Here is a 144,179-nt window from a genome sequence, read left to right as displayed (position 1 = left end):
AGAATGATCCCGGGAACGATTGGGTTAACATATGATAAGCCTTTGACAGCACTGGGCCTGTACTCGCTGGAATTTAGATGGATGAGGGGGACCTCATTGAAACTTACCGAATAGTGATAAGCCTGGACAGATTGGATGTGGAGAGGATGTTTCCACCAGTGGGAGAGTCTTGGACCAGAGGGCACAGCCTCAGAATAAAAGGACGTACGTTTAGAAAGGAGATGAGGAGGAATTTATTTGGTTAGAGGGTGGTGAATCTGTGGAATCCATTGCCACAGACGCTGTGGAGGCCAAGCCAATGGACTGACTGAATCCGAGGTGTCCTCTCCTCTCCTCTCCTCTCCTCTCCTCTCCTCTCCTCTCCTCTCCTCTCCTCTCCTCTCCTCTCCTCTCCTCTCCTCTCCTCTCCTCTCCTCTCCTCTCCTCTCCTCTCCTCTCCTCTCCTCTCCTCTCCTCTCCTCTCCTCTCCTCTCCTCTCCTCTCCTCTCCTCTCCTCTCCTCTCCTCTCCTCTCCTCTCCTCTCCTCTCCTCTCCTCTCCTCTCCTCTCCTCTCCTCTCCTCTCCTCTCCTCTCCTCTCCTCTCCTCTCCCCTCCTCTCCCCTCCCCTCCCCTCCCCTCCCCTCCCCTCCCCTCCCCTCCCCTCCCCTCCCCTCTCCCCTCTCCTCTCCCCTCTCCTCTCCTCTCCTCCTCCCCTCTCCTCCTGGCCTCACTTCCAGCACTGCCAATGGCACTTGGAATTGAAGTTATGATTGAGGCAGGTAGCGTTCTTAAGGGTCATTGAAACTAATCTCCTCTGCTTCCACTCACCCTCATTCCCTTGCATAGGAAGGAACTGCAGATGCTGGTTTAGACAGAAGATAGACACAAAATGCTGGAGTACCTCAGATGGTCAGGCAGCATCTCTGGAGAAATTGAATCGGTGGCAATATGGGTTGAGACCCTTCTTGAGACTTGGAGTGCACTCTCAGTCTGAAGAAGGATCTCAATCCATAATGAAGGTTACTCCTTTTCTCCAGAGATGCTGCCTGACCCGCTGAGTTACTCCAGCATTTTGTGTCTCTCTCCTTTCCTTGCATGTCCATCTGCCCACCTAAAAGCCTCTTAAATGCCACCATTGTGGCATTTAAAATGCATTCAAGAGAGAGCTAGATATAGCTCTTAAGGTTAGCGGAGTCAGGGGGTATGGGGAGAAGGCAGGAACGGGGTACTGATTGAGAATGATCAGCCATGATCAAATTGAATGGCGGTGCTGGCTCGAAGGGCCGAATGGCCTCCTCCAGCACCTATTGTCTATTGTGTTTTACTCCATCGCCACCCCTGGAAGCATGCTCCAGGTACCCACTGCCTTCTGCACATCTTCTTTAATCTTTTGTTACTCTCACCTTAAAGTTATGCCTTCTAGAAAATGACATTTCCACACTGGGAAGAGGCTATCTATGCTTCTCATCATTTTATATGCATCTATCAAATCTCCCCTCAGCCTCAGATGCTCCAGAGAAAGTCTAAAGTCCTGCCTCAACTGCCTCCGCTGGCAGCTCGATCCATACGCCCACCACCCTTTGTGTAAAAAAGTTGCCCCCTCGAGTTTACTTTCATTTAGTTTAGTTTAGAGATACAGCGCGGAAACAGGCCCTTCAGCCCACCGGGTCCGCGCCGACCAGCGATCCCCGCACATTAACACTGTCCTACACACACCAGGGACAATTTTTACATTTATTACATTCACCAAGCCAATTAACCTGCAAACCTGTACGTCTTTGGAATGTGGGAGGAAACCGAAGATCTCGGAGAAAACCCACGCAGGTCACGGGGAGAACGTGCAAACTCCGTACAGACAGCACCAGTAGTCAGGATCGAACCCGGGTCTCCGGCGCTGCATTCACTGTCCGGCAGCAACTCTACCGCTGCGCCACCGTGGCCGCCCAAAAGTCCCTATTAAATATTTTCATGCCTCACCTTAAAATCCCTGAGGTTTTTTTTGTCGATTTGGCTGATTCATTTTATTTTTGAAAGAGAAAGGCTACAATATTGGGTGTGGAGGAACATCGAATCATCGTGAACTAATTTAGGATTATCCCTTTCAACCGCAATTCTACGGTAATCCAGACAACAATAGGTTTTGTGGTGTAATGGCGACAAATGATGATAGATTTCCATCATCACAGCCACAAAGTCAGAGGCATCTGTCAGCAATCCCAGAATAGTCTCTCAATAAAACAATATTCAGTCATCAATCATCACCAAACATGAGGAGCGTTTCCAAACAAGATAAAATATTCATATTTATAGAATTAAATTTAGTTTGGTTTAGTTCAGTTTAGAGATACAACGCGGAAAAAGGTCCTTCGGCCCACCCAGTCCACACCGACCAGTGATCCCCGCACATTAACAATATCCTACACACACTAGGGATAATTTACAATTATACTATGCCAATTAACCTACAACCCTGCACGTCTTTGGAGTGTGGGAGGAAACTGGACATCCCAGAAAAAACCCGTGCAGGTTTAGTGGAGGACGTGCACACCCCACACAGACAGCACCCGTAGTCAGGATCGAACCGGGTTTCTGGCGTTGTAGGGCAGCAACTCTACTGCTGCGCCACCGCGTAGTCCCAATTTTGCTCATACTTCACACTTCTTATTTCTCTCTCTAATTATCTAAACCCATTCTATATCCCTTACATGAAAAGGACACGAAGTACTGGAGTAATTCAGTGGGTCAGGCAGCATCTCTGGAGAACATGGACAGGTGAAGTTTCAGGTCGGGACTCTTTCTTGACTCTGATTGTATTGTGTGTTGGGGGGTAAAGAGGTTGTACAGACTCTGTACAGACAGCACCCGTAGTCAGGATCGAACCCGGGCGTGGCTGTGTTCTGCAGCTGCAGCTCACCGGCAGTCTCTCCGGTTTTTTTTGTGTTTTTTTTGTCATTGTCGTTGTTAAATGTACGTTTTGTTTTATTTTTAATTCTGTGTATGTAGGGGGGTGGTGGGGGGGTTGGGGGAAACCTTTTTTTCAATCTCCTCCTCAACGGAGATGCGACCTTTACCGTGTCGTATCTCCGTTCGCGCTACGGCCTAACATCGTGGAGTCGGCGGCCTCCAGCTGGGATCGACCTCGAAGACTCCGGTCACAGGGCCTGGACTTACCATCTCGGAGGCTTCGGCCGTGGGCCCTGCAGACCGCAACATCGGGAGTTCGCAGGTCCCTGGCTGGCGACCGGCTTTTGGGAGCTCCAGCCGTAGCAGCTTCAACCGCCCCGAAGCGCGAGGTTTGATCAACCCGCCCGCAGGCCCTTCATCGCCCTGCGTGACTCGGCCGCAGCACTTTACATCGCCCGGAGGGGGCCCAGGACTTTCATCGGCCTGCTTGGCTCGACCCTGGGACTTTCCATCGCCCGGTGGGGGCTTCAAGGGGTTGGGAGCCTCGACTGCCTCGTGGCGCCACGGGAGAAGAATGAGGAGGAGATAAGACTTTGCCTTCCATCACAGTGAGGGTATGCCTAGAGCAATCACTGTGATGGCTGTTTTGTGTAAAAAATTGTATCTGTGTGTCTTGTGCTTTTTGATGTCTGCTGCCGGACCCTGACGTGAGAGGACGCTGGCGTTGAGTATTCGCCGCTTTTCCGTCAGGATAGTTTGTCTGTTTGTCTCTATGTTAATTGTATTTGTAAAGCGCTTTGAGCATGTGATAAGGCGCTATATAAAATAAATATATTATTATTATTATTATCATTCACTGTCAGGCAGACAAAGAGTTTGGCGCAGCAGCGGCTTGTCGGCGCCGTCAACCTGCCCCCGCCGCGGCCGCCGCCAGAGAGAGAGTTAGATAGAGCTCTTAACGATAGCAGAGTCAGAGGGTTTGGGGAGAGGGCAGGAACGGGGTACTGATTGTGGATGATCAGCCATGATGCCTAAATGAAGCCGAATGGCCTACTCCTGCACCTATTGTCTATTGCCTATTGTTCCTGGTCCAAAATGTTGCCTTTCCAATCCCTCCACAACCTGACCCGCTGAGTTCCTCCAGCAATCTGCATTTTGCTTGAGATTCTGGCATCTGCAGATCCTCGAGGCCTACGTATTTTTTCAAAGCAGTGAGCTGCGATCTGTGAGGAAGAGGTGGTGGAAGCGATTTAAACGGTAACCTTCAAAAGGGAAGTTGATAATTACTGAAAAGGTAGAAGAAAAAAGAACGCATGACTAAAGGAATAGAGAGAGGGAGTGGAAGGAGGAGCCAACGCTGCCATCGCAGCTGCGACTTATCATATCATATCATATCATATCATATCATATCATATCATATATATACAGACGGAAACAGGCCTTTTTCAGCCCACCAAGTCCGTGCCACCCAGCGATCCCCGTACATTAACACTATCCTACACCCACTAGGGACAATTTTTACATTTACCCGGCCAATTAACCTACATACCTGTACGTCTTTGGAGTGTGGGAGGAAACCGAAGATCTCGGAGAAAACCCACGCAGGTCACGGGGAGAACGTACAAACTCCTTACAGTGCAGCACCCGTAGTCAGGATCTTGCCTGCAGTCCGTCTGTCTTTTGTGTTTTTTGTTGTTTTTGTATGAATTGTAGTTTTAATATGGTGTAGTGTTTGTATGTTATGTGGGGGGGTGGGAGGGAACGGAGACGCGACCTTTGTTTCTGTGTCGTGTCCCCGTTCCCGTTGCGGCCTACCAGCGGCCATGCACCTGGGACCACCTGGGGCTCTGGTTCGCAGAGCCCGCGGCCTGGACTCACCACCTGCAGCGCTGGCCGCCTTCGGATGCTGCGGGAGCGGCTGCGACTCGTCTCCGGAGGCTCCGGCGCGGGCCGCGTGGACGTCGGAAGCCCCAAGGCCCCTGGATGGGGGCCGACATCGGGAGCTCCGGCAGCGGCAGAGGCAGCGTGTTCGCCCACCCCGAATCGCGGGGCTTGGGTCGGCCCGCCGCAGACCTTTCACTGTCCGGCGCGGCCTGGAATAGGCCGTGGACCTTTCACCGCCCGGCGGGGGCTTCAATGTCGGGAGCCCCGACCGCCCCGACGTGGCAACTCCAACAGCCTGACCGCGGGAGAAGACGGCAGGGAAGAGAAAATACATTCTGGCCTTCCATCACAGTGAGGAGGGACTGGAGGAGACTCACTGTGATGGATGTTTCTTTTGTTTGGTGTTAGTGTATGATTGTATGCGTTATTGCATTTTTATTGATTATTCTTATTGGTCTTATTGTTTCAACTGCGGGTAATGTTTCATTTCACTACACATTTATGTGTATGTGACAAATAAACGACTATTGACTATTGACTATTGATTAATTGGTTTCGAACACTCACAAAGCACCGAAAGATTCTGTGCGGGAAACTTTAGCTGGATTTTATTCCTTCAAGCTTGCTTGCGCTGGGTCTAATTACGGCATCTCTCCCTTTGGCCCCAGCTAAGATCAGTTGTTCGTCAGTGTGGCTCAGTTTCACTAATGACTGAACTAGAGGGAGCTAACGTTCTCAGGGTATTTGATGGTTTTCGTCGACTTATGTCTCTGTGCTAAGTTTCACATTCGGATGAAGAGAAGATCTTTTGTTGTGCCCAGAAACAGAGCGTACGGTTTGAGCAAGGGGCGGCACAGCGGTAGAGTTGCTGCCCTACAGTGAATGCAGTGCCGGAGACCCGGGTTCGATCCCGACCACGGGTGCTGTCTGTACGTTCTCCCCGTGAGCTGCGTGGGTTTTCTCCGAGATCTTCGGTTTCCTCCCACACTCCAAAGACGTGCCGGAATGTAGGTTAATTGGCTTGGTAAATGTAAAAATTGTCCCTAGTGGGTGCAGGATGGTGTTAATGTGCAGGGATCGCTGGTCGGCACGGGCCCGGTGGGCCGAAGGGCCTGTTTCTGCGCTGTATCTCTAAACTAAACTAAACTAAACTAAAGAAGTTGAGCTTCAGCCTAGAGCCTTCATGGATAATGAAAATGTCGGACACTTTTATGTTTCCTGTTTGTTTTTGCAGGCTGTGGGGGGGGGGGTCACTGGAAAGGCGAAAGAGCTTCAATGGCATAAAAGTTGGCAATGATATTGCCTCAGCAACTTGCTAATGAGACACAAAATGTATTTCACAGCCAGCGACAGTACAAAGGAGAACTTTGAAGCTGATCCCAGGTTTGGAGATCTGAGCGAAGCTGACAGATCGAGGAAGCTGGAAACATTTTTTTTTTCCAAATGATTTGAAGGGAGACGCATCGGCCCTGAAGTGCCCTCAAAGATGGTTGACATGAACATTGGGAGGGAACGGACTGCAGATGCTGGTTTACACTGAAGGTAGACACAAAACGCTGGAGTAACTCAGCGGGACGGGCAGCATCACTGGAGAGAAGGAGTGGGTGGCGTTTCAAGCCGAGACCCTTCTTCAGTTTAGAAGATTGAGGGGGAGGACCTCAATGAAACGTACCGAATAGTGAAAGGCTTGTGTAGAGTGGATGTGGAGAGGATGTTTCCACTAGTGGGAGAGTCCAGGACTAGATGTCAAAGCCTCAGAATTATAGGACGTTCCTTTGGGAAGGAGATGAGGTGGAATTTCTTTAGTCAGAGGGTGGTGGATCTGTGGAATTCTTTGCCGCTGAAGACTGCGGAGGCCAAGTCAGTGGATATTTTTAAAGCAGAGATAGATAAATTCTCGATTAGTGCGGGTGTCAGGAGTTATGGGGAGAAGGCAGGAGAATGGGGTTAGGGGGGAGAGATAGATCAGCCATGATTGAATGGTGGAGTAGACTTGATGGGCCAAATGGCCTAATTCTTCTCCTATCACTCATGTACATATGGCGGCACGGTAGCGCAACGGTAGAGTTGCTGCTTTACAGCGAATGCAGCGCCGGAAACTCAGGTTCGATCCTGACTACGGGTGCTGCACTGTAAGGAGTTTGTACGTTCTCCCCGTGACCTGCGTTGGTTTTCTCCGAGATCTTCGGTTTCCTCCCACACTCCAAAGACGTACAGGTATGTAGGTTAATTGGCTGGGTAAAATGTAAAAATTGTCCCTAGTGGGTGTAGGATAGTGTTAGTGTGCGGGGATCACTGGGCGGCACGGACTTGGTGGGCCGAAAAGGCCTGTTTCCGGCTGTATATATATGATATGATGATATGACCTTCAGACTGAACATTCATGTGCAGGAAGGAACTGCAGATGCTGGTTTACACCGAAGATAGATAACAAACTGCTGGTGTAACGCAGTAGGCAACAATGATTAAAAGTACATAGTCCATTGATGGACACAAAGTGCTGGAGTAACTCAGGCAGCATCTCTGGAGAAAAAGGATGGGTGACGTTTTGGGTCTTGACACCTCTTCCGGCAGACTATGAACATTCACGTATTGCATTGGCATCAGTGGCCCCATAGCAGAAGCGTCCACGTCTTGGGGCTGGAAACTGGAAGTGTCCTGAGCCAATTCTGCTACCACCATCCTCTACCGTACAAGTGACGGCTCCCACTGATTGTCGCCAGAAGCTTGCGCCTTTTTCAGGACGGACGATGACAGCGATGTAACATTTGACCGATGGACACGAAAGATGAAGATTGGCATCAATCCTGAATGGATTCATGCAGTCTCTTGCAGGTGCACTAAATAACGTAGAACTAATTGAATACTTTGAGGAATAGTCCCTGTTGTAAAGTCTGAAATGCAATGATTTTCAGGCAGTGAGATTGTACAAACTGTAATGGACAATTGAGGCAGTGGCCCTCTCTATCTTTCAGTCTGAAGAAGGGTTCCGACTCGAAACGTCACCCATTCCTTTTCTCCAGAGATGCTGCCTGACCCGCTGGAGACGACGGACATGAGGGGTGGGCCGGTAGGAGAGGGGGACTGGGGTATTGCCTCCAGCGCCAGCAAGGTCGGGCGGGCGAGGAGAGGAGAGGAGAGGGACGTGGGTCGGCGGGCCGAGGAGTTCGAGGGCGATGGAGGAGGCCCTGCAGCAGCCTGGGGCTCGCCTAGGTCGGGAGCCGCTCCAGTACATCCAGCACACGGACCATACTGTGGACAATAGACAATAGACAATAGACAATAGGTGCAGGAGTAGGCCATTCAGCCCTTCGAGCCAGCACCACCATTCAATGCGATCATGGCTGATCACTCTCAATCAGTACCCCGTTCCTGCCTTCTCCCCATACCCCCTCACTCCGCTATCCTTAAGAGCTCTATCCAGCTCTCTCTTGAAAGCATCCAACGAACTGGCCTCCACTGCCTTCTGAGGCAGAGAATTCCACACCTTCACCACTCTCTGACTGAAAAAGTTCTTCCTCATCTCCGTTGTAAATGGCCTACCTTTTGTAAACGGCGCCAAAATATGTTGACTCGTGCGTGAGTGATCGTGTAAAAAGAATTTCACTGTGCAGTACACAGGTGATGATAAAGCACCATTGAACCACTGAACAAATGGAAACGTGATAAGCACCAGATCATTTGGTTTTGATAACGTGAATCCTTAACTGAACCGGTCACTGTTCAGTTGGGATAGATGGCTGAAGCCGGATATAAAAAAGGCTGGAGTTACGCAGCGGGACAAGCAGCATCTCCGGAGAGAAGGAAAGGGTCGAGACCCTTCTTCAGTCCGAAGAAGGTTTTGAGGGTCCCGTCTGAAGGACAGTCCGAAGAAGGGTCTCGACCCGAAATGTCACCCATTCCTTCACTCCAGAGATGCTGCCTGAGTCACTCCAGCTTTTTGTATCTATCTTCGGTTTAAGCCAGCACCTGCAGCTCCTGCCTGCACACAGGTGACTGAAGCCTTGAGTTTACTGAGAGGCCATTAGTCAGGCACACCATCATTAGTAGCAGTTGTGCAAAGTAAACCAGAATTTAATGTGTTGACTTCAACAGAGAGAAGTGTGCCTTTCACAGGGAGTTGCGTGGAGGGGGAGGAATGTATGGACACATCATTAAACCCTGATCAATAAAAGGTTACACGCAGTCAGCGATACATTCAAAGTGGGTTACAATGTGATCTTTACAAAGATACAGAAGGGAAAAAAAATCCGGGCGCAAAAATGATTAGTTGAAAATAATTCTTAAACAAATAAGCATCTGAAATGAGTCAAAACCAACTACAGCTTGGAACAAGAGTGTGGGCGAGCTATTTGTATCTTTGTTTAAGAGGTTGGTTTATGAGAAAAGGCCGGTGAAATCAGAGCAGGCGGTGTGCTCTTGAAGCTGTGTGCTCTTAAAGGGCACAGGGGTAGAGTTGCTGCCTTACAGCGCCAGAGACCCGGGGTTCCATCCTGACTACGGTTGGAGTCTGTATGTTCTCTCCATGACCTGAGTGGGTTTTCTCCGGGTGCTCCGGTTTCCTCGCACACTCCAAAAGACCTACAGGTTTGTAGGTTAATTGGCTTGGTATCATTGTAAATTGTCCCTAGTGTGTGTAGGGTAGTGTTAGTGTGCAGGGATCGCTGGCCGAGGCAGACTTGGTGGGCCGAAGGGCGGTTTCCGTGCTGTATCTGTAAACGAATCTAAATAAACTGAACTAGGTTTAATACAGAGGCTCAAACTAAAGGTTACTGACCGAGTTTATTGGGAGAAATGACTTCCATCAGGAAGGTGGGTCCCGAAACGTCACCTACACTTTTTCTCCAGAGAACTGGAGGGGCGGCACGGTGGCGCAGCGGTAGAGTTGCTGCCTTACTGCGCCAAAGATCCCGGTTCGATCCTGACTACGGGTGCTGTCGGCATGGAGTTTGTACGTTCTCCCTGTGACCTGCGTGGGTTTTCTCCGAGAACTTTGGTTTCCTCCCACACTCCAAAGACGTGCTGTCGTGCAGGTTAATTGACTTGGTATAAATGTAAAATTGTCCTAGTGTGTGTAGGGTAGTGTTAGTGTGTAGGGATCGCTGGCCGGCGTGGACTAGGTGGGCCGATGGGGTCTTTTTCCTCATTGCATCTCTAAAAACAATTGCCAGACCCACTGATTTACTCCTGCCTTTTGTGCCTATCTTTGGTATAAACCAGCATCTGCAGTGCTTTGTATCTGCACCATCCCAATAGCATAGGGTTTCAGGTATTTGGAAAAAGAAATAGATGGGCGATGAAAAGAATATTTCTTATACATTGTCGATGTGACCTAGAATGTACAGCTTGGAAAAATGGTAGAGCAGAATCAATAGTAACTTTCAAAAAGGAATTGGATAAAATCTTATCCAATAAGGTTCATCAGTTCATAGGTTCTAGGAGCAGAATTAGGCCATTCGGCCCATCAAGTCTGCACCGCCATTCAATCATGGCTGGTCTCTCTTTCCCTCTCAACCCCATTCTCCTGCCTTCTATATCAATCTCTAAAATCTAACCAAGAATCTACCAATCTTCACCTTAAAAATATCCATTGACTTGGCCTCCACAGTCTTTTATGGCAATGAATTCCACAGATTCACCACCCTCTGACTAAAGAAATTCTTCCCCTTCTCCTTTCTAGAGGTGCGTCCTTTTATTGTGAGGCTATGGCCTCGCTGACTATCGATCACCCATTCCCACAAGTTCTATGTTATCCCTCTTCCACTCTCTGCACATTAAGTACAATTTTTACCAAGGACAATTTAACCTGTAAACCCACGTGTTCTCGGGATGTAGGAGGGAACCGGAGCACTCTGCAGTCACAGGGAGAACGTGCAAACTCCCACTGACAGTGGCACAGCGGTAGAATGGCTGCCTTACAGTCCCGGGTTCCATCCAGTCTGTGGCTGTATGGAGTTTGTACGCTCTTTCTAAGAATGGGAGGGAAGGTTCTCTCCGGGTGCTCCAGTTTCCTCCTACACTTGCAAAACATACATGGTAATTGACTTCGGTAAGAATTGTAATTTGTCCCCAGTGTGCGTAGGATAGTTCTGGTGTACGGGGTGATCGCTGGTCGGCGCGGACTCGGTGGGCCGAAGGGCCTGTTCCGGCGCTGTTAAATCTATGAAGTCTAAAGTTAAGGACTGTACCCGAAGCCAAGATGGAACCCGAGTCTCCGGCGCTGAGATGCAGCAACTCTACCAGCCGTGCCGCCGAGCTGCCCGAGAATCTTTAAAGAAAAAATCCAAGACACGTGGACATTCCCCTCACGTTCTGAGACCGTAGAAACAGAAACATAGAAAATAGGTGCAGGAGTAGGCCATTCGGCTCTTCGAGCCATTCAATGTGATCATGGCTGATCATCCAAAATCAGTACCCCGTTCCTGCTTTCTGCCCATACCCCCTGACTCCGTTAGCCCTGAGGGCTAAATCTAACTCTCTCTTGAAAACACCCAGTGGATTGACCTCCACTGCCTTCTGTGGCAGAGGATTCCACAGATTCACAATTCTCTGGGTGAAAAAGTTTTGCCTCATCACAATCCTAAATGGCCTAACCCTTATTCTTAAACTGTGACCTCTGGTTCTGGACTTCCCCCAACATGGGGAACATTTTCTCCCACAATCCCTTCAGAATTTTATGTGTTTCTCTAAGATCCCCTCTCATCCATCTAAATTCCAGTGAATACATTGAAGCTAAAATGAGTGCGCTGCAGAAACTGACCCGAAATCCACTTAAAAGTTGTTGCCAGAAACCCTTTCCATTTCCATCTCCCATTTGTGTTACACATTACACACTGCTAGTTAGCTGGTGGCGTCTAACATTTCCCTCATCACCCTGCAAAAGCCTGGGATTTGCACCCAGTCTCCTGGGTGATTTACCTTAAAGAAATGGAACTTCAATTTCCTTTCAAATAAGGAGCGGCGGCAAGCCTTCCGTGATTTATTCCGGGGAACGAGCAGACATTTGAATTGAAGGAACTGACATGATTAGACAAGCAATCAATTTCACTCAGACCATTGTAATTGCTGGTGAAGAATGAATGCCAGACTTGATTAAACTAGTCCTACGCCAGAGGTGAAGCAATCCTGAGGAAATGTGTTGTGTGTAATTGGATTCTGAATTATCAATGCACTGCAAAGTTGTCTGGCGAGCTGACTGAAATATTAAGTCCATGGAAGTGAGGGGGAAAGGCTGTCGTGGTGTATCTTCATCACCTGCTGAAGCCGTCCGCGGTTAACTTTAAATAGTACACTCGAATTCACCCATGATGAAATGCCTCGCGTGTTTAGAAGAATTAATGTGATTCTCGGTGGTCTGCAGGGGCCAAAAAACCTGGCGCTTTGGTTTAGTTTCATAGAAACATAGAAACATAGAAAATAGGTGCAGGAGTAGGCCATTCGGCCCTTCGAGCCTGCACCGCCATTCAATATGATCATGGCTGATCATCCAGCTCAGTAACCTGTACCTGCCTTCTCCCCATAACCCCCTGATCCCTTTAGCAAAAAGGGCCACATCTAACTCCCTCTTAAATATAGCCAATGAACTGGCCTCAACTACCTTCTGTGGCAGAGAATTCCACAGACTCACCACTCTCTGTGTGAAGAAATATTTTCTCATCTCGGTCCTAAAAGACTTCCCCCTTATCCTTAAGCTGTGACCCCTGGTTCTGGACTCCCCCAACATCGGGAACAATCTTCCCGCATCTAGCCTCTCCAACCCCTTAAGAATTTTATATTTCCTTTCCTCTTGCACTTGACCTTTCAAAAGCAACACACCTTACACCTATCCAGACTAAACTCCACCCACCTTATAGTTTACAGTAGTTTAGAGATACGGCGCGGAAACAGGCCCTTCAGTCCACCTCACGGAGGCTTGCCGCCGCTCCTTATTTGAAAGGAAATTGAAGTTCCATTTCTTTAAGGTAAATCACCCAGGAGACTAGGTGCAAATCCACGGCTTTTGCAGGTGATGAGGGAAATGTTAGACGCCACCAGTTAACTAGCAGTGTGTAATGTGTAACACAAATGGGAGATGGAAATGGAAAGGGTTTCTGGCAACAACGTTTAAGTGGATTTCGGTCAGTTTCTGCAGCGCACTCATTTTAGCTTCAATGTATTCACTGGAATTTAGATGGATGAGAGGGGATCTTAGAGAAACACATAAAATTCTGAAGGGATTGTGGGAGAAAATGTTCCCCATGTTGGGGGAAGTCCAGAACCAGAGGTCACAGTTTAAGAATAAGAGGTCGGCCATTTAGGATTGTGATGAGGCGAAACTTTTTCACCCAGAGAATTGTGAATCTGTGGAATCCTCTGCCACAGAAGGCAGTGGAGGTCAATCCACTGGGTGTTTTCAAGAGAGAGTCCGCACCGTGTCTACACACACACACACACACTGGGGACATTTAACATTTTTTTCCGAAGCCATTGAACCTACAAACCTGCGCTTCTTTGGAGCGTGCGAGGAAACCGGAGATCCTGGAGAAAACGCGTGCAGGTCACAGGGAGAACGTACGAACTCCGTACAGACAGACAGCCGTAGTCAGGATCGAACTCTGGTCTCTGGCGCTGTAAGGCAGCAACACTACCGCTGCGCCATGGTGCCGCCCATATAGCGCAAATGCAGTTCCCCACTACCACAAAATTTGCAGTCGAGTATCCCGCATTTGGGACATTGCAGGCGAAGGCACACCTGAAGTGCAAGGAGAGAGCTTCGTCCGGGGAGAGCGGCCATTTTGATTACGGTCTCTCCCCTGTCAGGCATCTACAAAGGCTACCTCTCCAAGATCACCCCTGATTGCAGCTGAGATATAGTTTAGTTTAGTTTATCGTCACATGTACTGAGGTACAGTGAAAAACTTTTGTTGCCTGCTAACCAGTCAGCGGAAAGACCATACATGATTACAATCGAGCCATTTACAGCGTACAGATGCATGATAAGGGAATAACGTTTAGTGCAAGGTAAAGCAAGCAAAGTCCGATCAAGGATAGTCCGGGGGTCACCAATGAGGTAGATCGTAGTTCAGGACGGCTCTCTGGTTGTGGTAGGATGGTTCAGTTGCCTGATAACAACTGGGAAGAAACTGTCCCTGAATCTGGAGGTGTGCGTTTTCACACTTCTGTACCTTTTGCCCGATGGGAGAGGGGAGAAGAGGGAGTGGCCAGGGTGCGACTCGTCCTTGATGATGCTGCTGGCTTTGCCGAGGCAGCGTGAGGTGTAAATGGAGTCAATGGAAGGGAGGTTGTTTTCGATGTATGAGATTGTGAAAGGCATTACATAAGAGCATATTTTCTTTTTCCACAATGTGTAGGAAGGAACTATAGATGCTGTTTTAAACCGAAGATGGACACAAAATGTTGGAGTAACTCAGCAGGTGCAGGCAGCATCTCTGGAGAGAAGGAATGGGTTATGTTTCGGGTCGAGATCCTTCTTCAGACTGATGAAGAAGGGTCTCGACCCGAAACGTCACCCATTCCTTCTCTCCCGAGATGCTGCCTGTCCCGCTGAGTTACTCCAACATTTTGTGTCTCTTTTCTTGTACTCACTGGTGCTCATTGCAAGCTGGGAGACCCTCCTACACGGTTTTTATTCACAAAATGCTGGAGTAACTCAGCAGGTCAGGCAGCATCTCGGGAGAGAAGGAATGGGCGACGTTTCGGGTCGAGACCCTTCTTAAGAGAAATAATGTAAGAAAATAACTGCAGATGCTGGTACAAATCGAAGGTATTTATTCACAAAATGCTGGAGTAACTCAGCAGGTCAGGCAGCATCATTAAGAAGAAGGGTCTCGACCCGAAACGTCGCCCATTCCTTCTCTCCCGAGATGCTGCCTGACCTGCTGAGTTACTCCAGCATTTTGTGAATAAGTACCTTCGATTTGTACCAGCATCTGCAGTTATTTTTTTAATATTATTTCTCCTACACGGTTTGCTCACTGAACAAGTCCTCTTCAAGGAACAAGTCTTCAATTCACTAAAACACCGAACACCACTGCCCCCAGCCGGCTCGGACATGCCCCCGCAAAGAGTGGGTCGCCCTGAACCGGCTCCACACGGGGGGTCCGGCCGGTTCAATGCCAACATGCATCGTTGGGGGCTGCGTCCATCAGCAACCTGCGTGTGTGGAGCAGACCAGCAAACAGCGCAGCACGTCATTTTCCACAGCACTGTCCTCCTTCCCCCTGGCAAAGGGGTAGACCTCACGGCCCTCGACAACAGCACGTTGCTCTGGCTACAGCGCCTGGAGGGCGTTACATAACTTCAGTTCTACATAAATTCACTGGAATTTAGAAGGATGAGAGGAGATCTTATCGAAACGTATAAGATTATCAAGGGGTTGGACACGTTAGAGGCAGGAAACATGTTCCCAATGTTGGGGGAGTCCAGAACAAGCGGCCACAGTTTAAGAATAAGGGGTAGGCCATTTAGAACTGAGATGAGGAAAAACTTTTTCAGTCAGAGAGTTGTGAATCTGTGGAATTCTCTGCCCTCAGAAGGCAGTGGAGGCCAATTCTCTGAATGCATTCAAGAGAGAGCTGGATAGAGCTCTTAAGGATAGCGGAGTCAGGGGGTATGGGGAGAAGGCAGGAACGGGGTACTGATTGAGAATGATCAGCCATGATCACATTGAATGGCGTGTGCTGGCTCGAAGGGCCGAATGGCCTCCCTCCTGCACCTATTGTCTATTGTCTATTGTCTATTCAGCTGTCTCAAACGCAAGAAGAAGAAGGAACAAGCCATTTTGTCCTGTCCACTCCACCCCCCCCCCCCTTTCCCCGCTCCCCCAATAAAACAAGGTTCAAATGAGCTCAGCTGCAGTTCGAGATATTTTTATTGACCTACGCTGTTTCGAGAGTGCAGTATCTGGCCCGGGGTATTGGATTCTTGTTCAAAATTCACTCAGGCAGCCGCAATTAGCAGAGTCGCCATGACAACTCGGAATTAGCTCGGCCTGTTCCATACCTGCAAAGTTGTTGGCATTCGGAATGGACCCCAGCTCCACGGGGGAAAAAAAAAAACCCCCGTAAAGGTGAGAGCAGCAACCGTTGCCAAGGTAACCACTCATTGCTTAAAGGCCACTGATACCGAGGACGAGGGCGAAAAAATGAGAGAGAGAAAAGGAACGTGAGAGAGAGAGAGAGAGAGAGAGAGAGAGAGAGAGAGAGAGAGAGAGAGAGAGAGAGAGAGAGAGAGAGAGAGAGAGAGAGAGAGAGAGAGAGAGAGAGAGAGAGAGAGAGAGAGAGAGAGAGAGAGAGAGAGAGAGAGAGAGAGAGAGAGAGAGAGAGAGAGAGAGAGAGAGGAGAGAGAGAGAGAGAGAGAGAGAGAGAGAGAGAGAGAGAGAGAGAGAGAGAGAGAGAGAGAGAGAGAGAGAGAGAGAGGAGAGAGAGAGAGAGAGAGAGAGAGAGAGAGAGAGAGCGTGGCTCTGTTCTGGAACATTCATCAAGTGGTCTGATTTTTAATCACTCCACGCAGGCGGTAAATTTAGTCCCTTATCGACGGATAGAAATACTTTGACCAATTAACCTGCGATTTCAAAGAAAAATAAGAGAAGACTTAATGGAGAAATGCTAATAATCCCCGGTCACAGTTGACTTTTGTTGCTTTTTTTTTTCTCACGGGGATAAAGGTCAACATTCCTGCATTTGCAGATTAGATTCATGACTCAGTCAAGGTACGAATGAGATCTTGCCGAGTTTTTTATACAGTTTATGGGATCCTCATAATAAGAGGCAATTAAATTATTTTTTTCCCCTGGTTGCACTCGGCCAGCCTCCTGAGCAGCACTCTGTCTTCTGCAGTCTGTCAGGCTAATGTTCGCAAGTGGAGAACTGGATCAAAGAACATGGCGCAACACAAAGAACAAGGAACAAAGGACCATCCATCCCTCTCTCTCTCCCTGCCACTGTCGGCTGATTAATTGAAGGATTAAAGATTGCAAGGGGTGCGGTAGTCTTAGAGTCGTAGAGCAAAGAAACAGGTCCTTCGGCCCTGAGAGTCTGAAGAAGGGTCCCGACCGAAACGTCGCCCATTCCTTCTCCCCGGAGATGTTGCCTGTCCCGCTGAGTTACTCCAGCATTTTGTGCCTATCCTAGGTCCTTCAACCCAACTTGTCCATGCCAACCAAGATGTGTAGGCAGGAACTGCAGACGCTGGTTTACACCGAAGATAGATGCAAAATGCTGGAGTAACCCAGCGGGTCAGGTAGCATCTGTGCAGAAAAGGAATAGGTGATGTTTTGGGTCGAGACCCTTCTTCACGCCGGTCTGAAGAAGAGTTTCAACCTGAAACTTCACTTATTGCTTCTCTCCAGAGATGCTGCCTGACCCATTGACTCACTGCAGCATTTTGTTTCTATAATGCCAACCAAAATGCCCCCTCTAAGCTCGTCCCATTTGCCTGTGTTCGGCACATGTCCCTCCAAACATTCATGCTCATATGTGAAAGGAGCAGAATTAGGTTGGTCGGCCCACTCCGCCGTTCAATCACGGCTGATCTATCTTTCCCTCTCAACCCCATTCTCCTGCCTTTTCACCCCGCCACCTGAAGAATCTATCTATCTCTGCCTTGTAAATAGGCATTGATTTAGACAATAGACAATAGGTGCAGGAGTAGGCCATTCGGCCCTTCGAGCCAGCACCACCATTCAATGTGATTATGGCTGATCATTCTCAATCAGTACCCCGTTCCTGCCTTCTCCCCATACCCAGCTGACTCCGCTATCTTTAAGAGCTCTATCTAGCTCTCTCTTGAATGCATTCAGAGAATTGGCCTCCACTGCCTTCTGAGACAGAGGATCCCACAGATTTACAACTCTCTGACTGAAAACGTTTTTCCTCATCTTCGTTCTAAATGGCCTACCCCTTATTCTTAAACTGTGGCCCCTGGTTCTGGACTCCCCCAACATTGGGAACATGTTTCCTGCCTCTAAACGTGTCCAACCCCTTAATAATCTTATATGTTTCGATAAGATTCCCTCTCATCCTTCTAAATTCCAGTGTATACAAGCCTAGTCGCTCCAGTCTTTCAACATATGACAGTCCCGCCATTCCAGGAATTAACCTAGTAAACCTACGCTGCACGCCTTCAGTAGCAAGAATATCCTTCCTCAAACTTGGAGACCAAATTTGTCCTGCACAGCCTTCTGTGGCAATGAATTCCACAGATTCACCACCCTCTGACTAAAGAAATTCCTCCTCATCTCCTTTCTAAAGGAACGTCCTTTAATTCTGAGGCTATGACCTCTGGACATAGACGCTCCCACTAGTAGAAACATCCTCTCCACATCCACTCTATCCGGACCTTTCACTTTTCGTTAAGTATCAATGAGGTCCCCCCCTGTCAACCTTCGAAAGTCCTATGAGTATAGTTCCAGATACGTCAAATGCTCATCGCGTCGTAACCCAATCATTCCTGGGATCATTCTCGTAAACCTGAGGAGATACAAGGAACTTGTATGTAGATGTTGGTTTTCAAAAAAAAGACACTGAGTCTTGGACATAAGTCCTTCAAGTGGGTGGTTGGGGGGGAGAGGGTTCAGGCAGCATCTCTAGAGGACAAGGATGGGTGAGGTTTTGGGTCAAAACCAACCTGCAGATGCTGGAATCTTGAACAAAACAGGTTCTTTGGCAGAACCTATCCCTAACCAAGATATGCAGGAGAGAACAGCAGATGCTGGTTTAAAGATAGGCACAAAATGCCGGAGTAACTCAGTGGGCCAGGCAGCATCTACAGAGGGAATAGTTGGGCAATGTTTTGGGTTAGGATGCTTAGAGAGTATTTCCGCATGTCTTCATTGGCCTGAATATCAACGACTTTAGACTTCAGACTTTAGACTTTATATTATGCAGAATAAAGTCATTCCAATTAAGATGTTTGATTTGTAAGGGCGTCAAAGGTTATGGGGAAAAGGCAGGAGAATGGGGTTGAGAAGGAAAAATAGATCAGCCATGTTCGAATGGCCGAGTAGACTCAATGGGGCAAATGGCCTAATTTTGCTCCTACATCTTGTCGTCTTATGTTGGACTGGATTGAGCTAACTGACTTTAGATGTAGATATGGACACTTGAGATAGACACAAAGTGCTGGAGTAACTCAACAACTCAACAGGTCAGGCAGCATCTCTGGAGAAAAGGAATCAGGTGACGTTTCGGGCCGGAACCCTTCTTCAGACGGAGAGAACTTCAAAGTTCTCCGGAGATGCTGCCTGAGTTACTCCAGCATATTGTGTCAATCTTCGGTGTAAACCAGCATCTGCAGTTCCTTCCTGCAGGACTATGGACACTGTCGGCTTTGGACAAGTGAAGAGACCAACATTATCCTACTCCTTTATATCATCTGGTGTTCAAAGTTCAAAAGTATGGAATTGCGAAGATTATTTGCTTGGCATGGAGGTCTTGACCGAGGCTCTTTAGTTTCCTTTAGTTTCATTTATGGATACAGTGCGAAAACAGGCCCTTTGGCCCACTGGGTCCGCACTGACCAGCGATCCCCGCACATTAACACCATCCTACACACTGTACCTCGGTACAATGATAATAAACAACCATTGAACCATTGGTGCGGCACATTGGCGCAGTGGTAGAGCTGCTGCCTTACAGCGCATGCAGTGCCAGAGACCAGGGTTCGATCCTGACTACAGGTGCTGTCTGTACAGAGTTTGTACGTTCTCCCTGTGTGCATGGGTTTTCTCCAGTTTCCTCGCACATTCCAAAAACGTGCAGGTTTGGCGACTAATTGGCTTTTAATTGGCTTCTGTACATAATAAATTGTAACTCGTCAGTAAGACAGTGATAGTATACAGGATGATCGCTAGTCGGCAGGGACTCGATGGGACAAATAGTCTGTTTCCACTGAATCCACAATAGACAATAGACAATAGGTGCAAGAGGAGGCCATTCGGCCCTTCGAGCCAGCACTGCCATTCAATGTGATCATGGCTGATCATTCTCAATCAGTATCCCGTTCCTGCCTTCTCCCCATACACAAATAGTCTGTTTCCTCTCTGAAGTCTAAAGTCATTGAAACATTCAATCTTTCTGCTCCTCCTTTGTGAAAGAACTATAAAAATATCCATTAGTTGCATCTTGAAACCCTGATCTCCAATCCAGATACAGCACCAAAAGGAAATTGGAGCTACAGTGCTCTCTGTTGGTCACAGAAGGTACTGACATATACACCGATCAGCCAAAACATTATGACCACTGACAGGTGAAGTGAATAACATTGGTTATCTTATTACAATGGCACCTGTCAAGGGGTGGGATATATTAGGCAGCAAGTGAACAGCCAGTTCTTGAAGCTGATGTGTTGGATGTAGGAGAAATGGGCAGGAGTAAAGACCTGAGTGACTTTGACAAGGGCCAAATTGTTATGGCCAGACGACTGGGTCAGAGCATCTCTGAAACGGCAAGGCTTGTGGGGTGCTCCCGGTCAGCAGTGGTGAGTACCTACCGACAGTGGTCCGAGGAGGGACAAACCACAAACCGGCGACAGACAGGGTGTTAGGCGCCCAAGGCTCATTGATGCGCGAGGGCAACGCAGGCTATCCCGTCTGGTCCGAACCGACAGAAGGTCAACTGTGGCACAAGTCACAGAAAATTTTAATGGTGGTCATGGGAGGACTGTGTCACAATACACAGTGCATCGCACCCTGCTGCATATGGGGCTGCACACGGAGGACCAACAGCATATTAGGCAGGTGGGCATACTGTTTTGGCTCATCAGATCATAATGTTTGGTTGATCGATGTATGGCTTTAGTTTAGTACTATATCTTTATCCTTATCCTTAACTAGTCTTGACATGAAACGACACCCATTACTTCTCTCCAGAGATGCTGCCTGTCCCGCTGAGTTACTCCAGCTTTTTGTGTCTATCTTTGGCTTTAGTTTAGTTTAGTTTAGAGATAGAGCATGGAAACGGGCCCTTCAGCCCACTGAGTCCATGCCAACCAACAATCACCCGTGCACTAGTTCGATCCTACAGTAAATATGCTGATTGATTTCCCAATTTGTCATCATTCAGTTCTCTGTCTATCTTTAATGTGACTCTTCCTGATCCTTATTTTCAACCCTTCTGACTCCTCTTGCAAGCCTTTCATTATTGCAGACCAGCCTGAAGAAGGGTCTCAACCTGAAACGACACCCATCCTTTTCCTCCAGAGAAGCTGCCTGAAACGCTGAGTTACTCCAGCACTTTGTGTCTTTCTTTGGTATAAATCAGCATCTGCAGTTCTTTTCAACATTGTTGCAGCCCTCCTCTCCTCCTCTCCCTTCATCTCTCTCCCCTCTCTCTCACACTCACTCCCTCCCTCTTTCTTTCTTTCTTTCCCTGACCTTCTCTATCTTTGCCTCTCTCTCCCTCTCTCTTTCCACCCTCTTCTCTGCCTGTTTATTTCTCTTTCTCTCTCATCCCTGCTCCCCCACCTCCACCCGCCCGGCCTCACTCGTTATTCTGCTCCTTTAGCAGAGTGCTATTGAAACAGCAAAGAGAAAGTTCGACAGGATGTGGGAGGAAGATTGCGAAGAAAAATAACATCTTCACAGTCCTCAATTATGCGTTTTTCTGTCCACATTTGTTTAGTTTAGAGATGCTGCACGGCAACAGGCCCTTTCAGTCCGCGCCGACCAGCGATCCCCGCACGCTAACACTATCCTACACCCACTGGGGACAAGAGTTTACATTTACCAAGCCAATTCACCTACAAACCTGTACGTCTTTGGAGTATGGGAGGAAACCGAAGATTTCGGAGAAAACCCACCTGGCTCACGGGGAGAACGTACAAGCAGTGCCCGTGGTCGGGATTGTGCTCGTGACCCTCGGACTATCTTTGATCGGACATTTCCGCCTTTTCCTTACACTAACCATTATTCCCCTATCGCCTCTGGCTCGATTGTAATCACGTAGGGCGGCACGGTAGCGCAGCGGTAGAGTTGCTGCTTTACAGCGAATGCAGCGCCGGAGACTCAGGTTCGATCCTGACTATGGGCGCTGCACTGTAAGGAGTTTGTACGTTCTCCCCGTGACCTGCGTGGGTTTTCTCCGAGATCTTCGGTTTCCTCCCACACTCCAAAGACGTACAGGTATGTAGATTAATTGGCTGGGTAAATGTAAAAATTGTCCCTAGTGGGTGTAGGATAGTGTTAATGTACGGGGATCGCTGGGCGGCACGGACTTGGAGGGCCGAAAAGGCCTGTTTCCGGCTGTATATATATATATATGATATGATATGATGATATTGTCTTTCCGTTGACCGGTTAGCACGCAACAAAAGCTTTTCACTGTACTTCGGTACAAGGATCTAAAGTTCCAGCATCTGCAGTGTGTCTAGAATTGAACCCAAACCTGCCGCGACCAAGTGCCCAATACAGCAAATGTTTTGTGCAGGAAGGAACTGCAGGTGCTGGTTTAAACCAGCTGGTTCACAAAAAGCTGGAGTAACCCAGCGGGGCAGGCAGTATCTCTGGTGAGAAGGAATGGGTGACGTTTTGGGTCGAGACCCTTCTTCAGACAGGAAATGTTTTTCTCCCACAATCCAAACTCCTGTGGGTAGATGGGTTAATTGGCGACTGTAAATTGCCCCTGATGTAGTGTGGGCAGTATAATTGATTGCAAAGTAGGTAGAATAGGTGAGAGGGAGATGCTGCCAGTCCCGCTGAGTTACTCCACCATTTTGTGTTTATCTTAAGTGATAGGTGGATACAGGTGAAGGGTGGCGCGGGGGTGATTGACAGTGGGATGTGACAAAGACCAGAGATGAAAAGGAGACAAAAGGCTCTGAGATGAATGATGACAAATTGGGAAATAAATCAACGAATATACTGAACCATCACTGAGTTATGGTGTAGGAAGGAACTGCACACGCTGGTTAAATGGGTGATAGACATAAAAAGCTGGAGTAACTCAGCGGGACAGGCAGCATCTCTGGAGAGAAGGAATGGGTGATGTTTTGGGTCAAGACCCTTCTTCAACTAGCATTGTGGGTCTATTTTCGTTGTAAACCAGCACCCGCAGTTAATTCCTCAACATTTCGTCCACCTATCACTCGCGTGTTTTTTTTCCTAACCCCTCCTCTCTTCCAGCTTTCTCACTCCACCCCCCCACCCCCCACCTGCCCCGCCCCGGCTCCTCTACAATCTATGAAGAAAGGTCCCGATACCAAACCCCACAGTTCATGTTCTCCAGAGATGCTGCCTGACCCGCTGAATTCCTCCAGTAACTTTGCGGTTTTTCGCAAGATTCCAGCATCTGCAGTTCCTCCTTTCCACTTCCAGTCATCTTGTTGTCAGCAGCAATAGCACCACCTGCTGTCTCGGTGAGAATATGACCGGGGACCTCTGTGCTCTTGTGCTCCGACTGTTTGACACATGACCTACACCCTGACTTTTTCTTCAATCTTTAATAATCATTATCATAATAGTAATTTATTAGCCAAGTATATTTTGCAACATACAAGGAATTTGATTTGCTATAACAGTCATACCAATAAAGGGCAACAAGACACCAAAATACATTTTTAACATGAACATCCATCACATTGACTCCTCCACATTTCTCACTGTGATGGAAGGCAAAAAAAGTTCAATCTTCTTCCCTTCTTTGTTCTCCCGCGGTCGGGGGCCTCGAATCTTCCGTTGTCGGGGCGATCTTGACACCCACAGCCGGTGGTCGAGCCCTCTGCGTTGGAGCGATCAAGCTCTTGCGGCTTGGAGCTTCCCGACATCAGTCTCTACCCGAGACTGCGAGCTCATCAGTGTTGAAATCCACAGGAGCGTCGATCGCAGGCAAGGGATCGCAGGCTCCGATGGCAAGTCCAGGGTCCCGCGGCGGGGCTCAAAGTCAGACTCTAGCAAGGCTGCCAGCTCCACGATGTTAGGCCGCAGAGCGACCGGAGGTATGATCCGGAAAACAATCACATCTCCGGCAAGGTAAGATATTGAAAAAAAGTTTCCCCCTACACCCCCCACCCATCCCCCACATAAAACAAACCAGAGAACATTAACACATACTTTTTAAAACACACTAAAAATAACAAAAAAGACAAAAATACAGACAGACTGTTGGCGAGGCTGCCATCGCTGACGGCGCCACCCGGTGGAAGAACACTTGTTTCCATCGTGGGTCCAATTATCCTTTACCTGCCGTCTGTGGTTGATGCATCCCAGTAATCTCTTCCCTGTTGTCACTTAAGGTAGCTTATATCAAAAGGTTAATTTGCAAGTTGAATCGGTAGTAGGAAGGCAAATGCAAACTTAGCGTTCATTTTTGAGAGGACTAGAGTATAAAAACAGGGATATAATGCCGAGGCTTTGTAAGGCACTGGTTAGACCACATTTGTCTTAGAGTCACACAGTGTGGAAACAGGTCCTTTGGCCCAACTTGCCCACACTGACCAACATGTCCCATCTACACTGGTCCCACCTGCCTGCGTTTGGCCCATATCCCTCTAAACCTGTCCTATCCATGTACCTGTCTAAATGTTTCTTAAATGTTGCAACCTGCCCCGACTACCTCCTCCGGCAGCACGTTCCATACTCCCACCTCCTCTGTGTGAAAAAGTTACCTATTATATATTTTCCTCTCTCACGTCTCTGGTTCTCGATTCCCAGCAGTTAAAGAAGGAAGTGCACCATCATTCAATGAATAACAAAAAAGGCACGGTGGCGCAGCGGTAGAGTTGCCTTCTGACAGCGCCGGAGGCCCGGGATCGATCCTGACCACGGGTGCCCTCTGTATGGAGTTTGTACGCTCTCCCCGTGACCTGTGTGGGTTTTCTCTGGGAAGCTCCGGTTTCCTCTCACACTTCAAAGACGTACAGGTTTGTAGGCGAATTGGTTTGGTGTAAATGTAAATTATCCCTCGTGTGTGAAAATTAGTGTTAATGTGTGGGTTTCGCCGGTCAGTGGAGATTCGGCCCGTTTCCACACTGCATCTCTAAACTAAACTAAACATCATATTTTCTTCCTTTTCCTTGTTTCAGGGCTCCAGGATGAGATTGTCCATTGAACAGAGTGTCCACAGAATGGATATGGGCCAAAATTCATGGGCCAAGATGGGACTCTAAGAGGTTATGCTGCACATGGCTTCTATAATTTGAAGATAGACGCAGAATGCTGGTGTAACTCAGTGGATCAGGCAGCTTCTCTGGAGAAAATGAACAGGTGCTGTATTGGGTCGGAACCGTTCTTCATACCCGACCCAATGATTCAATGGTTTCTTGTTAAATTTAGCTCTTCGGGCTAAAGGAATCTAGGGATATGGGGGGAAAAAAGCAGGAACGGGGTACTGATTTTAGATGATCAGCCGTGATCATATTGAATGGCGGTGCTGGCTCGAAGGGCTGAATGGCCTACTCCTGCACCTATTTTTCTATGTTTCTTTATTGTCAGGTGTACCAGGAGCAGTGAAACACATTTTTTGCGAACAGCTCAGCAAGACTAGCCCCTTACATAAGGTCAGTCAGTATATACAGAGCAGTCCACTGAGTCTACATGCAAGAATACCACAAAACATCGCATATTCCTTTTCTCCAGAGATGCTACCTGACCCATTGAGTTACTCCAGCAGTTTTGTGTCCATCTTTGGTGCAATCCTGCATCTGCATTTCCCTCCAACACTGCTGTAATTTAAGATATATAAGAAAATAACTGCAGATGCTGGTACAAATCGAAGGTATTTATTCACAAAATGCTGGAGTAACTCAGCAGGTCAGGCAGCATCTCAGGAGAGAAGGAATGGGTGACGTTTCGGGTCGAAACCCTTCTTAGGGTCTCGACCCGAAACGTCACCCATTCCTTCTCTCCTGAGATGCTGCCTGACCTGCTGAGTTACTCCAGCATTTTTTGAATAAATACCTGCTGTAATTTAATTGCAGGGAGACTACTTTTGCTACCGAAGATGCAAAGTGCTGGAGTAACTCAGCCGGTCAGGCAGCGGGTCTCAGGAGAACATGGGTTGCTGACTCAGAGTGCCTGGGGTAGCTCAGTGGGTCAGGCAGCATCTTTGGTTCCTTCTTCTCCTTAGATGCTGCCTGACCCAATGAGCTTCTCCAGCACTCTGTGCCGTCTTTTGTAAACCAGCATCGACAGTTCCTTGTTCATATTGTTTTCTACTGCCTTGCCTAATACCATCCTTGATGATGATGCTGGTGGCCTAGCCGTGGCAGCGTGAAGTGTAGAAGGAATCGATGGCAGGGGTGTTGGTTTGTGTGGTGGTCTGGGCTGCCACTTTGCAACCTCTTGCGGTCTTGGATGGAGCTGTTCCCAAACCATGCCGCGATGCTTTCTACGGCGCATCTGTAGAAGTTGGTGAGAGTTGTTCGGGGACATGCCAGAACTTCCTAAGCCTTCTAAGGAAGTAGAGGCGTTGGAGCGATTTCTTGGCCTTTGCTTCGATGTGGCTGGTCCAGAACATGTTGCTGATGATATTCCCTCCCAGAAACTAGAAGGGCGGTCACGGTGGCGCAGCGGTAGAGTTGCTGCCTTACAGCGCCTGCAACGCCAGAGACCCTGGTTCGATACCAAATACGGGTCCATGCCTGCACGGAGTCTGTACGTTTTCCCCGTGGATTTTCTCCGAGATCTTCGGTTTCTCCCACGCTCCAAAGACGTCCAGGTTTGTAGGTTAATTGACAGTAGAAGTGCAAATTGTCGCTGGTGTGTGCAGGATATGTGCGGGGATCGCTAGGCGGTGTGGACTCGGTGGGCAAAAAGGGCCTGTTTCCGCGCTGTATCTCTAAACCAACTTAAACTAAACTCTAGGAACTCCTAGAAATGCGAGGGGAAAGAGTCCTGAAGTTGACATTTGTAAAGACATTAAACTGTCCATGTACAGGGCAAGGTGTATTATACTCGGGCGACATACATGCAATGTTCCCCCTTCTCTAAATGTGAGCAGGTTTATCAAGTTGTGAAGAAATATGCAGTTAGGTTACTGTCTAGATATGTGACACGCCCCTCACTGATAAAATCGCCATGTCGGATGCCTATGATGCCACATTTCTTTGACTGCCTCCGTGGAGTCAAAGTGTGGATATTATTGCTGAAGGACGGTTCTAGACACATCTGATGCCTTACTTAGATTTACACTTGGATAAACACAGCAGAGGAACAGGCCCTTCGGCCCACAATGACTCTGCTGAAACACGATACCAAGATAAACTAATTTACGATACGCTAAGATGAACTAACGGGCGTCACGGTGGCGCAGAGGTAGAGTTGCTGCCTTTCAGCGCCAGAGACCCGGGTTTGATCCTGACTATTGTTGTACTTTGTGGTCCGGTATCTGTTGTACCTTTGTTGAGACTCTGGACGGACCACAAGTACACGTGTTTAAAAGGTTATAATGCTGGAGCTTAAATCCAGGCTGTTTATTCCGTGGCCACCTGGAACCAGAGTGACCACCTAATCACCTAATTCTCTTATATAGACATTACTACACAGGCACACAAGTTAGTCCTTGTGATACAACAAAGTAGTCCCTGCAATATCACAACAACTATGGGTGCTGTCTGTACGGAGTTTGCACGTTCCCCCCGTGACCTGTGTGGGTTATCTCCGGGAGCTTCGGTTTCCTTCCACACTTGAATGAAGGTGTACAGGTCGGTAGGTTAATTGGCTTGGTTAAAATTGGATATTGTCCCTAGTGTGTGTGTGTGTGTGTAGTATAGTGTTAGTGTGCGGGGATCGCTGGTCGGCGCGGACTCGGTGGGTCAAAGGGCCTGTTTCCACGCTGTATCTCTAAACTAAACTAAACTAATCTCAACTGCCTGTACGTGACCCATATCTCTCTATACATGTACCTATACAGGGCATCTTAAATGCCACTATCGTATCTGCCTCCACCAATGCCACACCTGGCTACACGTTCCAGGCACCCACCACCCTCTGTGCAATAAAACTTGCCCTGCACAACTCCTTTAAGCTTAGTATGTGTAGGAAAGAACTGCAGATGCTGGTTTAAATCGAGGGTAGACACGTAATGCTGGAGTAACTCAGCGGGTCAGGCAGCATCTCTGGAGAGAAGGAATGGGTGACGTTTCGGGTCGAGACCCTTCTTCAAGCTGATGTCTGAACTATGATGTCCTGACTATGGTTGCTGTCTGTACGGAGTGTGCACATTCTCCCCGTGACCACAGGGGTTTTCTTGCTCCCGTCCCCTCCCATGTTCCAAAGTCATGCAGGTTCGTGGGTTAATTGGCTTCTGTAAAGTGTAAATTCTAATTCTGTCATTCCGAGCATGTAGGATAGAACTACTGTACTGGTGATTGTTGGCCGGCGTAGACTCGGTGGGCTTAAAGGGGCTGCTTCCACACTGTATCTCTGTTATTTGAAAATAACGAGTCGTCCTTAAATGCAGGAGAGGTGCCGGAAGACTGGTGGGTGGCAAATGTTGCACCTCTTTTCAAGAAGGGCTGCAGGGAAAATGCTGGAAACTGTAGTCAAAATCATTCCCCCCTGCCCAGCAACCACTGTTGTCAGTGGGGAGAGAACTAGATTTCCTGTTATCATTTGAGCAGGGACAGTATTTCCTGGTTTCTCATCTGATTTAAGATCAAGAGATAAAAGCGGGCAGCACACTGGCTCAGGGCAGGCAGCACATTGGCTCAGCGGTAGAGTTGCTGCCTTACATAGAAACATAGAAACATAGAAAATAGGTGCAGGTGGAGGCCATTCGGCCCTTCGAGCCTGCACCGCCATTCAATATGATCATGGCTGATCATCCAACTCAGTATCCTGTACATGCCTTCTCTCCATACCCCCTGATCCGTTTAGCCACAAGGGCCACATCTAACTCCCTCTTAAATATAGCCAATGAACTGGACTCAACTACCTTCTGTGGCAGAGAATTCCACAGATTCACCACTCTCTGTGTGGAAAAAGAACTTTCTCATCTCAGTCCGAAAAGACTTCCCCCTTATCCTTAAACTGTGACCCCTTGTTCTGGACTTCCCCAACATCGGGAACAATCTTCCTGCATCTAGCCTGTCTAACCCCCTAAGAATTTTGTAAGTTTCTATAAGATCCCCCCTCGATCTTCTAAATTCCAGCGAGTACAAGCCGGGTCTATCCAGTCTTTCTTCATATGAAAGTCTTGCCATCCCAGGAATCAATCTGGTGAACCTTCTCTGTACTCCCTCTATGGCAAGAATGTCTTTCCTCAGATTAGGAGACCAAAACTGCACGCAATACTCCAGGTGTGATCTCACCAATGCCCTGTACAACTGCAGCAGATCCTCCCTGCTCCTATACTCAAATCCCCTCGCTATGAATGCCAACATACCATTCGCTTTCTTCACCGCCTGCTGCACCTGCATGCCTACTTTCAATGACTTACAGCGCCAGAGACCCCCTGGTTCCATCTTGACTACGGGTGCTTGTCTGTATGGAGTGTTACGTTCTCCCCGCGACCACGTGGGTTTTCTCCGGGTGCCCCGGTTTCCTCCCGCACTCCAGAGACATACAGGCTTGTAGGTTAATTGGCTTCGGTAAAATCGTAAATAGTCCCTAGTGTGTAGGATAGTGTTAGTGGTGAACCAGGGGTGATCGCTGGTTGTTACGGACTCGGTGGGCCGAAGGGCCTACTTCCACGCCCTACCTCTCCAGTCTAAAAGTCCAAATACCTCTAGTTTCCCCCTCTCTGACGCTCAGTCTGATGAAGGGTCTCGACCCGAAACGTCACCTATTCCTTTTCTCCAAAGATGCTGCCTGACCCGCTGAGGTGCTCCAGCATATGTTTGTGCCAGCTGAATTATTCAAGTATTTTACGTAGAAAATGGTGGAGGGTCATCAATTCACAATTTATAGTAGAATTAGGCCACTCGGCCCATCAAGTCTACTCCGCCATTCAATCATGGCTGACCTATCTTTCCCTCTCAACTCCATTCTCCTGCCTTCTCCCCATAACCTCTGAACACCCTGTACTGATCAACAATCTGTGGTGGAGGTGGCTGTGGAGAGATCATCGGATGGATAGTTTTGTTTAGTTTAGACGTACAGCATGGAAAAACGCCCCTCGGCTCACCGAAACCACACCGACCAGCGATCCCCCCCCCGCGCACACTCTCTGTCCTTCCACTAAGGACAACTTTTACAGCAGCTAATTAACTTACAAACCTGCACGTCTTCCAAATGTGGGAGAAAGCCAGAGCACGCGTGGAAAACCCACGCTGGCCCCAAGGAGAACGTACGAACCGCGTACGGACAGCTGGATCGAACCCGGGTCTCTGGTGCCGTGAGGCGGCAACTCTATCGCTGCACCACCGTGCACAGGATAGCCACGTGGATATGCAGGGAACGGAGGGATATGGATCACGTGCAGGCAGAGGAGATTAGTTTAACGTGGCATCGTGTTTGGAACGGACATTGTGGGCCGAAGGGCCAGTTCCTGTGCTGTACTGTTCTGTGGGAGACAGTGCCAGTCGGCAATGGTGTTATTTGTGTTGAGTTGCCTATGGGAAGTTAGCACGAGTCTGTTATTGATACAGACATATACTTGAGGTATGGCCACGGTAAAAGATGAAAGACCTAGAACTGTGGCTCGTCTATGCTGTCAAGTAGGCTGTCTACATTTTTCCCAGATAAGACCCAAAAAGCTGGAGCAACTCAGCGGGTCGGGCAGCATCTCTGGAGAAAAGGGTCGTGACTCTCGGTCTGAAGAAGGGTCTCGACCCGAAACATTACTTATTCCTTCTCTCCAGAGATGCTGCCTGACCCGCTGAGTTTCTCCAGCATTTTTTTTCGTGTCTATCTTGGCTTTGAACCAGCATCTGCAGCCAGTTTCCGACACATTCATTATTCCCAGAACATTTCAGGAAAGCCGGGCACATCATTCCTTTCTGTGTTATTCGTTTTCCAGGCTCTTTCTTTTTTTTTTTAACAGCAATTTTTAATCAGTAAACAAGTTCCCTGTGTGTACATGATAGGGAGGGAGCAGCAGGCTGCTGCAAAGACTGAAGACATTTTGTAGGAGATTTGGCGGTGGAGATGGGAAGGAGGTGGGGTTGGAGTGGGGGGGTGTGGGGGGGGGGTGGAGGAGGTGGGGGGGGGGGTGGAAGAGGTGGGGGGAGGGGTGGAGGAGGTGGGAGGGGGGGGTGGAGGGGAGTGGGAGGGGAGGGTGGAGGAGGTGGGAAGGGAGGGTGGAGGAGGTGGGGGGGAGGGGTGGAGGAGGTGGGAGGAGAGGGGTGGAGGAGGTGGGAGGGGTGGAGGAGAGGGGTGGAGGAGGTGGGAGGGGGGGAGAGGGGTGGAGGAAGTGGGGGAGAGAGAGAGAGTGGGATAAAACAACCCCCAGAGAGAACAGCACGCATGATTTGAGAGGGGACATCATGGAATAGAGTGGCAGGAGGCTGGATTAAAGAGCTTGGGGAATGTGTGGACAGAGAGAGAGAGAGAGGCGGAGCAGGGCTGATATCAGTGCCGATGTTGATGTGATCCACACTCTCATCAGACCATGAAGTATGTGTGTGCGTATGATGCTCGTTGAACGGTGCTAACCAGGCAGCTTTAATCCAGTATCACTGAAACCAAAACTCGCTGAGATCCAGTCTCTTCTTGTTACAGTCTTGTGAGTGGCAACCTTGTTTTTTGTTTTTTTTTAAATAAAAAAATTCTTGGGGGGGGGGGGGGGGGGGGGAGAAAAAGAAAACCCTGCTTGGAATAATCCAGAAGTAAATTTGCAACTCTTGTTTTGAACCTGTGGGACTGATGTGAGTATGTGCTGATTTATAGCATCCGCTGTAATTAACAAAACCGATGCAATGTCAGTTTTTTTTAATTTAACAGACAACTGCTGCAGATGTTGTAAAGCTGTTGCATTTCCTATTATTGCGGTGCAGAGGGGGGTGGGGGGGGGACATTAGGTTTATTTTAATTAAAAATACTGCGTCTTTGCACAAGCTGGGGCAAGTCAGTGGGATTTATGTGCGTCGATACACTTCTAAACGCTGCTTCTGCGTTTCATAGAGACGGGGGAGAAGCAGAGAGAGGCTGTTTGTGTGCTTTCACTACCAGATCAGGGAGCTGGCTGGCTGTAAACGATGCGACCAAACCCCCAGCGGCTGTGGGATCTGCTCTATGGTCTTCACGCTGCAAGTTCTCGCCTGGGAAAGAAAGCACTGTATGTGTGTGTGTGTGTGTGAAGTTCACAAGCCTTAAAGGGCTGACAAGGATTGGGTGTTGGTTGGTTGATGGTCGCCTCATTGGGGGTTGCCTGGTGGAGTGGTGAATCTGTGGAATTCTCTGCCACAGAAGGTAGTTGAGGCCAGTTCATTGGCTATATTTAAGAGGGAGTTAGATGTGGCCCTTGTGGCTAAAGGGATCAGGGGGGTATGGAGAGAAGGCAGGTACGGGATACTGAGTTGGATGATCAGCCATGATCATATTGATCAGGCTCGAAGGGCCGAATGGCCTACTCCTGCACATATTTTCTATGTTTCTATGTTTCTATGTGAGTTGCTGTCTCTCACAGCGCCAGAGACCCTGGGGGTTGGACCCTGACCTCAGGTGCTGTCTGTGTGGAGTTAACATAGAAACATAGAAAATAGGTGCAGGAGTAGGCCATTCAGCCCTTCGAGCCTGCATCGCCATTCAATATGATCATGGCTGATCATCCAACTCAGTATCCCGTACCTGCCTTCTCTCCATACCCCCTGATCCCTTTAGCCACAAGGGCCACATCTAACTCCCTCTTCAATATAGCCAATGAACTGGCCTCAACTACCTTCTGTGGCAGAGAATTCCACAGATTCACCACTCTCTGTGTGTAAAAAAACTTTCTCATCTCGGTCCTAAAAGACTTCCCCCTTATCCTTAAACTGTGACCCCTTGTTCTGGACTTCCCTAATCCCCAGATCCCCCACCTTCTCCCCGTGACCGCGTGGGCTTCCTCCAGGTGCTCTGGTTTCCTCACACATCCCCATTGTAGGTTAATTGGCCTCTGTATTAGTTTCCCCACACACCCAGTGTGTGTGTGTGTGTGGGTTTTTAGAGAGTTTAGAGAGAGACGGCATGGAAGCAGGCCCTTCAGCCCACAAAGTCCACGCTGCATACTAGTTCTATCCGAAGCACTAGGGAGAATTTGCAGGAGCCATTTCCCCCAGCAGCAACCTGTACGTCTTTGGAGCGTGGGAGGAAACCGCAGCACCCGGAGAAAACCCACGCGGTCACAGAGAGAACGTCCAAACTCCGTACAGACAGCACCTGTAGTCAGGATTGAACCCAGGTCTCTGGTGCTGTAAGGCAGCAACTCTACCACTGTGCCATGTGCCACCCAGGGCATGAATAACAAAGAGTGGTAGATCAGGACCTCTCTCAGGATGGATGGATGGTCAGGATCTCTCTCTAATTGGTGATACGATGGTCCAGTTGCCCAATAACAGCAGGGTAGAAACTGTCCCTGAATCTGGAGGTGTGTGTTTTCACAATTCTGTACTTCTTGCCGGAGGGGAGAAGAGGGAGTGACCGGGGTGAGACCGGAGTGAGACTGATCTTTATAGACAACAGACAATAGGTGCAGGAGGAGGCCATTCGGCCCTTCGAGCCAGCACCACCATTCAATGTGATCATGGCTGATCATTCTCAATCAGTACCCCATTCCTGCTTTCTCCCCATACCCCCTGACTCCGCTATCCTTAAGAGCTCTATCAAGCTCTCGCTTGAATGCCTTCCTTGATTAGGCTGCTGGCCTTGCCGAGGCAGCGTGAGGTATAGATGGAGTCAGTGGAAGGGAGGTTGGTTTACCCGATGGTCTGAGCTGTGTCCACACCTCTCTGCAATTTCTTGTGGTCTTGGATGGAGCTGTGTTTGATTATAAGCTCTTGCAACTGAGAAGTCATAATTATCTGGAGATTGACCAGGCTGTGGGTCTTTACAGTGGCAATGGGTTGAACAGATGACGATATGAATTGGATTATGAAAGGGTGAGAGGAGATGGAGTGACATGGAGACAGTATTGGGGGAATACAAAAGCAACAGAAAGATATTAATATCATTAAGATATTAATATCAGAATAATGATATTAATGAATCAAATGAGGAATTTTGCAGAAACTACTTTGCTTGAAAACAGAATAGAAAGCAGAACTCACAAACTTCTAAGTAGTTGAGACAAACAGCATTGAATTGAATTGAACTGAGAGATACAGCATGGAAACAGGCCCTTCGGCCCACTGAGTCCGCCCCGACCGTCGATCGCCCATTCACAATGGTTCCATGAAATCCCACTTGCTCATCTACTTCCTACGCACGAGGGGGGACATTTACAGAGGGCCAATTAACCTACAAACCCGCACGTCTTTGGGATGTGGGAGGAAACCGGAGCACCCGGAGGAAACCCATGCGGGCACGGGGAGAACGTGCAAACTCCACACACAAGCAGCACCCAGAGTCGGGATCGAACCCGGATCTCTGGCACCGTGAGGCAACAGCTCTACTCAATCAAGGGACATGGGGAAAAAGTCGGAACGGGGTACTGATTTTGGATGATCAGCCGTGATCATATTGAATGGCTCGAAGGGCCATTGTTGAAGGGCCATCATATTGAATGGCTCGAATGGCATCTGGCTCGAAGGGCCAAAAGGCCTCCTCCTGTACCTATTTTCTATGTTTCTATGTCACCAGCTGTGATATCTTAAGAAGGAAGCAAGGTTAAAAATTGAGGGAGGGAGAAATTATAAGCTGTGAAGGTCTGGAAAACTGTGGTAAAAAATAATCTCTTGGTGTGAAGTAGTCAGGGTGAATTGCATGTTTCTTATGTTGAGTTTAGTTTAGTTATTGTCACGTGTACCGAGGTACAGTGAAAAGCTTTTGTTACGTGCGATCCAGTCAACGGAAAAAACATTACATGATTGCAATCGAGCCAATTACAATGTACATGATAAGGGAATATATGTACATTTAGACTAGAGTAAAGAATATGTGTAGGAAGGAACTGCAGATACTGGTTTAAACCGAAGATAGACACAAAATGCTGGTGTAACCCAGTGGGACAGGCAGCGTCTCTGGAGAGACGGAATGGGTGACGTTTCGGGCGAGACATCTTCTTCAGATTAATTGTCCTTTCCACCAGCCTTAACAATACCCTTCTCCGCACTCCCGGCTGAGGTCGACACTTTCTGGACGGTCTCTGGGAAAATCCCAGACTTGAATGCATTCAAGAGAGAGCTAGATAGAGCTCTTAAGGATAGTGGAGTCAGGGGGTATGGGGAGAAGGCAGGAACGGGGTACTGATTGAGAATGATCAGCCATGATCACATTGAATGGCGGTGCTGGCTCGAAGGGCCGAATGGCCTACTCCTGCAGCTATTGTCTACTTCAGCCGGAATGATTGAGCCATCTATTCCCTTTGCTGTCTCTGAACGCACTCCATAAAAGTCAAGAGAATGAATTAATGAATTTTGGGGACAGAACACAGTTTGCTGGCACTGCTGTGTAGCCACGTGTATAGTGCCATCCACCAGGGAGGTATTTGCAAGCCACTTACACCTGCTGGCAATCACTGTCTCGCAACGCTGCATCGGACAAGTGATTGTTTAGCCTCTGTCACCCATAATGTGTTATATCATGTCACATTATATATGTGTTAACTCGCCAAGTTTCTTTATAAAAATATTATGATTTTAATGTAATAAAAGTGAGCTGCAGATGCTGGGGGGGGGGGGGGGGGGGAGGTTTACAAGAATGACCCCAGGAATGAGTGGGTTAGCACATGATGAGCGTTTGACAGCACTGGGCCTGTACTCGCTGGAGTTTAGAAGGTTGAGGGGGGACCTCATTGGAACTTACAGAATAATGAAAGGCACAGATAGTATAAGAAAATAACTGCAGACGCTGGTACAAATCGAAGGTATTTATTTCACAAAATGCTGGAGTAACTCAGCGGGTCAGGCAGCATCTCAGGAGAGAAGGAATGGGCGACGTTTCGGGTCGAGACCCTAGATAGAGTGGATGTGGAAAGGATGTTTCCACTGGTGGGAGACTCTAGGACCATGGGTCACGGCCTCAGAATTAACGGGTGCTCTTTTAGACGGGTGTCAAGGGTTATGGGGAGAAGGCAGGAAAATGGTATTAGGAGGCAGAGATCAGGCATGATGGCTGCCTCGCCTACAGTCTGTCTGTCCTTTTCAAACTCTTTTTGTTATTTTTGGTAAGTTTTAAAAGTTTGTGTAAATGTTCTCTGGTTTGTTTTATGTGGGGGGTGGGTGGGGGAGAGGGGGTCGGGGGAAACTTTTTTTCAATCTCTTACCTTGCCGGAGATGCGATTGTTTTTCTGGATCGTATCTCTGGCCGCTCTGCGGCCTAACATCGTGGAGCTGGAGGTCCTGCCTGGGACTGACCTTGAGTCCCCGTGGGGACTTATCATCTGAGCCTGCCTGGGATCGACGCTCCAAAGCAGCCTGCGGACTTTAACATCGTGGAGCTCGCAGTCTCGGGTTGAGACCGGTCGGGAGCTCCAAAAGCCGCACGAGGTTTGACTGGCCCCGATCCGTGGTAGATCGCCCGGCGCGGAGGAGCTAAGATCCCCCCCCCGACGAGGAAGGCTCGTCGCCGGCTACGGGCGTCAAGATCGTCCCGTCAACGGAAGGTTAGAGGTCCCCGACCGCTGGTGGACAAAGAAGGGAGAGGTTGAACTTTTTCTTCAGCTTCCATCACAGTGAGGAATGTGGACGAGTCACTGTGGTGGATGTTCATGTTAAAATGTATTTTGTGAGTCCTGTGCTTTTCATTGTTACGACTGTATGGCAAATGAAGTTCCTCGATGTTGCAAAACATACTTGGTGAATAAAGTTTTATTGTGATTGTGATTATTGTGTGATTGAATGGCAGGATAGACTCGATGGGCCGAAGGGCCTAATTCTACTCCTATAACTTGCGAACTTGTGAAACTGACGTCAACATTTTGACAGACTGACCCATATTGATATTGGTTTATTAACGCCATGTTTAGTTAGTTTAGAGATTCAGCACGGAAACAGGCCCTTCGGCCCACCGAGTCCAGACCGACCGCCGATCCCCATGCACTAGCATTATCCCACACGCACTAGTGACAGTTTACAATCTTTACCAAAGCCAAATAACAACAAACCTGTACTTCTTTGGAGTGTGGGAGGAATCCGGAGCTCCCGGAGAAAACCCTCGCAGGTCACGGGGGAGAACGTACAAACTCCGTACAGGCAGCACCCGTAGTCGGGATCGAACCCAGTTCTCTGGGGCTATAAGGCAGCAACTCTACCGCTGCCCCACCCTGTGATCCCAGACACAGTGAAAAACTTTGTTTTGCGTGCGAATTAGGCAAATCATACTGTACATGAATACACCAGGAAGTGTAAAAATAGAAAATAAACAAGGTGCAAAAGATAGTGTTATTCCTACAGGGAAAGTGCAGATTTTTTTTAAAAGTGCAATGACCAGACAAGATTGACTGGAAGATCAGGTATTCATCCTTAACATATGAGTCATCAGTTAACAATGGGAGAATCTGTTTTTGAACTTGATGGTTGTTCTGTGGTTCTTACCCTGAGGTCTGGAATTTCTTTCCTTCAGTAGTTATCTAATTCCTTTTGAAAGAGACAATTGATTCAATTTCCATTACTCTCTCAGGCCTTGAATTCCAAATCATTACGCCTTGTCTTGTGAATCAGCCTTCCTCTTTGACATAGCTTTTGATCATCTGCACAATAAATCTCTTTAGTTTAGTTTAGTTTTAGAAATACAATGTGGAAACAGGCCCTTCGGCCCACCGAGTCCGCGCCGACCGGTGATCCCCGTACACTAACACTATCCAGCACACACTAGGGTCTATTTACAATTTTACCTTCGCCAATTAGCCTACAAACTGTACGTCTGTGGAGTGTGGGAGGAAACCGGAGCACCCGGAGAAAACCTACGCAGGTCACGGGGAGAACGTACAAACTCCGTACAGTAAGCACCCATAGTCAGGATCGAACCCGGGTCTCTGGCGCTGTAAGGCAGCAACTCTACCGCTGCGCCATGTTGCCGCCCATCTGTTTATGTGGCCCAGTACCAATTTAGACCTTGTGAAGTGACACCCCATGAGATCTTTTTGATGCATTCAAGGCACTAAATAAATGGAATCTATAAATGGTGTTGTAAATTTGGGCGGCTTACAACCCAACACCACGAACATTGAACTTCCCCATTTTAGGTGACCTCCAGCAACCCCCTCCCCTTTCTCCGTGTTCCCCCCCCCCCCTTCCCTCTTCTGTGCCCCACCTGGGCTCACACCTATTTCTCCCCTCCCCCACCACCCAAATTCCTCCCTCTGGCTTCACAATTTGCAACTCTTCATTCCTTTTGTCTCACACCTTCTGTTTTCAATCTTCTGCCTTTAGGTTGCGAGGTCACAAGTGATTGGGGCAGAATTACACCATTCGGCCCATCGAGTCTGCTCCGCCATTCAATCATGGCCAATCTATCTCTCCCTCCTAACCCCATTCTCCTGCCTTCTCCCCATAACCCCTGACATCCGCACTAATCAGAAATCTATCTATCTATCTCTGCCTTTAAAATATATATATTTTTCAAACCATCTGCCTGTTAACCCCCCCCCCACCTATGTTTACCTATCAATTTGTCATGCCTATTCCCTCTCCCAGTTTTCTCCCCCCCTCCTCCCCACGCCTAGTCTGAAGAAGGATGCCGTCTCGAGCATTGCCTGTCCATGTTCTCCAGCGATGCGGCCTGACCCGAACAGTCTTTCCAGGTGAGACAGAGGTTCACCTGCACCTCCTCCAACCTCATCTATTGCATCCGCTGCGCCAGATGTCAACTTATTTACATCGGCGAAACCAAGCGCAGGCTCGGCGATCGCTTCGCTCAACACCTGCGCTCGGTCCGCGTTAACCAATCTGATCTCCCGGTGGCTGAGCACTTCAACTCCCCCTCCCATTCCCAGTCTGACCTTTCTGTCATGGGCCTCCTCCAGTGCCATAGTGAGTCCCACCGGAAATTGGAGGAACAGCACCTCATATTTCGCCTGGGCAGCTTGCAGCCCAGCGGTATGAACATTGACTTCTCCAACTTTAGATAGTTCCTCTGTCCCTCTCTTCCCCTCCCCCTTCCCAGATCTCCCTCTATCTTCCTGTCTCCACCTATATCCTTCCTTTGTCCCTCCCCCCCTGACATCAGTCTGAAGAAGGGTCTCGACCTGAAACGTCACCCATTCCTTCTCTCCCGAGATGCTGCCTGACCTGCTGAGTTACTCCAGCATTTTGTGAATAAATACCTTCGATTTGTACCAGCATCTGCAGTTATTTTCTTATACAGCCTGACCTGCTGACTTACTCCAGCACTCTGTGTTTCTTTCTTTTTAAAAATAGAATCTGTAGATGACCGAGGGGAGGTATTAAGGTACAACGGAAGTTTGTTTCAAGAACAGTAGCTCATTTTGTTTCCATTTCTTTGCTCGAGGGAAGAATTTGCATCACTGCTCCCTGATTTCCCCGAAGGAAATCATGCAAAGCTGTTTGTTTGTGCCCCCTTGGCTGAGTGGGGAGCATTCTCAGACTGCAATTTTCGCTCACCGGATGCGGGGGAATATAATCGAGAAGGGGAGTTCTTTGCAGCGATGTGGGAGCCCCTCGCAGTGAGAACTGTTCAGTTTATGTTCATAGATCACATAAGGAGCAGATCTAGTTGCAGGAAGGACACGGACACAAAAAGCTGGAGTAACTCAGCTTGGTCGGGCAGCATCTCTGGAGAGAAGGAACGGGTGACGTTTCGGCTCAAGAAGGGTCTCGGCCCAAACGCCCATGCTCTCCAGAGAAGCTACCTGACCCGCGGAGTTACTCTGCCACTTTGTGTCACAAAACGCTGGAGTAACTCAGCAGGTCAGGCAGCATCTTGGAGAGAAGGAATGGGTGACGTTTCGGGTCGAGACCCTACTCCAGACTACCACTTTGTGTCCCAGGTTTAGAGGGGGTATGGGCTGAACACGGGCAGGTGGGTCCAGCATAGATGGGGCATCTTGGTTGGCACGGGCAACTGTATCTGTACACCTTGGACGGCTCGATTGTCATCATGAATTGTGTTTCAACGCTGACTGGACGGCAGACGACAAGAAAATGCTGTTCACTGTACCTCTGTACACGTGACAATAATAAACTAAACAAACTAATAAGGACCTGTTTGCATTCATTTAACTCCTTCCCACTTAGGTGAACAGGGACACACTCTTTGTTGACCTGAGTCAGCATAATATGGCTTACAAAATGTGTAGGAAGGAACTGCAGATGCTGGTTTACACTGAATGCTGGGGTAACTCAGCGGGACAGGCAGCATCTCTGGAGAGAAGGAATGGGCGATGTTTCGGGTCGAGACCCTTCTTCAGACCGAACGTCATCCATTCCTTCTCTCCGGCGATGCTGCTGAGTTACTCCAGCATTTTGTGTCTATCTTTGACTTGCAAAATGATTGATAAATTGGATTCAGCTGGAGGGGCTGAGGTAATCTTCATAGATCGTTGTCACTTTCTCTCTCAGTGTGGCGATGCATTTAGAACAGGTTTTCCCAGGATGTTTATTCAACCTCGCCGCTGGCGTTTCCCTAGTTACAAGTCAGGCACTGAATAGACTGAATGAGTTCTGACTGCCATAACTGGCTGCAATCGATGGCCGCCGTCATTATCTCCTTGTTAATTCAGTAGCTTCTGAGATCAGTGCGGCTAGTCCAGTTGGCTGGGAAACCCCCGGCCCGCCTCCCTCTGTCCGCACTACTTTTGCACATGGGTTGTGTAAGAATACGGGCGGCACGGTGGCGCAGCGGTAGAGTTGCTGCCCCACTGTGCCAGAGACCCGGGTTCGATCCTGACTACACGCGCTGTCTGTACGGTGTTTGTACGCTCTCTCCGTGACCTACGTGGGTTTTCTCCGGGTGCTCCGGTTTCCTCCCACACTCCAAAGTTGTGCGAGTTTGTCGGTTAATTGGCTTCGGTAAACAATTGTAAGTTAGACAATCGACAATAGGTGCAGGAGTAGGCCATTCGGCCCTTCGAGCCAGCACCGCCATTCACCGTGATCATGGCTGATCATTCTCAATCAGTACCCTGTTCCTGCCTTCCCCCCGTACCCCCTGACTCCGCTATCCTTAAGAGCTCTATCTAGCTCTCTCTTGAATGCATTCAGAGAATTGGCCTCCACTTCCTTCTGAGGCAGAGAATTCCACTCTGAGGCAGAGAATTCAAGTCAAGTCAAGTCAAATTTATTTGTCACATACACATCCACGATGTGCAGTGAAATGAAAGTGGCAATGCCTGCGGATTGTGCACAAGTTGCGAATTCCACAAGTTGTCCCCAGTGTGTGTAGGATAGTGTGCCAGCGATCGTTGGTCAGTGTGGACTCTGGGCCGAGGGGCCTGTTTCCACGCTCCATCTTGAAAGTCTGATTTGGGACATTTCTGTTGAACTGAGATGCCTAGTGTGTAATCATGTTTACACGGACACCGCTGTGCTAACCCACCCTCTCCCCTCTCTGGGAGACACAGACTGCTTGCGGTCCCTAATTGTTCTGTTGTGAATTGAACGTAGAACATAGAACATAGAACAGTGCAGCACAGGGAACAGGTTCTTCAGCCCACATTGTTTGCACCGAACATGATGCCAAGCGAGGGTAGACACAAAACGCTGGAGTAACTCAGCGGGTCAGTCTGAAGAAGAAAGGTCTCGACCCCGAAACGTCACCCATTCCTTCTTTCCAGAGATGCTGCCTGACCCGCTGAGTTACTCCAGCATTTTGTGTCTGCCTTCGATTTAAACCAGCATCTGCAGTTTTCTTTCCCACACATGATGCCAGGCTACGCTCACCTCACCTACCTGTACATGATCCATATCCCTCTATTCCCTACACTTCCATCTGCCTGTCTAAAAGCCTCTTAAACGCCACTATCGTATCTGCCTCACCACTACCCCTGGCAATGCATTCCAGGCCCCCAACCGCCCTCTGTGTAAAAGACTTGACCCACACATCTCTATTAAACTTTCCCCCTCTCACCTTAAAACTATGTTCTCTAGTGTTGTACATGTGTGGGATAAAGGTCTACCCTATCTATGCCTCTCATAACTTCTATCAAATCTCTCCTACACACCAGGGAAAATTTACAATTTGTACCAAAGCCAATTACCCTGCAAACCTGTACGTCTTTGGAATTTGGGAGGACACTGGAGCAACTGGGGAAAACCCACGCAGTCACAGGGAGAACGTACAAATTCCGTAGAGACAGCACCCCTAGCCAGGATCGAAGTGGAATTCTCTGCCACAGAAGGCAGTGGAGGCCAATTCACTGGACGTTTTCAAGAGATAGTTAGATTTAGCTCTTAGGGCCAAAGGGATATGGGGAAAAAGCCATGATCATATTGAATGGCGGTGCTGGCTCGAAGGGCCGAATGACCTACATTTGCACCTATTTTTCTATGTTTCTATGAACCCGGGTCTTTGGCACTGTAAGGCAGCAATTCTACCGCTGCGCCACCGTGCCGCCAAAAGTTCTGACTTGCAGTCTTAGAATAGGAAACCAATAATTTTTGCAAGATGCATTTAAAGGAATAAACTGCAGGATTGGAGATAAGCAGAGGTCGCAGAGACATGTCGGGCTGGGGGAGAAGGTAACCGAAATGGGGGAAAATGATGGAGAGCTTATGATGAGAATGTCAAAGGTGTGGCTTTGTCAATGTTGGGCCACAGGAATGAGGAGGGAATGGGACAAGGTGTTGTGTGCTGATCTATCCATATATGTTCACGAGAGAGATCGCTTAAGATATCAGAGATACGCATTGCCAATAAATCACTTTCAGGTGTTAGCTGCTGTGGTTAGCAACATCTTGTTAACTTTGCAGACGGCATGAACATCGCTCGAGTAGTGGAGAAGGTATTAAAGGACACAGAGGAACATAGGTCAGTGGGAACTTTGGCAGAGAAAGGACAGCACAGCAGTGCAGCGGCAGGGCCACTGCCTTACAGCGCCAGAGACCCGGGTTCAATCCTGACTACGGGTGCTGTCTGTAAGGAGTTTGTACCTTCTCCCCGTGACTGCGTGGGTTTTCTCCAGGTTCTCCGGTTTCCTCCCATCCTCCAAAGACGTGCGGGTGTGTCGGTTAATTGGCTCGGTATAATTGTAAATTGTCCCTTATTTTAAATTTTTTAATTAAAAAAAAAAAATAATAAAAAAAATAAAATTTACTTAAGGATAAGAGGGAAGTCTTTTAGGACCGAGATGAGAAAACATTTCTTCACACAGAAAGTGGTGAATCTGTGGAATTATCTGCCACAGAAGGTAGTTGAGGCCAGTTCATTGGCTATATTTAAGAGGGAGTTAGATGTGGCCCTTGTGGCTAAAGGGATCAGGGGGTATGGAGAGAAGGCAGGTACGGGTTACTGAGTTGGATGATCAGCCATGATCATATTGAATGGCGGTGCAGGCTCGAAGGGCCGAATGGCCTACTCCTGCACCTATTTTCTATGTTTCTATGTTTCGTGTGGGATCAGTGTGCGGGGATCGCTGGTCGTCGCGGACTCGGTGGGCCGAAGGGCCTGTTTCTGCGCTGTACCTCTAAACTGAACTAAATGGTGGATGGAGTTTAATCTGGGTAAGTGTAAGCCGCTGCATTTGAAAGGTCAAATACAGTAAATGACAGAACCCCGAGGAGCATTGATGTACAGAGGGGTCTTGGAGTGCAAGTTCACAGCTCCCTGAAAGTGACAACGTTAGTTGGTAGGGGGGTAAGGAATTATTGGTTAGTCATGTTACAGCTGTATAAAAGTTTGGTTAGGCCATGTTTGGAATTTTAGAGATACAGTGCGGAAATAGACACCCCAGCATTTTGTGTCTACCTTACCTGTTCCTCCAGAATCTTGCAGCATGACCAGAAGCATTTTATAACAAATAACTATATTTTGAAGTGGGATTGCTGTAGTATTTCTGGGAACTAGAGCTGGCTCTCATTGCACGGTGAGATCCCACGGAGCCCTGGTGCAGATAATCCATTGTTGCCGTGTGGCCGGGGGATTGGCTGGGTTCATCATCCCGACATTTTAATCAATGGCCTAATTCTGCTCCTATCACTTATGATCTTACGGTATGCAGGGAATGGGAGGATATTGATCATATGCAGGCGGATGGGAGTTTGCCTGAGCATCACGTTTGGCACAGATACAGACTGAAGGGCCCATTCCTGTTCTGTACTGTTCTAAGTACTAAGTTCTGTGATTATTTTTCCCTCCTGTCCTAGACTCTCGTTATCCTCCTTCACTTGGTAATGCATCGCTGAGATGCTAAAAGTGACATTTCACTTCAAGTAGTTGTTCTTTTCTCTGGGACAATGCAAGAGGTGAAAAGAATGTTCTGCCCTTCGACAAAACACAAAGTGCTGGAATAACTCAGCAGGCAGAGTCGCCTCTGTGCAGATATTGGTCAAAGGTGGGCAATTGACGTACAGGTTTGTAGGTGAATTGGCTTTGGTAAAACTGCAAAATTGTCCCTGGTGTCTCGGATAATGCTAGTATGTGGGGATCGCTGGTCGGCGCGGACTCGATGGGCCGAAGGGCCTGTTTCCGCGCAGTATCCCTAAACTAAACTAAACGAGATGAGGGTAGGTGGGGCATCTTGGTCACAATTTGCAAATGAAATTGATAAGGTTGACACTTCAATACTTACTTATTTATAATTGCGTATTTTTTCTCCGCTCTGGTTTTCCACTGGTTAAATTAACTTTGGTGTCTAAAATTCACAGAATGTTTTCAAACTTTCAAAAACTCACACCTCCTATTTTTAGCTTGTCAGGCACAGTGTGAATTCGCATCCCTCTCCCAATCCTCTCCTGATCAGGTGGCATCTGGTGCACTGAGATAAAATGAGGTTATAAAGAAAACAATTAGAGATGCCAACTGTAGAACATGACAATGCTTTTGTTATTTTTAGGCTGCCCGTGAACAACTGTTGGTGTGAAACAGTTGTGATGCCGACACAATTGGCAGGGCTGCCAACCTATTTCCACTTCACTGGCACGCCAGAGGTGGCGGGGAGACCTGATCGAAGTATCGGAATAAAAGGGCGTGCCTTTAGAAAGGAAATGAGGAGGAATTTCTTTAGCCAGAGGTTAGCGAATCTGTGGGATTCATTGCCACAGACAGCTGTGGAGGCCAAGTCAGTGGACAGAGTGGATGTGCGAGAGGTTCCACATGGTGCGAGAGACTAGGACCAGAGGCCACAGCCTCAGAATTAAAGGACGTTCTTTTAGGAAGGAGATGAGGAGGAATTTCTTTAGCCAGAGGGTGGTGAATCTGTGGGATTCATTGCCACAGACAGCTGTGGAGGCCAAGTCAGTGGACAGAGTGGATGTGCGAGAGGTTCCACATGGTGCGAGAGACTAGGACCAGAGGCCACAGCCTCAGAATTAAAGGACGTTCTATTAGGAAGGAGATGAGGAGGAATTTCTTTAGCCAGAGAGTGGTGAATCTGTGGAATTCATTGCCACAGAAGGCTGTGAAGGCCATCAGTGGATATTTCTTTGGCAGAGATAGATAGATTCTTGAATAGTACAGGTTTCAGAGGTTGTGGGGAGAAGGCAGGAGAATGGGGTTGGGAGGGAAAGGTAGAACAGCCATGATTGAATGGGCTGAATGGCATCATTCTGGTCCCATAACCTATGATAGTCAAAACAGTTATTCATCCAGGAAAGGAAAGGTCAAATATTAGAAGACACTGCTTTAAAGTGTAGGAAAATAACTGCAGATGCTGGTACAAATCGAAGGTATTTATTCACAAAATGCTGGAGTAACTCAGCAGGTCAGGCAGCATCTCAGGAGAGAAGGAATGGGTGACGTTTCGGGTCGAGACCCTTCTTCAGTCTGAAGCTGCCCAAGCGAAGCACTGTAATGTTCTATGCGCTATTTAATATTGACCTCTCTAGACCCAATCTGGACCTTAATACAATTCCAGACTAAATTGGTTTGGCTTACTTTTTGTTTTAAGCCTAATGCATTTGTTCCAATAGACAATAGACAATAGGGGCAGGAGGAGGCCATTCGGCCCTTCGAGCCAGCACCACCATTCAGTGTGATCATGGCTGTTTCCGCGCTGTATCTCTAAACTAAACTACACTAAACATGATCAGCATCTGAAAAGAGGGAGCACAGGGCAGCATTGCAAATGGATTTCCTTCAGCAACCTGCGTTGTCAAGGATCAAAGCCGACCCTTGCTCCTAACAGATGTTTCGAGGGTGCAAGAAAATATTTCCTGCATAGTTGATTCAGCAAACAGCTCTGCAAAATGCTTTTAATGAGAACAGTGCTGACTGTTTGATCTAACGCCTCTTCAACAAACGATACCTCTGTCTCTCGCTCCCCCCCCCTCCCCCCCCCCCCCTCCCGGCTGACCACCTAACACATGGCAACCAAATCTTTTCCAGAGGCTATGTTGCATTCTGCACGGGGCTGTGAAGGGAAAACTGAGGAGGAAAACAGTCCTTGTGACATGACCGAATACAGTGAAACCAAAATTAATCTTCAAAGGGTGGCAGTGGATCTGTGGAATTCTTTGCCACAGGGTGAATTCTTTGGTGAATCTGTGGAATTCTTTGCCACAGAAGGCTGTGGAGGCAAAGTCAGTGGATATATTTAAGGCAGAGATAGACAGAGGTTATGGGGAGAAGGCGGGAGAATGGGGTTCGGAGGGAGAGATAGATCAGCCATGATTGAATGGCGGAGTAGACTTGATGGGCCGAATGGCCTAATTCTGCTCCTACCACTTAAGGTCTTATGAAAGGATATTTTTACACAGTTCTGCTGGTACGAATATTGATTTTCAGCTTGGTTTAGTTTAGTTTAGAGATACAGTGTGGAAACAGGCCCTTTGGCCCACCGGGTCCGCGCCGACCGGCGATCCCCACACATTAACACTATCCTACACCAGGGACAGTTTACATTTTATACCAGGCCAATTAACCTTCAAACCTGTACGTCTTTGGAGTGTGGGAGCAAACCGAAGATCTCAGAGAAAACCCACGCAGGTCGTGGGGAGAACGTACAAACTCCGTACAGACGGCGCCCGTAGTCAGGATCGAACCGGGTCTCTGTAAGGCAGCAACTCTACCGCTGCGCCACCGTGCTGCTGAAGATTTCTCTAACTTCATCCCCTCTCTCTCCGTTCCTCCCCCACCCAAGTCATCGTACTTGTTTCACTGTTGCCCTGTTGTTTTCCACTGTCCTCGTAGCTCATTCCCACCAATCCCACAGCCAACAATGGACCATTGTGGGCTACACATTTCCTTGATCATCGTTGCTTTTTGCATATCTTCCATTCATTATTCCTAAGTACCGTTTCTATCCCTCGTCTTCCTTTCCCCTGGCTCTCAGCCTGAAGATGGGTCTCGACCCGAGACGGCACCCATTCCTTTTCTCCAGAGATGCTGCCTGGCCCACTGAGTCACTCCAGGCCTTAGTGTCTGTCTTGGCTTTAAAACGGCATCGGCATGTCCTTCCGACACATTTGGTCCGCCATCTCTTGACTGATTCTGCAAATCGGTGGTCATATGATGAAATTATTATTTTTGGAATATGATCTCTCCCTTGCAGCTGAGTCATTTTAAAAGTTGTTCACTTCCCAAGCTGATTAAACTGAATATCTCCATGATGGATTCTTGCACTAAGAGAATTACAGGAACGTGTTGGAGTAGAAATAACCGTGCAGACTAAGCAATGCCAATGCACCAGAGCATCTGGAGGAAGCCCACCCTTGCAACGTTTAAGAAACATTTAGACAGGTGCATGGATAGGTACTGGTTTAGAGGGATATGGGCCAAATGCAGGCTGGTGGGACTAGTGTAGATTGGTCATGTTGGTCAGTGTGGGCAAGTTGGGCCGAAGGGCCTGTTTCCATGCTCTATGACTCTCTGACTTGACTTTGGAATGTTTTTGGAGCCCCAAGGAACAGCAGATGCTGGGAACCTGAGTGAAACACAAAGTGCTGGAGTAACTCAGCGGGGCAGGCGGCATCTCTGGAGAACATGGATAGATGACGATTCGGGTCAGATTAATGAAGGGTCCTGACCCGAAACGTCATATGTTGAATGTTCTCCAGAGTCCCGCTGTGTTACCCCAGCACTTTGTATCATAGAGTCATATGGCATGGAAACAGGCTCTTCGGCCCAACTTGCCCACACCGACCAAGATGCCCCATCTAACACTAGTTCCGCCTGCATGTGTTTGGCCCATATCCTCCTATATTGTTCCTATCCATGCTGCTGTCCAAATATCTTTTAAATGTTGCTCTAGTGCATTGCCTCCACTACCCCCCTCTGGCAGCTCGTTCCATACACCCACCACCCTCTGTGTGAAAGAGGCACCTTGTGAAGAACAATACAAAACAATACAATACAATATATCTTTATTGTCATTGTACAGGGGTACAACGAGATTGGGAATGCGCCTCCGATACGATGCAATAAATTAATTAGCTAGTCAGTATTAATTTAAACAACCCAATGAAACAAATTAGAAACAGTTTTAAAACAGTATAAAGTGCAAGTAGATCTGTGCCGGTTCGCTGTGCGATGTGACCATTCGGCTCAGCAGGACCGATTCATGGCAGCTATGGCCCTGAGGATGAAGCTGTTCCTGAGTCTGGAGGTGCGGGCGTAGAAGGCCTTGTATCGTCTGCCCGATGGTAGAAGTTCGAACAGACTGTTGCAGGGGTGTGAGGAGTCTTTGCGGATGCTGGTGGCTTTTCTGAGGCATTGTGTGTTGTAGATGCCCTCCAAGGCTGGTAGCTGTGTTCCGATGGTCCTCTGAGCTCTATGGAGCTCTATTCCAAACTGACTGATCGTGGGGGACAAAGCTGGGAGAGAAGTGGGGTCAGGACGAAGCCTGGAATGTGATCGGTGGAGATATGAAGAAACAAGGAACTGCAGCTGCTAGCTTACAAAAAAAGACACCAAGTTCGGGCAGCAAATCTTCCCCTGCGCCACTGTGCCACCACTGAGCCACTGTGCCACCACTGAGCCACTGTGCCACCCCAAACTATAACTAGCGTGAACAGATGATGGAGCCCAGCTTGCGATGAATACTTCATGGAGACGCGAGCAAATGCAAATGCTGGTTTACAAAAGTGCTGGAGTAACTCAGCGGGTCAGGCAGCATCTCTGGAGGGAATGGACAGGCAACATTTCAGGCCGGACATCCTTCTTCAGACTTGGAATGTGTTTGGTTTGTTAACTGTTTTGTAAAACTGGAAGTTGCTGGTCCTGTTATAGACAATAGACAATAGACAATAGGTGCAGGAGTAGGCCATTCAGCCCTTCGAGCCAGCACCGCCATTCAATGCGATCATGGCTGATCACTCTCAATCAGTACCCTGTTCCTGCCTTCTCCCCATATCCCCTCACTCCGCTATCCTTAAGAGCTCTATCCAGCTCTCTCTTGAAAGCATCCAACGAACTGGCCTCCACTGCCTTCTGAGGCAGAGAATTCCACACCTTCACCACTCTCTGACTGAAAAAGTTCTTCCTCATCGCCGTTCTAAATGGCCTACCCCTTATTCTTAAACTGTGGCCCCTTGTTCTGTTGTTCACTGGTTGGCCATCTTGACTGATGCTTGTTGATGTCGATGGCAGAGGTACGTTCTGCCTGTTCCACTGAACATTAAACATCTCGCATCATTGTTCCTATACGAGTGGAATATTATAACCTATGTCCCATGCAATATCAGTCGCTGAATGCATATCAATAAACAAATACTCAAATTGCTGTTTTTCAAAGATTACTGTGCATGAATTGGCTGCTTCCATTCCTAAATTCTAATGATCACTGCACCTCTAAAAGTATTTCATTGCATTTAAATTGCTTTGGGACACTCTGAAGTTGTAAGTGGTTAGCTCGGAACGTAGAACAAACCAGCACACAAACAGGCCCTTCAGCCCACAGTGTCCATACTGAACATGATTCAGTATGTTAACTAATGTAAAACTAATCTCCTCTGCCTGCACATGACCCACATCCCTCAATTCTCTGTACATCCGAGATAGAAATAGATAGATTATAGATAGTCTGAAGAAGGGTCTCGACCTGGAAACGTCACCCATTCCTTCTCTCCCGAGATGCTGCCTGACCCGCTGAGTTACTCCAGCATTTTGTGTCTACCTTAGATAGATAGTTTCTTGATTAGTTCGGGGTGTCAGAAGTTACGGGGAGAAGGCAGGAGAATAGACAATAGACAGACAATAGGTGCAGGAGGAGGCCATTCGGCCCTTCGGGCCAACATCGTCATTCAATGTGATCATGCCTGATCATTCTCAATCAGTACCCCGTTCCTGCCTTCTCCCCATACCCCCCTGACTCCGCTATCCTTAAGAGCTCTATCCAGCTCTCTCTTGAATGCATTCAGAGAATTGGTCTCCACTGCCTTCTGAGGCAGAGAATTCCACAGATTCACAACTCTCTGACCGAAAAAGTTTTTCCTCATCTCAGTTCTAAATGGCCTACCCCTTATTCTTAAACTGTGGCCCCTTGTTCTGGACTTCCCCAACATTGGGAACATGTTTCCTGCCTCTAACGTGTCCAACCCCTTAATAATCTTATACGTTTCGATAAGATCTCCTCTCATCCTTCTAAATTCCAGTGTATACAAGCCTAGTCGCTCCAGTCTTTCAACATATGATAGTCCCGCCATTCCGGGAATGGGGTTAGGAGGGAGAGATGGATCAGCCATGATTGAATGGCAGAGTAGACGATGGGCCGAATGGCCTAATTCTACTCCTATTCCTCATGACCTCATCCATGTGCCTGTGTAAAAGCCCCTTAAACGCTGCCATCGTATGGTTCTTAACAAATACAGTTAATCTCTTCTTTTTCTTGCTGAGCAATTTTGTAAGGAACAAGGCAAAAATTCAGAAAACCGACAAGAAAACAACAACAAGTCACCAGAAGATGAAGTTGTCAAAGAAAAGCTTTATTTAGTTACTTGTGATCTCACTGTTGTTGTCTCCGAGAGAAGCTGTTGACTATTTTCTGTTATAAATTTTATTATAAAATGCGTCAACAAAGTTTCGGCTACAAAGAGGGGACTTTGTTCATCGGGTTTTCCCCTTTGCTCTCCTGAAGGTACACACTGTTGCTTGTCTAGGGTTGACTAGGAGTTGCTGTACTTTAGCAATCCTCCCTTGAGTCTCAGCACACATTCAGCAAGAGTCACTGGATGTTGGCCACACGCAGGGAACGAAGAAGATTGCATGCAAAAAGTGGTGGACACTGCCCGGTCCTTCACGGGCACTGACCTCCCCACCGTCAAAGGGATCTCCCAAGATTCACTGCCTTAAAAAGGCAGCCGGCATCGTCAGAGACCCACACCACCCCTGGCCACGCTCTTATTTCACTCCCGCCATCAGGAAACCTAGATTACTGGCTTTACCTTACCTTGCACTGAACGTTATTCCTCAAGGAACGTCCTTTAATTCTGAGGCTATGATCTCTGGTCCTAGACTCTCCCACCAGTGGAAACATCTACTTGACAATGGCTACTTCCACAGTTCATGGCGAATCGGGGACGGGTAATAGATATTGTTATTGCCTCCAAAGGTGTTAACCCATGAACAAATAAACTTGAGTAAGATCGGACATCACCGTAGATTCAGATAATGTGGAAGCGTACGGTTCAGCTTCAGCCCCTCGAGCCCATGGTGTCTGTGCCGAACAAGTCCCAGACTCTCCCTCTAGTGGAAACATCTTCTCCGCATCCACTCTATCCAGGCCACTCTCTCCAGTTATCCCTGCTGCCTTGCCAATATTTATCTCGCAATAGCAGTGCCAATATCGGCTATACAGGAATTAATAAACTGTTGTTTGTCGGTGTTTGCTTTGTTCGAGCTGGCCACCTTATTACCTACGGTACAGCGACGGTTTAACCCAAGTAGTTTTTGGAATGCACTGAAGGGGATATGAAAGGCGCTAGATTAATGCAAGTATTCTTCACATAATGGGGACAAAAGGAACTGCAGATGCTGGAATCTTGCGCGGAACACAAAGTGCTGGAGGAACTGACAGCGGGTCAGCCAGCATCAAGTCAAGTCAATTTTATTTGTATAGCACATTTAAAGACAACCCACATTGACCAAAGTGCTGTACATCAGTTCAGGTACTAAGAAACGAACATACAATGGCACACAAACATAACAGCACATACATAAACAGTTCACAGCGCCCCCTCAGAGGCGCTAGGGAGGAGATATAGGTTTTGAGCCTGGACTTAAAGGAGTCGATGGAGGGGGCAGTTCTGATGGGGAGAGGGATGCTGTTCCACAGTCTCGGAGCTGCAACCGCAAAAGCGCGGTCACCCCTGAGCTTAAGCCTAGACTGCGGGATAGTGAGTAGCCCCAAGTCGGCCGACCTGAGGGACCTGGAGATAGAGTGGTGGGTTAGAAGATTTTTGATATGGGGGGGTGGGGGGTAAGCCCGTTTAGGGCTTTGTATGTGAATAGGAGGCGCATCAGTGGAGGATTGGGTAAAGTTGGTGAAGTCAACGAGTTCTGCACTCAATACTCTGACTGATGAAGGCCATTGCGCTGAAGGCAATAGACAATAGGTGCAGGAGTAGGCCATTCGAGCCAGCACCACCATTCACTGTGATCATGGCTGGTCATCCATAATCAGTACCCCGTTCCTGCCTTCTTCCCATATACCTTGACTCCGCTATCTTGAAGAGCTCTATCTAAGTCGTGCTATCTTTAAGAGCTCTACCTAACTTGACCACTCCTGGTGTTCAGGAGAGCAGTGCTGAACTACTATCTACCTCACTCGTAACCCTCGGACTATCCTTGATCGGACTTTACTGGCTTTACCTTGCACTGAACGTTAAGGGAACGCTATTCCCTTATCATGTATCTACACACTGTAAATGTATTGTCTTTCCGCTGACTGGTTAGCACGCAACAAAAGCATTTCACTGTACCTCGGTACACGTGACAATGAACTAAACTGAACTAAAACTAACCTGACCACCCACATCTACCTGCGACGCCACTTTCAAGGAACTATGTACCTACAATCCCAGACCACTCTGCTCCACAACACTCCCCCGATCCCTGCCCTTCACTGTAGAGGTCCTGCACATGTTAGACCTCCCAAAATGCCCAAATGTAGTTGTTAATGCAGCCAGTGTACATTTAGAACAAGGACTGTTTGGTGTAACGGCCAAAAAGCCAGGCACAGCTGGGACCCATGCAAGTGCCCAGGGCTACAGATACCCTTCAGAGATATTGCATGACCTGCTGAGTTACTCCAGCACCTTGTGATCTTTACATAACGTTGCTTCCATAGCGGTACAGCTGCTGCCTCACAGCACCAGTGAACAAGGTTCGATCCTGACTACGGGTGCTGTCTGTACGGAGTTTGTACCTTCGTCCTGTGACTGCGTGGGTTTTCTCCGGGTGCATCGGTTTCCTCCCACATTCCAAAGATGTGCAGGTTTGCAGGTTAATTGGCTTCTGTGAAATTTCCCCTGGTGTGTCGGGAGTGGATGCGAAAGTCGAATAACATGGAACTAGTGTGAACGGGTGATAGATTGTTGGCGTGGACTCGGTGGGCCGAAGGGCCTGTTTCCAAGTTGTATTTCTAACCTGAGCTAAGCTAAACGAGAGTGGCACAGTGGCGCAGCGATAGAGAGTTTGTACGTTCTCCCCGTGACCTGCGTGGGTTTTCTCCGAGATCTTCGGTTTCCTCCCACGCTCCAAAGGCGTGCAGGTATGCAGGTAAATTGGCTGGGTAAATGTAAACATTGTCCCTGGTGTGTGTAGGATAGTGTTAATATGCGGGGATCGCTGGGCGGCGCGGACCCGGTGGGCCGAAGGGCCTGTTTCCGCGCTGTATCTCTAAACTAAACTAAACTAAACTAATCTATTGCTGTGTGATGAGCCTCGTAAATACCCTGCAACACAGAGTCCCCATTTCCCCAGAGTGATTTTTAAAAATTTGATAACAATCGTTGTGATTCTGTTGACATTTAAGGCAGCCTTAAATGGTGCCAGGATCACATGCTGATGGTCTGATATTCTGGCTATGAAAGCATATAATTGTAAATTAAAACCTTTTACCAGCATCTGTGAGGCGGGAAGTTACTGAGTTACTCTCCCTGCCCTTTGTGTTGCCAGGGTGTAATTTAAAACAAGAATGCCCCTGCTTAAAGAAAGAACGCTTTCAAGGATGTTTCGAGCCGAAAGAACTTTATTTTTGAAATGTGCTCAGTCATGCGATAAAGAAAAACATGACAACCAGTTGGTACAGGCACGTTGGCACAGCGGTAGAGTTGCTGCCTCACAGCGCCAGAGACCCGGGTTTAATCCTGACCTTCTGTGCTGTCCGTGCGGAGTTTGCACGTTCTCCCCGTGACTGCATATGGTTTCTCCGGTTTCCTCTCACGTCTCAAAGACGAGCAAGCTTGTAGGTTGATTAGCCTCTGTAGATTGCCCCTGGTGTGTAGAGGGGTACGATGCGATACGATAGAACTTTATTCATCCCCAGAGGGAAATTGGTCTGCCAACAGTCACAACACACAACCAAGGTACACGAAAACTTGAAATTAATTAAAATTTAAATTAAAAGTGACCAAAAAAGAAAAAGACAATCTTATGGGGCTTTCACGGTGGCACAGCGGTAGAGTTGTTGCCTGACAGCGCTTACAGCGCCGGAGACCCGGGTTCGATCCCGACTACGGGTGCTGTCTGTACGGAGTTTGCACGTTCTCCCCGTGACCTGCGTGGGTTTTCTCCGAGATCTTCGGTTTCCTCCCACTCTCCAAAGACGTGCAGGCTTGTAGGTTAATTGGCTTGGTAAATGTAAAAAATAATTGTCCCTAGTAGGTGTGGGACAGTGTTAATGTGCGGGGATCGCTGGTCGGCGCGGACCCGGTGGGCCGAGAGGGCCTGTTTCCGCGCTGTATCTCTAAACTCTAAACTAAGCTAAACGAACGACTGTTGGCTGGCTGCCATGTGCACAGCGTCTTCACCGGAAAGAACGAACAAACATTCAAACAAATGCAGGCTTATCCCCTGGGCAGAGAATTCTAAAACTAGAGTAATCCCCCTCCCCTCCCCCACACCAGGTCCCCCTTTGTTCTCACCGGTTAACATAGACCTAGCATATGGCCGATCGATGGTCGGCGTGGACTTGGTACTGGAATTTAAAAGTCACTTGGTCACATACATGGACAGGAAAGGCTTAGAGGGTCGAACGTGGGTAAATGGGACTGAGCTTAGGTGGGACATCTTGGTCAGCATGGACAAGTTGGGCTAAATGGCCTGTTTCCATGCTGTATGTTTAAACTCAATCTGAGCACAGCAAACCTTCACACCCCCCCCTTCCCCACTCTCTCCCCCCCCCCCCCCCCCACCTCCTCACCCCCCCAACAATGATGTGATAAATCATATCTAGAATTGTGACTAGATATTCTGCTGCTGTTGCTTGATGGATTAATGTTGGAGTGCTCATCACATGGACACATCACTACTCTTCTTCAGGCAGTGTTGGGGAATCTGTCAGATGCACCAGAGAGCATGTAAGAAAATAAGAACTGCTTTAGTTTAGTTTAGAGATAGAGCGTACAAACAGGCCCTTCGGCCCATCGAGTCTGCGCCGACCAGCCATCACCCCGTGCACTGGTTCTATGTTATTGCAGTTTTGCATCCTCCGCACTAGGGGCAATTTACAGAAGACAATCGACCTACGAACCTGTACGTCTTTGGAGTGTGGGGGAAAGGGCAGCGCGGTGGCGCAGCGGTAGAGTTGCTGCCTTACAGCGAATGCAGCGCCGGAGACTCAGGTTCGATCCTGACTACGGGCGCCGTCTGTATGGAGTTTGTACGTTCTCCCCGTGGCCTGCGTGGGTTTTCTCCGAGATCTTCGGTTTCCACCCACACTCCAAAGACGTACAGGTTTGTAGGTTAATTGACTGGGTAAATGTAAAAATTGCCCCTAGTGTGTGTAGGATAGTGTTAATATGCGGGGATCGCTGGGCGGCGCGGACACGGTGGGCCGAAGGGCCTGTTTCCGCGCTGTATCTCTAAATCTAAATCTAAATCTGAAACCAGAGCACCCTGAGAAAACCCACAAGGTCACAGGGACCTTTATCTCTAAATAAAAAAAATCTAAATAAATCTAAATCTTAACCATATTTGGATCACTTTCCTAACGAGGACAAGAATGATCCCAGGACTGAGTGGGTTAACATTTGAAGATCGTTTGTCGGTGCTGGGCCTGTACTCGCTGGAGTTGAGAAGGATGAGGGGGGATCTCATTGAAACTTACCGAATCGTGAAAGGCCCGGATAGAGTGGATGTGGAGAGGATGTTTCTACTAGTGGGAGAGTCTAGGACTAGAGGTTATAGTCTCAGAATTAAAAGGACGTTCTTTTAGGAAGGAGATGAGGAAAATTTTCTTTAGTCAGGGGGTGGTGAATCTGTGGAATTCTTCGCCACAGAAGGCTGTGGAGGCCAGGTCAGTGGATATATTTAAAGCAGAGATAGATAGATTCTTGATTAGTACGGGAGTCAGGGGTTATGGGGAGAAGGCAGGAAAATGGGGTTGAGAGGGAGAGATAGATCAGCCATGATTGAATGGTGGAGTAACATGATGGGCCGAATGGCCTAATTCTGCTCCTATTATGAACATGAACCTATAGCTGATACTGGTACTATAACAGCTTTCACTTGGTCAGATACGTGGATAGGGGAGAAGGCAGGAACGGGGTACTGATTGGGAATGATCAGCCATGATCACATTGAATGGTGGTGCTGGCTCGAAGGGCCGAATGGCCTACTCCTGCACCTATTGTCTATTGTCTATTGTTTAGATGGCCAAATGTGGGTAAATAGGACTAGCTATTCAGATTGGGCATCTTGGTCGGCAGCGACAAGTTGGGCCGAAGGGCCTGTTTCCGTGCTGTATGACTATGGCTACGTACAGAATAATTAAGTTTATCTGGCCTTATAATGTGCAACTGGTCCGTTTTCTTGTGATGGGAAAGAGATTTGTTTCTCCGTTTGACCCAGTGTCATTTCCCTTTTTGCAGCTGCGTTGATAAGATGAAGAAGTTTAAACGCAGATTCTCCCTGTCGGCACACAGGACCGAAACCATCGAGGAGTCGCTCGTCGAATTTCAGGAACAGATCACAAACCAGATCAACAACAGAAAGAATGATGGTGCGTATCAGGTTATCCAGTAAATACTCAGTGTGAACAAAGGTCTCGACCCGAAACGTCACCCATTCCTTCTCTCCAGTGATGCTGCCTGTCCCGCTGAGTTACTCCAGCATTTTGTGTCTGCCTTTCATTTAAACCAGCATCTGCAGTTCTTTCCTATGCAGGGCTGATCTGTCTTTCTTCAGTCTGAAGAAGGGTCTCGACCCGAAACGTCACCCATTCCTTCTCTCCAGAGAAGCTGCCTGTCCCGCTGAGTTACTCCAGCATTTTGTGTCTATCTTCGATTTAAACCAGCGTCTGCAGTTCTTTTCCCCACATGGCCTCTGGCAGCTGCCGTTACTGTCACAGCCTTCATGTACCATCACTAAACATAATCAAAGCGTTGAAATCGCAGACATTGCCGTTAAAGCTGAGGGAAGAACTGTGGGGAAATAACGAAGCACAACATGAGCGGCGCGGTGGCCCAGCGGTAGAGTTGCTGCCTCACAGCGCTTACAGCGCCAGAGACCCGGGTTCCATCCCGACCATGGATGCTGTCTGTACGTTCCCAAACAAGCCCTTAGACCCACCAAGTCCACGCCGACCAGCGATCCTTGCAGGCTAGCACTATCCTGCACACCAGGGACAATTTCCACAAACCAATTAACATATTGTTCAAGGTTTAGTCGGCGTCTGTTTACTGCCGTCTCTGATTATTGTCAACCAACTGACCGCGAACGCGAACTCGACACAAATTGGCGCCTTTGGACTGTGGGGGGAAACCGGAGCACCCGGAGAAAACCCACGAGGTCACGGGGAGAACGTACAAACTCCGTACAGACAGCACCCGTAGTCAGGAGTGAACCCGGGTCTCTGGCGCTGTGAGGCAGCAACTCTACCGATGAGCCACCGTGCTGCCCCATGCCCTCTAGTTTGAGATACCTGTACTCTGAGAAAAGGAAGGTGACTATATACTTTATGCCCTGCGTCTATATACTAAAACTCTTGTTTGTTTTTTGTTTGTTCCTGAACTACAGCCAAAACGGTACACGATAGTGCGACACTTTTAGGCCCACCTTACTCACCGTCGTCCCTTTGGCGCCAATGGAAGACATTTCATTGAAATCGGTGTTATATTTTTAAAGTTTAAATCTATCTCCGAGGGAGGGAGGGGGGATAATGGGGGTTGAGGGGGATGGAGCGGGGGAAGAGGAGGAGGAGGGAGGGGGTGAGGGGGGGAGGGGTGGGAGGAGGGTGGGGGGGAGGGAGGCAGGGGGGATGGGAGGGAGGAGAGAGGGGAGGGGGGGAGAGGGGTTGGGGGCGAGGTGAGGGTGCTACACCAATGCAGGAGAGGTTTGGGCCCAACAGGTCCACTTGGTCTAGAAGTCTTAAAAATCTCTATAAGATCGTTCCTCCGTCTCCCACATTCCGGAGGAAAATTTTCCAAGTCTTTCCGATCTCTCCTTATGACTGTAGCCCTCCAGTCCATGTACCATCCCTGTGAATCTTCTCTGCACCCTCTCAAGCTTAATCCTCAGAGTGTGGGGCTGGGGCTTTGTTCTCTGCAACTGATAGAGGTATAAAATCATCCCGAGGACCATAGATATGGTGAATGGTCACAGTGTTTTTTCCCAGGGTGGTGGGGCCTATAGAAGAACTCGAGGCTACAGATTTCAAGGGAGAAGGTAAGGTTTTAATGGCGGGCCTGAGGATGCAATATTTTCACACAAGATATAGTTTAGTTTTGTTTATTATTGTCATGTGCACCGAGGTACAGTGAAAAGCTTTTTGGTTGCGTGCTACCCAGTCAGCGAAAAGACTCTACTTGCTCGCAATCGATGAAGAGAATAGCATTTAGTGTAAGATGGAGTCGAGTAACGTCAGATTAAAGAGGGTCCGAGGGTCTCCGATGGGGTGGATGGTGGGTCAGGGCCACTCTCTAGTCGGTGGTAGGATGGTTCAGTTGCCTGATCAGAGCTGGGAAGAAACTGTCCCTTTAAAGTGGATGGTTACGTGGAACGAGCAGCCAGAGGAAGTGGTGGAGAGTTGAGTACAAATGCAATTGTGCGGGAAGGAACTGCAGACGCTGGTTTACACCGAAGATAGACAAAAAAAACGCTGGAGTAACTCAATAGGTCAGGCGGCGTCTCTGAAGAAAAGGAATAAGTGACGTTTTCAGGTAGAGACCTTTCTTTAGACTCGACCTGAAACGTCACCCATTCCTTCTCGAGATGCTTGCTGCCTGACCTGCTGAGTCACACCAGTATTTTGTGCCTATCCGCAAATACAATTGAGCGGGTACATGGACAAGAGGGATATTGGGACAATGGAGGTGGCTCAGTTAGGCTAATGGTGGTGGCTCAGTGAGGCAATTTGGTCGGAGTAGATGCGTTGCTGTGCAACCTGTGGAACTCTATGTTGCGACCAGAACAGCACGCAATTTCAGAAGTAGAGGTTGCTCATTGGAAGCACAAATGTGTGGACAGATGTGTATATCTCTGGAACGCTCAAAACCGGAGACTTACTGAGTCATTATATATAATTTAACTCCAGGAGAGGCAAACTTTTGATCCAGTGGGAACTTGAAGTTTAGGGAGGCTTGGCAGGAGAGAGGAGAAGAGGTAAAGATCACATCAGCCATGATGTCACTGATTGATGGATCAGGCTTCAAAGACCGTACGGTTGACTCCCTCTCCCATCTCTTATATGTTTTTGCTATCTCACATTCTAATCAACTGCGATTAGATGCTCTGTTTTGGGACTTGGCCTCCTATTAAAGTTTCACAATTTGTAAAGAAAAATTGTAGGTTTAGTTTAGAGCCATTAGTGTGGAAACAGGCCCTTCGGCCCTCCCGGGTCCGCACCTACTAACGATCATTTGTACACTAGCACTATCCTACACACTAGGGACAATTTACAATTGTAACCAGGCCAATTAACCTGGAAACCCTCACGTCTTGGAGGGCAGGCGGAAACCGGAGCACCCGGTGAAAACCCATGCTGTTCACGGGGGGGGGGGGGAGAACGTACAAACTCCGGCGCCCTGAGGCGGCAATTCTACCGCTGCGCCACCGTGCCGAACCTTGGGTCTTGGCAACGGAAGGGTTAATCAGTGGGCTTTGTGTGGTTCAAGTGATAATCTTCAGGATCAAAGAGAGGTGGGCAGAAAGAATAGCCTTTGAATTCTGAAAGCTTTTTGGCAGTCCCACATCCGGCTCCTTTGATATCGTGCGCTCGCATTAATCTGCTTGATGAAAAATAAGCCCATCAATAAACAGCAGAAAAACAATTAAAATAAATCACTCGTGCGTCCCATGTGTCTGGGGTTGTGGCAAACAATCATCGGCAAACAGCGGTGAAGTCTTATCGGCAAATTCGTGTCCATTGCGCTTCGTGCTGCCCACAATTTCCCCCACGCCCCACAGAAGAAGCGGTTTTCTCAAAGCTCTGCCCCCCCTTTCCACGTTGGTTTTAGTTTTACAGGTGCAGCGCGCAAACAGGCCCTTCGGCCCACCGAGTCCACGCCAGCCAGCAATCGCCCTGCACACCAGCACTATCCAACACGCACAGAATTACAGGACGTTCTTTTGGGAAGGAGAAGAGGAGAAATTTATTTAGTCAGAGGGTGGTGAACCTGTGGAATACTTTGCCACAGAAGGCTGTGGAGGCCAAGTCAGTGGATATTTTTAAGGCAGAGATGGATAGATTTTTGACTAGACAATAGACAATAGGTGCAGGAGCAGGCCATTCAGCCCTTCGAGCCAGCACCGCCATTCAATGTGATCATGGCTGATCATTCTCAATCAGTACCCCGTTCCTGCCTTCTCCCCATAACCCCTGACTCCGCTATCCTTAAGAGCTCTATCTAGCTCTCTCTTGAATGCATTCAGAGAATTGGCCTCCACTGCCTTCTGAGGCAGAGAATTCCACAGATTTACAACCCTCTGACTGAAAATGTTTTTCCTCATCTCAGTTCTAAATGGCCTACCCCTTATTCTTAAACTATGGCCCCTAGTTCTGGACTCCCCTTGTTCTGGACTAGTACAGGTGTCAGAGGTTATGGGGAGAAGGCAGGAGAATGGGGTTATAGACAATAGACAATAGACAATAGACAATAGGTGCAGGAGGAGGCCATTCGGCCCTTCGAGCCAGCACCGCCATTCAATGTGATCATGGCTGGTCACTCTCAATCAGTACCCGTTCCTGCCTTCTCCCCATACCCCCTCACTCCGCTATCTTTAAGAGCTCTATCCAGCTCTCTCTTGAAAGCATCCAACGAACTGGCCTCCACTGCCTTCTGAGGCAGAGAATTCCACACCTTCACCACTCTGACTGAAAAAGTTCTTCCTCATCTCCGTTCTAAATGGCCTACCCCTTATTCTTAAACTGTGGCCCCTTGTTCTGGACTCCCCCAACATTGGGAACATGTTTCCTGCCTCTAATGTGTCCAATCCCCTAATTATCTTATATGTTTCAATAAGATCCCCCCTCATCCTTCTAAATTCCAGTGTATACAAGCCCAATCGCTCCAGCCTTTCAACATACAACAGTCCCGCCATTCCGGGAATTAACCTAATGAACCTACGCTGCACGCCCTCCATAGCAAGAATATCCTTCCTCAAATTTGGAGACCAAAACTGCACACAGTACTCCAGGTGCGGTCTCACCAGGGCCCGGTACAACTGTAGAAGGACCTCTTTGCTCCTATACTCAACTCCTCTTGTTATGAAGGCCAACATTCCATTGGCTTTCTTCACTGCCTGCTGTACCTGCATGCTTCCTTTCATTGACTGATGCACTAGGACACCCAGATCTCGTTGAACTCCCCCTCCTCCTAACTTGACACCATTCAGATAATAATCTGCCTTTCTATTCTTACTTCCAAAGTGAATAACCTCACACTTATCTACATTAAACTGCATCTGCCATGTATCCGCCCACTCACACAACCTGTCCAAGTCACCCTGCAGCCTTATTGCATCTTCCTCACAATTCACACTACCCCCCAGCTTAGTATCATCTGCAAATTTGCTAATGGTACTTTTAATCCCTTCGTCTAAGTCATTAATGTATATCGTAAATAGCTGGGGTCCCAGCACCGAACCTTGCGGTACCCCACTGGTCACTGCCTGCCATTCCGAAAGGGACCCATTTATCCCCACTCTTTGCTTTCTGTCTGTCAACCAATTTTCTATCCATGTCAGTACCCTACCCCCAATACCATGTGCCCTAATTTTGCCCACTAATCTCCTATGTGGGACCTTGTCGAAGGCTTTCTGAAAGTCGAGGTACACCACATCCACTGACTCTCCCCTGTCAATTTTCCTAGTTACATCCTCAAAAAATTCCAGTAGATTTCTCAAGCATGATTTCCCCTTCGTAAATCCATGCTGACTCGGAATGATCCTGTTACTGCTATCCAAATGCTCAGCAATTTCGTCTTTTATAATTGACTCCAGCATCTTCCCCACCACTGATGTCAGACTAACTGGTCTATAATTACCCGTTTTCTCTCTCCCTCCTTTCTTAAAAAGTGGGATAACATTTGCTATCCTCCAATCCACAGGAACTGATCCTGAATCTATGGAACATTGAAAAATGATCTCCAATGCTTCCACTATTTCTAGAGCCACCTCCTTAAGTACCCTGGGATGCAGACCATCAGGCCCTGGGGATTTATCAGCCTTCAGTCCCATCAGTCTACCCAAAACCATTTCCTGCCTAATGTGGATTTCCTTCAGTTCCTCCATCACCCTAGGTTCTCCGGCCCCTAGAACATTTGGGAGATTGTGTGTATCTTCCTCAGTGAAGACAGATCCAAAGTAACGGTTTAACTCGTCTGCCATTTCTTTGTTCCCCATAATAAATTCCCCTGCTTCTGTCTTCAAGGGACCCACATTTGCCTTGACTATTTTTTTCCTCTTCACGTACCTAAAAAAACTTTTGCTATCCTCCTTTATATTATTGGCTACTTTACCCTCGTACCTCATCTTTTCTCCCCGTATTGCCTTTTTAGTTAACTTTTGTTGCTCTTTAAAAGAGTCCCAATCCTCTGTCTGCCCACTCTTCTTTGCTATGTTATACTTCCTCTCCTTAATTTTTATGCTGTCCCTGACTTCCCTTGTCGGCCACAGGTGTCTCTTACTCCCCTTAGAGTCTTTCCACCTCTTTGGAATAAATTGATCCTGCAACCTCTGCATTATTCCCAGGAATACCTGCCATTGCTGTTCTACCGTCTTCCCTGCTAGGGCCTCCTTCCAGTCAATTTTGGCCAGCTCCTGCCTCATGCCTCGGTAATCCCCTTTGCTGTAATACTGACACTTCCGATTTTCCCTTCTGCCTTTCCATTTGCAGAGTAAAACTTATCATGTTGTGATCACTGCCTCCCAATGGCTCTTTTACCTCTAGTCCCCTTATCAGATCAGGATCATTACACAACACTAAATCTAGAATTGCCTTCTCCCTGGTTGGCTCCAGTTCAAGCTGTTCTAAGAATCCATCTCGAAGGCACTCTACAAACTCTCTTTCCTGGGGTCCATTTCCAACCTGATTTTCCCAGTCTACCTGCATGTTGAAATCTCCCATAACCACCGTAGCATTACATTTTTGACACGCCAATTTTATCTCCTGATTCAACTTGCACCCTATGTCGAGGCTACTGTTTGGGGTTAGGAGGGAGAAATAGATCAGCCATGATTGAATGGCGGAGTAGACATGATGGGCCGAATGGCCTAATTCTACTCCTATCACTTATGACCTTATGACTTGGGACAATTTAAATTTTTAATCAAAGGCAATAAATCTACTAGTTTCCCTCTCCCCTGACTCTCAGTCTGAAGAAGGGTCCCGAGACGAAAAGTTACCTATTCCTTTCCCCCAAAGATGCTGCCTGACCCGCTGAGTTACTCCAGCATTTTGTGTCTATCTTCAGCGTAAACCAGCATCTGCAGTTCTTTCCTACATAACGTACGCTTTTGCAGTGTGTGAGGACACCGGAACACCTGGAGAAAACCTACGCTGGTCACGGGGAGACAGGTCATTCGGCACACCAAGTCCGCCCTGCCTAGCGACCCCCGCACATTAACACTATCCTATGCACTCAGTAGGGACAATTTATATTTACAAGTCAATTAACCTGCAAACCTGTACGCCTTTGGAGTGTGGGAGGAAACCGAAGATCTCGGAGAAAACCCACGCAGGTCACGGGGAGAACGTTACAAACTCCGTACCGACGGCGCCCGTAGTCGGGATCGAACCCGTGTCTCCGGCGCTGCAAGCGCTGTAAGGCAGCAACTCTACCGCTGCGCCACCGTGTCGCCCATCAGAAGAGGCTGAGGAGGATCTAGCCATTCAGGAAACTTGCCCTTAAGGCAAGTTGTGTTGCAAATGTTTCCTTGACCTGATAGATCTACAATTCTAATAGCAAGTGAAGTGACCTTTCAAACGATCAGCTCCAGTTACGGTCAGAGATCAGTTCAACCAACACTAACACCATCCCACCCTTGACCTAACATCAAGCTGACAGTTAAAACGTAGGCCCGAATTTGTCGATGAAATTACTCAAGTTGTTCTGTCTTTAAGTGGATTTTGTTGTTGCTTGTGAGTCACTCATCCATGATGTTGCACAAAGAGACTTCAACTGCACAGTGGCGCAGCTGGTAAGGTCATAAGGTCATAGGTGATAGGAGCAGAATTAGGCCATTCGGCCCATCAAGTCTACTCTGCCATTCAATCATGGCTGATCCATCTTGCTCTCCTAACCTCATTCTCCTGCCTTCTCCCCATAACACCTGAAACCCGTACTAATCGAGAATCTATCTACCTCTGCCTTTAAAATATCCACTGACTTGGCCTCCACAACCTTCTGTGGTAAAGAATTCCACAGATTCAGCACCCTCTAGCTAAAGGTGAGTAGAGCTGCTGATTCACGGTGCCAAAGACCCGGGTTATTTGTGGGGAATAATGCAGCTCTCTCTTGAAAGCATCCAACAAACTGGCCTCCACTGCCTTCTGAGGCAAAGAATTCCACACCTTCACCACTCTCTGACTGAAAAAGTTCTTCCTCATCTCCGTTCTAAATGGCCTACCCCTTATTCTTAAACTGTGGCCCCTTGTTCTGGACTCCCCCAACATTGGGAACATGTTTCCTGCCTCTAATGTGTCCAATCCCCTAATTATCTTATATGTTTCAATAAGATCCCCCCTCATCCTTCTAAATTCCAGTGTATACAAGCCCAATCGCTCCATGAACCTGTCTAACTGTTTCTTAAATGTTGGGGTAGTCCCAGCCTCGACTACCTCTTCTGGCAGCTTGTTCCAAACACCCACCACCCTTTGGATAGGTATATGGATAAGAGGGGATTAGAGGGTTATGGTCTGAGTGCAGGTAGATGAGACTAGGTCAGGGAGAATGGTCGGCGTGGACTGGTAGGGCCGGACAGGCCTGTTTCCATGCTGTAGTTGTTATATGTTATATATATGTTAATTACTGGTTTAAGAACACAGACGACAGAAAAGTACAACACAGGAACATGTCCTTTGGCCCTTGGCCTGTGTACCAGCCACGATGCCAAATTAAACTAATCTCTTCTGCCTGCACATGATCCACATCCCCCAATAAAGGCCTCATAAATGCCACTGCTATATCTCCTTTCACCACAACCAGTGGTGCGTGCCAGGCAGTGCATAAATAACTTGCTCCATACAGTTCTGTTAATCCCCCCTCTGACCTTAACGCAATGTCTTCTAGACTTGCCATTTCCACTCGGCATTTGGGAAAAAAACTCCTGACAGTCATAGAAACATAGAAACATAGAAAATAGGTGCAGGAGTAGGCCATTCGGCCCTTCGAACCTGCACCGCCATTCAATATGATCATGGCTGATCATCCAACTCAGTATCCCTTACCTGCCTTCTCTCCATACCCCCTGGGTCCCACAAGGGCCATATCTAACTCCCTCTTAAATATAGCCAATGAACTGGCCTCAACTACCTTTTGTGGCAGAGAATTCCACAGATTCACCACTCTCTGTTCTGTTGAGTTCATAACTTCAAACGTTCTAGGAACACAATTAGGCCGTTCGGCCCATCGAGTCTACTCCGCCATTCAATCATGGCCGATTGATCTTCCCCTCTCAATCCCATTCTCCTGCCTTCTCCCCGAAAACTCCCGACACCCTTACAAATCAAGAATCTGTCAATCTCCGCCTTTAAAATATCCATTGACGGCCTCCACAGCCGTCTGTGGCAATGGATTCCACCCTCTGACTAAAGACATTCCTCCTCCTCTCCTTTCTAAAGGTCTACCCTGCCCATGCCTCTCATCATTTCATATTCTTCCATCGGGTCTATCTTCAACCTATGGTGTTCCAGTGAATACAGTCCAAGTGAGTCCAACATCTCCTTATAACTAATACCCTCTGATCCAGGCAGCTCTCTGGTAAATACACACAAGGTGTGCAAGGTGCTGGAGTAACTCAGCAGGTCAGGCATCATCTGTGGAATACATGGAGAGGTACACAGAACACAGGGCAGCACGGTGGCGCAGCGGTAAAGTTGCTGCCTCACAGCACTAGAGAACCGGGTTCGATCCTGACTACGGTGCTGCCTGTATGAAGTGCGTATGTTCTTCCTGTGACTGCATGGGATTTCTCAGGGTGCTCTGGTTTCCTCCCGCACTCCAAAGACGTACAGATTTGTAGGTTAATAGGCTTTGGTACAAATGAAATTGTCCTTAATGCGTAGGGTAGTGCTGGTGTACGGGGTGATCGCTGGCCAGCAGGGACTCGGTGGGACGAATGGCCTGTTCCACACTGTATCTCTAAAGTCTAAAGGTGATGTTTTGGGTCGAGACCCTTCCTCAGTCTGTAGTTCCTTGTTTCTAGCCTTCTGCTAAACCTGTTCTACAATCCCTCCACATATTTCCTACAATGGGGTGACTAGAACGGCACAAATGTTCTCCAAGACTAAATTGGAGATGTGGCAAACCTATTTGGAATATTGCACTGAACAGTTGTGAACTTTGTAGTGATTATAATAGATTCAAACTGAAGTTCTAAATTTGAGACGGCTTTAGTTCAGTTTACTTTAGTTTAGAGATGCAGTGTGGAAACAGGCCCTTCGGCCCACTGGGTCCGCATCGACCAGCGATCCCCGCACATTAACACTATACCTACACACACCAGGGACAATTTACATTTATACCAAGCCAATTAACCTACAAACCTGCACGTCTTTGGAGTGTGGGAGGAAGCCGAAGATCTCGGAGAAAACCCACGCAGGTCTCGGGGAGAACGTACAAACTCCGTACAGACAGCGCCCGTGGTCAGGACCGAACCCGGGTCTCACGCGCTGTAAGGCAGAAGCTCTACCGCTACGCCACCGTGCCGCCCCAAAGCAACCTGAAGTATCTCCACTTTGTTGGTTTATTCTGTGGAGGAGGTTTCACAACAGAACTCCTGGAGGAGTGTGATAAAATAACAAATATTAATTCAAAGTTTTAATTTATGACTGTGGAGGTGGATGATATTAACTGCATAAACTTTCTGCATTGGAAACATATCCACACATCTGAACCTTATTTGTTGCTTTAACAGATGCTCGAAAGTTGGATCCTGTAATAGAAACATAGAAAATAGGTGCAGGAGTAGGCCATTCGGCCCTTCGAGCCATTCAATATGATCATGGCTGATCATCCAACTCAGTATCCTATACCTGCCTTCTCTTCATACCCCCTGATCCCTTTAGCCACAAGGGCCACATCTAACTCCCTCTTAAATATTGCCAATGAACTGGCCTCAACTACCCTCTGCGGCAGAGAATTCCACAGATTCACCACTCTCTGTGTGAAAAAAAACTTTCTCATCGCGGTCCTAAAAGACTTCCCCCTTATCCTTAATAGACTCATGCAACACAGAAGGAGACTCAGCAAGCCTCCATCATCTCTTTGAAGGAGCTGTACGTTTTGAACTATTCTTCATAAGTTCGAGGAGCAGAATTAGGCCATTCGACCCATCTAGTCTGCTCCGCCATTCAATCATGGCTGATCTATCTTTCCCTCTCAACCCCATTCTCCTGCCTTCTCCTCATAACCCCTGACACCCGTACTAATCGAGAATCTATCTGTCTCTGCCTAAAAAATATGCCTGCAATCTCTTCATCCAAACTTTACAATGGAGAACATGGCAAATGGAAAACACACTGTGGGAAGAGGCCCCTTTGTCTGTGCTGAACATAATGCACAGATAAACTAATCTCACCTGTCGATACATGATGCATACTCCTCCACACCCAACACATAAGTTCATAAATTCATAAGTCATAGGAGCAGAATTGGGCCATTTGGCCCATTGAGTCCACTCCCGCCATTCAATCGCGGTTGATCTAGTTATCCCTCGCAACCCCGTTCTCTTGCCTTCTCCCCGTAACCTTTGGAAACTCTTGACTGACCAAGAACCTGTGAATTCCCCTCATTAAAAATACCCAATGACTTGGCCTCCACAGATTCACCAGCCTCTGACTCAAGAAATGCCTCCTCATCTCCTTGCCGAAGGAACGTCCTTTTATTCTGAGGCTGTGACTTCTGGGCCTGGACTCTCCCACTAGTGGAAGCATCCTCCCCACATCGACTCTTATCATCCATGGCCTTTCACTGTTCGATGTGCCTATGTAAAAGCCTCTCAAACACCACTATTGTGTCTGGCCCCTCCACCACCCCAGGGCAGCACGATGGCACAGCGGTAGAGTTGCTGCCTTACAGCGAATGCAGCGCCGGAGACTCAGGTTCGATCCTGACTACGGGTGCCATCTGTACGGAGTTTGTACGTTCCCCCGTGACCTGCGCGGGTTTTCTCCGAGATCTTCGGTTTCCTCCCACACTCCAAAGACGTACAGGTATATAGGTCAACTGGCTGGGCAAATGTAAAAATTGTCCCTAGTGGGTCTAGAATAGTGTTAGTGTGCGGGGATCGCTGGGCGGGGCGGACCCGGTGGGCCGAAGGGCCTGTTTCTGCGCTGTATCTCTAAATCTAAATCTAAATCAACGTATTTCAGGGTCAGACCACTCCCTGTTGTAAAAAGTATTTAACTTGCAAAAAGGGATATGATCCTTATTGATTTTTTTTTGTCTGGTTCTAATGGACATTGGGTGCTAGATTTAACACCTCCTTTGCAACCAAATACAATAGCCATTTCTCTGTCAATTATGTGTGAACAGTGAGCCATGATCACAGCTTCTCTAGCTTCTCTGTGTAAGCATAATCGACCACATCTCCTCCCCTCCCCTCCCCTCCCCACACTGTAAATAGAACAAACCTGGTGGATGTGCAGGAAGGAACCACAGATGCTGATTTAAACCGAAGATAGCTGGAGTAGCTCAGCGGGACAGGCAGCATCTCTGGAGAGAAGGAACGGGTGACGATGATGTAGAGAGACATGCAGAGGCCTGTTTCCTTTATGTAGGAAACAAAAACTGCAGATGCTGGTACAAATGGAAGGTATCACAAAATGCTGGAGTAACTCAGGAGGTCAGGCAGCATCTAGGAGAGAAGGAATGGGTGATGTTTTGGGTCGAGACCCTTCTTCAGTCTGAAGTAACTCAGCAGCTCAGGCAGCATCTAGGAGAGAAGGAATGGGTGACATTTCGGGTCGAGACCCTTCTTCAGTCTGAAGAAGAGTCTCGACCCGAAACGTCACCCATTCCTTCTGTCCTAGATGTTGCCTGACCTGCTGAGTTACTCCAGTATTTTGTGATACCTGTTTTCTTTATCATCGTTACTTTTTTTGCGCATCTTTTATTCGTTGTTCTTTATCTCTCCACATCATCGTCTATATCTCTCGTTTCCCTTATCCCTAACCAGTCTGAAGAAGGGTCTCGACCCGAAACGTCACCCATTCCTTCTCTCCAGAGATGCTGCCTGACCCGCTGAGTTACTCCAGCATTTTGAGTCTACAGTATGTGGTCTAATGCTACATATATGTGCATATCCCAGTATGTGGACTGTGCACGTCAGATTACAAAGCACTGCAATATTTTCAGATGCAATTTCTTGCCCGTGTGAAGTATACCTTCGTGTCAATGTATCTCAGATATTTACTCTCAGTCTGAAGAAGATGGTCTCGTCCCGAAACGTCGTCCATTTCTGACTCAATTTTGTCAATGACTACAGGCGGGGTTAATATGGCGTGGGAGACTTGAAACTGTGCCCGAGGTTATTTTATACCTATCTGAGAGGGCAAAGGGAAAGCATACGTATTGACTTGTTCCAGTGGCTGAAAATGGGCCATTGTATTTCCATTTCAATGGGTTGATGCTTTAGCCAAAATCCTGCAACACAGATCCTTGTTTGTTTCCTGTCCGATTATTCAGGCTTCTCTTTGTTTAGATATTGCACACGAAAATCTTCCACTGACTTTGAGCGTGCCCTCAGCCCAGGTCGCTTCAGAAGGTGCCCATTCACCCAATGCCCTGCCCTTCAGGAATCATCGGCAACGCAGATTCTCCATGGAGGTACAGTAACATTTCTTGCTTGATACGTTAAGGGCAGCACGGTGGCGCGGCGGTAGAGTTGCTGCCTATATCGCGCTTGCAGCGCCGGAGACTTTAGATTTAGATTTAGAGATACAGCGCAGAAACAGGCCCTTCGGCCCACCGGGACCGCGCCGCCCAGCGATCCCCGCACACTAACACTATCCTACACCCACCAGGGACAATTTTTACATTTGCCCAGCCAATTAACCTACAAACCTGCACGTCTTGGAGTGTGGGAGGAAACCGAAGATCTCGGAGAAAACCCACGCAGGTCACGGGGAGAATGTACAAACTCCGTACAGACGGCGCCCGTAGTCAGGATCGAACCTGAGTCTCCGGAGCTGCATTCGCTGTAAGGCAGCAACTCTACCGCTGCGCCACCATGCCGCCACGGGTTCGATCCAGACTACGGGTGCTGTCTGTACGGATTTTGTACGTTCTTCCCCTGACCGTGTGAGTTTTCACCGAGATTCTCCGCACTCCAAAGATGTACAGGTTTGTAGCTTAATTGGCTCGGTGCATGTGTAAATTGTCCCATGTCTGTGTAGGATAGTGTTAATGTGTGGGGTTTGCTGGTCGGTGCGGACTCAGTGGGCCGAAGGGCCTGTTTCTGCGCTGTATCTCGAAAACAAAATTAAAGTTCATAAGTTGTAGCAGCAGAATTAGGCCATTCGGCCCATTGCGTCCTCTCCACCATTCAATCAGGTCTGATCTATCTTTCCCTCTCAACCCCATTCTCCTGCCTTCTCCCCATAACCCCTGACACCCTTACGAACCAAAAATCTATCAATCTCCACCTTAAAAATATCCATTGACTTGGTCTGTGGGCAATGAATTCCACAGATTCACCACCCTCTGACTAACGAAATTCCTCTTCATCTCCTTTCCAAAGGTACGTCCTTTCATTCTGAGGCTGTGACCTCTGGTCCTAGACTCTCCCACTAGTGGAAACATCCTCTCCACATCCACTCTGTCCGGGCCTTTCACTATTAGATAAGTTTCAATGAGGTCCTCTCTCATCCTTCTAAACTCTCGCAAGTACAGGCCCAGCACCGTCAAACACATCATATGTTAACACATTCATCCCTGGGATCAACTCCCCCTCCCATTCCCATGCTGACCTTTCTGTCCTGGGTCTCCTCCATTGTCAGAGTGAGGCCCAGCGCAAATTGGAGGAACAGCACCTCATATTTCGCTTGGGGAGCTTACACCCCAGCGGTGTGAACATTGACTTCTCCAACTTCAAGTAACCCTTTCATTCCCCATCCCTCCTCCTTCCCGGTTCTCCGACCAGTCTGACTGTCTCCGACTACATTTTATCTCTGTTTGCTATGTTGTTGCCGACTCCCAGCTAACAATGACCTATTCTACATTTTCCATGATCTCCATCCCCTTTGTCCTGCTTTAACGCCTTACACGTCCTTTTATCTACGTATCTCCCTCTCCCCTGACATCAGTCTGAAGAAGGGTCTCGACCCGAAACTCCACCCATTCCTTCTCTCCGGGGATGCTGTCTGTCCTGCTGACTCCCTGTGGCGTTTTGTGTCTCTACTTGATTCCACTCTGGTTTCTTTCCCTGCACCCGCCTCGCTCCACCATCTCCCGCTCTTCCAGGACCTGGGCAAGAGATTATCGCTCCCGATGGACACCAGGCTGCCAGAGGAATTCCTACAGAAACTGAGAATGGAGAGCCCTCCATTTCCGAAAACACAGAGCAGGACTTCACGCAGAGCCTCACTGGTGAGTAAGAAAATAACTGCAGATGCTGGTACAAATCGAAGGTATTTATTTCACAAAATGCTGGAGTAACTCAGCAGGTCAGGCAGCATCTCGGGAGAGAAGGAATGGGTGACGTTTCGGGTCGAGGCCCTTCTTCAGACTGATGTCAGGGGGGCGGGACAAAGGAAGGATATAGGTGGAGACAGGAAGATAGAGTGAGAACTGGGAAGGGGGAGGGGAAGGGAGGGACAGAGGAACTATCTAAAGTTGGAGATGTCGATGTTCATACCGCTTTGCTGCAAGCTGCCCAGGCGAAATATGAGGTGCTGTTTCTCCAATTTCCGGTGGGCCTCACTATGGCACTGGAGGAGGCCCATGACAGAAAGGTCAGACTGGGAATGGGAGGGAGAGTTAAAGTGCTCGGCCACCGGGAGATCAGGGTGGTTAAGGCGGACCGAGGGCAGGCGTTGAGCGAAGCGATCGCCGAGCCTGCGTTTGGTCTCGCCGATGTAAATAAGTTGACATCTGGAGCTGCGGATGCAATAGATGAGGTTGGAGGAGGTGCAGGTGAACCTCTGTCTCACCTGGAAAGACTGTTTGGGTCCTTGGATGGAGTTGAGGGGGGAGGTAAAGGGACAGGTGTTGCATCTCCTGCGGTTGCAGGGGAAAGTGCCCGGGGATGGGGTCACTGGTCACTGGTGAGTAGATCACTGGGAGGACTGGAGGTCCCCAGTCCACAGGGACAGTTGTAGATCCCGCCAGCCTGAACACTTTAGATCATAAGATCATAAGATCATAATTGACAGGAGCAGAATTAGGCCATTCGGCCCATTAAGTCCACTTTCCCATTCGATCATGGCTGATCTATCTCCCCCTCCGAGCCCCATTCTCCTGCCTTCTCCCCATAACCTCTGACACCCTCTGACTAATCAAGAGATACAGATACAGCACGTAAACGGGCCCTTCAGCCCGCGCCAACCAGTGATCACCCCGTACACTAGCACGATCCTACACACTAGGGACTACTTTACAATTTTACCGAAGACAATCAACCTGCAAACCCGCACGTCTTTGGAGTGTGGGAGGAAACTGGAGCATCCGGAGAAAACCCACGCAGGTCACGGGGAGAACGTACAAACTCCGTACAGACAGCGCCCGTGGTCAGGATCGAACCCGGGTCTCTGGCGCCGCGAGGTAGCGACTCTACCGCTGCGCCACCGTGCCGAAAGTTTCATCACGAGGTGGGAATGTGCATCTCGGGACACTCGGTAAAGCTTCTGAGACAGCTCTGCTCGTGAAAATTTGAAGATTTATTTTTATTTTTCTTGCAAGGATGTTAAACAATTTGGATCCATGTTGGGTGGGTGAAGTTAAGATCAACCACGTTCTAACTACATAGAGTCACAGGGAGGTGGCAGTGGCACATCGGGCTAACCTGAACTTAAAGAAAGGAGCTTTGAAGGTATGAGACGGGAATTAGAAGGATGAGAGGAGATCTTATCGAAACGGATAAGATTATTAAGGGGTTGGACACGTTAGAGGCAGGAAACATGTTCCCAATGTTGGGGGAGTCCAGAACAAGGGGCCACAGTTTAAGAATAAGGGGTAGGCCATTTAGAACTGAGACGAGGAAAAACTTTTTCAGTCAGACAGTTGTGAATCTGTGGAATTCTCTGCCTCAGAAGGCAGTGGAGGCCAATTCTCTGAATGGATTCAAGATTGAGCTAGATAGAGCTCTTAAGGATAGCGGAATCAGGGGGTATGGGGAGAAGGCAGCAACGGGGTACTGATTGAGAATGATCAGCCATGATCACATTGAATGGCGGTGCTGGCTCGAAGGGCCGAATGGCCTCCTCCTGCACCTATTGTTTATTATTATTGAATTGGCCAGGATAGACTGGCAAATCATACTTAAAGGGTTGACGGTGGAGATGCAGTGGCAAAGATTTAAAGACCGCATGGACGAACTCCAAAAATTGTTCAACCCTGTCTGTGCAAAAAAATAAAACGGGGATGGCGGTTCAACCGTGGCTAAGGAGGGAAATCAAGGACAGTCTACGTGTCCCCTTAGGCAAACTTTGCAATCCCTGCCCACAGCGCCAGAGACCCAGGTTCGATCCCCTGCACTACGGGCGGTGTCTGTATGGAGTTTTACGTTCTCTCCGTGACCATATGGGCCTTCTCCGGCTGCTCCGGTTTCCTCTTACTCTCACTCTTCAAAGACATGCGGGCTTGTAGGTCAATCGGCTTCAGTAGGAATTGTAACTTGCCCCTAATTTGTCGGATAGTTACAGTGCGTGGGGATCGCTGGTCGGCACGGACCCGGTGGGCCGTAGGGCCTGTTTCCGCGCTGTATCTCTAAACTAAACTAACAAAAAACTCACCCTTAGTGCAGAATCTGGGCTGACATCTCTCTCAGTGCAAGCTGAGGAAGATCAACACCTTCGGAAGGTCGACCCAAAAAGCTGGAGTAACTCAGCGGCTCAGGCAGCATCTCCTGGAGAAAAGGAATAGGTGACGTTTCGGGTCGAGACCCTTCTTCAGACTGCAGCATCTCAACCCGAAATGCCACCTATTCCTTTTCTCCAGAGATGCTCTCTGACCCGTTGAGTTACCACACCATCTTCGGTTTAAACCAGCATCTGCAGTTCCTTCCTACACCTTTGGAGGGTCTGTTATTCAGCTGGGATGTTACAGCCAAGGCTTGTTTGTTGTGTTGGCTGTATGACTGTCATATGTTGAAAGACTGGAGCGACTAGGCTTGTATACACTGGAATTTAGAAGGATGAGAGGGGATCTTATCGAAACGTATAAGATTATTAACGGGTTGGACACGTTAGAGGCAGGAAACATGTTCCCAATGTTGGGGGAGTCCAGAACCAGGGGCCACAGTTTAAGAATAAGGGGTAGGCCATTTAGAACAGAGATGAGGGAAAACTTTTTCAGTCAGAGAGTTGTGAATCTGTGGAATTGTCTGCCTCAGAATGCAGTGGAGGCCAATTCTCTGAATACATTCAAGAGAGAGCTAGATAGAGCTCTTAAGGATAGCGGAGTCAGGGGGTATGGGGAGAAGGCAGGAACAGGGTACTGATTGAGAATGATAAGCCATGATCACATTGAATGGCGGTGCTGGCTCGAAGGGCCGAATGGCCTACTCCTGCACCTATTGTCTATTGTCTATGGCGGAGATCCATGCCAGAGTTCCTCCTTGGTGTCTCATCAGCATTTACCCCTTAACTACCATTGCCACAACCTGCCCCCATCGGTGGTTATGGGACTCTGCTCTGTGGAGATTTTCCTGGTGAGTTTCCTATGTTACACGATGACCTCTCTTCACAAAATCTTGACCACTTGACCATCTTTGCTGCCACCCTCTTGTGGTCAAGTGGTCAAGTTTTTGTGAAGAGAGGCCATTGCGTAACATCGGAAAGTCACCAGGAAACCCCCAATTTTTCTGTGACACTGAAGTGATATTTTTTGTTTCTCTCTCTGCAGTCAGACATAGGATTTGGGAAGTTGGAGACGTACGTGAAGCTGGACAAGCTGGGAGAGGTGAGGTGAATGTAGTTGCTGCCAAAGTTCTTTCAAACTTTATTGGCTTTCCTCTTTAGTGTAGTTTTTAGATTTTTAGATTTAGAGATACAGCCCAGAAACAGGCCCTTTCGGCCCACTGGGTCCGCGCCTCCCAGCGATCCCCGCACACTAGTCAAGTCAAGTCAAGTCAAGTCAAGTCAAGTCAAGTCAATTTTATTTGTATAGCACATTTAAAAACAACCCATGTTGACCAAAGTGCTGTACACCTGATTAGGTATTAAGGAAAAAAAAATGAAACATACAGTAGCACGCAAACAGTTCACACTATACTACACCCACTAGGGACAATTTTTACATTTGCCCAGCCAATTAACCTACATACCTGCACGTCTTTGTAGTGTGGGAGGAAACCGAAGATCTCGGAGAAAACCCACGCAGGTCACGGGGAGAACGTACAAACTCCGTACAGACGGCGCCCGCAGTCAGTTTAGAGATACAGCGTGGACACAGACCCCCCCGGCCCACTGAGTCCACACCAGCCGACGCTCACCCGCCCACTAGTCCAATGTTATCCCAGTTTTGCATCCGACAAATTAAGGACAATATGCAGAAGCCAATTAACCTACAAACCCGCACGTCTTTGGGATGTGGGAGGAAACTGGAGCACCCGGAGAAAACCCACGCGGTCAGGTGGGAGAACGTGCAAACTCCATACAGACAGCACCCAAGATCGGGATCGAACGCAGGTCTCTGGTGCCGTGAGGCAGCGGCTCTACCATTGTGCCACTGTGCCGTACATTGGGTCAAGCAAAGGAACGCCTCCACGATCAGAAAGAAATAAGTTAATAGTGATGTCACCTTAATTTCTGGCTCTGGGTTTCCGCAGTGGGATATCTGCTTTGCCAGAGAGACTTTAGTGATAACCATCCTACCACAAACTCTCTCTGCCTCATCTCCTAGTTATTTCAGCTGTCTTTCTGAGGAGCAACGATATACTCGTGCAAGACAAACCCCTTTCCAAATGAGGGGTTTAGCCTTTCTCTGGCTTGATAGCTTGAAAGATACAGCATAAAAACAGGCCCTTCGGCCCACCAAGTCCATGCCGACCATCGATCACCCACTCGCACAGGTTTCATGTTATCCCACTTTCTCATCCACTCTCTGCGCAAGAGGGCCAATTAGTTTAGTGTTTGTTTAGTTTAGTTTACTGTCACGTGTACCGAGGTACAGTGAAAAGCTTTTTTGTTGCGTGCTAACCAGTCAGCGGAAAGACAAAACATGATTACAATCGAGCCATTTACAGCATACAGATACATGATAATGGAATAGACAATAGACAATAGACAATAGGTGCAGGAGTAGGCCATTCAGCCCTTCGAGCCAGCACCGCCATTCAATGCGATCATGGCTGATCACTCTCAATCAGTACCCCGTTCCTGCCTTCTCCCCATACCCCCTCACTCCGCTATCCTTAAGAGCTCGATCCAGCTCTCTCTTGAAAGCATCCAACGAACTGGCCTCCACTGCCTTCTGAGGCAGAGAATTCCACACCTTCACCACTCTCTGACTGAAAAAGTTCTTCCTCATCTCCGTTCTAAATGGCCTACCCCTTATTCTTAAACTGTGGCCCCTTGTTCTGGACTCCCCCAACATTGGGAACATGTTTCCTGCCTCTAATGTGTCCAATCCCCTAATTATCTTATATGTTTCAATAAGATCCCCCCTCATCCTTCTAAATTCCAGTGTATACAAGCCCAATCGCTCCAGCCTTTCAACATACGACAGTCCCGCCATTCCGGGAATTAACCTAGTGAACCTACGCTGCACGCCCTCCATAGCAAGAATATCCTTCCTCAAATTTGGAGACCAAAACTGCACACAGTACTCCAGGTGCGGTCTCAGTGAAGACAGATCCAAAGTAACGGTTTAACTCATCTGCCATTTCTTTGTTCCCCATAATAAATTCCCCTGCTTCTGTCTTCAAGGGACCCACATTTGCCTTGACTATTTTTTTCCTCTTCACGTACCTAAAAAAACTTTTGCTATCCTCCTTTATATTATTGGCTAGTTTACCCTCGTACCTCATCTTTTCTCCCCGTACTGCCTTTTTAGTTAACTTTTGTTGCTCTTTAAAATAGTCCCAATCCTCTGTCTGCCCACTCTTCTTTGCTATGTTATACTTCCTCTCCTTAATTTTTATGCTGTCCCTGACTTCCCTTGTCAGCCACAGGTGTCTCTTACTCCCCTTAGAGTCTTTCCACCTCTTTGGAATAAATTGATCCTGCAACCTCTGCATTATTCCCAGGAATACCTGCCATTGCTGTTCTACCGTCTTCCCTGCTAGGGCCTCCTTCCAGTCAATTTTGGCCAGCTCCTGCCTCATGCCTCTGTAATCCCCTTTGCTATACTGTAATACTGACACTTCCGATTTTCCCTTCTGCCTTTCCATTTGCAGAGTAAAACTTATCATGTTGTGATCACTGCCTCCTAATGGCTCTTTTACCTCTAGTCCCCTTATCAGATCAGGATCATTACACAACACTAAATCCAGAATAACGTTTAGTGCAAGGTAAAGCCAGCAAAGTTCGATCAAGGACTGTCCGAGGGTCACCAATGAGGTAGATAGTAGTTCAGGACTAAGAATAAGGGGTAGGCCATTTAGAACTGAGATGAGGAAAAACTTTTTCAGTCAGAGAGTTGTGATTCTGTGGAATTCTCTGCCTCAGAAGGCAGTGGAGGCCATTTCTCTGAATGCATTCAAGAGAGAGCTGGATAGAGCTCTTAAGGATAGCGGAGTCAGGGGGTATGGGGAGAAGGCAGGAACGGGGTACTGATTGAGAATGATCACAATGATCAGCCATGATCACAATGAATGGCGGTGCTGGCTCGAAGGGCCGAATGGCCTCCTCCTGCACCTATTGTCTATTGTCTATAGGACTGCTCTCTGGGTGTGGTGGGATGGTTCAGTTGCCTGATAACAGCTGGGAAGGAACCGTCCCTGAATGTGGAGGTGTGCGTTCTCACACTTCTACATCTCTTGCCTGATGGGAGTGGGGAGGAGAGGCCAGGTCTTAGATGGAGTTGTCCCCAAACCGAGCTATGATGCATCCCGATAATAATGCTTTCTTGCCCAGTCTCTCGAGAGAGACTTGACTTATTTTTGTTCTTTCAGGGAACCTACGCCACAGTGTTTAAGGGCAAAAGCAAGTTGACAGAAAACCTGGTGGCTTTGAAGGAGATCCGACTGGAACACGAAGAGGGAGCGCCGTGCACTGCGATACGTGAAGGTACACTCCGATTCCTCAACTCCACTCCGCATCTTACCGATGTTAGCCAGCCCCGGGAAGAACCTGGCTTGCTGCAACGTGAAGTGACAGACAAATCTGAGCTGTGTAGGGTTGGCCTTTGGTTCCGTGCTTCTCCCTGGGGTCGGAGCAAGAGGCATCTCTGGAAATTGCCTGGAAATCCCTGGAAATTCTCTGAGTTTGTCCTGTGTCTCCATTAAATTGGGAAATATTATCGGGTCTCCACGGGCTTTGACCAAGATCCAGTGGCCCCACGTCAGGTTTCACTCATGCACTCCGACTCTCAAGAGAAGGCAGAGTTGCTGCCTCATGGCATCCGAGACCGGGGTTCGATCCTGACTACTGTCTTTGCGGAGTTTGCACGTTCTCCCTCTGCCTGTGTGGGTTTCCTCCGGGTGCTCCAAGGTTTCCTCCCACACTCCAGAGACGTACAGGTTTGGAGATTAATTCTCTTCGGTAAACTTTGTAACTGGTCCCTAGTGTGTAGGACAGTGGCAGTGTGCGGGGATCGCTGGTTGGCGTGGGCCGAAGGGCCTGTTTCCGTGCCGTATCTCCAAACTCTTGCACACACGACCTTCTAATCCCAGGGTTGGAGGGGTAGAGTCTCGAATTGGACCTGAGGAAAGGTTGGGCTGAGGAATGGTCGATGGAGAGAAACGTGAGGTGTTGCAATTTTGGAAGTCTAGTATGGGCAGGACCTACACAGTGAATGGTAGGGCTCTGGGGAGTGCTGTAGAGCACTGGAATCTAGGAGTACAGGTACATAGTTCCTTGAAAGCAGAGTCACAAGTAGATGGGGTGGTCAAAAAGGTTTTCGACGCATTGGCCTTCATCAGCCGGAATATTGAGTATGGAAGTTCGGAGGTCATGGTGCAGTTATATATAAGACGTTGGTGAGGCTACATTTAGAGTATTTGTAAGAAAATAACTGCAGATGCTGGTACAAATCGAAGGTATTTATTCACAAAATGCTGGAGTAACTCAGCAGGTCAGGCAGCATCTCAGGAGAGAAGGAATGGGTGACGTTTCGGGTCGAGACCCTTCTTCAGACAGTTTTGGGCGCCATGTTTTAGGATAGATGGAAAGGTTGCAGAGAGGATTTACGAGGATGTTGCCAGGTCTCGAGGGCCTGAGATTATCGGGGGGAGGCTACATCCACAACTCTCTGCAATTTCCCAATCTCTTTGCCAGAGCTGTTCCCTTTCATTTTATGTGGAAACGTAACTAGGATTTTGTCAGCCACCAGATGGCAGTGTTTCCTCTCATCAGTCTGCTCCATGCTGGATCAGCATCAACATCTTTCCAATTTTTAAACTGGGCAGGCAAGCCCAGTCTGAAGAAGTGTCTCGACCCGAAACGTCACCCATTCCTACTCTCCCGAGATGTTGCCTGACCTGCTGAGTTACTCCAGCATTTTGTGAATAAGCCCTCTAGTAAAATTGGGAGGGGAGTTGGGTGTGGAGAAACACAGATACCAGACTGATTCAAGTAAATTAGTTGGGGTGCAAGCATATAGTTATAAAAGAGAAGTGTAAAAAGCAAAGAGACAATTGGGAACAGGGAGGGCATAGAGTCAAAGATTAATGAAAACAGGCCCTTCGGCCCACCTGGCCTACGCTGACCAACATGTCCCAGCTACACTAGTCCCACCTGCCTGCGTTTGGCCCATATCCCTCTCAACTTGTCCTATCCATGCACCTGTCTAACTGTTTCTTAAAAGTTGGGATGGTCCCAGCCTCAACTACCTCCTCTGGCAGCTCGTTCCATACGACCACCAGCTTTTGTGTGAAAAAGCTACCCCTCAGGTTCCTATTGAATCTTTCCCTCTTCACCTTAAACCAATGTCACCTGGTTCATAGAGTCATAGAGTGATACAGTGTGGAAACAGGCCCTTTGGCCCAACTTGCCCACACCGGTCAACATAATGTCCCAGCTACACTAGCCCCACCTGCCTGCTTTTGGTCCATATCCCTCCAAACCTGTCCTATCCACAAGAACACAAGAGCACAAGAAAATAGGAGCAGGAGTAGGCCAACCGGCCCCTCGAGCCTGCTCCGCCATTCAATACGATCATGGCTGATCCTACCCCAACCCCCTTCCCACTATCGCCCCTCTTCCCACCCAAAATAACCGTGTGATCTCCTGGGAGAGGCGAAAAACCGGATAAAAACCCAGGCCAATTTGTGAAAAAAATCCGGGAAATTCCTCTCCGACCCCAAACTAGGCGATCGAAACTTGTCCAGGAGATTACTCAGGTCTTACTATACTAACAATAGCTCATGTCCACTTCGCTGCCCTCTCCCCATAACCCCTAATTCACTTGTCTATTAAAAAGCAATCTATTTCCATTTTAAATTTATTTAACGTTCCTGCTTCCACAGCTCCCTGAGGCAGCGAATTCCACAGACTAACCACCCTCTGAGTGAAGAAGTTTCTCCTCATCTCAGTTTTAAAAGAGCCCCCTCTTATTCTAAGACTATGCCCCCTAGTTCTGGTCTCCCCGATCATCGGAAACATCTTTAGCGCATCCATCCGATCAAGGCACCTCACGATCTTATACGTTTCAATAAGTTCGCCTCTCATTCTTCTGAACTCCAATGAGAAAAGTCCCAACCTACTTAACCTTTCCTCATATGTCAACCCCCTCATCCCCGGAATTAACCGTGTAAACCTTCTCTGCACTGCCTCCAGAGCAAGTACATCCTTTCTTAAATGTGGACACCAAAACTGCACACAGTATCGACCCGCAACGTCACCCATTCCTTCTCTCCTGAGATGCTGCCTGACCTGCTGAGTTACTCCAGCATTTTGTGAAAAAATACCTTCGATTTGTACCAGCATCTGCAGTTATTTTCTTACATGAGGTCCAGTGAGTAGCTATTTTGTTGCGTGCGATCCAGTCAGCGAAAAGATTATACATGATTATAATGAAGCTGTCCACAGTGTACTGATACAGGATAAAGGGTATAGCGTTTAGTACGAGATAAAGCCCAGTAAAGTCCGCTGAAGGATAGTCCGAGGATCTCCAATGTGGTAGATCCGGACCGCTCTCTAGTTGGTGATAAGATGGTTCAGTTGCCTGGTAACAGCTGGGAAGAAACTGCCCCTGAATCTGGAGGTGTGCAATTTCAAACCTGATGGGGAGGGGGGGGGGGGGGGGGGGGGGGGGGGGGGGGGAGTGGGGAGAGAGAGGGTGTGACCGGGGTGAGACTCGTCCTTGATTATGCTGGTGGCCTTGCCGAGGCAGCGTGAGGTGTAGATGGAGTCAATGGAAGGGACTGAAGAAGGTTTCTGACCCGAAGCGTCACCTAGTTGTACAGGGCCCTAGTGAGACCGCACCTGGAGTACTGTGTGCAGTTGTACAGGGCCCTAGTGAGACCGCACCTGGAGTACTGTGTGCAGTTGTACAGGGCCCTAGTGAGACCGCACCTGGAGTACTGTGTGCAGTTGTACAGGGCCCTAGTGAGACCGCACCTGGAGTACTGTGTGCAGTTTTGGTCTCCAAATTTGAGGAAGGGTATTCTTGCTATTGAGGGCGTGCAGCGTAGGTTTACTAGGTTAATTCCCGGAATGGCGGGACTGTCATATGTTGAAAGACTGGAGCGACTAGGCTTGTATACACTGGAATTTAGAAGGATGAGAGGGGATCTTATCGAAACGTATAAGATTATTAAGGGGTTGGACACGTTAGAGGCAGGAAACATGTTCCCAATGTTGGGGGAGTCCAGAACCAGGGGCCACAGTTTAAGAATAAGGGGTAGGCCATTTAGAACAGAGATGAGGAAAAACTTTTTCAGTCAGAGAGTTGTGAATCTGTGGAATTCTCTGCCTCAGAAGGCAGTGGAGGCCAATTCTCTGAATACATTCAAGAGAGAGCTAGATAGAGCTCTTAAGGATAGCGGAGTCAGGGGGTATGGGGAGAAGGCAGGAACAGGGTACTGATTGAGAATGATCAGCCATGATCACATTGAATGGCGGTTCTGGCTCGAAGGGCCGAATGGCCTACTCCTGCCCCTATTGTCTATTGTCTATTGTCTATTCCTTCTATCCAGAGGTGCTGCCAGGCCCGCTGAGCTACTCCAGCTCTTTGAGTCCATCAGTGGAAGGGAGGTTAGTTTGCATGTGTCGAAAACGAATCTGACGGGAATGTAGTGAAAAGTAGAAACCCTGTCCCAAGGATATTGACTACTTGTCCGGTATTTATTCACAAAATGCTGGAGCAACTCAGCAGGTCAGGCAGCATCTCAGGAGAGAAGGAATGGGTGACGTTTCGGGTCTAGACCCTTAGAAATACCTTCGATTTGTACCAGCATCTGCAGTTATTTTCTTATACTACTCTTTGACTACTTGTCCTATTTCTCTGTTCAGACTAGTCCTGGCTGGCACTGGGGAGACCAGACCAGCTCAAGTCTGCCTGGCAGAATGGCCAATATTCACAACAACTCCTTTCTGCCATGACCCCACTGATTGTGCTGCTCGCAACTTCGTTAATGGATCGTAACGATTAAACATTTCCTTTTGCGTTACATGATTACCTAAACACTAAAAGGGTTGACTTTACGAAAGCACGTAAACCAGGGTCACTTGACACCTCGCCTGCAATAAGTGGCCGATGATTAACCCGCATTGCACAACAAGCATGTGTTCGTACATTGACTTTAACACAGTGGAATGATAATGATGATGAAACTTTATTGTCACTGGTACTTGGCTAGGTACTGTGATAATCTTTGCTTTTGCACGCAAAGTACACAGAAGAGTCACCACAAGGGCATGGACAAAGTTACAAAGAGTACACATCCCTTATTTGCCCTCCCCCCCCCCCACCGGGCCCCCCTTTGTTGCCCGCTACCACCCCCCCCCCACCGGCCCCCCCTTTGTTGCTCCCCCCTCCCCCCACCGGCCCCCCCTTTGTTGCTCCCCCCTCCCCCCACCGGCCCCCCCTTTGTTGCCCCCCCTCTCCCCCACCGGCCCCCCCTTTGTTGCCCCCCTCCTCCCTCTATACCGGGCCACCCTTTGTTGCCCCCCCCTCCCCCTATGCCAGGCCACCCTTTGTTGCACCCCCCTCCCCCCCACCGGGCCCCCCCTTTGTTGCCCCCCCCACCCATGCCGGGTCCTCCTTTGTCTCCAGGGTTACCCCCTTGTTCTCGATGGTCCTCTACACCGGCCCCCCCATTATTCTTCGGGGTCCTTTACTTGTCCTGTTTCTCTGTTCAGACCAGTCCTGACACCGAGCCGTTCCCCCCCCCCCCCCCCTTTGTCCTGGGCGACATGGCCTGTTCACTTCGGCCTGTTCGACCCCGAGACTCCGACCGCAGCCCGACCCCGCCCTCGGTTCCGAGCCCCCCCTCCCCCCACCGCCAGGCCCTGACCCCATCCTCGACCCCTGAGCTAAGTTACCCAGGGCATTTTCCCAGAGCCACCTTCTTGAGGAAGTCGCTGGACACGGTTTGACACTTCGACCGACAGTGAGACCTTGTGGAGCCAGGTGTGGAAAAGCTTGGACAGAGATGTTTAAGAGGAGGGACGAGAGGGAAGCAGAGGGTTAAGGTTGTGGTGGCGGCACGGTGGCGCAGGAGTGGAGTTGCTGCCTTACAGCGCCAGAGACCTGTGTTTGATCCTGACCTCTGTATGGAGTTTGTCTATCTCCAGGTCCCTCAGGTCGGCCGACTTGGGGCTACTCACTATCCTGCGGTCTAGGCTTAAGCTCAGGGGTGACCGCGCTTTTGCGGTTGCAGCTCCTAGACTGTGGAACAGCATCCCTCTCCCCTTCAGAACTGCCCCTTCCATCGACTCCTTTAAGTCCAGGCTCAAAACCTATTTCTACTCCCTAGCGTTTGAGGCCCTCTGAGGGGGCACTGTGAACTGTTTATGTATGTGCTGTTATGTGCCCAATGGTGTGTGCCATTGTATGTTCGTTTCTTAGTACCTGAACTGATGTACAGCACTTTGGTCAACGTGGGTTGTTTTTAAATGTGCTATACAAATAAAATTGACTTGACTTGACTTGACTTCCTGTGACCTCGTGGGTTTACTCCAGGTGCTCCGGTTTCCCCCCACTTCCAAAAGATTCTGTAAATTGTCCCCGGTGCGGAGGGGAGAACTAGTGCATAGGTGATCGTTGTTTGACACGGACTTGGTGGGCCGAACCTCTGTACGTCACTGGAGTGTGGGGAGGAAACAACAGCACCTGGAGAAAACCCACGCGAGTCACGGAGAGAACGTGCAAATTCCGCACCGACAAGCACCCGCAGTCAGGATGGAACCCGGGTCTCTGGCGCCGTGAGGCAGCAGCTCGACCGCTGCGCCACCGTGCCGCACAATCTGTTGTTAGCTAGTTGAAGTTAATTGCTTTGAAGATACAGCGTGGAAAATGGCCCTTTGACTATGAATGGCATCATAATAGACAATAGACAATAGGTGCAGGAGTAGGCCATTCGGCCCTTCGAGCCAGCACCGCCATTCAATGTGATCATTGTTGATCATTCACAATCAGTACCCCGTTCCTGCCTTCTCCCCATACCCCCTGACTCCGCTATCCTTAGGAGCTCTATCTATCTCTCTCTTGAAAGCATCCAGAGAATTGGCCTCCACTGCCTTCTGAGGCAGAGAATTCCACAGACTTACTACTCTCTGACTGAAAACGTTTTTCCTCATCTCCGTTCTAAATGGCCTACCCCTTATTCTTAAACTGTGGCCCCTGGTTCTGGACTCCCCCAACATTTGGGAACATGTTTCCTGCCTCTAACGTGTCCAACCCCTTAATAATCTTATATGTTTCAATTAAGATCCCCTCCCGTCCTTCTAAATTCCTTCTAAAGTCACATGATGAGTGTGTGACTGGGCCATCGGTAAAGCACAGCGGTTTATCCCAATTGACTGACCCCATTTTCCTTTACAGTTTCCCTGCTGAAGAATTTGAAACATGCCAACATCGTCACCCTGCATGACATCATCCACACGGAGCGATCACTCACCCTGGTGTTTGAGTTCGTGGTAAGCACCAAACCGTGGCAACTCCATGGCAGGAGATGCTCCATTCTGGGGTGTACAAAATCACCAGAGGAATAGATGGGGTCGACGCACAGAGTCTCTTGCCCAGAATAAGGGGGAATCGGCAAGCGGAGGACATAAGTTGACGGTGAGGAGGGGGGGGGGGGGGGGGGAAGATTTCATAGGAATCGGAGGGGTGACTTTTTCGCACAAAAGGTGGTGGGTGTACGGAATGAACTGCCAGGGGGAAGGTAGTTGAGGCAGGGACTGTCCCAACATTTAAGAAGCTGTTAGACAGGTACAGGTAATCCTCGACTTAAAATGGGGTTACGTTTCGATAAACCATCTTTATTTTCGTAAATAAAGTTTACGGAATTTAGGTAATTTTGTAACTTACGGGTAAAGATCAAAATTCAAAATTGGAAGTACGGTTTCTACTGAATGTGTATCACTTTTGCGCCAACGTAAAGTTGAAATATCGTAAGTAGAAGCATCGTAAGTCGAGGAGCATCTATCGGTACGTGGATGGGACAGGTTTGGAGGGATATGGGCCGCACGCAGGCTGGTGGGACTAGTATAGCTGGGACTTTGTTGGCCGGTGTGGGCAAGTTGGGCCGAAGGGCCTGTTTCCACACTGTGTCACTCTATGACAATATCTTAAAATAAGTTTAATTCCGACAAGAACCAGGAGGGCCGGGAGTGTTTCATTGCCATTCGTACCGAAACGGAACAATGAAACTCTTGCTGGCAGCAGCAGGACGACTGGTTTGTAAAGACAGGACCCGCAGATAATATAATAAACCAGCACAAAAAAAAAAGAGTTTAAATAAAATACATTTTTTTCAGAAACATTTAGACAGGTACATGGATAGGACAAGTTTGGAGGGACATGGGCCAAACGCGGGTAGGTGGGACTATGGTAGGCGGGGCATGATGCCGGCGTGGGCAAGTGGGGCCTGATTCCACGCTGTCTGACTCTGCGACTCGAACTGATTATTATGTTATTGTCGTCTTGCGAGATGCCACCGCTGGCGGCCGGAAGTAAACTTCTTATAAATGCAAAATGTTCTCCTTTTACTTTTGAAGGTGAGCCCGAGAGAGTGGTAGTTACAAAATGACCGCCCACTCTATCCATTTTGTTTTGCAGGACATTGACCTAAAGCAGTACATGGACAACTGTGGGAACATTATGAGCATGTACAACGTCAAGGTGAGACAACTTCTCGGTTGAATTTTCCTTGAGGCATTTAAGAACTGGGATTAGTAACAGGGCGGCACAGTGGCGCAGAGGTAGATTTACTGCCTCCAATGCTCTCCTTTCGTTTGAAGGCACTGGGCCAGTACTCTCTGGAGTTTAGAAGGATGAGGGGGGGAGGGGGGGGGGGGGAACCCTCATTGAAACTTACCGAACAGTGAAATGCTCGGATGGAGTGGATTTGCAGAGGATATTTTCACTCGTCGGAGAGTCTAGGACTAGAGGTCACAGCCTAAGAATTAAAGGACGTTCCTTTAGGAATGAGATGAGGAAAAAAAAAAATCGTCAGTGGGTGGTGAATCTGTGAAAGTCATTGCCACAGAAGGCTGCGGGGGCCAAGTCGGTGGGTAATGTTTGGGCAGAGAGAGATAGATTCCTGAATAGTGCGGGTGTCAGGAGTTATGGGGAGAAGGCAGGAGAATGGGGTTAGGAGGGAAAGATAGAACAGCCATGGTTGAATGGTGGAGTAGACTTGATGGGTCGAATGGCCTAATTCTGCTCTTGTGACTGATGACCTTATGGCCAGTTGAGCTCAGTTTTGCCTTCATGCCCTCTGGGCATAATCACTACTCTGGGAAGCGATCACTCATTTAGTTTAAGATAGACACAAAATGCTGGAGTAACCCAGCGGGTCAGGCAGCATCTCGGGAGAGAAGGAATGGGTGACCCAAGGGTCCCAAGGGTCTCGACCCAAAACGTCACCCATTCCTTCTCTCCCGAGATGCTGCCTGACCCGCTAAGTTACTCCAGCATTTTGTGTCTACCTTCGATTTAAACCAGCATCTGCAGTTTTTTTCCTACTCATTCAGATAAGTTTAGAAATACAACGCGGAAACAGGCCCTTCGGCCCACCGGGTCCGCGCCGACCGTCGATCCCTGCACATTAACACTACCCTACACACACTCGGTTACAATTTTCCATTTCTACCAAGCAAATTCACCTGCAGACCTGTACGTCTTTGGAGTGTGGGAGGATACCGAAGATCTCAGAGAAAACCCACGCGGTCACGGGGAGAACGTACAAAATCCGTACAGACAGTACCCGTGGTCGGGATGGAACCCGGCTCTCTGGCGGTGTAAACGCTGTAAGGCAGCAACTCTACCGCTGCGCCACCTGTGCCGCCTTACTCATGCCCACTCGTGTCATGTGCACAAATAACATGTAGCGCCCACAGGCCCTTCGTTTCGCCCACCACTCATGACCTGCGTGGGTTTGCTCCGAGATCTTCGGTTTCCTCCTACACTCCAAAGACGCACAGGTATGTAGGTTCAAAGGTTTCAAAGGTCTGTTTATTGTCACGTGTACCAATTAAGGTGCAGTGAAACTCGATAGGTTAATTGGCTTGGTACAAATGTACAAATATAAAATTGCCCCTAGTGTGTGTGGTGTTAATGTGCGGGGATCGCTGGTCGGCGCAGATTCGGTGGACCAAAGGGCCTGTTTCAGCACTGTATCTCTCAACTAAACTAAACTAAACTAAAACTACACCGATGGGGGATTACATAAGGTAGCATAAGAAAATAACTGCAGATGCTGGTACAAATCGAAGGTATTTATTCACAAAATGCTGGAGTAACTCAGCAGGTCAGGCAGCATCTCAGGAGAGAAGAGAGGAGGAGAACTTCTTCAAAGTGGACATACCTTGAGGAGAAATCGGGATTGCAACACACTTTGGCTGAGGTGGACCACGGGTCGGTAATCCAACCTTTAACCCTGTACTGGTTGGACTGGTTGGACTGCTTGTGAACGAGGTTCGGTTAGCCCAAGAATTCAGTGATTTTCTTCACAAAAAGCTGCTGATTCACATTTCTTATCCCTCATGATTTTTTTACAAAAGTGTTTGATCATTTAAAAAACCTCCACTCAATTCTTTCTCAATGCCGCATGACACAACGAGTCGAAGAGATGTCTCTAATTAGCCCGTTCTCGTCAGATGCAAGTAAAACATACACAGAGGGAAGGTGAGGGACTTACACCGTGGAAGCGAGGGCTGAAGAAAGATCTTGACCCAACATCACCTGTCCATATTTAGTTTTGTTTAGTTTAGTTTAGAGATGCAGCACGGAAACAGGCATCTTTGGCCCACCGAGTCCGCGCCGACCAGCGATCCCCGCATACTAACACCATACGGATTATAATACTAATACTAAAACGGGCGGCACGGTGGGGCAGCGGTAGAGTTGCTGCCTTACAGCGAACGCAGCGCCGGAGATTCCGGTTCGATCCTGACTACGGGCGCCGTCTGTACGGAGTTTGTACGTTCTCCCCGTGACCTGCGTGGGTTTTCTCCGAGATCTTCGGTTTCCTCCCACACTCCAAAGACGTGCAGGTATGTAGGTTAATTGGCTGGGCAAATGTGGGTGTAGGATAGTGTTAATGTGCGGGGATCGCTGGGCGGCGCGGACCCAGTGGGCTGAAGGGCCTGTTTCTGTAATAATAATGGAGAATGGATACAAAACAGGAGCTCGTGAATCTCTAAATCTAAATCTAAAAAAAACCATCCTACACACACTTGGGACAATATAGACTTATACCCAGCAATTAGCCTACAAACCTGTGCGTCTTTGGAGTGTGGGAGGAAACCGAAGATGTCGGGGAAAACCCACGCGGTCACGGGCAGGACGTACAAACTCCATACAGACGGCACCTGTAGTCGGGATTGAATCCGGGTCTCTTGTGCTGCAAGCACTGTAAGGCAGCAACTCTACCGCTGCGCCACCGTGCTGCCCATTCTGCAGAGATGCCGACCGACCTGCTGAGTTTCTCCAGCACTTTGTGTCCTTTTGTGTTTTTTAACATGCACACTGTCATTGGTGCAGGAGTGACGCTGTAGTTTCTGTTTGTAGAAACAAGGAACAGCTCATATAGGCTTATTTAAAAAAGTGTTGAAGTAACTCAGCGGGTCAGGCAATACATCTGGAGAACATGGGACGGGGTGACGTTTTGGGTCGGGACCCTTCAGATGTAGTTTCTGGTATTCTGTGATGTAATAAGAATGGAGAATGGATAGAAAACAGGAGCCCGTGAATCCAATCAAAGATTTATATCAACCTGAAGAAGGGTCTCTTTGTCCCGCCACCCTGACATCAGTCTGAAGAAGGGTCTCGACCCGAAACGTCACCCATTTCTTCTCTCCCTAGATGCTGCCTGACCTGCTGAGTTACTCCAGCATTTTGTGAATAAAAGCCTGAAGAAGGGCCTCGACCCGAAACGTCACCCATTCCTTCTCTCCCGAGATGCTGCCTGACCCGCTGAGTTACTCCAGTGTTTTGTGTCTAACAAACTTGTTCATTCACAGGATGTTTAGAATGTGGAATTTGGAACCACAAGAATAGCTGAGGCAAATGGTACTGAATTCCATAAGATCAGAGTGTGACATTGGGTTAGTGCAAGGGATCGAAGGGTTTTCTGATGGGTAAGATATAGAAGGTTTGGTGAAGACTCATGTGGAGAAAAAAAGAATGATGTGGACTAAATAAGACACAAAGTGCAGGAGTAACTCAGCAGGTCAGGCAGCATCTCTGGGGAACATGGATAGGTGACGTTTCGGGTTGAGACCCTTCGTCAGACTATGTAGACCAATTGGGGCCAAATGGAAATTGAAAATCAGTATTGAAAGAAAACCTTGCGTCCTTTATCTAAAGTACAGTTTGTTTTTGCTCGTAGATATTTATGTTCCAATTGTTGAGAGGATTATCTTATTGCCACAAGAGGAAAGTTCTGCACCGAGACCTGAAGCCACAGAACTTGCTCATTAACGAACGAGGAGAATTGAAATTAGCTGACTTTGGCAAGTGTTCCCTTTATCACTTCAAAACATTTCTTTAACACTTCAAAACACTTATCCTTTCAAAACATATTTCATCCGTGCGGACTGAAGAAGTTCGGGTCTTGACCCGAAACGTCAACCATTCCTTCTCTCCAGAGATGCAGCCTGCCTGAGTTACTCCAGCATGTTTGCGTCTATCTTCAGTTTAAACCAGCATCTGCCTACATATTTCAACCATGTATGGACTGCATTGCTTAGCTTCATGCGCAGGTCAATGCAATGATGCGGAAAGCCTTGTACCGAGGGGGGGGGGGGGGGGAGATTTGCCCTTGTGTTGGCATTGTTCATAAGTTCATAAGTGATAGGACCAGAATTAGGCCATTCAGCCCATCAAGTCCACTCTGCCATGCAATCATGCCTGATGGATCTTTCCCTCTCAAGCCCATTCTCCTGCCTTCTCCCCATAACCCCTGACACCCGTACTAATCAAGCTACACTAATTGTGCAGCTTATAGTGACTCTGACTTGGAGAATGGAATGATTTTGTGCTTATGTTATATTGACAGATAGACATCTTGCCCAGTAGACAAAGGCTGCAGGGGAGGGTTTTGAGAACGACCCTTTGGTTCGTGTGTATTTATTCACAAAATGCTGGAGTAACTCAGCAGGTCAGGCAGCATCTCAGGAGAGAAGGAATGGGCAACGTTTCGGGTCGAGACCCTTCTTCAGTCTGAAGAAGGGTCTCGACCCGAAAAGTCGCCCATTCCTTCTCTCCTGAGATGCTGCCTGACCTGCTGAGTTACTCCAGCATTTTGTGAATAAATACCTTCGATTTGTACCAGCATCTGCAGTTATTTTCTTACACTTGAATAGGCTGGTATTGCCAATCATGGGTACAGACCTCCCCACTAGCGATGGGATCTACAGTAGTCGCTACCTCGAATAGGCAGCCAGCATCACAGAGACCCGTACCACCCTGGCCACACTCTCATCTCACTCCTGGCATCCCGAAGAAAGTATAGCAGTCTGAAAGCTGTAATGTCCAGGTTCCAGCGCCAGAGACCCGGGTTCCATCCTGACCTATGGACGCTGTCTGTACAGAGTTGGTATGTTCTCCCCGTGACCTGCGTGGGGTTTGTCCGGGATAATAGACAATAGACAACAGGTGCAGGAGTAGCACATTCGGCCCTTTTCGAGCCAGCACCGCCATTCAATGTGATCATGGCTGATCATTCTCAATCAGTACCCCGTTCCTGCCTTCTCCCCATACCCCCTGACTCCGCTATCCTTAAGAGCTCTATCTAGCGCTCTCTTGAATGCATTCAGAGAATTGGCCTCCACTGCCTTCTGAGGCAGAGAATTCTGCAGATTCACAACTCTCTGACTGAAAAAGTTTTTCCTCATCTCCGTTCTAAATGGCCTACCCCTTATTCTTAAACTGTGGCCCCTGGTTCTGAACTCCCCCAACATTGGGAACATGTTTCCTGCCTCTAACGTGTCCAACCCCTTAATAATCTTATACGTTTCGGATCTCCGGTTTCCTCCCACACTCGGGAGAAGTTGGAGATGTCAATGTTCATACCGCTGGGCATGGTCATACATGATCAGGGAATGACGTTTATTGCAAGGTAAAGCCAGCAAAGTCTGATCAAGGATAGTCCGAGGGTCACCAACGAGGTAAATAGTAGTTCAGCACTGCTCTCTGGTTAGAACATAGAACATAGAAAATTTGGTGCAGATGGAGGCCATTTGGCCCTTCGAGCCAGCACCGCCATTCATTGTGATCATGGCTGATCATCCACAATGTGGTAGGATGATTCAGTTGCCTGATGACAGCTGGGTAGAAACAGTCTCTAAATCGGGAGGTGCACGTTTTCACACATTTGTACGTTCTGCCTCTTAATAAGTCGGCAATTGTAACAGGAACACAATTCACACGTCTGGATTATTTCTTTCTCAGGTCTGGCAAGAGCAAAATCGGTCCCAACTAAAACCTACTCGAATGAGGTGGTGACCCTGTGGTATCGGCCTCCGGATGTTCTGATGGGCTCAACGGAATATTCCACCCAGATCGACGTATGGTGAGAGAAGCTGTTGGAAATAGTATTTGAAATGCAATTGAATGCGTTATTGTCACATGTGACAATTCACGGCGAAGTTCCTTGCTAGCGTACCCGAGGTATGCAAACAGTCGCCACATAAAGGGCGCTTACAAAGTTACAAATCCCTCCCCCCCCCCCTCCTCCTTTGTTCTTCCTCCCTTCCCTCACGGAGGTGCCCCCCCCACCCAGGTCCCTCCATTGTTCTTCCCCCTACCTCACACGAGTCATCTCTTCGTTGTTTTTGTTGATGCAATTGTAGGATGCGATAACGTCAAAATCAATGAAATTCAATTCGAGTCATGGAGTCGCTCCTCCAGATTCTGGGGCAGTTTTTTGATTTATAGACTTAACCCTCTTGACTTTTGCCCTATTCTGTGGAAACAGGTCCTTCGGCCCACCGAGTCCACGCCAACCAACGATCTCACCCCGTACACTAACACTAAACCTACACAATTTACTTTTTTTTTGACCAAAGCCAATTGACCTACAAACCTGTGTGTCTACCTAACAATGATCTAGTCCACAATTCCCTTGAGCCGCATCCCCTTTGATGTCTCGTTGTCACAACTTACCCTTCCTTATCTCTGTGTAGGAAAATAACTGCAGATGCTGGTACAAATCGAAGGTATCACAAAATGCTGGAGGAGCTCAACAGGTCAGGCAGCATCTAGGAGAGAGGGAATGGGTGACGTTTCCGGTCGAGACCCTTCTTCAGACTGACTCGAAACGTCACCCATTCCCTCTCTCCCGGATGCTGCCTGACGTGCTGAATTACTGCAGCATTTTGTGATTCCCTCCTTATCTCTGTGTCTCCCTCTCCCCTGTCTCTCAGTCTGAAGAAGGGTCTCGACCCGAAACGTCACCCGTTCCTTCTATCCGGAGATGCTGCCTGACCTGCTGAGTTACTCCAGCATTTTGTGTCTATGGTGTTATATCATGCTGTACTGGAAGTATGCAGTTCATGAACAGAGATGCAACATTGCCAGTGTGTAACAAAATAAAGGGTCAACTTCATGTTTAGTCCAAAGTACACATCTCAGAATCTAATTGCTGGAACTCGACCAGAGATGGCAATCCTCATAGTAAGCCAGTCATCAAGATAATAGACATAAATGTTATTGCTTAGCAAAATTAAGCACTCTTTCATGATGCTGGCCTTTATCCAAGAGGTCACTTTTATAGAAGGAACTGTCAAAGAAGTATTGACATGTTGCCACAACACTTTTGGTACATTGCGGCCTAGTGCCGGAAATCTGAGTTCAACCCTGACTACGGGTGCCGTCTGTACAACATTTACATGTTCTCTCTGTGACCGCGTGGGTTTTCTCCGAGATCTCCGGTTTCCTCCCACACTCCAAAGACGTACAGGTTTGCAGGATAATTGGCCTCGGTAAAAATTGTACAATTGTCCCGAGTGTGTAGGATAGCGCTCGTGTATGGGGTGATCGCTGGTCGGCGCGGATTCGGTGGGCCGAAGGGCCTGTTTCTGTGCTGCATCTTTAAAGTCTTAAGTAAAGTAAAAGGGATACGGTTTGCAGGAACAGCTCACTGGTGTTGGAGGGAGTGAGTATTTGTGGGAGCGAATGTTATGATTGGCAAACTAGTTCATTGATTCTGGGTGGCATCCACATTTTAGTTTTAGTTTGAGAAGTGTAAGAAAATAACTGCAGATGCTGGTACAAATCAAAGGTATTTATTTCACAAAATGCTGGAGTAACTCAGCAGGTCAGGCAGCATCTCAGGAGAGAAGGAATGGGTGACGTTTCGGGTCGAGACTGATGTCAGGAGGGCGGGACAAAGGAAGGATGTAGGTGGAGACAGGAAGATAGAGGGAGAACTGGGAAGGGGGAGGGGAAGAGAGGGACAGAGGAACTATCTAAAGTTGGAGAAGTCAATGTTCATACCGCTGGGCCGCAAGCTGCCCAAGTTTTAGTTTTAGTTTAGTTTAGTTGAGAGATACAGCACGGAAACAGGCCCTTCTGCCCACCGAGTCCGTTCCAGCCAGCGATCCCTGGCTATCTACACACACTAGGGACAATTTTCAATTATACCAAACCAATTAACCCACAAACCTGTATGTCTTTGGAATGTCGGAAGAAACCGGAGCACCCGGAGGAAACCCACGCAGGCCGCGGGGAGAGCGTACAAACTCAGTACAGACAAGCACCTGCATCCAGGAATGAAATCGGGTCTCTGGTGCTGTAAGGCAGCAACTCTACCGCTGCGCCACCCATAGTTACGAGATACAGCATGGAAACAGGCTCTTGTAACCCATGATTTGGTCAATCATCGGTTGAGAATGGCAAAATCATTCCATTGATTGAACATGTTGTCTGGCATGCCTGGTCATCAGTTTAGTTCCAGTTTAGTTTATTGTCACGTGTGCTGAGGTACAGTGAAAAGCTTTTGTTGCATGCCAACCTCATCCACGCCTTCATCACCTCCCGTCTGGACTACTGTAACAGCCCCCTCGATGGTTCACCCTCAAAAATCATCAATAAATTCCAATACATCCAGAACTCCGCTGCCCGTCTACTCACCCACTCCCCGATCCGTGACCATATCACCCCCGTCCTTTACAAGCTTCACTGGCTCCCCATCCCCCAGAGAATCCAGTACAAAATCCTCCTCATGACCTGCAAAGCCCTCCATAACCTGGCCCCATCCTACCTGACTGACCTCCTCCACAGACACACTCCAACCCGTACCCTCCCCTCTGCTGCTGCTAACCTCCTGTCCCCCCCCATCCGGACTAAACTCAGATCCTGGGGGGACAGGGCTTTCTCCATCACTGCTCCCACCCTCTGGAACTCACTACCTCAAACCATCAGAGACTCCTCCTCACTCACCACATTCAAAACATCACTTAAGACTCACCTGTTCAACACTGCTTCTCCTTATCCTTCCTCTTTTGTTCGTTTATTTATTTATTTTTATGTTTTACTTACTCTGTAAAGCGTCTTTGAGTTTCCAGAAAAGCGCTATATAAATGAAATGCATTATTATTATTATTATTATTATTATACAATCGTGCCATCTACAGTGTACAGCTACAGGAGATAGGGAATAACGTTTAGTGCAAGATAAAGTCCAGTAAAGTCCGTTTAAAGATAGTCCGAGGGCCACCATTGAGATAGATGGTAGCTCAGGACCGCTCTCTGGTTGGTGGTAGGATGGTTCAGTTGCCCGATAACAGTTGGGAAGAAACTGTCCCTGAATCTGGAGGTGTGCGTTTTCACTGTTGCCTGATGGGAGAGGGGAGAAGAGGGAGTGACCGACCGGGGTGAGACTCGTCCTTGATGATGCTGCTGGCCTTGCCGAGGCAGCGTGAGGTGTAAATGGAGCCAATGGAAGGGAGGTTGGTTCGTGTGATGGCCTGGGCTGAGGCCCACAATTCTCTGCAGTTTCTTGCGGTCTTGGATGCAGTGGTACCCAAAACAAGCTGTGATGCATCCCGATAAAATGCTTTCTGCGGCCTATCTGTGGAAGTATAGGCTGACCATGGTCTGATCATGTGAATGATATATGCCCAGTGAAGTCCTGCCCACAAACATCACAAACGTTTCCTGGCTATTTTTATAAGACTTACCCATCCTTTCTTATTTTCACATCTCTCTGGAACTTCATAATTTCCACATCTTTCAATGCAGCCCGTGCTGTTTTGTGTAAGAATTATGAATTGTACTTACACAGTGCATCACGGTGGCGCAGCGGTAGAGTTGCTGCCTTGCAGCGCCAGAGACCCAGGTTCGATCCCGACTACGGGTGCTGTCTCTACCGGGGTTGTACGTTCTCCCCGTGACCTGCGAAGAACATCTCCAGGTTCTCCTGTTTCCTCCCACACTCCAAAGACGTACAGGTTTGTAGGTTAGTCGGCTATGGTGTAATTGTAAATTGTCCCCAGTGTGTGTGGGACAGTGTTAGCGTGCGGGGATCGCTGGTCGGCGCGGACTCGGCTGTTTCCGTGCTGTATCTCCAAACCAAACTGAGATCTGATGCACATTCTTGATATTTCCCAGATCCCAATCTTTATTTCAAAGGTCAGAAATATTTGAGGCATTTTTCACTGAGGGCAGGTTAGTAAGCGGGAGGCATGGAGTTAAGACCGAGGAGATAACTATTTCTTGTGTGAAGTGTGTTGTGTTGATCTAAGACGACTGACTGAAAGGGCAGTGGAAATGGATTTGGCGATGACGTTCAAACGGGAATGAGATAACTACTTGAAAAGGGAACCATTGCTGGAGGCTTGGGGAAAGGGCGAGTGGATGGGATTAATTGAATAAACTCTTTCAAAGAGTTGGCAAAGGCACTTCCCTGTTACATTATCCACCATCTAAACATGCAGCAAATGTTTGTCTTCTTCTGAAACTCTTCTGCTCTCATGACATTAAAGGGCGCTCTTTTAGAAAGGAGGTGAGGAGGAATTTCTTAAGTCAGAGGGGAGTTAATCTGTGGAACTCATCACCACAGAGGGCTGTGGAGGCCAAGTCAGTGGATATTTTGTAAGGCAGAGATAGACAAATTCTTGATCAGAACATGGGTCAAGGGTTATGGGGAGAAGGCAGGAAAATGGGATTAAGAGGCAGAGATCAGCCGTGATTGAATAGGAAAAAAAACTGCAGATGCTGGTTTAAATCGAAGGTAGACACAAAATGCTGGAGTAACTCAGCGGGTCAGGCAGCATCTCGGGAGAGAAGGAATGGGTGACGTTTCGGGTTGAGACCCTTCTTCAGACCGAAGAAGGGTCTCGACCCGAAACGTCACCCATTCCTTCTCTCCCGAGATGCTGCCTGACCCACTGAGTTACTCCAACATTTTGTGTCTACCTAGCCATGATTGAATGGCGGAGTACACCCGATGGGCCGAATGGCCTAATTCTACTCCGATAACCTGTGAACTTGTGACATGCTCCAATATTAAAATCATAATTGGAAGAATAGATAGGGTGACTGCACGGATTTCCTTTTACTGAGGGGCAGCACGGTGGCGCAGAGATAGAGTTCCCGCTTTACAGCGCTTACAGCGCTGGAGATCCAGGTTCGACCACGGGTGCTGCCTCTGCAGAGTTTGTACGTTCTTCCCATGACCCACTTTGGTTTTCTCCGAGATCTTGGGTTTCCTCCCACACTCCAAAAACGTACTGGTTTGCAGGTTAATTGGATTGGTGTAAATGTAACTTGTCCCTAAGATTGTGTGAACGTGGGGGTATCGCTGGTCGGTGCAGACTCGGTGGGCCAAAGGGCCTGTTTCCTTGCTGTATCTCTAAACTGAACTAAAGCAAAGTATTCAGGGGACATAGGATTAAGGTGCTGAGTTACTCCGGCACTTTGTGTGTAAATGAAGTCCCAGAGATGCTGCAATTTAAGGGGGGGGGGGGGGAAGGGAGTGCTCTCTTTCAAATGAGATATTAAACGGAGCACTCTAAGGTTGACGTAAAACAGATATCATGACCCTGTTTATAGACCAATTGAGGAGTTATTTGTGGTAGAAAAAGGGAACTGCAGATGCTGGTTTACAAAAAAAGACACACAGTGCTGGAGTAACTCAGTGGGTCAGGCAGCTTCTCTGGAGAACATGGATAGGGGACGTTTCAGGTTGGGACCCTTCTTGGCCTACTTGTGGTGTTGTGTTTATCTCTCCACCGACATCTCGAAGACAGAAGATCTGAAAGTTATGTCACCCCTGGAGCACAGCAGGGTGATGTTTCAACTTAGCCACTGTGTGGCTTTCCCACAATACAACAGTGGCCACACAGTGGAACTGCCTCACGGGGTGAAGAATGCTTCGGTTTGACCTGAGTCTGTGCAAAATACCTCATGAATGCGTGCCATGTAAAACAAAAACTATGTATAAGTCCACCGCCCATTTTCTGGCACCACCTTTAATCCGGACAAAATCAGAGAGGGCTCTTGAAACCCCCCCCCCCCCCCCCCGGAAGATCCTCGAAAATGTGGTGCCGAGACTGGGCGAGGCGGCCGAACTCGACCTCATCGGGACCTCCACGATGGGTCGAATTTGCCCCTTGCGGCCCTGGGCTCTGGAACTCCGGCCCGGTCGGAGACGGCAGATCCATTCCCATAGCCCGAGTTCCCACGGCCGACTTTGTGGGCTGGCATCTCGTTTCCCCAACAAACCTCTACTGGTCTGGCAAATCGGATAATACCGCAAGGCTCTGGAACCAAGGGTGCTGGGAAATCGGTGGTGGACCGGTGTCTCTGTTCTGCCTTGCGGTTGTATGCTGTGGCTGTGTGATAATTACAATACCATTTGCTCTCCTCTGTGCTTCCAGGGGCATTGGGTGTATTCTATATGAGATGGCAGCTGGAAAGCCATTGTTCCCTGGTTCCACTGTGAAGGAAGAGTTGCACTTAATTTTCAGGCTTTTAGGTGAGTGTCGCGTTGATGTTGAACTATGACTGAGGCACCAAGATTAATTCAAGCCCGTCCCACCCCAATTCTCAGTTCCGGAAGTGATGGTGTCACAGTTTAATCCTCGATGTTAGTGCGTTTTGACAAAGAGTTGGCCAATTTAGACTCTAGACTTCTGAGATACGTTGCGGGTACAGGCCCTACGGCTCACCGAGCCCACGCCGACCAGCCATCACCCTCTACACTGGCACCATCCTACCCATTAGGGACAGTTTGCAATTTTATGGAAGCCATTTAACCTACAAACCCGTACGTCTTTGGAGTGTGGGAGGAAACCGGAGCACCCGGAGAAAACACACGAGGTCACAGGGAAGAAGGTACAAACTCCGTACAGACAGCACCCGTAGTCAGGATCGAACCAGGGTCTCTGGCGCTGTAAGGCGGCAGCTCTACCCCTGTGTCACTGTGTCGCCCACATTTGTACCTGTGGGAATTCAATCCATGATGGTCATTTCTAAATGTTTCTCCAACACTGAATTTAAGGAGATAGGCTTGTAATTGCTGGGTTTATCCTTGCATTCTTTATTGAACCACATTGTAGGCAATTTTTGATTCTTCTGGCATCAACCAGTGCCTGCAGACATTCAGAAGATTGGGGCCTTTATCTCCCAAATGTCACCCTCCCTTCACCTTACATCCCACCTGGACCTGTGATTTATCTACTTTTAATAATAATAATAATAATAATGCATTACATTTATATAGCGCTTTTCAAACACTCAAAGACGCTTTACAGGGATTACTAGAACATAGAGAAGAAAATAAATAGATAAATAAGTAAACGAACAGAAAAAGGAGACTTTTAGGCCATCTAGCCTTTCTGCTCCCTTCCCACATTGGACCATCCAGTATCGCAGTTATTTATTGCTTTGCTGAGACACCAACAATATCATCTGCCTTGGTAAAGATAGATGTCAGATAGTCTTGCCTTTCTTTCTCAAGAAATTGCAGAGAATTGTGGACGCAGGCCAGACCATCCCACAAACCAACCTCCCTTCCATTGACTCCATTTGCACCTCAGCCTGCCTCGGCAAGGCCACCAGCACAATCATGGACCAGTTTCACCCCGGCCACTCCCTCTTCTCCCCTCTCCCATCTGTTGTGGGCCTCCTCCAGTGCCATAGTGAGGCCCACCGGAAATTGGAGGAACAGCACCTCATATTTCGCCTGGGCAGTTTGCAGCCCAGTGGTATGAACATCGACTTCTCCAACTTTAGATAGTTCCTCTGTCCCTCCCTTCCCCTCCTCCTTCCCAGATCTCCCTCTATCTTCCTGTCTCCACCTATATCCTTCCTTTGTCCCGCCCCCCTGACATCAGTCTGAAGAAGGGTCTCGACCCGAAACGTCACCCATTCCTTCTCTCCCGAGATGCTGCCTGACCTGCTGAGTTACTCCAGCATTTTGTGAATAAATCGATTTGTACCAGCATCTGCGGTTATTTTCTTATACTACAATGTTGCCAGCCCTGATTTGTTCGGGCCTTTTCCTACCTCCAGTTCCCTCCCCTCAACTTGCAGTCCGAAGAAGGGTTCCGACCCGAAACATCACCCATTCTCCAGAGACGTTGCCTGACCCGCTGAGTTACTCCAGTAATTTGTGTCTATCTTCACTCATTTTGCAATCTGGACTCGGGGGGGGGGGGGGGGTGTGGAAGGGGTCATTGTCCTTCCATTGTCTTTCCGCTGACAAAAACCTTTCGCTGTACCTCGGTACACGTGACAATAAACTAAACTAAACTTGAGGAACCACTGCCTACTTTTCCCACAGCCTTCCAACCAATGCCTATCCCTCAGATAAAGGCAGACTAAATAACACAGATCCGAGCATCAATCAATAAGTAATATGTCGTGCGGTTAGTTATATTTGCTTCTACAATTAATTCTACAATGTATTGTTTCAGGAACTCCAACAGAAGACACATGGTCAGGGATAACATCAAATGAAGAATTCAAAGCTTATAACTTCCCTTACTACCGACAGCAACCAATGATAAATCATGTTCCCAGGTAAACCGGTACTTGATTCTGCTTATTCAACCATATTGTATGTTGTTTGAAGCATGTACTACGACTGTACACGCAGAGGGTATCTTCTATGGTTCTATTATCGAAACGTATAAGATTATTAAGGGGTTGGACACGTCAGAGGCAGGAAACATGTTCCCAATGTTGGGGGAGTCCAGAACAAGGGGCCACAGTTTAAGAATAAGGGGTAGGCCATTTAGAACTGAGATGAGGAAAAACTTTTTCAGTCAGAGAGTTGTGAAGCTGTGGAATTCTCTGCCTCAGAGGGCAGTGGAGGCCAATTCTCTGAATGCATTCAAGAGAGAGCTAGATAGAGCTCTTAAGGATAGCGGAGTCAGGGGGTATGGGGAGAAGGCAGGAACGGGGTACTGATTGAGAATGATCAGCCATGATCACATTGAATGGCGGTGCTGGCTCGAAGGGCCGAATGGCCTCCTCCTGCACCTATTGTCTATTGTCTATTGTCTATTACTATTCCAGAGACAAGCTCAGAAGACCAAGGCTGATATTCCCACCCCTGCACTGCTAGATAATCAGAGATGCCTGTGAGGGTATCAGGGGTTATGGGGGAGAAGGCAGAAGAATGGGGTTGAAAGGGAAAGAGAGATCAGTCATGATTGAATGGCAGAGTAGACCCGATGGGCCGAATGGCCTAATTCTGCTCCTACAATCTGTGCCATATTTAATCTGTAGAACTCAGTGCCACAGAGGGCTGTGCACACCGTGTCAGTGGATGTTTTTATGGCAGATATAGACAAATGCTTGATTAGAACGTGTGTCAAGGGTTATGGGGAGAAGGCAGGAAAATGGGGTTAGGAGGCAGAGATCAGCCATGATTGAATGGCGGAGTAGACTCGATGGGCCGAATGGCCTAATTCTACTCCTATAACTTGTGAACTTGTGATAGCACATGAAATCATGAACTTATAATGCCATATTTTGGACAAAACATTAAAACAAGACCATATGTGTTCTCTCATGTGAACAAACTTCTTTGACGGATTAGAATCCTGTTAAATTAACACATTTTCAGCACAGTGACTGTAAATGGATTATCATGACACATAAACAGGAATTTCATCTGCTTGTTTTAAGCAATTGCTCATTTGGAGATTTTACGTTATTTCAAATCATTGTCGATGATAACATTTTAATCTCTAGGCTGGGTGAAAATCTAAATTCTCTTTTTTTTTTTTATAGGCTGGATGCTGAAGGACTAGATCTCTTTGCCAATCTTTTATTGGTAAGGAGTTAATTAATTGAAGATTTAATATGGATGCATTTTTATCAAATGTCTGTTAACAGTATATTGTCATGACATTATGTTTTATAGAGTTATAGAGTGATACAGTGTTGAAACAGGCCCTTCGGCCAAACGTCCACACCGACCAACGTGCCCCATCTACACTAGTCCCACCTGCCTGTGTTTGGCCCAAACCCTACTAAACTTTCCCATCCACATACCTGTCCAAATGTCTTTTAAACATTGTGATACTACCTGCCTCAACCTCCTCCTCTGGCAGCTTGTTCCATATAACCCACCACCCTTTGTGTAAAAAAAGTTGCCCCTCTGGTTCCTATTAAATCTTTCCCCCTTCATCTTATGTCCTCTGGTTTTTGATTCCCCTACTCTGGGACAAAAGTCTGTGCATTTACCCAGTCTATTCCCCTCATGATTTTGTTCACCTCTACAAGATCATCCCTCAACCTCCTGCGCTCCAAGGAATAAAGTCCTAGCCTGCTCAACCTCTTCCCTCCAGCACAGGCCCTCAGGTCCTGGCAACGTCCTCATAAAATCTTCCCTGCACCCTTTCCAGCTTAACAACATCTTTGGCGAAAGCTGAACACAGTATTCCAAATGTGGCCTCACCATGTTTTTTTCTAGGTAACATTTCTTACCCTGGCCCAGAAACCCAATAACGAAGCATTCTTTATTTCGGAACTACACCTTTGAGAATGTAGGAGAATCACTGCAGATGCTGGTACAAATCGAAGGTATCACAAAAAACGTAGGGGGTCAGGCAGCATCTCAGAAGAGAAGGAATGGGTGACGTTTCGGGTTGAGACCCTTCTTCAGACTGATGTCAGGGGAGGGGGCGGGACAAAGAAAGGATGTAGTTGGAGACAGGAAGACAGTGGGAGAACTGGGAAGGGGGGGGGGGGGAGGGAAAGAGAGGGACAGAGGAACTATCTAAAGTTAGAGAAGTTAACGTTCATACTGCTGGGGTGTAAGCTGCCCAAGCGAAAATGTACCTCCCATGGTATTAAGACAATCTTTGAGTTGTTTTAGACACTGGACATCTGCACGGACACTGCACGTAAATTGTTCTTGTGAATCTGACATAATATGAGTCAGATGCTACCCCAAAACATTATTGCCCGAGAAATGCTACTTTCTGAAGACATTTGATCAGATTGCCCCAGGTTTATCCATCTTTGGATGCTACAAGGATAAATAGGTCTTCACAGCATAATTCTGCACTGGAATCCAACTAAAGTAACTTTAATACTTCCACCTCAAATCCATCCTTTGCCCCTTTGTGCACTCCCTACCCATCGACGAATCTCTGCCCTTAGTAGGTAAAAGACCGTACATTTACCCCGCACGGTGGCGCAGCGGTAGAGTTGCTGCCTTAGAGCGAATGCAGCGCCGGAGACTCAGGTTCGATCCTGACTATGGGCGCCGTCTGTACGGAGTTTGTACGTTCTCCCCGTGACCTGCGTGGGTTTTCTCCGAGATCTTCGGTTTCCTCCCACACTCCAAAGACGTACAGGTATGTAGGTTAATTGACTGGGTAAATGTAAAAATTGTCCCTAGTGTGTGTAGGATAGTGTTAATGTGCAGGGATCGCTGGGCAGCGCGGACTCGGTGGGCCGAAGGGCCTGTTTCCGCGCTGTATCTCTAAATCTAAAAAAATATCTATTCCCCTCATGATCCTGTCCACCTCTATAAGATCATCTGTCAACCTCCTGCGCTCCAAGGAATAAAATCCTAGCCTGCTCAACCTCTCCCTATAGCACAGGCCCCCTAGCCTTGGCAACATCCTCGTAAACCTAACTAACCCACAGGAATCCCTCTCCCCCTAGGTGACATTAGTGATAGTTGACCCTACCCCTGGCATGTTTAGCTTAGAGAGATATAGCCCCTTCGCCCCACCAAGTCCACGCTGGCCATCGTTCACCTGTTCACGCTAGTTCTCTGTTATCCCACATTTTCATTTACTCCAAAGAAAAGACACAAAGTGCTGGAGTAACTTAGCAGGTCAGGCAGCATCTCTGGAAGAAGACAAAATGTGTGGAAAGGAACTGCAGATGCTGGTATATACCGCAGATAGACACAAAGTGCTGGAGTAACTCAGAGTAGGTCAGGCAGCATCTCCGGGGGAAAAGGATGGGTGGTTTCGGGTTGGGATTCTGTTTCAAGCCCCCCTACCGGAAAAGCCAACCATCCTTTTCCTCCAGAAATGCTGCCTGACCTGCTGAGGTACCCCAGCACTTTGTGTCTATCTCTGGGGGCTACAGGGGCAGCGATGTTTCAGGTCGTGTAGGAAAAGCAAACTGCAGATGCTGGTTTAAATCAAAGGCAGACACAAAATGCTGGAGTAACTCAGCGGGTCAGGCAGCATCTCTGGAGAGAAGGAATGTGTGACGTTTCGGGTCGAGACCCTTCTTCACTCTGAAGAAGGGTCTCGACCCGAAACGTCACCCATTCCTTCCCTCCAGAGATGCTGCCTGACCCGCTGAGTTACTCCGACGTTTCAGGCCGGGACCCTTCAACTAGACTGTTGTAGTAGGAGGGGGGAGAAAGCTGTAAGCTAGAAGGGACCCGACTCAAAATGTTCACCTAACCATATTCTCCAGGGATGTTGCCTGACCTGCTGAGTTACTCCAGCACTTTGTGTCTTTTTTTGAAAACCAGCATCTTGTATTTTAGCTTCTCATTTCCACCCAACAAACGGCCAACAATGGCCTGTTTCCTTTATCATTGTTACTTTTTTGCATGTCTTTTATTCATTGTTCTTTGTCCCTCTACATCATCGTCTATTTCTCTCCTTTCCCATGTACCTAACCAGCCTGAAGAAGGGTCTCGACCTGAAACGTCACCCATTCCTTCTCTCCAGAGATGCTGCCTGTCCCGCTGAGTTGCTCCAGCTTTTTGTGTCTATCTCGTCTTTGTTGCTATAGGACAGATATAAACCTGTAGACAGTGGTAAGCTGCCCAAGTGAAATCTGAGGTGCTGTTCCTCCAATTTGTGTTTGCCTCGCTCATACGATGGAGGATGCCCAGGACAGAAACCCATTCCTTCTCTCCAAAGATGCTGCCTGTCCCGCTGAGTTACTCCAGCACTTTGTGTCTATCTTCAGTTTGAACTGGCATCTGCAGTTCCCTCTTACACACAGGGTCAGAGTGGGACTGGGAAGGGGCAGTTAAGGCGTGTGGCGACCGGGAGATCGCGTAGGCCAAGGCGGACTGAGCGGAGGTGTTCAGCGAAACGATCGCTGAGTCCGCGCTTGGTCATGCCGATGTCCACACCTAGAACAGCTTATGAACCTGGATGGGTTACAGAATCTCTCTCCTGAGGCAAGTGAGAAGCCACCTGATCATACCACAGCTGGTAAAACGATGCACCACCCCTGCTGGATCGCCGCACACCAGCCAGAACTGCGGAACCAGCGAACTTGGGAGAGCATCAAAATATTGGCTTAGTCGACTGGCTTTGATCTCCTGTTAATCGAGTACGGTTTCACTGCAAGGCGGCAGTGAGACCAAAATGTTGTTACAACCAAGGCCTGATTTGAAGCAGATGCACTTAATTGAAGGCTTGCATTTTCCCTTTGATCTGTGTTGTGTTGAATTAAGTTGTGGTAAGTTAAAATAGGGAGCCTCCTCGCAAAATGTGTCTGACATTTCAATTCAATTTTTGTGTCAGTACGAAGCCAAGAAGAGGATTTCAGCCGAGGATGCTCTCCGGCATGTGTATTTCAAGAGCTTGGGGGAAAGGGTCCACCTTATACCAGATAGTGAGTTACTTTTTATTGCGAGATTACCTTCTGCTTTGCGCCAAATGTCCATGTTTTTTTTAACTTAAAACCTGTTGGTTCCAGTGGGATTTTCAGGGAAAGAAAAGTCCTCTTTGGAGAATGCTCTCATTGAGTCAGAGTTATGCAGCTGCGGAAGCAGTCCCTTCGGCCCAACTCGTCCATGCTAATCCATCTGAGCTAGTCCCATTTGGCCGATATCCCTCCAAACCTTTGAGGTTTGAGGTGGCACGGTGGCGCAGCGGTAGAGTTGCTGCTTTACAGCGAATGCAGCGCCGGAGACTCAGGTTCGATCCTGACTACGGGTGCTGTCTGTACGGAGTTTGTACGTTCTCCCGTGACCTGCGTGGGTTTTCTCCGAGGTCTTCGGTTTCCTCCCACACTCCAAAGATGTACAGATTTGTAGGTTAATTGGCTGGGCAAATGTTAAAAAATAAAAAAATTATCCCTAGTGGGTGTAGGATAGTGTTAATGTGCAGGGATCGCTGGGCGGCGCGGACCCGGTGGGCCGAAGGGCCTGTTTCTGCACTGTATCTCTAAATCTAAATGTAAATCTATCCATATACCTATCCAACCGTCTTTTAAATATCATAGTCCCTGCCTCAATTACCTCCCATTTGCCTACGCTTGGCCCATATCCCTCCAAACCTTTCTTATGCATGCACATGTCCAAGGGTCCTTCAATATTATAGTTCCTGCCTCAATTACCTCCTCTGGCAGCTCATGATCAGCCATGATCACAGTGAATGGTGCTGCTGGCTCGAAGGGCCGAATGGCTTACTCCTGCACCTATTGTCTATTGTCTCAGTCAATTTACCCACCACCCTCTGAATGAAAAGGTCGTCCCTCAGGTTCCTATTAAATCTTTCCCCTCTCACCGTAATCCTATGTCTTCCGGTTCTTGATGCCCCTACCCTGGGTTAAGGACTCTGTGCATTCACTCTATCAATTCCCCTCATGATATTATACACCTCTATAACTTCACCCCTTAGCACTCCAGTGTTTCCAATCTCTCCCTTCAAGTCCTGACAAAATCCTCGTAGAAATCTTCCCTGCACTTGCCAAGAGCTAGAAATGTATATTAATTGTAAAAGATCTGGTGGAACTGTTCAAAGGATATCGATGTGTCTTGGCCAATGTTTAGGTTTATGGTTAGGTTTATTGTTGTCACGTGCGCCGTTAGTTTGCAGGTACAGCATCGAAACAGGCCCTTCGGCCCATCGAATCCACGCCGACCGACGATCACCTGTACACTTATTCTATCCTTCATACAAGGAACAATTTACAGCAGTCAATTAACCTACAAAACTACAAGCCTTTTGAATGTGGGAGGAAACCAGAGAGACAATAGACAATAGACAATGGGCGCAGGAGGAGGCCATTCGGCCCTTCGAGCCAGCACCGCCATTCAATGTGATCATGGCTGATCATTCTCAATCAGTACCCTCATTTCTGCCTTCTCCCCATACCCCCTGACTCCGCTATCCTTAGGAGCTCTATCTAGCTCTCGAATGCATTCAGAGAATTGGCCTCCACTGCCTTCTGAGGCAGAGAATTCCACAGCTTCACAACTTTCTGACTGAAAAAGTTTTTCCTCATCTCCGTTCTAAATGGCCTACCCCTTATTCTTAAACTGTGGCCCCTTGTTCTGGACTCCCCCAACATTGGGAACATGTTTCCTGCCTCTAACGTGTCCAACCCCTTAATAATCTTATACGTTTCGATAAGATCTCCTCTCATCCTTCTAAATTCCAGTGTATACAAGCCTAGTCGCTCCAGTCTTTCGACATATGACAGCCGCGCCATTCCGGGAATTAACCTAGCAAACCTACGCTGCACGCCCGGAGAAAAGCCACACGGTCACGGGGAGAAGGTACAAATTCCGTACAGACAGCACCCGTAGTCAGGATCAAACCCGGTTCTGTGGCGCCATAGGCATTAAGTCTACCACTACGCCACTGTGCTGCCCAGATAGATGTATCTGTCGAAACATCATCCCCCCCACTATTGATACTGATCACATCAAGAAATAGATCTATTTCATTATTATATAAATTCACAACTTTGTCTCTACTGTCCTCTGTGGTAATGGATTCCAAAGGTTCACCGAAATCTGAGTGGTGAAATTGTTTCTCATCTCAATCGCAAATCTCTTGTTCTGTGACTGAAACTGTAGTTTTTCATTCAAGATCCCTCCAGCCAACAAAGACAACCACCACTCATCCAGTCTCCCCATCCCCGTTAGAAGACTGCACGCCTGAATTAAGTTCTCATTCTTTTCGCTGAAGGGCCTGTTTCCATGCCATACGACCCTAGGTCCCTGATCCAAGATGGTGCCCAAGCCAGGTGACTCTTGGTGTGTTAGTCACAGAAGTGAATCTGCAATCACTCATTGCAATCAGGGCAGCATGATGGCACAGCCGCAGACAATAGACAATAGACAATAGGTGCAGGAGGAGGCCATTCGGCCCTTCGAGCCAGCACCGCCATTCAATGTGATCATGGCTGATCATTCTCAATCAGTACCCCGTTCCTGCCTTCTCCCCATACCCCCTGACTCCGCTATCCTTAAGAGCTCTATCTAGCTCTCTCTTGAATGCATTCAGAGAATTGGCCTCCACTGCCTTCTGAGGCAGAGAATTCCACAGATTCACAACTCTCTGAAAAAGTTTTTCCTCATCTCCGTTCGAAATGGCCTACCCCTTATTCTTAAACTGTGGCCCCTTGTTCTGGACTCCCCTAACATTGGGAACATGTTTCCTGCCTCTAACGTGTCCAACCCCTTAATAATCTTATACATTTCGATAAGATCCCCTCTCATCCTTCTAAATTCCAGTGTACACAAGCCTAGTCGCTCCAGTCTTTCAATGTATGACAGTCCCGCCATTCCGGGAATTAACTTAGTAAACCTACGCTGCACGCCCTCAATAACAAGAATATCCTTCCTCAAATTTGGAGACCAAAACTGCACACAGTACTCCAGGCGCAGTCTCACTAGGGCCCTATACAACTGCAGAAGGACCTCTTCGCTCCTATATTCAACTCCTCTTGTTATGAAGGCCAACATTCCATTGGCTTTCTTCACTGCCTGCTGTACCTGCATGCTTCCTTTCAGTGACTGATGCACTAGGACACCCAGATCTCGTTGTCTGTCCCCTTTTCCTAACTTGACACCATTGTAGAATTGCTGCCTTACAGTGTTTGCAGCGCTGGAGACTCGGGTTCAATCCCGACCATGGGCGCTGTCTGTACGGAGTTTGTACGTACTCTCCGTGACCTGCGTGGGTTTTCCCTGAGATCTTCGGTTTCCTCCCACACTCCAAAGACGTACAGGTTTGTAGGTTAGTTGGCTTGGTATAAGTCTAAATTTTCCCGAGTGTGTGTGGGATGGAGGTAATGTGTGCGGGGATCGCTGTTCGGCGCGGACTCGGTGGGCCGATGGGCCTGTTTCCGCACAGTAACTCTAAACTAAAATCAAACTAAATTGCTCCACTCTTTTAAATCTCAACTCCAACAGCATGTATTTGCACATTGTGGGTGCTCGATTGTAACCACGTATTGTCTTTCCGCTGACTGCTTGGCACACAACAAAAGCTTTTCACTGCACCTCGGTACAGGTGACAATAAACTAAACTCTGTGACTCCAAGTAGGTTTTAGTCACTGGTCACCGCATCAAATGCCCATGAGTGATTAACATTCTTGATTTTTCTTTCCAGATATCAGTATTTTCACTTTGAAAGAAATCCAGTTACAAAAGGACCCAGGTTATCGAGGGGCTTTATATCCCCAGTCTGGTGAGTTGTGTTTGGAAGACCCTTGCCGTGGGGGAACTGAGTGTTTACTGATACATTGTCCTTTAAGTGGCAGGGGAAGTGGAGAGGAGTGGCTGGTTGGAGTAAGGCTGTTTTTCACTAGAGGTATATGGCCAAAGCTCAGATATCATCTTCATTATGTGTGGGGGGAACTGGGTTTAGAATGATGGTTAGTGTGGAATAATGTTAGGCAGCGCGGTGGCGCAGCGGTAGAGTTGCTGCCTTCCAGAGACCCGGGTTGGATTCTGACTACAAGTGCTGTCTGTACGGAGTTTCCCGTGACCTGCGTGGGTTTTCCCCAGGTGCTCTGGTTTCCTCCCACACTCCAAAGACGTACATGTTTGTTGGTTAATTGCCTTCAGTGAAGAATGTAAACTGTTATAGTTTGTGGCGTTAAAGGGGATTGGGATGATGCTTTGTGATGTTTCCAAGGGATGATGGTGCTCGTTAGTGCGCAGTACCTGAGATTAGGGTACAGGTTAATGTGACATAACATTAAAACTGAGATGAGGAAAAACGTTTTCAGTCAGAGAGTTGTGAATCTGTGGAATTCTCTGCCTCAGAAGGCAGTGGAGGCCAATTCTCTGAATGCATTCAAGAGAGAGCTAGATAGAGCTCTTAAGGATAGCGGTGTCAGGGAGTATGGGGAGAAGGCAGGAACGGGGCACTGATTGAGAATGATCAGCCATGATCACATTGAATGGCGGTGCTGGCTCGAAGGGCCGAATGGCCTCCTCCTGCACCTATTGTCTATTGTCTATAATTAGAATTGGAGAGCTGGTTAGTCATAGAGTCATACAGGGTGGAAACAGGACCTTAGACCCAACTCGCCCACACCAACCAACATGTCCCATCTACACTAGTCACACCTGCCTGTGTTTGGCCCATATCCTTCGAAACTTGTTTTATCCTTGCACCTGTCTTATTGTTTCTTAAACGTTGCGATAGTACCAGCATCAACGTCCTCCTCTGGCAGCTCGTTCTATTTCACCCACCACGCGTTGTGGTTACTGCAAATGGAAATCCTTTCAAATTTTGCTGGACCATTAGAAATATGTCCATTTGACATCAGAGCAGAATTAGGCCGTTCACCTCATTGAATGCAATCATGGCTGATCTATCTTTCCCTCTCAATCCCATTCTCCTGCCGTTTTCCCGTATCATTTGACGCCCTTCCTAATCAAGAAACAATCAATTTCCGCCTTAGATATAAAATGGAACCTTAACCTTGATGGGACTCGAACTCACAATCCTTGGCTTAGGAGGCCAGTGGCTTGTCCATTAGGCCACTGGGGCTGCCTAATGTATACAAGATAGGTGATGATTATTTGCTCTGGTGCATTTTCCCCCCATTCACCTTAAATCTGAAGATGAAGGAGAAATGTTTCTCCTTCAAGTCATAGGGTCATACAGCATGGAAACAGGCCTTTCAGCCCAACTTGCTCACACCGACCAACTTGTCCCATCTGCACTAGTCCCACCTGCCTGCCTTTGGCCCATATCCCTCTAAACCTGTATAATCCATGTACCTGTCTAATTGTTTCTTAAACGTTGTAACAGTACCTCAACTACATCCTCCAGCAGCTCGTCCATACGCCCAACACCCTTTGTGTGAAAAGGTTACCCCTTGTGTTCCTATTAAATCTTTCTCCCCCCGTCACCTTAAACCTATGTCCTTTGGTTCTCGATCCCCCTGCACTGGGCAAGAGACTTTGTGCATCTACCCGGTCTATTCCTCTGGTGATTTTGTACACATCCCTCTCCTCATTTTGTAAACATGTTGTGCCTGATTTGTGACAATGGGAATAATGACCGACTCTGACATTTTTCTGCCAGGCCGAGGGAAGAATCGAAGACAGAGTGTGCTGTTCTAGGTGGATCCACGCTTGTTCCTAATCCCACCCCCTACCCCGCCCCCCCCCACCCCACCCCCAACGTCATGAAGAAAGAACAGTTCATCGCCCTCTTGAAACGCAGACTTGAAACGGATCGAGGTGAGGCTGCAACAGCCGAACGAGAGAATGGCCGCGTGAGATCAACATCAGTGATGGAGCGGCCTTGCGGAAATATCATCGGGAACGGGACGAGCCGTATTAAATCTATGCTGCTGTTGAACTCTCTCTGGTCCCTGCACATCTTGATTCCATCAAGCCACCTTGGTTCTAGATATTCTTAATAACCAGTGAAGCTCTTTGGGCTCATTCCAAGTGCCCCAATCTGCTGTATTGACACAACTTGATAGAAATGCCAATGGCAACATCTCCGGGCCCTGACATTGCACTCTACCATCTCAGAGCAACCCTTGCATTGAGGGCCACTTTCCATCAACTCAGGAGTGGTCAACATTGGCCAATCTCCCACTGCCTCATGTTGATGGGAGATTTCCTCCTTCACATTTGCACGTTCGAAGCAAGCTTGCACCTTCATTCATTGGGCACGGGGGTCATGGATGTTAGTGAGCCGACGGACAGAACCTCACAATGGACCCAGCGCCTGCATATCCATACCAGGCCATAGGAGATGGGCCACCACTGGCCAAGAAGGTTTGCTTATGTCAAGGGATAATGGGTATGGAGACAGAGGTCAAGTCCAGAGGGCAAAAGACAATAGACAATAGACAATAGGTGCAGGAGTAGGCCATTCGGCCATTCGAACTAACACCGCCATTCAATGTGATCACGGCTGATCATTCTCAATCAGTACCCCGTTCCTGCCTTCTCCCCATACCCCCTGACTCCGCTATCCTTAAGAGCTCTATCTAGCTCTCTCTTGAATGCATTCAGAGAATTGGCCTCCACTGCCTTCTGAGGCAGAGAATTCCACAGATTCACAACTCTCTGACTGAAAAAGCTTTTCCTCATCTCCGTTCTAAATGGCCTACCCCTTATTCTTAAGTTGTGGCCCCTTGTTCTGGACTCCCCCAACATTGGGAACATGTTTCCTGCCTCTAACGTGTCCAACCCCTTAATAATCTTATACGTTTCGATAAGATCCCCTCTCATCCTTCTAAATTCCAGTGTATACAAGCCTAGTCGCTCCAGTCTTTCAACATATGACAGTCCTGCCATTCTGGGAATTAACCTAGCATAGGCTTGTTGTTGCGAGTCCAGGATTCATAGGGTCAAAGCTGGCCCAGGACGTACGTAGCTGATAATGGACTTTGCGGCACAATCTCATGATGGACCTACTCCAAAAGGTTGAGAGTGGGCCGAGGAACTTTAGACTTAGGGAGGAGCTTTGGCTGATAGGAAGCTCCAGGGATTCAGGCTGATTGGGACAGAGGTGGGGGGGGGGGGGGTTCAGATTGATAGTGGGCCCTAGGATGTTCATGCAAATTCAGAATTCAAACCACGATTGTTAAAGCAATGGCATTGTTAAAATAACCATAATAATGTTTAGCAGTTGTGCAATAGTCTCTAGACCCGATGGGCTGAATGGCCTATTTCTGCTCCCATGACTTGTGAATTTATGACTTACAATTGACTACAGGATAATCCTGACATCATCATTATGCCAACGAGTAGGTTCTAGTCATTCATCTACCATTGAGACAGTCAAGACTTCTTTGTCTTATCCTTTCTATGAGATGCTGAATCAGTCAGTTTCCCTTACCATCATTACTTTATTGCATGCCTTTCATTCATTGTTGTTTATCTCTCCACATCACCGTCCATATCTCTCGTTTCCCTCATCCCTAACCAGTCTGAAGAAGGGCTTGACCCGAAACGTCACCCATTCCTTCTCTCCAGAGATGCTACCTATCCCGCTGAGTTACTCCAGGTGCTTTTGGTGTCTATCTTTGGTTTAAACCAGCATCTGCAGTTCCTTTTGCACACCCATCTCAGTTCAGTTTACTTTAGAGATACAGCGCGGAAATAGGCCCTTCGGCCCACCGAGTCCGCGCCGACCAGCGATCCCTGTGCACTAACACTGTCCTATCTATCCAAGAAACATTGTACATTTATGCCAAGCCAATTGGCCTACAAACCTGTGTGTTTTTGGAGTGTGGGAGGAAACCGGAGATCCCAGAGGAAACCCACGCAGGTCACGGGGAGAACGTACAAACTCCGTACAGACAGCACCCGTGGTCGGGATTGAACCCAGATCTCTGGCGCTCTTAGGCGGCAGCTCTACCGCTGAGCCACTGAAGAGGTGTGGGGCAGTTCTCTGCAAATCAGGGTTCACTACTCATGCCAACATGGCCAAAGCTTAGTTTAATTTAAATCATGGTAACATTGCAGTTTATAGAATCTTGCTTGACACAAAATTAACTTCTGCATTGCCAACTTTATAACCGCAACTTCACTACTTCAGAAGTTCTCCATTTGATGTAATGGGACATTCAGAGGTCGTTCATTGTACAAACCTGAAGCCCTGCTGGTGACAAACAGGTATTGTGAAGTCAGTGCGCTAAACATGTTTTATTCAGCTACTGTGATACAAAAGTGACGCATGTAAAGTCTGAGCTTCAAGACAATTTCTGTTTAATACGGATATCATTCCTCCAATATCCAGTTCGCGCCAATAGTTAATTTTTTTAAACATTATTTTCCGTGAGAAGATTTATGAGGATGTTGCCAGTAATCGAGGTCCTGAGGTATCGGGATAATTAGGGCAAGCGAGGACTTTATTCTTTGGGGAGCAAGTGGCTATGGAGTGATCGTACAGAGGTGTGTAAAATCATGGAGGGGAATTGATAGGGTGAACGCATAGGCTTTGACCTAGGGTTGGGGTAGTCTAAATAAAACAGAGGACATAGGTTTAAAATGAGAGGAGAAAGATTTAATCTTTGTCTAAGGGGCTTTTTTCACTCCGAGGGTGGTGGGTAGACGGATTGAGCTGCCAGAGGAGGTGATTGAGGGAGGTGCAATAACAACATTAGAAAGACACTTGGACAGGTACATGGAACGAAAAGGTTTAGAGGGATATGGATCAAATGCAAGCAAGGGGACCTAGCTTAGATGGGGCATCTTGGTTAGCATGGATGAGTTGGGCCGAAGGACCTGTTTCCGCGCTGTAGGTCTGCAGATAGATTTCGAAATGTCCACTACCAACGTATTGGGAATCACTCTGAGGGGTAACAGGCTACTTCCATTAGAGTTTGACAATCTAACTCTTGCTCCTTCTGAGGTGAGCGATGTTGGAGACACGTTTATATTGTCTTCCACCCACCTCCTCTTCCGATCCTCCAGAGAAAGCAAGGAGCAAGGTTTCTGTGCTTGGTATTGACCTAAAATTAATGTCCATTGTAATGAATTTAAAAGTTAAAAGCAGATGTCTTCATTCCTATTGAGACCATGTGTTTCCTTGTGTTAAATGTGGGAACAGAATTTTTGGCCATTTGCTTTGGTTTAATGCGTCTGGGATGATGGTGAAAAAACTGGACCCTGTCTTCATACAAAATGGCATAGGACCTTAGGCTTAGTTTAAAGATACTGCATGAAAACAGGCCCTTTGGCCCACCGGGTCTAAGCTGGCCAGCAATTACCCATAGGCTATCCAACACACCAGGGAAAATATACAGAAGCCAATTAACCTACAATCCTATGCATCTTTGGAGTGTGGGAGGAAACCGGAACACCCGGAGAAAACCCACGTGGTCACAGGGAGAACGTACAAACTTCGCACAGACTGCGCCCATAGTCGGGATCAAACCCAGGTCTCTGGCGCTGTAAGGCAGCAACTCTACCGCTGTGCCACTTAAATCCTGCATTAATTTCACAAGGTAGCTAGTGGTGTGTAAATTAAAATTGGTCGGGGACAGTCCCAAAGTGAGGCCTCTCAGAAAGTTAGTGTGCAGATTCAATAGGTAACTGGATGGGCAGATGGGATAAGAAGGAACTGCAGATGCTGGTTTACACCGAAGATAGACACAAAATGCTGGAGTAACTCAGCGGGTCAGGCTGCATCCCGGGAGGCAATGAATAGTTGACGTTTCGGGTTGGAACCCTTCTTCAGACTTAGCTTAGGGCAGATGGTATGTTGGAAACATGGAAAATAGGTTGAGGAGTTGGCCAATGGGCCCTTGAAGCCAGCACCGCCATTCAATATGATCATGGCTGATCATCCAGAATCAGTACCCAGTTCCTGCTTTTCCCCCATATCCCTTGATTCCGTTAACCCTAAGTGCTAAATCTAAATCTCTTGAATACATCCAGTGAATTGGCCTCCACTGCGCTCTGTGGCAGAGAATTCCACAGATTCACAACTCTCTGGCTGAAATAGTTTTTTTTTTCTCATCTCAGTCCTAAATGGCCTACCCCTTATTCTTAAACTGTGACCCCTGGTTCTGGACTCCCCCAACATCGGGAAGCATTTTTCCTGCATCTTGCATGTTGGCTTCTGGGAATTCGGGTCATCGGAGGTAGTCGTTCCAAGTTGTTTGAAAGGTCCATTAAGATGGAGCACTGATGGCCTGCACTAGTTTAGAAGGGGACCTCCCTTTCCGACATGGACCGATGAGAACGGTCCAGAGACTGAGTACGTGAGATCAGTCCACAGTACTGGGTAGGTGAGGTTGGGTCAAAGACTATGCAGGTGAGACAAGTCTGTTGACTGAGTCTAGGGACTCAGTAGCTGAGATGAGTACAGGGGCCTACCTGGTAACTAAGATCCAGTCAAGACACTGTGTAGGTGAGATTGATCCATTGCTTGGGTAGGTGCGATCGGTTCAGAGACTAGGAAACCAAGATCAAGTAGATGAGATTGGTCTATTGACTGGCTGGCCAAGATCAGTCCAGAAACTAGGTGGACTAGACTCTGTGCCTGGACTCGCTGGAGTTTAGAAGGATGAGGGGGGAACCTCATTGAAACCAGGACCAAAGGCCACAGCCTCAGGATAAAAGGACGTACCTTTAGCAAGGAGGTGTGGAGGAATTTCTTTAGTCAGAAGGTGGTGAATCTGTGGAATTAATTGCCACAGTCAGCTGTGGAGGCCAAGGCAATGGATATTTTTCAGGGGGTGATTGATATTCTTGATTCGTAAGGGTGTCTGAGGTGACAGGGAGAATGCAGGCGAATGGGGTTGAGGGGGAAAGATAGATCGGCCATGATTGAATGGTGGAGTAGACTTGGTGGGCCAAATGGCCTAATTCTGCTCTCAGAACTTATGAACTCATGTACCAAGGTCAAGTCCAGAGACTGGGTAGGTGAGATTGGTGGAGAGGATGGGCAGGTGAGATTGGCCAAGAGACTACGTGGATGAGTTTGGATCAGAGGATAGGTTTGGGAGGTTGGACTGGATTCTGTGTAGGTGAGATTGGTTCAGAGAGTGGGTGGGTGCAATTGGTTTAGAGATTGAGTAAATTGAGTTGGTCCAGATTCGAGGCGGCACAGTGGCGCAGAGGTAGAGTTGCCTCGTTACAGCGCCAGAGACCCCGGTTCGATCCCGACTACGGATGCCGTCTGTATGGCATTTGTACGTTCTCCCTATGACCGCATGGATCTTCTCACAGAGAGTGGTGAGTCTGTGGAATTCTCTGCCACAGAAGGTAGTTGAGGCCAGTTCATTGGCTATATTTAAGAGGGAGTTAGATGTGGCCCTTGTGGCTAAAGGGATCAGGGGGTATGGAGAGAAGGCAGGTACAGGTTACTGATGATCTGGATGATCAGCCATGATCATATTGAATGGCGGTGCAGGCTCGAAGGGCCGAATGGCCTACTCCTGCACCTATTTTCTATGTTTCTCCGGGTGCTCCGATTTCTTCCCACACTCCAAAGACATATGGGTTTGTAGGTTAATCGGCCTCTGTAAATTGTCCCTTGTGTGTAAGATGCAACTTGTGAATGGATGATCACTGGTGGGCAGGGACACGGTGGGCCGAAGGGCCTGTTTCCATGCTATATCTCCAAACTAAACTAAATTAATTGGCTCGGTAACATTGTAAATCGTCCCGAGTGTCTGGGATAGTGCTAGCGCACGTGGATCGTTGGTCGGCATGGACTCGGTGGGCTGAAGGGCCTGTTTCCACGGCTTGATCTCTAAAGTCTAACATAAAGTCTAATGTCTACAAAGTTAGATAGATTACTATGTTTTAAAGAACAGAGGGAGATGACCTTCCCAGTACTAATATCCCTCATCCTGATGGGTCCACAATCACTTCTAGACAATTGAACCTCATGTAGTATGAAAGTATGCAGCATTGCTAATGTACGGTTCAAAGCAGATCAGCCTGGCACTTTCATCGAAATAATTAAATGTTGCTCTCAGTGTATGTGAAAAAGATACCTATTTGAAAATATTTATGCTGCATACAATTCGCTGTTGGAGGTGTGTGTGTGTGTGTGTGTGTATTTAACAGAGGTGCCTCTGAAGCTTAGAAATCTCTGATTTTTGTTTTGTGGACTCCAGTGAAACATTTAATAGCACATCCTGTACCATAGCTGTACATTATAGAGATGGAAGGAAAATATAATATTGTCTCACTTCTAGAAATTTATTAAATGTTTATTAAAATTTACTTTGAAAAGATTTCTGTGTTGGTTTTGTTCTTCCTGCAGTATACTGTAGCGGTATTCTGCCAGGCTTTGATGTTTGAACTGATTTATTCCACAAAACGCTGGAGTAACTCAGCAGGTCAGGCAGCATCTCAGGAGAGAAGGAATGGGTGGCGTTTCGGGTCGAGACCCTTCTTCAGACTGATGTCAGGGGGGCGGGACAAAGGAAGGATGTAGGTGGAGACATGAAGATAGAGGTAGAACTGGGAAGGGGGAGGGGAAGAGAGGGACAGAGGAAGTATCTAAAGTTGGAGAAGTCAATGTTCATACCGCTGGGCTGCAAGCTGCCCGAGCGAAATATGAGGTGCTGTTCCTCCAATTTCCGGTGGGCCTCACTATGGCACTGGAGGAGGCCCATGACAGAAAGGTCAGACTGGGAGTGGGAGGGGGAGTTGAAGTGCTCAGCCACCGGGAGCTCAGGTTGGTTAAGGCGGACTGAGCGAAGGTGTTGAGCGAAACGATCGTCGAGCCTGCGTTTGGTTTCGCCGATGTAAAAGAAGTTGAACTTGTAAACATGTAAAGATGTTTGAACTGATGTGGGTTATTTTTTTAATCAGATTTTGTTTGCAGAGGTAGATTTGGTTAAGGACTTCTGAAGAGTACGTTAACCTCTGTTGCCATTGCTGTGGTGAGAGCAGGTGGAGGAGGGTTGCAATGCTTAAGATAAATATCTCTAAATTATTTATTTTGCTCTCCGAGGCAGTGCCAGCAGAGGGTTAGCCTGAGCTAATTGTAGCATTCCCGTCCCAAGTCACAAGAGTGGCAGGGTGGCATGGCGACAGAGCTGCTACCTTCCAGCACCAGAGACCCTGGTTTCATCCTGACCACGGGCGCAGTCTGTATGGAGTTTGGATGTTCCCCCTGTGACTGCACGGGTTTTCTCCAGGTGCTCTGTTTTTTTCTGTCCCACACACCCAAAGATGTACAGGTTTGTCGGTTCATTGGCATCGGTGAAAATTGTAAATTGTCCCTCGTGCGTAGGATAGCGTTAGTGCACGAGGTGATCGCTGGTCGGCGCGGACTCGGTGGGGATGGAGGACCTGTTTCTGTGCTGTATCTCGAAAGTCCGAGGAGCAAAGTGTAAAGTCAGGAGATCATGAGAAATGAGCTCTTGATGCAAGCAGATATTTCTGTGCACACCGGAAGGTATGCTGCACTGTTGGAAGTGTCTCAGGTGGACCTGAAGGAGCTGTCAGAACAATTTTGAGGACGAGTTGAGGCCTTCTCCAAAGCTATTGAACAACTAGTCATTTGGGGAATTTGGCTACTGCTGGCAATGGCAGCATTTGATGGCCATCCCCTAATTGGTCTGTGAGAAGATTGGCGCTGAGCCACTGCAATCCTTCAGGTGACTGTCCTCCCACAATGCCCTTGACAATAGACAATAGACAATAGGTGCAGGTGGAGGCCATTCGGCCCTTCGAGCCAGCACCGCCATTCAATGTGATCATGGCTGATCATTCTCAATCAGTACCCCGTTCCTGCTTTCTCCCCATACTCCCTGACTCTGCTATCCTTAAGAGCTCTATCTAGCTCTCTCTTAAATGCATTCAGAGAATTGGCCTCCACTGCCTTCTGAGGCAGAGAATTCCACAGATTCACAGCTCTCTGACTGAAAAAGATTTTCCTCGTCTCAGTTCTAAATGGCCTACCCCTTATTCATAAACTGTGGCCCCTTGTTCTGGACTCCCCCCAACATTGGGAACATGTTTCCTGCCTCTAACGTGTCCAACCCCTTAATAATCTTATACGTTTCGATATGATCTCCTGAATTGCTCCGTGAGAAGATGGCTCTGAGCCACTGCAGGCGACAGTACTCCCACAATGCCCTTGGAGAGGGAAGACAGAAGATTTAGACGCGGCAGAGGTGAAGTTTGAACTGAAGACGGTGGGTGACTCCGAAGGGAACCAGAGATTGCTGGTGTTCATTCCCCTTGACCTACTGAGTGAACTCTAGCTCTTTCCATTTTTCCGTAGGATTTCAAGGAAAGCAAAACACAAATTGAATTGTTTGCAATGTAAATTAAACTGCGTATTAAGGATGAATAAGACTCGTGGTTAATGAAGCAGGCCATCTGCTTTAGAGAACGAACCTGAATAGATGCTGCAGGACTTAGACAGGTGATAGCTTTCGAATTGCAATTAAAGGAACCAGCAACCAGTTATTTGGAATGCAATTACTTCTTGGCATGACTCCCACATCTACTTCATAAACCACTGTAAGCACCCGGCACAATTAATGTCCGGGCTATTATCGAATTGGCACAAGCCCAGTCAGCAACGTAGATTAGTATCAGCGGCACCCAATGCATCGAAAGGATTATGATTGCGAGTTTTCCACTGACTCTGGGGATCACCGGTCACTCCACACTTGTCCAAAGTTGCCAACTACTTGCATGCGGAGTGAAGCCATTTGTTCCAAGCTGGTCAACGTGGTCGGCAAAGTTCTACGCAAGCCTCCTACCCCACCTCTCCTCCAAGCGTCCTAGAGTTCCACAATGAGTGTACTTTAGTTTAGAGATACAGCGCGGAAACAGGCCCGTCGAGTCCTCGCCGACCAACGATCCCTGCACACTAACGCTATCCTACACACACTAGGGACAATTTACAATTTTACCAAGCCATTAGCCTGCAAACCTGAACGTCTTTGGAGTGTGAGAGGGAACAAGAGATCCTGGAGAAAACTCAGGCAGGTCACGGGGGGAACGTACAGACTCCGTACAGCCAGCACCCCTAGTCGGGATCGAACCCGGGTCTCTGGCGCTGTAAGGCAGCAACTCTACCGCTGCGCCACTGAGCCACCCTGCTTTTATGTTTTTATGGACATGGATGAAATATAGGATGTGAAGCATATAGGCATACAGCGCCAGAGACCCGGGTTCGATCCCGACTATGGGTGCTGTCTGTATGGAGTTTGTACGTTCTCCCCGTGACCTGCGTGGGTTTTCTAAGAGGTCTTCGGTTTCCTCCCACACTCCAAAGACGTACAGGGTTTGTAGGTTAATTGGCTTGGTGTAAGTGTAAAAATTGTCCCTGGTGTGTGTGTAGGGTGGCGTTAATGCGTGGGGATTGCTGGTCGCAGGTTCTGGTCCTGGTTCTGGTTGATTACTGCGCAAACACCTCATAAGTGGTGATCTCGCGCAGGTCGGAGTGAGTGGAGTGGTGATCAAATTTTGAAGTGGGCCTTTTTGACCAAGTTGAGGGGATCTAGTTGCTCAGTCCCCTTTTTAAATGACTGAACATCGTGTGTTGGGTGGTAACATATTCCATTCCCTTATCGTCCTTGGGTAAAAGGGGATATTGGTAGCAAAGTCTATTGAAATTCAGCGAGTTGATGACGCAGGGACCACCGGTAGGGATGCGGGCTGAAGGGCCTCTTTTCCGCGCTGTATCTCTAAACTCAACTAAAGCCATTATTCTTGATCCATGGGCGACTAAGGAGAACTAAGAAAAAACTGCACCAAATGTGATCTTCGTTAGAAAGTCAGGTTCAATTAGATGCACGACATTGAACTGATGGCTGTGGGTTTCCGCTTATGCTGTGTGGCCTGGGGGATTCCCACACGCCGTCCTGGTGTCTGTTGAAGTCTGTGTTTAATTTTCATGTGGTTGTGTATCTTGTTGCTTTTTTGATTGACTGTTGGCAAATCAAATGCCTTGTATGTTTACGATCAATCAATCAATAAATCAATCAATCAATAAATCAATCAATCAATAAATCAATCAATCAATCAATCAATCAATACTTTATTACAGACTCAAGGTCCAGATAAAAGCCAAGATATTACCTATAATAAATGTACAAAAGCACAGTAAGTTACTCCCAAATTACTAACAAAAGCACAATAAATTACATACAAACACAATGCATGGTTTAAAGCATCAGCCATCAGTGATCAACAACGAGACAACTACACCAATGTCTCCACAACTGTGATTGGTAGCGTGTAGTACTAAACCTTATTAGTGATAATGCCAAGACGATCTCATTTTCAGAGCCATTAATTCAGCAAATAAATTTATACATTCAATTTCTTAGCACAGCTTGTAGGGTATTAACCCCTGCAGCCACAAGCATTTCACTTGCACTCCACCATCTTGGCTAATAAATTAATTACAATTGCAATCTATTGGTCTTAACAGTTTGTGAAGCGGAATTCCTTGCCGGGTAATCTTTCATTTTTACCGACTGTCTTCCCTGAAATTTTCCAGGGATCCCTTAATCCTTGACCCAAATAACTAATCACTAACTGGAACATTGTGAACTGTGCAACACACACAGTAACGGAAGAAAATAGCTAACCAGCATTTGACTATTTAATAATCTACCAACTCCACTAAACACACAGTGAGTTTGTTTCATTGTGTGCAATGTCTGGCGTTGCCTTGATCGATCGTCAGACTTTCAAACTTTAGGACGAGGTGTACCTTCATAATTGGACTGCCCGTAGAAATGACAAGGAAATCTGCATAACATACAACTGACGGTAGTAATGGGTGTTTGTACAACAAGTGCAGCGGACAGCGAGGGTAGACCTTGGCAACTCCTGGGCATTTGCGAGAGGCTCGTGAACTAAACGATCACACTTTCCAGCGGGGAGAGAAACCAAATATATATACGTCCTCCAAGAATCTTCTGCTTCAGTTCAATTCCTGGAATCAAGGGATTATGGGGAGGGGGCAGGCACAGGTTACTGATTGTAGATGATCAGCCATGATCACAATGAATGGCGGGCGGAGCGGGCTCGAAGGGCCAAATGGCCTCCTCCTGCACCTATTTTCTATGTCTCTACGTTTCTATTTCCATCCAACGTTATATAGAATGAAGAAACGAGGAACTGCAGCTGCTGGTTTACACGAAAGGACATGAAGTGCCGGAGTAACTCAAGGGGTCGGGCAGCATCTCTGGAGAACGTGGACAGGTGACGTTTCTGGTCGGGACCCTTCATCAGACTGATTGTAAGGGGATGGGGGGGGGGGGGGGGCGTCCATAACAGCTTTCTTTCCTCCCTACAATCAGTCTGAAGAAGGGTCCAGAAGGGACCAGAAACACCACCTATCCACGTTCTCCAGAGATGCTGCAGATAGATGCAAAATGCTGGAGTAACTCAGCGGGACAGGCAGCATCTCTGGAGAGAAGGTCGAGACGTTTCGGGTCGAGACCCTTCAGGTGGAAATGTCGCCCATTCCTTCTCTCCAGAGATGCTGCCTGTCCCGCTGAGTTACTCCAGCATTTTGCGTCTATTTTCCGCGTAAATCTGCATCTGCAGTTCTTTCCTGCACACTTCTCCAGAGGTGCTGCCTGGCCGGCTGTGTTACTCCAGCATTGCCTGTCCTATGGTACAGAACGTTTGCTTTGACCTGCTACCTTTCCCTTCTCCAGGATGAAGACTTCACCATTAATTATTGAGGTCAAGGCCTCAGTTTTAATACCTTACCTCAAGCATCTCAACCAAAACAATCATCTTTGCCAGCTCAGCATTGTACGAGTCCAGATTAAACATAAAAGTTTGAGATGAAAGCTGATTCTAAATCCTAGGCAAGACTGTTCTAAGTGAGCCAAGTTGGCACAGGTTAAGATGTACACTGGCAGGTCAAGTCAATATACAATAGGCTATCTGTTCAATCAACGTACATAAAAGCCTTTTAGACTCATACAGCGTGGACACATGCCCTTCGGCCCAACTTGCCCATGCAGACCAGCATGCCCCATCTAAACCCACCTGCCTGCATTTGGCCCATATCCCTCTAAACCAATCTTATCTGTTTACCTCTCAAAATGCTTCTTAAACGTTGCGATAGTACTTGCCTCAACTACCTCCTCTGGCAGCTCGTTCCATACACCCACCACCCTTTGTGTAAAAATCATTGCCCCTCAGGTTCCTATTCAATCTTTTCCCTCCCAAGACTGTTCTATGTGCATTTACCACATCTATTACTCTCATGTTATAGACAATAGACAATAGGTGCAGGAGTAGGCCATTCGGCCCTTCGAGCCAGCACCGCCATTCAATGTGATCATGGCTGATCATTCTCAATCAGTACCCCGTTCCTGCCTTCTCCCCGTACCCCCTGACTCCGCTATCCTTAAGAGCACTATCTAGCTCTCTCTTGAATGCATTCAGAGAATTGGCCTCCACTGCCTTCTGAGGCAGAGAATTCCACAGATTCACAACTCTCTGACTGAAAAAGTTTTTCCTCATCTCCGTTCTAAATGGCCTACCCCTTATTCTTAAACTGTGGCCCCTTGTTCTGGACTCCCCCGAAATTCGCTCGAAATTTGCCCGAAATTCATATTCAATCTTTTCCCTCTCAAGCCTTTGTGCATTCACCACATCTATTCCTCTCATGTTCGCCCGAAGCTCCTAGACGGGGCGGCACGGTGGCGCAGCAGTAGAGTTGCTGCCTCACAGAACTTGGAGCGCCCGACACCCAGGTTCAATCTCAGCTGCGGGTGGTGTCTGTGTGGAGTTTGTACGTTCTCCCCGTGACCGCGTGGGTTTTCTCCGAGATCTTCGGTTTCCTCCCACACTTCAAAGACGTCCAGGTATGTAGGTTAATTGGCTTGGTGTATTGTGAATTGCCCCCAGTGCATGCAGGATAGTGTTAGTGCGCGGGGATTGCTGGTCGGTGCGGACTCGGTGGGCCGAAGGGCCTGTTTCCACGCTGTATCTCTAAAACTAAAAACTAAAATACTCTGTGCATTTACCTCATCTAATCCTCCCATGTTCACCCAAAGTCAAAGCCTTTCCCATCTACTTACTCTGCCTGCAGTGTCTTGTCCAATTCTAGTGCAGATGGAGACTGTCTGATCATTAAACTCCACCACTGTTTGGGCAGGTGCCAATGCTTCACCTTGCCCAGCCTAGCCCTTCAGCCATGTGTTACCATATCTGAGCCATCTGAATTTACATACATTTCCAAAGGCACATCATCCAGACACTACCGTCTTCAGGGCCCATGGAAACGTGGAGATAGGAATGTTCCTTGCATATGCGTACCATGCATATTTATCACACACAATTTTTACATTTACCAAACCAATTTACCTACATACCTTTATGTCTCTGGAGTGTGGGAGGAAACCGAACATCTCGGAGAAAACCCACGCAGTCACGGGGACAACGTGCAAACTCCGCACAGACAGCAGCCGTTGGGATTGAACCCGGGTCTCCGGCGCTGCAAGCGATGTCAGTCAACAACTGCTGTGCCGCTCCTACTAATGTTACTGATTGTATGCCTCACTGTCACCTTCCCCTCAGCTAACAATGATACATTCTACATTTTCCTTGAGCCCCATCCCCTTTGATCTCTCTTTTTCACACCTTACCCTTCCAAATCTCTGTGTCTCCCTTTCCCCTGACTCTCTGTCTGAAGAAGGGTCTTGACCCGAAACATCACCCATTCGTTCTCTTCAGAGATGCTGCCTGTCCTGCTGAGATACTCCAGCATTTTGTGTCTATCTTTGGTGTAAACCAGCGTCTGCAGTTCCTTCCGGCACATAAGCACCAAGACTGTCAGCCACGGTGGCGCAGCGGTAGACTTGCTGCCTTACAGCGTTTGCAGCGCTGGAGGCTCGGGTTCGATCCTGACTACGGGTCCTTGTCTGTACGGAGTTTGTACGTTCTCCCCGTGACCGCGTGGGTTTTCTCCAAGATCTCCGCTTTCCTCCCACACTCCAAAGACGTTCAGGTTTGTAGGTTAATTGGCTTGGTGTATGTGTAAATTGTCCCTAGTGTGTAGGATAGTGTTAATGTGCGGGGATCGCTGGTCGGCACGGACTCGATGGGCCAAAGGGCCTGTTTCTGTGCTGTGTCTAAACTAAACTAAACTAAACTGAAAAAATGAATCCACTTGTTTGCTGGACGTTGAAGGATTCACAGCACCCTGCCTCAGCAGGCACTGATAATTATTGTCAACTGCTCATGTCAGAGCATAACATTACTTTCAAAGTTCTGGTTGGTTTTTCATGAGGTCTTGTCAGCAAGTTCAGGGTAATTAGTTCTGCTCAATTATTTATTGTGAAAGTGCAGAGATGAACTGACAAAAGAAATCCCTGCCGAATGAATAAATACACATACAGACTCAGTATACACACACACCCACACACACACACACACACATACACACACACACACACACACACACACACACACACACACACACACACACACACACACACACACACACACACACACACACACACACACACACACACACACACACACACACACACACAGACACACAGATACAGGACGCACATTGACATACATAAACACACACACACACACACACACACACACACACACAAACACAGATACAGGACACACACTGACATACATACACACACACACACACACACACACACACACACACACACACACACACACACACACACACACACACCCACACACACACACACACACACACACACACACACACACACAGATACAGGACACACACTGACATACATACACACACACACACACACACACACACACACACACACACACAGATACAGGACACACACTGACATACATACACACACACACACACACAGATACAGGACACACACTGACATACATACACACACACACACAAACACACACACACAAACACACAGACACACACACACACACACGCACAGATACAGGACGCACACTGACATACATATACACATACACACACGCACACACATGCATGTGTACATATACATATATACACACATATACTTATATACACACACACAATCATATACAAACACACACACAAACATGCACATACACACACACATATAAACACACAGACACACAGCACACATACGCAGTACAGACACAAAATCGTACACATACATACACAAACCTACAGCCATGTACACAGACATAAAGGACACACATACACACGCACACACACAAACAAATACACATAGTGTATACACACACATACATTGGCACACACAGACACAAACACACACACAGACATACACGCACTCTCATAGACACATAAGGGCACATACAGACACAGATACATACACACACAAAGGGCCAATTAGTCTACAAACCTGCACATCTTTGGGATGTGGGAGCAAACCGGAGCAGCTGATGGAAGCCCAGGAGGTCACAGGGAGAACGTGCAAACTCCACACAGACAGCATCTGGATCAGAATTAAGTCATGTTCATAAGTCATAGGAGAAGAATTAAGCCATTAGGCCCATGAAGTCTACTCTGCCATTCAATCATGGCTGATCTATCTTTCCCTCTCAACCCCATTCTCCTGCCTTCTCCCCATAACCCCTGACACCCGTACTAATAAAGAATCTCTCAATTTCGGCTTTAAAAATACCCAATGACTTGGCCTCCACAGCCGTCTGTGGAAATAAATTCCACAGATCCACTGCCCTCTGACTAAAGAAATTCCTCTCATCTCCTTTCTATAGGTAGGCCCTGTCCTTTAATTCTGAGGCCGTGTGCTCTGGTCCTAGGCTCTCCCAGTAGTGGAAACATCCTCTCCACATGCAGTTGAACCAGGATCTCTGATGCTGTGAGGCAGTGGTTCTACCAGCTGTGCCACTGTGCCATCCTGTTGTATTGTGAACGAGTATGTGTTTCCAAGAATGCTGCTTATCACATTGAGTTCCTCCAGCAGTTTGTTGTTTTGCTCAGGATTCCAGCGTCTGTAGTCTCGTGTCTCCAGTTACCACCACATTAGACAATAATTTGGGTGGCACGGTGGCGTAGTGGTGGAGCTACTGCCTTACAGTGCTAGAGGCCCTGGACTTGTCCATGCTTGTCCACCTGCTAGGCCTCAGCTCGTCGTTATGCGCCTGTATCCTGGGCTTCCTGCTGGAGCGACCGCAGGCAGTGAGAATGGGCCCGCACCTGTCCTCCACTCTCACCCTGAGTACCGGCACACCACAGGGCTGTGTTCTGAGCCCCATGCTCTACTCCCTCTTCACACACGACTGCGTTCCTGCATTCGACACCAACACCATTGTCAAGTTTGCAGACGACACAACGGTGATCGGGCTGATCGCCAACGGGGATGAAACAAACTACAGAGCGGAGGTGCAGAACCTGGCGGACTGGTGCTCTGATAACAACCTGTCCCTAAATACCACCAAGACCAAGGAGCTGATCATCAACTTCCGTAGGTCACACAACGGGGAATATGCCCCGACCTTTATCAAAGGGGACAGTGTGGAGAGAGTGTCCAGCTTCAAGTTTCTGGGCACTCACATTTCGGAGGACCTAACATGGTCCACTAACACTGCTGCGCTGGTCAAGAAGGCACAGCATCGACTGTTCTACCTAAGAACACTGAAAGAGTCTGGTCTACCCCAACAGCTGTTGACGACCTTCTACCGCTGCACCATAGAGAGCATCCTAACACATGGCATCCCTGTGTGGTATCTCAGCTGTTGTATTGTATTGTATTGTATTGTATTGTATTGTATTGTAGGTTCTCCCCGTGACCTGCGTGGGTTTTCTCTGTGACATCTTCGGTTTCCTCCCACACTCTAAAGACGTACAGGTTTGTAGGGGAATTGGCTTGGTATAAATGTAAATTGTCCCTAGTGTCTGGATAGTGTTAATGTGCGGGGATCGCTGGTCGGTGCAGACTCGGTGGGCCGAAGGGCTTGTTTCCGCGCTGTGTCTCTAAACTAAACTAAACTAAAATAAGGACACAAATAACCACAACATCATTTTTTTTTAAAATTCTTTTTGTTATAATGTTACACATTACACCATGATACTGCGTTCAATTAGGAGTAGTTAATTATGATAAAAAATTGACAGACACTGTTGGACATTGGTTACAGATTCTGCTGACCTCCGAGTGCTAAGTTAATTTTAACCTGGGTGTGGAAATTGCCATGAGGTAATGCAGTTACTATTCTGCTGCTGCCAGAATATCCACTTCCGTCCCAATAGACAATAGACAAAAGACAATAGGCACCTGCAGTTCCTTGTCTCGCCATCTCCTTTTCCTTCTGCCTTGCAGTTGTACAGGGCATTGGTGAGACCACACCTGGAGTATTGTGTACAGTTTTGGTCTCCTAATCTGAGGAAAGACATTCTTGCCATAGAGGGAGTACAGAGAAGGTTCACCAGATTGATTCCTGGGATGGCAGGACTTTCATATGAAGAAAGACTGGATAGACTCGGCTTGTACTCGCTGGAATTTAGAAGATTGAGGGGGGATCTTATAGAAACGTACAAAATTCTTAAGGGGTCGGACAGGCTGGATGCGGGAAGATTGTTCCCGATGTTGGGGAAGTCCAGAACAAGGGGTCACAGTTTAAGGATAAGGGGGAAGTCTTTTAGGACCGAGATGAGAACGTTTTTTTTCACACAGAGAGTGGTGAATCTGTGGAATTCTCTGCCACAGAAGGTAGTTGAGGCCAGTTCATTGGCTATATTTAAGAGGGAGTTAGATGTGGCCCTTGTGGCTAAAGGGATCAGGGGGTATGGAGAGAAGGCAGGTAAGGGATACTGAGTTGGATGATCAGCCGTGATCATATTGAATGGCGGTGTAGGCTCGAAGGGCCAAATGGCCTACTCCTGTACCTATTTTCTATGTTTCTATATTTCCTCTCAGAGAAAACAGGGGGATCTCTTGTGAGGGCATCACTTGTTAATAACCGGAGGATACGATTTTAAGGAGAATGGCTATAAAACCAAACACTCCACAACTTGGAGATAATGACATAGTGACACAGCTAGTAGAACTGCTGTCTCCCAGCCCCTTGTACCTGTGTTCAATCCTGACCTCTGGCACTGTCTGTGCGGAGTTTGCATGTTCTCCCTGTGACTGCCTATATTTCTCCGGGGTATTCCCATTTCCAACCACATCCCAAGACATGCAGATCGGTAGGTTAATGGGCTCCTGTAAATCCCCCCCTGGTGTACAGCTGAATGGTAGATCATGGGGAAAGTTGATGGAAATGTGTGAAGAATAAAACAGTCTTAGTATAGTCGTGTAGGAAAATAACTGCAGATGCTGGTACAAATAGAAGGTATCACAAAATGCTGGAGTAACTCAGCAGGACAGGCAGCATCTCTGGAGAGAAGGAATGGGTGACGTTTCGGGTCGAGAACCTTCTTCAGACCGAAGAAGGGTCTCGACCCGAAACGTCACCCCTTCCTTCTCTCCAGAGATGCTGAGTGTTAGTATAGGATGGCTGTCGCAGACTTGATGGGCCAAAGGGCCTCTTTCCATGCTGTGATTCAGTATCATTTGGTCCAAGTAACAACGAAATGGGATTGGATATTTACTGAAAAGGCAAAAGATTGTATGGGGGCCTGGATAAAACAGGAAAGAGTCAGACAAAGTGGAGAACACTTTCTTTGACCTGCCTCAGTCCCAAGACATGGCCTCCCACTCTGGCATTCAATTCCACAGACAGGATAGTCATGACCGAGTCTGATCGTGATAGGTACAAATATGTTGAGTGCCTTGTGCATCAACTCTGCCTACGGGCTGATTTCTCTCCTCAAGGATCTACAGTATACATGGATCCTTGTATCTGTAGACAGACACAAAATGCCGGAGCAACTCAGCGGGTCAGCCAGCATCTCTGTTGGAAAAGGAATAGGTGACGTTTCGGGTTCAGAGCCCTTCAGAAGAAGAAGGGTCTTGACCCGAACGGTCACCTATTCCTTTTCCCCAGAGACGCTGCTTGACCCGCTGAGTTACTCCAGCATTTCGTGTCTGTCTTCGGTGCAAACCAGCATCTGCGGTTCCTTTCCACACATTGAGCCGACCGTAAGTCTGGTTCCCTCTCTCGTAGCTAGTCCTCATAAACGTTAATTTTCCTCCTTTAACATGTTTATTTGATTTGAATTTTCTTTAAAGTCACGGTCACGTACTTTACGTTGAATGATCATTGCACCTACTGTTCCTTCCTGCACTCCTTGTCTCGAAGGGCCGAATGGCCTACTCCTGCACCTATTGTCTATTGTCTATTGGCGGCACGGTAGCGCAGCGGTAGAGTTGCTGCTTTACAGCGAATGCAGCGCCGGAGACTCAGGTTCGATCCTGACTACGGGTGCTGCACTGTAAGGAGTTTGTACGTTCTCCCCGTGACCTGCGTGGGTTTTCTCCGAGATCTTCGGTTTCCTCCCACACTCCAAAGACGTACAGGTATGTAGGTTAATTGGCTGGGTAAATGTAAAAATTGTCCCTAGTGGGTGTAGGATAGTGTTAATGTACGGGGATCGCTGGGCGGCACGGACTTGGTGGGCCGAAAAGGCCTGTTTCCGGCTGTATATATATGATATGATATGATATGATATGATATTGTATCCAGCTATCACTTGCCAGCCTTTGCCTGCACTCTCTTCTCTTTTCCAGCTTTATCCCCTCTCCTAGTCTGAAGAAGGGTCCAGACCTGAAACGTCGTCGGTCCAGCCCCTCCACAGATGCTGCCTGACCCGCTGAGTTGCACCAGCATTTTGTGTCGTGCACAAACTGTCCAGCAGAGGGCATTGAACGGTAACAAGGGGAGAGGCACAAAATGCTGGAGTAACTCAGCAGGACAAGCAGCATCTCCGGAGAGAAGGAATGGGTGACGTTTCAGGTCAAAACCCTTCTCTCGGCCCGAAACGTCCTTCTATTTAGAGATGCTGCCTGTCCAGCTGAGTTACTCCAGCATTTTGTGTCTATCTACGGTGTAAACCCGTTCGTTCCTGCACAGTAACTAGGGTACGATTTTTTCAGCGTCAAACTCAACCTGTTCCTCTTCCCATTTCCCTCACAATCCCTCAAAACTGATGCCCAGTATGAATTGATTCCACACGGAGGGCTGGGTTTACGGCTGGTGGATCACTGGTGTGAGGTGGAAGAGCAATATTAGTTTGAAAGAAACTTGCTGATTTGACAAAAGTTAAGTCCAAAACGTCAGCAAATTTTGTCAGAGGTGATGTGTTGGCCAGCCATTTCCCTGACTTTCCTTTTGTTTTCCCATTGTGTATGTTTCATAAGGAGTAATGCTAAGAGGAAATATAATGATTGATTGATTGATCGATTGATCAATTGATTGATTGATTGATTGATCGATTGATAGCAGAAGCAGGCCCTTCGGCCCACCAAGTACACGCTCACCATAGTTCATACTAGTTCTATGTTATTCCACTTTCTCCCTACAAACTTGGCGCAATTTACAGAGGCCAATTAATCCGCAAACCCACACATTTTTGGTATGTGGGAGGAAACCCACATGGTCACAGGGGGAACATGCAAACTGCGTACTGACAGCACCCATGGTCAGGATTGAACTCGAGTCTCTGGCGCTGTGAGGCAGCAATTCCACTAGGACAGTGGTTGAACTTTCCGCAAAGGGAACTGATTAAAAATAAATGCTTCACACAGGTTTAATAATAAAATGGAACTATACCAAAGATAGATACAAAATGGTGGAGTAACTAAGCAGGTCAGGCAGCATCTCTGGAGATAATGTTCAAGTGAAGTTTCGGGTCAGGACCCTTCTTCTGACTCTTACAGGTTTAGATCAAGTTGGGATCACGGACCCCGTGGTACTTTTCATGTCTCCTTCCTTATAAGGTCTTGCTTTGAGTTTATTGTCATGTGTACCGAGGTACAGTGAAAAGCTTTTGTTGCGTGCTAAACATTCAGTGGAAAGACAACACATGATTACAATCGAGCCATCCACAGTGTACAGATAGATGATAAAGGGACTAACGTGAATAACTTCCCATTCCTAATCAGTCCTCATCAGGCAAATAGGAATAGTGCAGATAAGCATAAAGGTCTATGAGGACATGATGGGCTTAAGGACTCCTATCTGCTTTGGGTAACTCTATGTGTCTATGAGGTCACTTCACACATTTACTTTCCTTTTAAAAGTTGACTTTTAGAACTAGTGTGAACGGGCAATCGAAAGTTGGTCCAACTTTTTATATTTTGATCTCGTTGGTTGGCAGCCTCGCCTACAGTCTGTCTGTCCTTTTTTTGTTATTTTTGTTGAGTTTTAAAAGTCTGTGTTGATGTTCTCTGGTTTGTTTTATGTGGGGGGTGATTTTTTCAATCTCTTACCTTGCCGGAGATGTGATTGTTTTTGCAGGTCATATCTCCGGTCGCTCTGCGGCCTAACATCGTGGAGCTGGCGGCCTTGCCTCGGGACTGACTTTGAGCCCCCGCGGGGTGTGGACTTACCATCTGAGCGGGCGATCCCATGCCTGGATCGACTCTCCAACTGCGGCCTGTGGACTTTACCATCGCGGAGCTCGCGGTCTCGGGTTGAGACCGGTCGGGAGCTCCAAGCAGCACGAGGTTCGACTGGTCCCGACCCGGGGTAGATCGCCCGAAGCGGGGGAGCTGAGATCCCCCCCAATGCAGGAGCTGGATCGCCTCGACGAGGAAGGCTCGCCGCCGGCTACGGGAGTCAAGATCGTCCCGGCAACAGAAGGTTAGAGGCCCCCGACCGCTGGAGGACAAAGAAGGGAGAGATTGAACTTTTTTTCGCCTTCCATCACAGTGAGGAATGTGGAGGAGTCACCGTGGTGGATGTTCATGTTAAAATGTATTTTGTGTGTCCTGTTGCCAACCCAAAACTATCCTTTTTCTCCAGAGACGCCACCTGACCCGCTGAGTTACTCCAGCATTTAATCTTCAGTATAAAGCTTTCTATCTTTAGTATAAAGCTGACATTTAAATCTGACGTTCTTTGTTTCTACAGATAAGAGTTGATTTTGGCATCACGTTCGGCACAGACAATGTGGGTAAAGGACTAGTTCCTGTACTGTTCTACAAGCTTCACTCTATGTACTAATCTAGGTTCTGTATTTGCATTATTAATCGATGTGTATTTACAAAGTATTATCTGTTCCCATTACCAACCTGACATCTTTACAGATTCATAGGACAGTAGGGTGAAACTTTGTACAATCACTTTTATAAATTAAATGATAACACCGCGCCAGAGACCTGGGTTCGATCCCGACTACGGGTGCTGTCTGTACAGAGTTTGTACCTTCTCCCCGTGACAATAGACAATAGACAATAGGTGCAGGAGGAGGCCATTTAGCCCTTCGAGCCAGCACCGCCATTCAATGCGATCATGGCTGATCATTCTCAATCAGTACCCCGTTCCTGCCTTCTCCCCATACCCCCTCACTCCGCTATCCTTAAGAGCTCTATCCAGCTCTCTCTTGAAAGCATCCAACGAACTGGCCTCCACTGCCTTCTGAGGCAGAGAATTCCACACCTTCACCACTCTCTGACTGAAAAAGTTCTTCCTCATCTCCGTTCTAAATGGCCTACCCCTTATTCTTAAACTGTGGCCCCTTGTTCTGGACTCCCCCAACATTGGGAACATGTTTCCTGCCTCTAATGTGTCCAATCCCCTAATTATCTTATATGTTTCAATAAGATCCCCCCTCATCCTTCTAACCGGCGTGGGCTTTCTCCAAGGTCTTCGTTTTCCTCCCACACTCCACACTAACTGGCTTGGTAAAATTGTAAATTGTCCCCAGTGTGTAGGATAGTGTTAGTGTGTGGGGATCGCCGGTCGGCTCGGACTCGGTGGGCCGAAGGGCCTGTTTCTGTGCTGTATCTGTAAGCTAAACTAAACCCCATCGTATCCCCAAAATATCCTCATCAGAAAAATGATCCTTGTATAAGATTCAATTTCTTCATAATTTCCACTTGTCAGATTTAGTTTAGTTTAGACATACAGCATAAAAAACAGGCCCTTCGGCCTATCGAGACCATGCCAACCATCGCCTGTTCATGCTAGATTGAGTTTTGTTTACTTGTCACGTGTACCGAGGTACAGTGAAAAGCTTTTGTTGCCTGCTTTATAGTCAGCGGAAAGGCACTACATGATTACAATCAAGCCTTTTACAGTGTATGATATATGTTAAGGGAATAACGTTTAGTGCAAGGTAAAGCCAGTAAAGACCGATCAAAGACAGTCTGAAGGTCACCATTGAGGTAGATAGTAGTTCAGGACTGGTCTGTGTTAAGCCACTCTCACATCTATTCCCCACACACTCAATTAACCTACAAACTTGCATGACCCTGGGAAAGCGCGAGGAAACCGGAGCACCCGAATGAAACCCACGCTGTCACAGGTAGAACGTGCAAACTTCACACAGACAGCGCCCAAGGTCAGGATCGAACCGGGGACTCTGGCGCCGTGAGGCAGCAGTTCTATCAACTGTGCCATTGTGTGCCGGTCATGTAATACAATCCGTACGGTGTCCTCAGCTCCTGCATGAGATTGGGGCAGGTGCCATGTAGTTCTGAGTAATTTCTTTACATAGGAGCTGATTAAAGGCAGGTTTATCACTGATGATCAGCCTAGGCTATGGGTGATTCATTCACCGCCCGGGAAAGTGATCATACCAGTTTACTGACAAAGTACAAGTGAAGGTTGGAGGACTTATTCTTTGCACAGCTCAAATGACTTGCATAGACATGCTAAATACAATCACAAGGACCTATAGTGGAGCAGCGGTAGAGTTATTGCCTTACAGTGCCAGAGACCCAGGTTCGATCCTGACTATGGATACTATCTGTACGGAGTTTGTACGATCTCCTTGTGACCTGCGTGATTTTTCCTCCGGGTGCTCCGGTTTCCCCCCACACTCCAGGGATGCAGGTTAATTTGGCCTCGGTAGAAATTGTAAATGGTCCCTGGTGTGTAGGATAGTGCTAGTGTACGGGGTGATGGCTGGTCGGCGTGGACTCAGTACATCACCAACAATAAGCTGCTTTATACTGCATCGGGCAATGTAAATATGGTGGACAGACACAAACAGTTGGAGTAACTCAGCGGGACAGGCAGCATCTCTGGATAGGAATGGGTAACGTTTCGGATCGAGACCCTTCTTCAGACCGAAATATGGTGGACTTCTTCAAAGCGTGAATCAAGAACCGGAGCAATCAAATCAAGTGCTGAAGGGCTTGTTACCGCGCTGTATCTCTACACTAAACTAAACTAAACTAAACTAAACTAAACTAAACTAAACTAAACTAAACTAAACTAAACTAAACTAAACTAACATGAACCTGTTCTGCTGGCCAGTTAGATCAGGATTTTGCTCCGTTTGTCCTTGTTTCCAGAAACAAGTGCAAGTATTTAAATTCAATCACTATTGAAGGACAGGGTCAAATGCCCGTGTATTATAAGAAGTAACATACATGTTTACATCCAGCACCACCATTCACTATGATCATGGCTGATCATCCAAAATCAGTACCCCGTTCCTGCTTTCTCCCCATATCCCTTGATTCCTTTAGCCCTAAGAGCTGAATCTAACTCTCTCTTGAAAACATCCAGTGAATTGGCCTCCACTGCCTTCTGTGGCAGAGAATCCCACAGATTCACAACTCTCTGGGTGAAAAAGTTTTTCCTCATCTCAGTCCTAAATGGCCTACCCCTTATTCTTAAAATGTGACCCCTGGTTCTGGACTCCTCCAACACCGGGAACATTTTTCCTGCATCTAGCCTGTCCAATCCCTTAAGAATTTTAGATGTTACGGTTCACAAATACCTCCTAGCTGGCCTGCCACAAACTTATTTTTCAAACATTCTTTTCAGTGAGGTGCTCTCGGGCAGTCGGGTAGTATCAGAGATTAGTTTTGTTTGTCTTGAACGTTGAGTAAGTTCCTGGCATTGGATTTGAAAGGGAGATTACTTCTGCCCCTGAAAGTGATCTATTGTTCCCCTTGGCTGCATTGTTTTTGCACAAGTCTCTGTTGTTATTCAAATGAATAAATCCATCAACCTTTGCTTCTGCTCTGAAGGTAAAATAGCGTGCTTGGTTCCACTGCGGATGCACAAATCAGTCTGGGGTGGTAACCCTTGCAGCCCCTCTCTCTCCATCCCTCCCACATCCCAGTTCTCCGACCAGTCTGACAGTCGTCCTGATTGAACGTTACCTCTGCATGCTCCGTTGTCACCTTCCCCTAGCGAACAATGATCTATTCTACATTTTCCTTGACCCTTGTCCCCTTTAAAACTTGTTTCACACCTTACCCTTCCATATCTCCCTCTTCCCTGGCTCTCAGTCTGAGGTAGGGTTTTGAACATCGTCTGTCTGGAGTTTGCACGCTCTCCCCGTGACCACGTGGGTTTTCTCCGGGTGCTCCAGTTTCCTCACACTTTCCAAAAGACGTGCAGGTTTGTAGGTTACTTGGCTTTGGTAAAATTGTAAATTGTCCCTGGTGTGTAGGTAGGATAGTGCTAGTTTAGGGGGGGGGGGTCCCTGGTCGGTGCGGACACGGTGGGTCGAAGGGCCTGTTTCCACGTTGTATCTCTAAAGTCTAAAGTCTAAAGGTGAGTTAAAAGGAGTGTCTGAAAGGAGACAAAATGGAGCTGGTAGAGAGATGAAAAGTGTGGATTCCAGAGTCTAGCAGCAGAGGCTCCTTACCTTTAGAAAGGAGATGAGGAGGGGTTTCTTCAGTCAGAGGGTGGTGAATCTGTGGAATTCATTGCCACAGACGTCTGTGGAGGCCAAGTCAATGGATATTTTAAAGGCACAGAATTGACAGATTCTAGAGTAGGACGGGTGTCAGGGGTTATGGGGAGAAGGCAAGGGAATGGAGTTGAGAGGGAATGATTGATCAGCCATGATTGAATGGCGGAGGGGACTTGACGGGCTGAATGGCCTAATTCTGCTCCTACAACTTATGAAGTTATGAAGCCTGTGAATCTTGGAGAATGGGGATATGAGGCAGCCAGACCTGGAAGGGGACAGAAGATGATTTGTGAGAAGAGGGAAGGCCAAAATCTCAGAGGAGCTTGAAGCCACAGGTGAACTTTTTAAAGTGGGGATGATACAGGCCTGGCGGTGAGGCTTTAACACTAACAAGTTCCCACTGCTGCCTCGGCCTAGCTCTAGTGTGTGCTGTGCCCAGCACTGACACCCAGGAGTTTACCTGTGTAAGAAAAAGCATTCACAGAATTGGCCCAAAAATACCTTTGAGAAAATGGTTTGCGTCCAGAACAAAACGTGGAACAGGTTCCAACAGAGTTTAATACACCTGCCATTATTTGGCTGGGTGCCAATCCCCAGGGCCTTACCCCCTTACCGGCACAAATCACCAGGTAGTCAGACTACAGCAGCACAGGGAGAAGAAGGTGATGGTGGAAAGGCATAATAGGAATCTGAAGTGTAAGAAAATAACTGCAGATGCTGGTACAAATCGAAGGCATTTATTTCACAAAATGCTGGAGTAACTCAGCGGGTCAGGCAGCATCTCGGGAGAGAAGGAATGGGTGATGTTTCGGGTCGAGACCCTTCTTCAGACTGATGGAATCTGAAGGGTGTCTTTTTCACAGCAAAGGGTGGTGGGTGTATGGAACATGCTGCCAGTGGAGGTACTGTTGCAGCGTTAAGAAGCAGTGAGACAGGTACATGGAAAGGGCAGGTTTAGAGGGACATGGGCCAAACGCAGGCAGGCGGGACAGGTGTAGGCGGGAGTGGGCAAGTTGGTTCCGAAGGGTGCGTTTCCACACTGTATGGCTCTATGACTCTAAGAGAGCAAGGCTCTAAGGGACAGGGGGACAGCGTCAAGATTAACCAACGTACATGGAAGTAGATAACGGCCGGTGATCCATAGGCTCAGGCACCCACCAGAGCAGTCTAGCAGGAGATGGTTAATGTACCATCTAGTGTGCAAGTCGAGCAGTCAAATAATGCCTGCCGTGTAAACCTGCAAACTACAGAGCAACGGCAAAAGCATAACGATGGGAGAAGCTGAGCTTGAAAACCATACATACCTAGATTAAAGATACAGCACCGAAACAGGCCCTTCGGCCCGCCGAGTCTGCGCTGACCAGCGACCCACCCCGTGATTCCTGGGATGGCAGGACTTTCATATGAAGAAAGACTGGATAGACTCGGCTTGTCCTCGCTGGAATTTAGAAGATCGAGGGGGGATCTTATAGAAACTTACAAAATTCTTAAGGGGTTGGACAGGCTAGATGAAGGAAGATTGTTCCCGACGTTGGGGAAGTCCAGAACAAGGGGATCACAGTTTAAGGATAAGGGGGAAGTCTTTTAGGATGAGAAAGTTTTTTTTCACACAGAGTGGTGAATCTGTGGAATTCTCTGCCACAGAAGGTAGTTGAGGCCAGTTCATTGACTATATTTAAGAGGGAGTTAGATGTGGCCCTTGTGGCTAAAGGGATCAGGGGGTATGGAGAGAAGGCAGGTACGGGATACTGAGTTGGATGATCAGCCATGATCATATTGAATGGCGGTGCAGGCTCGAAGGGCCGAATGGCCTACTCCTGCACCTATTTTTTATGTTTCTATGTTTCTATGTACACCAACACCACCCTACACACACTCGTGACAATTTACAATTTACAATTTACAGAAGCCAATTAATTTACAAAACTGTACGTCTTTGGGGGGGCAAGAGGAAACCGGAGCACCCGGAGAAAACCCACACAGGTCACGGGGAGTGCATACAAACTCTGTACAGGCAGCGCCCATAGTCAGGATCGAACCCGGGTCTCTGGCGCTGCAAGGCAGCAACTCTACCGGTGCGCCACCCATACTGGGAGACAACCACCTGTTCCACCATGCAAACCCCCCCACTAACCACACACAACCAGCGTAAGTTTAGGTTTAGGTTTATTATTGCCACTTGCACCGAGGTGCAGTGAAAAGCTTTATTTTGCATGCTATCCAAACAGATCAGATAAACTATATATAAACACAATCCGGTCAAACTCAAGTGCAATAGATAGGGGAAAGGGGAAGATGCAGAGTGCAGAATATAGTCCTCAGCATTGTAGCACAACAGTCCAATGTCCGTAATGGGGTAGAGGTGAATCGGACAGTACTCGAGCTTATGGAAGATCCGTTCAGAAGCCTGATAACAGAGGGGATGAAGCTGTTCCTGAGCCTGGTGGTGGTGCGTGCTTTCAGGCGTCTGTATCTTCTGCTGGATGGGAACATGGAGAAGTAGAAATGACTTTGGTAAAATTGTAAAATTGTAAAATTGTCCCTAGTGTGTAGGATAATGCCAACGTACGGGGGTCGCTGGGTGGAGTGGACTAGGTGGGCTGAAGGTCCTGTTTCTGCACTGTATCTCTAAGTAATAGAGAAACTAAACTAAAATAAACTAAACTAATCTAAACTAAACTAATTGAAACTAAACTAAACTAAACTAATCTAAACGAAACTAATTGAAACTAAACTAAACTAAACTAAACTAAACTAATCTAATCTAATCTAAACTAAACTAAACTAAACTAAACTAAACTAAACTAAACTAAACTAAACTAAACTAAACTAAACTAAACTAAACTATACTAATTGAAACTAAACTAAACTAATTGAAACTAAACTTAAACTAAACTAAACTAAACTAAACTAAACTAAACTAAACTAAACTAAACTAAACTAAACTAAACTAAACTAAACTAATCTAATCTAAACTAAACTAAACTAAACTAAACTAAACTAAACTAAACTAAACTAAACTAAACTAAACTAAACTAAACTAAACTAAACTATACTAAACTAATTGAAACTAAACTAAACTAATTGAAACTAAACTAAACTAAACTAAACTAAACTAAACTAAACTAAACTAAACTAAACTAAACTAAACTAAACTAAACTAAACTAATTGAAACTAAACTAATCTAAACTAAACTAATCTAAACTAAATTAATTGAAACTAAACTAAACTAAACTAAAAAGTTCCTTTGTCATAGAGCCATACAGCACGGAAACAGGCCCTTCGGCCCAACTCATCCATGCTGACCAAGTCACCCCATCTACTGTCAGCTAGTCCCATTTTCTCGCGTTTGGCCCAAATCCCTCTGAGTCGTTTTGATCCATGTATCTGCCCATTGTAAGATCTGAGTTGTCCATGAAACATATTGAATGCAAGGAGCATTAGCCCCATTTATCTGTTGTATAATTCAGGAGGGGAGGGGGTGTGTGCTGGATTGCTTGTTCTGTAAAGTCATCAGCATGTCCTACACATAAAGCATAGATAAGGCAGTGGTATGGGAGTCAGCACACGACCAAGATTCATTGAAGCGGGATAGAAATCCGAGGGCCTAGCCCAAGTCTGCTTTTCCTATAGAAAGAAAGTAAATAATAGTTAAGTGAAGTGCAGAAACAAAGAACTGCAGGTGCCGGTTAATGTACAAAAGGACACAAAGTGCTGGAGTAACTCAGCGGGTCAGACAGCATCTCTGGAGAACATGGATGGGTGACGTTTTGGATCAAGACCCTTCTTCAGCACTTGATTTAATTGCTCTGGTTCTTGATTCACGCTTTGAAGAAGTCCCCACCATATTTCAGTCTGAAGAAGGGTCTCGACCCGAAACATCACCCATTCCTTCTCTCCAGAGATGCTGCCTGTCCCGCTGAGTTACTCCAGCCTTTTGGGTCTATCCACCATATTTACATTGTCCATCGCAGTATAAAGCAGCTTATTGCTGGAGATGCCCCGAGTCCGTGCCGACCAGCACTACCACTATCCTACACACTAGGGACCATTTACAATTTTGGTGAAGCCAATTAACCTACAAACCTGTATGTCTTTGGAATATAGGAGCAGCCGGCAAAAACCCATGCAGGTCACAGGGAAAATGTACAATCTCCATACAGAGGGCGGCACGGTGGCGCAGCGGTAGAGTTGCTGCCTTACAGCGAATGCAGCGCCAGAGACTCAGGTTCGATCCGGACTACGGGCACCATCTGTACGGAGTTTGTACGCTCTCCCCGTGACCTGCGTGGGCTTTTTCCGAGATCTTCGGTTTTCTCCCACATTCCAAAGACGTACAGGTATGTAGGTTAATTGACTGGGTAAATGTAAAAAAAATTGTCCCTAGTGGGTGTAGGATAGTGTTAATGTGCGGGGATCGCTGGGCGGCGCGGACACGGTGGGCCGAAGGACCTGTTTCCGCGCTGTATCTCTAAATCTAAAATCTAAATCTAAAAATCAGACAGCACTCGTAGTCAGGATCGAACCCGGGTCTCTGGTCCTGTAAGGCAGTAACTCTACTGCTGCGCCACCGTTCTGCCTGGATTCATTATCAGAATTTATAGTTTTAGTTTTAGTTTTCATTTTAAGAGATACAGCATGGAAGCAGCCACTTCAGCCCATCAAGTCCACGCTGACCATCAAACAGCAGTTCACACTAGTTCAATGTTATCCCACCTTCTCACCCACTGTCTTCAGAGCAGTTTTTTACAGAGGCCAATTAACCCCCAATCCCGTACCTCGCTTGGATGTGGGAGAAAACTGGAGCACCCAGCGGAAAAACCATGCGGTGACAAGGAGAACATACAAACTCCACAAACAGACAGCACCCAGGGTCAGGATCGAACCCGGGTCTCTGGCGCCGTGAGGCAGCAGTTCGAGCATTGTGATATCTTAAGAAGGAAACTAGGTGAAAATTTGGAAAACTGCATGGCAGAACAAAAGCGATTGATGTGATGTAGTCGTGCAAACTCCACACAGCCAGCGTCCGAGGTAAGGATCGAACCCGGGTTTCTGTCGCGATGAGGCAGCAACTCTAACAGCTGCGCCACTGTGCGTAGTCTTAATAACAATAACCATAAAATGGATGTGAAATCTCACAGATGCACAAGAGTCATTAATAGGAGGAAATCATGTCAGTATCTAGTCTGGCATGTATGATTCGGAGTACATAAATATGGTTAATGTTTGATTGCATTTGAAGATCATGAGCAATTGAGGATGAATTGCGGTGATGTTCACAAATAAATAATAAATGCTTTACATCTGAATGCACACTGTTAAACCTTTCCATCATGAATTCCTCTGTCCACATTCACAATTGAAACCCTTTAGATTTAGTTTAGTTCAGAGATACAGCGCGGAAACGGGCCCTTCGGCCCATCTAGTGTGCACCGACCAGCAATCCTCGCACATTATCACTATCCTACACACACTGGGGACAAATAAAAAAAAACATTTACACCAAGCCGACTACCCCACAAACCTGTACGTCTTTGGAGTGTGGGAGGAAACCGAAGATCCCGGAGAAAACCCACGCGGTCACGGGGAGAAAGTTGAGGAGAGACCCACGCGGTCACGGGGAGAAGGGATTAAAAGTACCATTAGCAAATTTGCAGATGATACAAAGCTAGGTGGTAGTGTGAACTGTGAGGAAGATGCTATGAGGTTGCAGAGTGACTTGGACAGGTTGTGTGAGTGGGCGGATGCATGGCAG

The 144,179-nt window shown here is 47.8% G+C and overlaps 1 protein-coding gene and 1 non-coding gene across 3 annotated transcripts; one reads left to right on the top strand and one right to left on the bottom strand.

Annotated features, from left to right (window-relative positions):
• Positions 1 to 13,416: 13,416 nt before the first annotated feature.
• On the bottom strand, positions 13,417 to 13,574 carry LOC144605615 (U1 spliceosomal RNA). Its single transcript, XR_013548878.1, has one exon. It is a non-coding gene; the product is annotated as a U1 spliceosomal RNA (small nuclear RNA).
• Positions 13,575 to 31,055: 17,481 nt separating this feature from the next.
• Positions 31,056 to 118,919, top strand: LOC144605529 (cyclin-dependent kinase 18-like). 2 transcript variants are annotated; one of them, XM_078420905.1, is made up of 16 exons: positions 31,056 to 31,364; positions 56,860 to 56,990; positions 70,352 to 70,476; positions 72,112 to 72,237; positions 75,712 to 75,768; positions 78,923 to 79,037; positions 85,957 to 86,051; positions 87,196 to 87,258; positions 90,971 to 91,094; positions 93,034 to 93,154; positions 99,465 to 99,562; positions 101,505 to 101,610; positions 102,829 to 102,871; positions 106,560 to 106,650; positions 110,386 to 110,463; positions 112,318 to 118,919. In XM_078420905.1, the coding sequence occupies exons 2-16, from the start codon at positions 56,873 to 56,875 to the stop codon at positions 112,353 to 112,355; spliced, it is 1,398 nt and encodes a 465-aa protein (XP_078277031.1). In that variant the 5' UTR covers positions 31,056 to 31,364; positions 56,860 to 56,872; the 3' UTR covers positions 112,356 to 118,919. The 2 variants fall into 2 exon arrangements, with proteins under 2 accessions (XP_078277031.1, XP_078277032.1); XM_078420906.1 differs by lacking the exon at positions 31,056 to 31,364 and adding an exon at positions 31,426 to 31,506.
• The last annotated feature ends 25,260 nt before the right edge of the window (positions 118,920 to 144,179 follow it).

The sequence above is a fragment of the Rhinoraja longicauda genome, chromosome 24 (genome assembly GCF_053455715.1).
Source record: "Rhinoraja longicauda isolate Sanriku21f chromosome 24, sRhiLon1.1, whole genome shotgun sequence".
NCBI classification, from domain to species: Eukaryota; Metazoa; Chordata; class Chondrichthyes; order Rajiformes; family Arhynchobatidae; genus Rhinoraja; species Rhinoraja longicauda.
The sequence above is the reverse complement of the archived record's forward strand: the minus strand, read 5'-3'. Positions and strand labels throughout refer to the sequence as shown.

Bases quoted from the DNA above. Each gene is read 5' to 3' on its own strand.
- LOC144605529 (XM_078420905.1), top strand. From the start codon at position 56,873: ATGAAGAAGTTTAAACGCAGATTCTCCCTGTCGGCACACAGGACCGAA. The intron at 86,052-87,195 runs GTAAGCACCAAA...TTTGTTTTGCAG, and splicing joins CCCTGGTGTTTGAGTTCGTG to GACATTGACCTAAAGCAGTA. The intron at 93,155-99,464 runs GTGAGAGAAGCT...CTGTGCTTCCAG, and splicing joins TCCACCCAGATCGACGTATG to GGGCATTGGGTGTATTCTAT.